At 40.9% G+C, this 144,179-nt stretch overlaps 4 protein-coding genes across 4 annotated transcripts; 3 read left to right on the plus strand and 1 right to left on the minus strand.

Annotated features, from left to right (window-relative positions):
* Positions 1 to 3,632: 3,632 nt before the first annotated feature.
* On the minus strand, positions 3,633 to 17,177 carry LOC139460664 (riboflavin kinase-like). Its single transcript, XM_071242144.1, has 4 exons — positions 17,073 to 17,177; positions 11,835 to 11,986; positions 10,484 to 10,586; positions 3,633 to 6,882 (listed from the first exon to the last, which is right to left on the minus strand). Exons 1-4 carry the CDS (start codon positions 17,158 to 17,160, stop codon positions 6,776 to 6,778), a joined length of 450 nt encoding a protein of 149 aa, XP_071098245.1. The 5' UTR covers positions 17,161 to 17,177; the 3' UTR covers positions 3,633 to 6,775.
* A 7,037-nt stretch (positions 17,178 to 24,214) lies between these two features.
* On the plus strand, positions 24,215 to 83,492 carry LOC139461157 (disintegrin and metalloproteinase domain-containing protein 10-like). Its single transcript, XM_071242719.1, has 19 exons — positions 24,215 to 24,444; positions 53,480 to 53,615; positions 54,646 to 54,767; positions 55,463 to 55,634; positions 56,775 to 56,880; positions 57,504 to 57,680; positions 59,421 to 59,567; positions 60,140 to 60,332; positions 60,526 to 60,698; positions 61,207 to 61,405; positions 64,438 to 64,594; positions 65,032 to 65,127; positions 67,642 to 67,726; positions 70,682 to 70,790; positions 72,150 to 72,299; positions 73,899 to 74,038; positions 75,315 to 75,500; positions 77,214 to 77,356; positions 78,367 to 83,492. The coding sequence occupies exons 1-19, from the start codon at positions 24,387 to 24,389 to the stop codon at positions 78,407 to 78,409; spliced, it is 2,592 nt and encodes an 863-aa protein (XP_071098820.1). The 5' UTR covers positions 24,215 to 24,386; the 3' UTR covers positions 78,410 to 83,492.
* A 1,635-nt stretch (positions 83,493 to 85,127) lies between these two features.
* LOC139460665 (monoacylglycerol lipase ABHD2-like) lies at positions 85,128 to 97,483 on the plus strand. Its single transcript, XM_071242145.1, has 8 exons — positions 85,128 to 85,282; positions 86,319 to 86,494; positions 87,480 to 87,647; positions 88,146 to 88,329; positions 90,329 to 90,523; positions 94,239 to 94,308; positions 96,322 to 96,406; positions 97,326 to 97,483. Exons 1-8 carry the CDS (start codon positions 85,128 to 85,130, stop codon positions 97,481 to 97,483), a joined length of 1,191 nt encoding a protein of 396 aa, XP_071098246.1.
* A 6,128-nt stretch (positions 97,484 to 103,611) lies between these two features.
* On the plus strand, positions 103,612 to 140,128 carry LOC139461156 (monoacylglycerol lipase ABHD2-like). Its single transcript, XM_071242718.1, has 8 exons — positions 103,612 to 103,992; positions 114,386 to 114,561; positions 116,429 to 116,596; positions 119,367 to 119,550; positions 121,466 to 121,660; positions 122,700 to 122,769; positions 124,459 to 124,543; positions 133,347 to 140,128. Exons 1-8 carry the CDS (start codon positions 103,838 to 103,840, stop codon positions 133,502 to 133,504), a joined length of 1,191 nt encoding a protein of 396 aa, XP_071098819.1. The 5' UTR covers positions 103,612 to 103,837; the 3' UTR covers positions 133,505 to 140,128.
* Positions 140,129 to 144,179: the final 4,051 nt, after the last annotated feature.

Raw genomic sequence — 144,179 nt, forward strand, 5'->3', positions numbered from 1 at the left:
AGTCTACCACTAGACGTAGTTTCTTTAATACATTGGGTGAACAAGAATCCCATGAATCTCACATTTTTGCGATTTGGGGATAGAATGACCAGACATAAGATTGATCACCAGAATATCAAAAACTTGTTTTCACCTGATGTTGCGGCAAATAAAATTATGATGGAAGAAATGTTGACATGTTTTTAGCATTGCCAAATATTTATGCTGAAGAATACTGGGATCATGACAGATAATCTATCTGGTCAAAAACAGTGAGGTGAGGTGAGGTGAGGTGAAATTGGGTTTAACGGCGCGTCCAGGATTATTGCATTTATATAGCGACGTGCATGTACGTGTATGTGTTTTGTGTTTGTGTGGCTGCTTGTACTAGTTCGGACTGATGCTGATTTATAGAGCTAGCTCACTGAGATACCGTGCCGCAGTTTAACATGAATACCCCACTCAGACACAGTATACTGACTCCGAGCCCACCAGTCCTTGTTTTAGCCCCTTAATGCCGAGCGCCAGACAGGGTAACAACAAGTACCATCCTTTAACGTCTTTTGGTATGACGCGGCCGGGGATCGAACTCCGGACCTTCCGCTCTCCAGGCGGACGCTCTACAACTAGACCACGGATCAAAAACAGTGGATCCAGTCAAAAATCAAAAAGTCTCGTTCTGTTGTCACAACACCATTACAGAAAATAGTTAGATATCAGTCATGTGCCAAGAAATCTTTTTTGAAATAAAATGTCATGTTCCGTTTCAAAAGAAATATTTTATTACATTTGAATTGGTCTTTGCAATTCAACTGCTGAATCACTTACCATATTCGACGTAATAAGCGCCTATGCCGATATTTGCTAATAAATTGGCCAATGAACAATCGTAATTAGCACCCCTTCTGATTGATCAATGAGCCCAAGACTTATTTATTCGCGTATAATAGCACTCATGTGTTATATGCACACTTAATTATGGGCAATTAAATTCTGGAAAAATATATCTGTCGTACATAAACATTTCATGCTGTCAGCATAAACCACAAAATTTATCTTTTAACTCTGTTTTTTCTCCACTAAAATAATATTCTAATAAGAACCCCCTATTTCTAATTTTGAGAGCGCCCTGGGCGCCCTTTCGTCGAAAACGGTAATATCTTATTATCCAGTGCATTAATCTCAAGGTGTAGGTAGGTGGGAAAATTTATAGAAGACATTTTAATCTAGTTGTTGACAGTGAACTTTTGAGACAGTCCCTTAAATTCAAATACAATCGGAACACACTTGTATGACTAGGGACCCAAGTTTCTAAGACTGGTGTATATGCAACATTGTATAACATAATAAATGAGGTTAACACTGACTATTATGTCCACATTGCCCGTATTACCAGCAGATGTTATATAACCCACTTTCCGAACCAAGGCGGCCCAGCTACAAAGAAACTACTTTCTATACAACTAGTGTGGTGGTCAACTACACAGCTCTCAACAAAAGTACCCTTCAACCATGTACTGCTGAACACAATAAGTCTGAACCTCGAAATAATATCAACAGTCTTTTACCAGATGCAAAATGATGTGTCAGAGAATGTGAGATGTGTGAGAATGGATGCAAATTCTGTAAATCTTGAAATTGACGCGAGCATGAATTAAAATTAGAAAATGCAAGTGGTCTTTGCTCACATTAATTAACTTTGCATTTATGTCTCCAAAATGACTATCAACAAGACGGCCTCACTGCACACTTTGGATAGCGGAAATACCAACTTAAATATAAACACAGACAGTTTATTGAGCAGCAGTTGTAACAAGTGTGTAACAATGTCATCAAACAATAGGAATTACACAATGGGGATCCGGCGAGTTATCACTGCTGGGGTTAAGAGTTCTACTGACTCCGGGGCCAGTCATCTAAGGTGCCGCGATTCGCTGTGCAGAGTTGCATCCCTTGGGCACGCCAGAGACCTATGATTGTGGGTTCAAATCCCGGTTTGCCCCGATTATGTTTCTAGGTTTGTCAGAACCATAACCGTGCTCGTGGTTTTCACCGAAGTGGTTAATGTCTGAGACCTGCATCACTTCGGGCTTTCCTCCCACATTAAGCTGACATGCAGTGATATAACTGGAATACTGTTAAAAGTGGCGTTAAACCCTACTCGCTCACTCTACCGGCTTGTGTCAAACTAGACAACGTTGAACACTCCAGCAGTCCAGATAAACGTCCCCCACACAACAAAGCGTCAAACGCCGACACGACCCATCGCTCACAGATAAGCTTCATCACACTCCTCAGATCTACAACATTGTCTTTTCATCTGCCTTCAAGTTTAATGACACCTTCTCCGCATACCAATCAATGAACTTTCGTTGGTTCAATTATCTTATTTCCTTTGAATTTCCTTTATGCCAGTCAACAGAATAAACATATAAACTGTGTTTTGTTTTTAGGAAAACACTGTTTATCGTTTTTACTGAAGTGCTCTACTCAGCGTTAATAAGCAGTTCTATTTGCTGTTTTTGGACTAAGGTCAGGTTGGATTAAGGTAAAGATATGCATCATCCCACTGGGGATGGGGTAGGGGGAGTCGTATTAATATTGAGTTGCATTTTCGACTAGGGGTCAAAAGTCATATTAATTTGGAAACGCATTAATTTCAAGACTTACAGTATATACATTGCAAGTCCTGCGGAGTGTAAAAATTAAAAAATAGTTTGAACTAATTCACATAAATTATAGATTGCATTTTACACAAAACTGACATTTCTCCTCTGGTGAGAAATACACTCAATGTTGACTACATCCAACCAACATTGAAATGCCCATCCATACTCACTGACAAAAAAAACGCGAATAGCATACATGTTAGTTATTATATGAAAAATTACTCATATTCACAAGATATTAGATTTGTTTGATGCACCAAAGAGCTGTTACGCTGTGTGAACTAACGCTCATGAATGCATCACATGTGATGTCATAGATCCATGACTCGAGATGCACAATTTGCCTCTCGCAAGACTAGCGTGTAAAGTTTGGAAATCACATGCAGCATATCGTGATAAGAAAAAAGACACCCTGTGGTAACACTTGACTGATTGTACGTGTTGTCATTAAGTGGTACACGTTGGAAACATCTCTTCTTGACGTACACACTTCTCTTTATGTTTCTATATATATGTTCCATGTTTCTTTTGTCCTTGAGTGTACAATAGGTTTAAATCCTTGGTCAGTTGGCTTGCTGTAATTCATGGTCAGGTAATGGACTCTGGTCCCTTCACTAAAAAATATAAATAAAACATCCCTGTGCCATAAGGTTTTTTGTACCTCAGAATGAGACGAAAGCACTTTTCAACAACTTCAGCTGATGAAGCAGAACCACAAACATTGCTCCTGAGAATGATTCAAACACTTCCCCCACAACCCCCTTCCCTTACCCCCCTCAAGTTATAACTTTAAAAAAGAACCGAGTTGTCAGAAGAGGCTGAGACAGCATGTAATTTTCAACCTTTGAGATTAACGTCCTCAGGTTGAAAGAATTCTAAAATACACACCACTTGTTTGTGATTTACACATTAAAGGGACTTTTTGCGACTTTAGATAATGCATGAAATAATTTCTCAGTGTCACATCTCAAACCCAACCTTCAGTCTTGTTTTTTAATAGATGAAAATTAAAGAGAAAGCTTGTGTGTTTTTCTTATGGATGAGTTGCAAAATACTAATTGGCAGCTTGATTAGACAAGAATCAAGTGTATATCAAAGCCTAGATTACTGTATAAATATGCCTCAGTCATATGAAGCCAACCACTCTCCTACCCAGGGCTCTTTCCGTCACGTTGTCACATCTTGCACAGTCCGTTCATGTGTTTTCATCTGTTCCCTTTGGATGAGTCTACACATTTAGATAAACATACATCATGAGAAAATGTCCTAAAATATGAAAAACTATTTCCATTTGCGTATTTATCCTCCTGTCCGCGAAGCCTTGGGGGAAGGTAGCGAAATGGTCACTTTCATGAGTAAAACTATATTGTATAACAAGTATATATGTCACTGTCACAGTTCTAGTAGTATATCTATAAAATTATGCAAAACAATTGTAAAGCACCCGAAAGGCTTGGTTAGACTCGTCTGCACAGGATAAGTACATTTGTTTCCAAACAAGAGAAAAGTCTGGTCAGTGATAAGCCTACACCAGTATGGTCACTGAAGCAGAAACAGTGAGTGAGTGAGTGAGTATGGTTTTACGCCGCTTTTAGCAATATTCCAGCAATATCACGGCGGGGCACACCAGAAATGGGCTTCACACATTGTACCCATGTCGGGAATCGAACCCGGGTCTTCGGCGTGACGAGCGAACGCTTTAACCACTAGGCTACCCGACCGCCCCGAATCAAAGCAGAAACAGAATTGGGTGAGCAGAGTTAGTAAGCTCAGGGGTTACGGGCTACTGTTCATAAACTAAGCTTCAGAACGGTCAACGTCCTGTCCCTTTAAATTTAAGTTGCCTAAAAAGCAAGAAAATAAGACGGTGCATGATTATCCAATTTAGGCTTGTCAGCATGCATACCGTATTTGATGTAATAAGTGCCCAGGGCTCTCTCAAAATTAGAAATAGGGGGCTCTTATCAAAATACTAATTTGGTGAAAATAACAGAGTTGAATTTTTTTTTCGTGCTTTATGCTGACAGCCTAAAATGTTTAAATACGACAGATGTATTTTTCCAGAATTTAATTGCCCATAATTAAGGGTGCATAAATAAGTCTTCAATCGGAAGGGGTGCTAATTGGGATTGTTCACTAGCCAATATATTTGCAAATATCGCCGTGGGCGCTTATTAGAGCGGGGCGCTTATTACGTCGAATACGGTACCTGTATTTCCTTACAGATCTTTACTTATTGATGGAATGAAGGCTCCACATGCATAAACTCTAATGTGTGACTATTGCACTAAAGTGCCACACACTTAGAGCCACATATGACTAGATGCAAGTTTGAGGTCACAAAATTTCAAGCAGAATTATTTTTAAAGGTCTGCTTTTTGGTAGGTGTGGGATGATACACTGATGCAAATTTTTACTTCTAGGGAAAGTATTCATTACAGTCGTACACTGAGTAAACCTAAATGTTTGCTTCAATAACTGTTATCCCACACACAAATTAGAAGCGAAAACGTAAATATTTTTATCCACTGTGCCACATGTGACACTGCCAACTGTAAATCGTTGGTGTGCCAGGTATCTGGCACATCCTGTGCTTGAAAAATATGTCATAAGCACCACAGATGAGAGCACATGCACGTATCATGATACATATCGGATCGAGCAAGGTACCATAATACCAGATCGCACATGATACATTACTTCATACACAATCAGAGGCTCAACAATCTATCGATTCTAATTTACAGAGATTCTCGTACATCAGATCGTATACATTCTGAGGCTCAATGCTGAAAGATTACCCATCTACCTGACACTCACTGACAAGTGGAAGATTGAGCCTAACACTTGCAAAGTCTTGGCAATATCCGTTATACCCGTCGAGTCTTATCAAAATCTGTTACACTGCAGAGTCTCGGCTAAATCTGTTACGCCTGCATAGTCTCAGCTCAAGAAGTTGCAACACGCAGAGTTTTGGCTAAATCAGTTACACCTGCCAAGTCTAGGCTCAAACTGATACACCTGCATAGTCCTGGCTAAATCAATTACATCTGCTAAATCGGCTAAATCAGTTACACCTGCAAAGTCTCGGCTATATTCCTTATACCTGCAAAGTCAACACACAGAGTTTTGGCTAAATCAGTTACACCTGCCAAGTCTAGGCTCAATCTGTTACACCTGCATAGTCCTGGTTAAATCAATTACATCTGCTAAATCGGCTAAATCAGTTACACCTGCAAAGTCTCGGCTATATTCCTTACGCCTGAAAAGTTTTGGCTAAATCAGTTCCATCTGCAAAGTCTTGTCTAATTCACAAAGTTGAAACTTGCTAGAGGGAAATAAATTATCCAAACTGTTAGTAACTGTCAATTTGGACACAGGTCACCAGTTATCACAAGATGAGATCAAATTATTATTTGACAAGAAAATTTGAATGTTACACACATCACACGTTACTGATCTTCGCCTCATTGATGCTGTTGAAAGCAGTTCCGGCACATATTGGTAAAACACTCAAGTGGAATATTGATTCATGTTTTGAAATAAATATACACCATAATATTTCTGAACTAAAACCATTGTAAAACATAATATCAATGTTGCCAAATTTCCAAATTTGACACTCTGAGTAAATAATTGCTCTGATGCGATACCTCTCTGACTGAAAATCTGGCAAACCCTCAACGGGAGAAAATGTTTCGAATCAGCCAATCACTGCATCTGAATTCTCGATACAAGCAAGCAAAGCTATCAGGGGTGCATGTCTGAATTTTGTCTCTCAAAAACAAATAAAAAGGGACAGTTCCAAATGGAACATAATAAAAGCAGAACCATTAATATTGTTGTGGAAACTTTGTACACCCCTCTATTGTTTCTGAAAAGTGACGTGACATCTTCACCCAAAGGTGTTAACAACCGAAGGCATATTAGTGTTTTTTTTATTTGAGATCAACTTTCCGAATCATGATGGTTAACCTGACATGACCTCCTACAGAGGGTTGACCCAACACGTCCTCCTTTGGAGGGTTTGTTTAATTTTCATGCAGAGATATATATGTATGGTTGTCAAAGTTCTGATTTTAATGAGGTTGGACGATTGTGTGTATGAAATCTACAGGAAGCCATCATCAAGAGGTTGCAAAGAAGTTGTTGACTTTAAAGTGCTGTACTTCTGGTTCATCCAGCTTCTTGTCTGTTTCTGATATATCGTTTCTTATGGCCGTAATTAATTCATCTGAAACAGTAAGAAAAAGATGCATTAGGATTATGTGATGACTATTCATATGAATATCAGAGATCTCAAAGTGAGTTTCCTTCACCCTGGAACTCTACCCACGATGCAGCTGAAGTGGGATGGGAGTCCCGAAACCAGGCTTAGTTCATGAACATGAACCTTAATAAACAGTGAGTGAGTGAGTGAGTGAGTGAGTGAGTGAGTCAGTCAGTCAGTCAGTGAGTGAGTGAGTGAGTGAGCAACTGGGTGAGTGAGCTAGCGAGCAACTGAGTGAGTAAGTGAGTGAGTGATCGAGCAACTGAGTGAGTGAGTGAGCGAGCAACTGAGTGAGTGAGTGAGCGAGCAACTGAGTGAGTGAGTGAGTGAGTGAGTGAGCAACTGGGTGAGTGAGCTAGCGAGCAACTGAGTGAGTGAGTGAGTGAGTGAGCGAGCAACTGAGTGAGTGAGTGAGCGAGCAAGCGAGCAACAGAGTGAGCAAGCGAGCAACTGAGCGAACGAGCGAGCGAGCGAGTGAGTGAGTGAGTGAGTGAGTGAGTGAGTGAGTGAGTGAGTGAGTGAGTGAGTGAGTGAGAAAGTGAGGTTTTAAGCCGCTTTTAGCAATATTCCAGCAATATCACGACGGGGGACACCAGAAATAGGCTTCATACATTGTACCCATGTCGGGATTCGAACCCAGATCTTCGGTGTGACATGCGAACGTTTTAACCACAAGGCTACTCGATTGCCCCTTGAGCCACATGAAAGCCTATTTGCGCCACACACTCACCTATGTACTGTGAAGAGTTACCTCTCTTAGCTGTGTCAGGATGTGCCTAGAATTTGATCCTTCGTTTCTCAGCACACTGTGATTGTGGGTTACACTTAAGTTATTAACGTGCACATGCTACCCGACGGCCCCTTAACCTTAAACAAGGCACAAAATCATTATTTAGGGTGCTCAATACAATGAGTAGAAACTGTCCATAGTAATATAAGTGCTCGCCAAACTGCCTAATACATGTAGTTCAGGTGTCATAAGGACTAGAACACATATGCCATTTTAAGGGGTTTGATATATGTTATCATTATAAGGACTAGAACACATATGCCATTTTAAGGGGTTTGATATATGTTATCATTATAAGGACTAGAACACATATGCCATTTTAAGGGGTTTGATATATATCATCATTATAAGGACTAGTGGACTAAAAATGTAAGTTTCTATCAAGGTATGTTGTCTTTTTGTTTGTTTGTTTGTTGTTTAACACCTCACTCAGCAATATTCCAGAAATATATGACGGAGGTCTGTAAATAATCAAGTCTGGACCAGACAATCCAGTGATCAAGGTATGTGTAAGTATTGTTCATTTTTATGGTGTGAACACTATGGGATTTATCTGAACCTGCTGAGAGGCCAATATTCGATCCCAGGTCAGCAGCAAATGTCTAAAAATTCCCAAAAATGAATCATAAATTTTCCAATTCATATTGTAATTAACAACTAATTTTATGGCTATGGACAGGTGGTGACCTATATTTCATTGATAGCATGAACCAATAAAGAGTAAGAGGTTTTAATTCATATTGTAATTAACAACTAATTTTATGGCTATGGACAGGTGGTGACCTATATTTCATTGATAGCATGAACCAATAAAGAGTAAGAGGTTTTAATTCATATTGTAATTAACAACTAATTTTATGGCTATGGACAGGTGGTGACCTATATTTCATTGATAGCAGGATCAATAAAGGGTAAGAGGTTTTACTGCTTAGCTTTATAATATTGCACTGAATGAAATTTCATAATAAAATGTAAAGAAACCTCTGAATTTAAGAAAATAAGAACTTCAAAAATGTGTTTATTCAACATTGCATGCCTAGCTCACTTACTTTTGATTCTTAGATTAACCCTTGATATACCGGTAAGTGTCAACAGCTAGTGCCATACAATGACACAGAATACCATGCCAGTGAGATGTGACATACTATTAAAACCAGCTGCATGCAGATACAATGATAAATGGACAGTAGCCTCAAGCCTGGATGATCACAAGCTGTTTCAGCTACTAGTGATGTGGGATTTTGAGTTAGATATATCGGCAATTGATAATCGTTTTGATGGTCACGACCGAATCTCTAAACTGATTATCTGATCAATCGCTCTACCACTGTCAATATTCATAGTGAGTGAGTGAGTGAGTATGGTTTTACGCCGCTTTTAGCAATATTCCAGCAATATCACGGCGAGGGACACCAGATATGGGCTTCACACATTGTACCCACGTCGGGAATCATCACAATATTCATATGATAGCATGTTTTGCAAAATCAACAATATTTATCTAGACATACAGTCTGGAATTTACACAAGTAGTCAAAACCTTGGAGTGAGTGAGTGAGTATGGTTTTACGCCGCTTTTAGCAATATTCCAGCAATATCCCGGCGGGGGACATTGTACCCATGTCGAGAATCGAACACGGGTCTTTGGCGTGACGAGTGAACGCTTTAACCATTAGGCTACTCGACCGCCCCTCAAAACCTTGGATGTGTCAAACCTATTTATTTTCATTAGTCCAGTCGTTTCTTAGATGGCACAACTTCCCGAGGCAAGAGAGTTAACTGACTATAAAAATCCAGTTTCCACCCTTGCCGAACTGGGCTGATATTATGGAGTTATATTATGGCTGGACTAACGAGTCTATGCATAGTCCAATCAAAATCGCGCAATGAAATTGAAATCCGGTTCGTAAACTGTCATGCAGATGTTGATCGATTGCAGGATTTGTAAATCATGTGCACCGCCAACTTGTTGTCAACAAATATTTTCCAAATCTTTTCATGTTTTAAATCAAGGTGCTCACTTGATTTGATGCAGTTAATGATTAAAGACCTGTTTTATCACAATATAGATCTTGATTATCGATCAGATCGTTTTGACTTGGCACCGCCGTTTTGTTTGAAACAAATGCATGTGATACGAGAGGTGGAATCTGATTGGTCCATAAAGGAGGCTTAGTAGGGACATACCTCGTAATAACCACTGGTGGCGCTACGATCGAGCCCAGGAATTCCAGCCTAGTTCACGTGGAAACTGGACTTTTAAAGTAAGTTAACTCACTTGCCTCGATGACGATGGCAAGGCCCGACACAAGCTCACTCAACTTGGGGATGGACAGAGGCATGGTCTCGGCATGTGCACATTAATAACTTGGGTGTAACCCACAATCACAGTGTGCTGAGAAACGAAGGATCAAATTCTAGGCACATCCTGACACAGCTAAGAGAGGTAACTCTTCACAGTACATAGATGTGCGTGTGGTGCCAATAGGCTTTCATGTGGCTAAAGGGCCAATCGGGTAGCCTTGTGGTTAAAGCGTTCGCTCATCACACCGAAGATCTGGGTTCACAATGTGTGAAGCCCATATCCGGTGCCCCCCACCGTGAAATTGCTGGAATATTGCTAAAAGTGGCTTAAAACCAAAGTCTCACTAATGTGGATCAAGTTTACTTTTAAACTGCACTACTACAAGATGTGTGTAGCGAGTCGTGGGCTCATCTTTTGACATCTTTGTAAAGTAATAGAATTTGTTTATCAAAAAGGGAGACAACTCTCACCTAGAGATGCAAATGTCGACATGGGCCGGATGTAGCCCACCATTACAATCTTCAGTCGTGATCCATAAAAATCTTCCGGGAACTGGTGCATTATGTGTGTTTCCTGAAAATACACCAAACATCCAGCAATACACGATAAAATCACACAAAAGCAGAGATCATCAAGTCTATTTTTACTTCACTATGGACAAACCCCCCCTGTTGTGACTTGTGTCTCTCTCTTAAACCTGTAGAAGCCATAGTATCAATGAACAAGGAGTTGGCTTACAGTCTTCAACGTCCATATTCCTACAGTGGGACAGTTCAGTGCAGGTGCTTGTCATCCATCTTGAGTTTCCACCCCACCCATACCCACCTTGATACTGATAGTTCCCAATAGCCACTGATGTCTTGTCACACAACAACCACACACTCCTGACACAAAATATTGGTTCTGGTTTGTTGTTAAACGCCGCACTCAGCAATATTCCAGCTATATGACGGCGGCCTGTAAATAATCGAATCTGGACCAGACAATCCAGTGAATAATATCATGAGCATCGATCCACACAGTTGGGATCTATGACATGCATCAACAAAGTCAGCGAGCCTGACCACCCGATCCCGTTAGTCGCCTTTCTACGACAAGCATAGTCACCTTTTACGGCAAGCATGGGTTGCTGAAGACCTATTCTACCCCAGAATCTTCACGGGTCCACAAAATATTGCGTCCTGTATGCATAACAGAAAAGAATGGACGCAACAATAGTCACTGACTGTTCCAATAGAGGCACAAGAGCACTGACTATTGATGTATATTTCATTTACCTGATTTAACTGGAACATATTTACCTGATTTATCTGGAACATATTTATTTGATTTAACTGTAACATATTTATTTGATTTAACTGTAACATATTTAAATCAAATAAATATGTTACAGTTAAATCAAATATATTTGTTCCAAATAAATCCAATAAATATGTTCCAATTAAATCACATAATTGGAACACATTTATTTGATTTAATTGGAACATATTTGATTTATCTGATTTAACTGGAACATATAATGATATATATTTAATTTATCTGATATTTCTGTTCTGATACAAAATACTATCCATGTTGAGATAGTCCATGTGAGATCTTCTTTACTCAGTCTTTAAATTTTGATTCAAACAAAAAGAAGCATCAGACATCACCAGAGACATATATCGGTATACCGTCTCCGGCATCACACATAGAGTTTGTATTTCATTTGCTGTAGGTACAGTGGACACCCTGGCACCCTAAAAATCATTACCAGGAGTCCCCAGGACCCGCAAGTATTCAGAGCTGGGTAAATCTGTGCACACAACGCCCCCCACGTACCATGGTCTTCTTGGTGTTCTTGTAGTAGGGGTTCCAGCCCACACTCATGCACATCTTGTGTACGTCTCCACCGTCCACGTTGGCCCAGCCGTAGTAAACTCCAGTCGGCAGATCTGCCGGAAGCTTCTCAACAATATCCTCGGGGAAGTTGGCTGAAATATACACACATATATCATTATTTTTTATATTATTATTAAGATGATGTTGTTTTTTTTACAACAGTGAGTGAGTATGGTTTTACGCCGCTTTTAGCAATATTCCAGCAATATCACGGCAGGGGGACACCAGAAATGGGCTTCACACATTGTACCCATGTCGGGAATCAAACCCGGGTCTTCGGCGTGACGAGCGAACGCTTTAACCACTAGGCTAACCGACCGCCCCAGTTTTTTACAAGACGTGACTTTCACCATGTTCACCTAATCAGAGTTCATTGCACTATGATTTGTCACACATTGTTTTTGTTTAACGCCACATTCAGCAGTATTCCAGTTAAATCATCCCAGCATGTAAATAATACAGTCTGGACCATACAACCCAGTGATTGATATTATGGTATGATTGGGGTATGATAGCACAAAGTCTGACCATAGGATTCATTTCGTCAACTGTTATTGTAAGCATAGGTTACTGGGGACCTCCGCTCTAACCCAGAATCCCCAGTGTGTAATTTGCAGTAAGATCTCACAGATGAAATGCGCGGAAAACTGAACCAGTTTTGAATACATGTACAGGGTTTTAAATCCTTGGAATTTCAGTGAAAAGACACAGTCAAAAAACATATTTGGGATACCACACTTTTGGTCAGGGATACCACACTTGATTTGTAAGTGATTTCTAAGGGACCAGTTCAAAAGTTTGATGTCGGATAAAAAATTAAGTTTAGGGGTGCCCCAGGGTCCTGCACGTTTTCCATCTGACAAAATCAACTAACCTGATTTCTCAATGTTCTATTTAGTAACTGAACTAAATCGATCCTATTTTCATTCATAAGCTGTTAGGAGTTATCTTTAATAAAAAAGTCTTTCCACAATGTAGAATTTTATCATAGCCGTCATAAGTCCATCTGGTGCAGTGTGTTATATATGATTGACAGATTTGCTCGGTAAAAACCGTACAAATGATTATCCACACTTCGTAAATAAACTTTCTGAAAAAAAGGACAAAAACTTTTCAGAATTAAGGGTATGTCTCCAAACATAAGGAATTAAGTTTTTTATCCGACATCAAACTTTTGAACTGGTCCCTTGGAAATCACTTTCAAAAAATATACTGAGACGATGTTTATATTACCTAGCCATTGACGTTCCTTAACAAAAGTAATGTGGACAAACATGTCAACTGAACATATGAAAATAATTCGAGTTAGTGAGTTTATTTTAAGAAGGTCACATCTCTATTTCTCATTCTCTAAATGACTGAGTAAACAGATTGGTTTTAACATTGCCTTTAACAGTATTCCATATGTGAGTGAGTGAGTTGGGTTCAACGCTGCTTTAAACAGTTTTTCCATTCATATCACAGCGTTTCAGATATATTGCTGGAATATTGCTAAAAGCGGCGTTAAACCATACTCACTCACTCATGTAAACATGATGATGTTACACATGTACTGTATTTCCTCTATTAGACGCTTGGTCTCCAATTGACCCTCTGTCCAAAAAAGAGATGCTGTGTCTCAAAAAACGATTTTATACTGTGACAGGGGTAGAAACTATCAGTTTCAGCCCACTAGTCCTAATAATGTAACACATAGCAAACCCCTTAAAAATGGCAAATTTCTACTAGACCTTGTGATACCTTAACCATTGGGTAGTTTAGCAAGGACTACAGGACTAGTGCCAATTTCTAACGCTGTGTGATATTGGTACCTAAAAATGTTACCTGCAGATGTATGAATTGTACATTGTACATGTTGTATGAATTGAATTGTATGAATGAAGAATTTGGGATGGTAAGGTAGTGTGAGTTGCTACTGTGCCAGCAATAAATAGATGCCTGGCCTCAAAATAGATTCTGGTTCGATGGCTTGCACGAAATTAATTGATTATACAGTTTTTTGGTTTTTTTGTTTAACGCCGCTCTCAGCAATATTCCAGCTATATGACGGCGGTCTGTAAATAATCCAGTCTGGAACAGACAATAGAGTGGATGACATCATGAGCATCGATCCACGTAATTGGGATCAATGACATGCATCAACCACGTCAGCAATCCCGTTAGTCGCCTATTACGACAAGCATAGTCGCCTTATAAGGCAAGCATGGGTTGCTGAAGACCTATTCTACCCCGGAACTAATAGACCAAATACAGTTTGTTGAAAGATTTGGTAATTAACTCAAGTGTACCTGATTGACTATAAAGAGCAAGTGAACTTTACTTAACATGGCAGTCAACAAATTTCCACCAATACAACAGAAACATAGGCACCATTGATCATATCCATCTAGTCCACAATTCATTCTGAAATAGGGGTTTATGTTCAATAACTAGATTTGGGGAAAATAAAAACATTGACCAGATTTGAAATTACAAGGGTACTGGTTGTCCTTGAGGTTTGAACTATTTGAATCTAGTGACCCCTTAAATCTGCACAGTCATGACAAGAACCCCTCTACACAACCACCTGGAACTCAGCAAGGGCTTGACAGAGCAGTGGATAGTAGATAAGGGTCTTGATGGGGGGGGTTACAAGTCGGTAACCAGTCAAATTTGGGCCCCTTAATCAGTACCATAGTCTGTTATAATTCAGATAAGTTCAAACACACTTGAATAGAGGACAAGCTGTCACATTGAAACTAAAATTTGAAATCATCTCTATGCGAATGTGGATCGTCAGGCTGTCTGTAGGGAAACCCAGGAACAGCTGGTCCTACTTCGTATCATTACTGCAATTGATGTCTTGCAAATATCAAACACGGTCTGAGCGTGACCAGAGACTGGGCTACCGTCTGCAAGGACAGTTAAATAAACTTGGAGGCTGAAGGCAATATTTGTTTTACGCAATTTTGCATAAACCCTGATTGGTTAACTGTGATCTATAAAGATTTCGACAAAGGGCGCATGTTAATTAATTTCTTCAGCCAAAACAAACAGATAAAAAGAACGGCGGAACTCATCGGATGTCGTCATTTGGAAATACCCCAGATGGTTATAGTTTAATACTAAAAAAAGTATCCATGCAGTGAAAGCATTTTCGGATTGCGTCGATAATACGATTACTAGTCCCTTGTTGTCATCCACGTTTTCTCGTATAACACTACACTTGTGTATTTGTCGTCATTCACTTGATGCTCAGTTAATGAATTTATTACAGGTACAATTAGTGGTAGCACCACTTAGATTACCTGACAAATGTTCCCATTTGGCATTTATTGTGTCTGGGGTAATTATTCAATCTAAATCCAGGTTTGAAGGGAGGTGAAATGTGTGTTATGTAATATGCACGTGGCAGCCCAGCAAGAGATGAATGATCAGTTGATTTACTTTTTTTTGTAAATCAACGGATCGTTCCTAGTCATCAAAGGATTAACAGAAAATACGTTGATTGATTAATTACTGTTATCTAGCACAGTGGATATGTCAAACGTAAGTGTTTACACGTGAAGGTAGGTTTACTAAACCTAGGGAATACACTCATATCATGGTGTGAAGTACAGATGTAAAAACAACATACCTTGTTCAAAGGGTAACCGATAATACACTGACTGGTTGTTCATTGTTATCTAAATCACTGTTATCTTGCAAACTGGATATGTCAAAAGATTGTTATCTATCACTCAATGGATTTTTTAGGAACCGTGGACGTTATGAAAATAGTTGTCACGTGGGCTTTCTCAACCGACCCTTGAGACTTGACACCTACCGGTATGTGAAACACCTAGCGCAATCCAAGTGATCATTTGAGAAACGAACACGGGTTATAATATCCTGAAACGATATATATCTTTTTAAATATTTGATTGTTACAGAGGCACATGACATCGAATAAGTTTCTTTGTCCAGCTGCAGACGAGTGGGATATTGTTCCTTTGTGTGGATATTCACGGATACATTCCTCGAACAAGGAAGCTGCCCAAAATTTATACACATAAATTTGGTAGGTTGTAATCATGGTATTTTATTTTCTTTATGTTGCAAGTCAAAATTGTGTAAACGAAAATCGCAAAATTACCAAGCAAGTGACTTATCAAAACTTCGTCAACATTACCGATGCTACCCACAAAGATACCTACATTTCCTTATTATCTCGAAAACTGTATTTCATTTTGTTGATCAATGTGACCATACGCCCTTATTACTACCGGTATCCAAAAAAGTGACTAATGCGCTTACGAATGGTGCAGCAGAGGTCGCGAACTAGTCTAGATTTCTGCTATACATCCGGGTACTCACTGGGAAAAAACAGTAACAAAGGCAACAACCAGTCCCGGGGAATTGCGTTAGATCAGTGCCCCTTTAAGCAAGGGGCCACAATGATAAGATACAATGTGAAATATCAGTTTGACTTTCACAAGGATGTGATAAGACTGGTCAGGCTTCTAAAAATTCAGACCAAGGGTATTCAAATACCAAAATTTCTATGTATTTCTATAGTATAGTTGAGACATGACCCGACCTACATCACCTCTTGAGTGAAGGGCCCTTTTACAGCTCTCGAGTACCCAGCAGACACATCAAAACAGATATAATGTAGTGTCAGGATGAGTCTTAAGGGAAAAGGCCAGCCTTCTACATGTTTCAAACTCAGTTGAATCAAAAACCACTCAAAAGTCACCTCGTTCCCATTTATATTGCCAATAGCGTGTACACAAGACACAAATGACACTGAAGGGGTCGCTGTCAGCTACAGATATATACCCCAGGTGGAATGGACTCATTAACATGAGTAAGGGTACATTTCTGGCTGGGGTCATTTCTGTATAGTGTATACACAACGACCTTTTCGGCACAAATGACTGTTTACATAATATTTTGACCTCGCATATCCACTTAATATCTGGCTAACCTATTTATAAAACCACAATGTACATTTGAGATATGTGTCAGTGATTATCAAAGGCATAACAGACAAACTTGTTTTTACCGGATCACGGCTGTCACTACATATATAACTGAGTCAATCACCATGAAAAACTATCTAGAAATTTCTCACGGCAGTCAGGTTTCTCTCGTCATTGAGGGCCTAGTTATTTCATTTCTAAGTATACTCCTTTCGCTGCGATCATATCACATTACCTGTTGGAATACCGAGCTCCTTGCTGCCACGACCAAACCCTTTCACCACTTCACCATCAGCGTAGTGAGGAAGAAATGTTTCAGCCATCCTGTTCCAAACACAGATTCCACTCGTTTGCAGACGACGCTAGAGGGCGCAGGAACAAGGGAGAGCACTTTGTTTTGTGTCCGGGTCAATTGACAGCTCCGAACACTGTGGGTTGCTTATATTGCATAACAATATGATTTCTATATGCGCGGTGCGGAGCTTTGTATGCACCCGGAACAACGTTCTCCTGTTCTAAGTATTGAATGGACTGAAGCGGATCCAGGACGTGGGAACGGATGGAGTGTTTACCACTGACCGAGTTGTGAATGACATTCGGGATTAATGAAAAGTCGGGCCTTGCCGGGCATGGCAAAGATGGGCCAACGTTATTATTGACTAATTACTCCATAATCTTACATACACACATGACATTAAGAACAATCACAAACCACAAACGAACAACTTAATTGAGTTATTTCGAGTAAATCGCTTGAAAATCAGGAAGTCGGGTGTGGTTGTGCTAGGTTACATGTATAAAATGAATCGTAAAACGAAATAAGATTTGAAACGCATCAAGTACTTCCATCTATAGTGATACAAATTTCCATCTGTCCGACACAGCTGTCTATTAGGGCTGGGGCGGGTAACTCGGGTCGGGTGGGGACTGAGTAGGACCCGGTATCCACAGGACTACCCGGACGCGTGGTTAGTCACGTGATATATTGTTTAATGACAAAAAATATCTGGAACTCTATGGTTACACTACAAGTAACTAATGTTCGCATTTCTTTCTGACTATGCACCCTTTCCTTCTGACTTTTCATATGGTTTCACCTTCAGTGTATGAATGACCAGATAGTTTAATACATGTATCTAAATATGTTTTGCAAGTGCTGTGGTTAAAAAAAATCCCAATCGGACATTTTGTATTTCTTGAGACCTACAGTCGGTACTCGGATAGGGTCGGGTAATAGGGGTTGGGTACCCGGGTAGTAAATTTGTACTCGTCCCAGCCCAACCGTATATCTAACTATATACGAAGATAAAATGACAAAATATATGGCATTAAACTCATACAAGTTAGGAATTTAAAGAAAGCCATTTCAGTGAGTGAGTGAGTTGGGTTTAACGCCGCTTTTAACACAATTCCAGTCATATCACGGCGTGTCAGTTTAATGTGGGAGGAAAGCCCGAAGTGATGCAGGTCTTAGACGTTTACCACTTCGGTGAAAAACCGTCCGATTTTAAGATAAATATAGTCATAAAGTGTACCATGCTCTATAACCCATTCTATAATTACCGTGCAGGTCACTTTTAAATTATATATAATATCTGACCCTTTTTCGAGTAAATGTTATGAATCAAATTCAAACATTTCAATACTAAGTAATATTCCCTCTTGACTTGGTCTAATTAAAGCGATCTAATTTATACCATCTTTTAGATGAACAATATAGTTGTGTTCAGGAACACACTGGTTGGTTGTTCGGTTGTTTAACGCCGCACTCAGCAATATTCCAGCTATATGACGGCGGCCTGTAAATAATCGAGTCTGGACCAGACAATTCAGTGATTAATATCATGAGCATCGATCCACGCAATTTGGATCGATGACATGCATTAACCAAGTCAGCGAATCTGACCACCCGATCCCGTCAGTCGCCTCTTACGACAAGCACAGTCACCTTTTACGGCAAGCATGGGTTGCTGAAGACCTATTCTACCCCGGATCTAATAGATGCTTAATTTCAAACTGAACTTGGCAAATCATTCTTCAAATGAGTTGGATTCATTTTCCTTCATACATTCTTTAGGTCTGGGAGTATCAGTGTACAATGTGTGAAGCCCATTTCTGGTGTTACCCGCCGTGAAATTCTAGGAATATTGCCATAAAAAGCGGACTTAAGCCATACTCACAAACTCACCTCGCTTCACTACATGTACGCTTCACTAAAGGAGAAACGAGACTAAGTGCTGTTGTCAGTCTTCTTAATTCGTCACTCCAAATCCACTTTGCATGTCTGGTGATTCAAGCTGATGATGGTCGTCAATCCAGCATTTAATTATCCCAATGCAAAGAGACAATGTCCCACTCTCCAGTTCCACCATGAGCAATGAGTGAGTTTGGTTTTACGCCGCTTTTAGCAATATTCCAGCAATATCACGACGGGAGGCACCAGAAATGGGCTTTACACATTGTATCCATGTCGGGAATCGAACATGGCACAAAAATCAGTGGTGATGCCAAAAGTCAGTGATAATAATACATATTCACACAGCGGCGACAGTGGCCAAGCTTCCGAGAAGGGCTAGGCAGGTAGTCAGGGATGATGAGCGATCCTCACATGAAAGCTGGTTCCAAAGCGATGACATGCGTGAGAGATATACAACCTACCAAGTCATTGTAAACTTCCAGATCGTGCCCTAAACAGTCCGGTCCTAGGACATTAAAGAAATTTCCGGAACATACCATCATCGTCCGCGGTATACCGAACAGTAAGTTTGGACACCACACCAGTATCTGAATATAATAACTTCCTGACGACTGAACACTGTCCAAACACAATGCAATAAGCGCCTACCGAATCTCTACAGGAACAATGCAACACAGCTACAATCATTGATAAACCACACAAGACCCTGCCACATGACACAAGGGGCACGCCGTTTACATGAGATTCCCACGACCTAAATATCCAAGTTACAATTGACCGCCTCCGTGGTCTAGTGGTAGAGCGTCCGCCCGGAGAGCGGAAGGTCCGGGGTTCGATCTCCGGCCGCGTCATACCAAAAGATGTTAAAAAATGGTACTTGTTGTAACCCTGTCTGGCGCTCGGCATTAAGGGGCTAAAACAAGGAACTGTCGGCTCGGAGTCAGTATACTGTGTCTGAGTGGGGTATCCATGTTACACTGCTGCATGGTATCTCACTGAGTTAGCACTATAAATCGGCATCAGTCCAGACTAGTACAAGCAGCCACACACACACGTGCATACGCGTCGCTATATAAGTGCAATAATCTTGGACGCGACGTTTAACCCCATTTCACCTCACCTCGCCTAATTACAATAAGTCGAGAGCCACCCAAGCTTGTCGTAAGAGGGTCGGGTTGTCAGTCTCGTATCCCAATTGCGTAAGTCGATATCAATCGGTAAATTGGAATGGAATATTGCTGAGTGCGGCGTTTGACAACAAAGAAACAAAACATGAGATATCATCGCAGGTTTTCGCAACGTGAAAGATTAAATCTTGTCTTGTGAGAAAGAACGGATATATGATATATTGATATGGCTTGATATATGAATAAAAGCAGGCTAAACATTGATTTAAAGATTCCTCTCTCATACCGCTGTGCACTGGACATGACGTTAAACATTTATGCCATCTAAACGGTTGAAACAGTTTTTTTACTGAGCAGGTGCATGCTCATAGCTAAAACAAACAAGCCAAAAAGGCTGCCATTTACTAACTTAACTGTTTATGCTTCTTGGTTTGTCACCGCCATGCCTGTGTTCGTGGGTTTTACAAGTGGGAAACGTCTGAGACCTGCATCACTTCGAGCTTTCCTTCCACATGAAGTTGACACGCCGTTATGTAACTGGAATACTGTTAAAAGCGTTAAACGTGACACACACACACACACACACACACACACACACACACACACACACACACACACACACTGAAGGGCAATGATCAAAGCGTTACACCCAACTCACTTATTCGTCTTAATTGTTTCCATTCGTATTGCTTTATATATGTTGTGCGTGTATCTTTGAAAATGATATTCAAACCTTGACCCGCGGGGCTCACACACACACACACACACACACACACACACACACACACACACACACACACACACACACAGTTTTAGACTCCGGTCATATATTTCGAGGTTATATTTTTTCCTAGTACAGTACAGATTCTAGTGTTTTGGGGGGTTGAGTCCCAATATAAATATAAATTTGACCACTTTCTAAATGGCATTGTGTGTTCATAGCTTTCGGACATGGGAGCCGTGCCAATTAACACTTGTCAGAGGGGTACACAAAGTACGTGATCTACACTACCAGTTGTCGGACTTTCATTTTTGTGGAAGCCTCCGTGGCTGAATCCGGTGAAATATTTCACATAAAAAGACGTGAGGATGAGGTTCTATTTATCATCCCAAATCCATCTTTCAACTTTTTCGGTTTGTAAACTGTAAAACGTATAGCTACCCAGTTTCAGTGGCAGAAATATATGTGTCATACGATTGTGACGTCCTGGCAACCGATGACGTCACACTGGCCTTCGAAATGGGATGATGGGAATGATGTGCGGCGGCGTAGGATCCATGCATGGGTCATAAATGGAGAATACTATACTCATGTACCATTTTTACGAAACGAGTGGATCGAGTTTCTATACTATCTGACCGAGCGAGCGAGTGAGTGAGTGAGTTGGGTTTAACGCCGCTTTTAACATTATTCAAGTTATATCACGACGTGACAGCTTAACGTGGGAGGAAAACCCGAAGTGATGCAGGTCTCAGACGTTTACTACTTCGGTGAAACCAACGAGCACGGGTATGGTGCTGACAAACCTAGAAACACAACAAAATAAACAATAAAAGGTTTCTGGTGTGCCCAAGGGACGCAACTTTGAACGGCGAATCGCGGCGCCTCAGAGGACTGGGCCACCCCTGCCCCCTCTCCGAGCGAAAACGAAGTCAGATACCATAGAACGAATACGGGTTTCGTAAAAATGGTATCTAACGAGAAATGAGTGTGGTAAAATATCTTTAAGAAACCCGTGTAAGAATTCATGTATTTCAATTCTGAAACTCGTTTCGTAAAACCAGTAAGACACACATGCTCGTATGATAATCTATATATCTTTAATTGTGAGGAATTTTATCAATTTTCAAAATGAATATAAAATATTTGGAAGCTCATAAGTTATGATGAAAACCGAGCATAAATTCATCAAACGAAAAATCGCAGTCTTTATTTTATTTCCACCGTCGATGTGTATCCGAAGCGGACGTAAAATATTCACATTATGTCCGCACAACAAATACGACTGACAGACGCACAGACAACTAGGTGGGTCAGAACAACTTTATTGAATCCGTGGTCTAGATACGATATATATGTATGGTTCTCATGAAGGTGTGATGGGTAAGATGAATTCAATACACCAATGAAAGAAACGCTGTTTGACGAGATTTGTGAAGTCATTACCAAGAGTTATGTCCCTTCCTACATGTGTCGTATGTCGTTGTACTCGTAATGGAAATTGCTACCAGTCAAATCAGGAAGAAATACAGACCGTTCTTAAAATTAAATTAATTAACAAAATGAAATAATGCAAGAACAGAACCTAGCCTAGCTTGCGTCACCAACTTAATCTGTAGACTTCTCCCTCTTGACATGGGTGACAGTCGTCCCTTAATTTCTCAAATGAAGAATAAAATAAAACTTGTGGAAAACAGTATTTTCTTACATTTGTTTGCTGATTCTCACAAATGACAATGACATTATCTATGGCCCACTTTCCGTTAATTTAAGTTTTATTATATCCAATCTAACCCACATATATTTGTACGGAAGCCTTTTAGGGACATAAATTTTTTCTCTCTTTTTCTTGAACTTTCAAGATGTTATGTTGAAATTTGACGTTATGTTGTAAGCATCTTGAAATTTGTGTGTGTCTGATTTATAGCCCGGACACTGAGATACTATGCTGCAATTATGATGAATTCTAGTACCGCACTCAGACACAGTATACTGTCTTCTAGTCGACCACACCTTGTTTTAATCTTCTTAATATTGAGTGGAAGGCAGGGTAACAACAAGTACCACATTATGACGTATTTTTGTATGCAGCAGCCGGGGCGCGCGTGCGTGCGTGCGTGCGTGCGCGCGCGCTTGTAAAAGTCCGCACCAATGCGGAAATGCGTTATATAGTGCTAGCCCACTGAAATATCATGTCGCATTTTAACATGGATACCCCAGTTTTCTGACTCCGACCCTCCTCAGGATCCGCGTGTGAAGGTGACACCCGTCGCACAATCCGTGTGTCACGTTTTGGGTGTCGAATACAGTGTTTGGGGCGTGCTTACATAAAGTATTAGTTTCCATTTCGTGATAAGTGTTGTGTTTACGTCAATGGCGGATCCAGGTCAGGGGATGTTCGAGATCTCCCTCATTTGAAAATTTTAAATAATGGACCCCAATGCCATGGACCCCAAAGTAATGTCTTCAGAATATTTGAACACATGTCGTGGAATCGAAATCAACACCCACTTTCATTCGGTTCGAGTCCTCCAGTTGATTAGGTACGAACGGGTGTGTACGAGTTCTTCAACATTTCTTCAAAAATTAATAAAAGTTTGGGTACGGATTACCGTAGGTACATATTGTCCAGTACCCCTGATAAAAGTGTGACTGTAAATTATAATACTTGTCGAATACTACCCAAAACACCTGAATTATTTTTCCCCAAGTGCTATTTTTAATTATTTTAAGGACATGCCTATTCATTACAACTGATCAATTGTCTACACAGATATGCATATTTTATCCGAAAATATTCAGTCGTGCGTTAATCACTAGATTTTTAACATGGTGTTTTAATGAGAAAACTGGTTTGTTTTTATCTCAACAACTTTTAATATGTTTTTTAGAGATAACAATTTACGAATATACATATACTTACACAAACAGGATAGACTCATCTATACAAAGCTGAAAATTGGTCAAACATTATGCTAATTTTATTAACACGGATCCTGTTTGAGTGTGTATATATATATATATATATATATATATATATATATATATATATATATATATATATTGTTGATGATTGAAGAACCATTGAACTTGTTTGTTCCCCTATATTGCACTAATTTCTATCTATTGAAACCAGTTTCCCTTTGTAATAACCATCTGCCGGGTCGTCAACAAACGCCGATACGAACCTTTTAACTTTAGAACTATTGCTCTCAAAGTTAAGGTGTGTCGACTTGATGTAGCAGTTTATCGCGGCCGATGTTTATGAACTATATTTAACCCGGAAGATCACGTACGTGACGTCATCATTGAAAGTAGTGCGCATGCGTGCTCAATGGTTGAAGGCTATCGGATCGTTCTTGATTGTAGATAGACCCTTGAAAAATCGTCTCACTGATGTGGATATTTAACTAAACCAGCGAGGAATTTACCAAGGGGTTCCTAAGGAACTTGTCTATCACCTTGTCTTTCAAACCAAGTCCCTAGCAGCTAGAGGCCGCTACAATGAGGAGTTTTCTCGTCGTGTTTATATGCAGTACCGTCCAGTTATTTGGACTTTCAGGTAAGTGACTTCAAAGGTGGCGACAAAATACTAAGGATGGAAGTGGGATTCAATTTGGGACAGAATACTATATCTACCTAGCGACGTTGCGACGTGATTTGAAAGGATCATTGTTTTAAATTGATGTGGTTGTTTGTTCGCAGTCTGAATCATCATGTTTTGAGGTTTTTGATGATGATGTTACGACATGTTGACACTAACGTCAGTGTTGTCATGTTCAGGGACTAGAGCTGGGACGAATCTAAATCTACTACCCGTGTACCCACACCCCCTGTTACCCGACCCTACCCGGATGCCCGCTGTAGGTCGCAAGGGATAAGTACAAAATGTCCGATTGGGAATAGTTTGACCGTACTCCTGTCAAAATGTATTTAGATACATTATAAACAGATCTGGTCATGCAAACACTGAAGTTGACTGAAGTTTTATCTTTATGCAAACATATAAAAGTCAGAAGGAATGGGTGCATTGTCAGAAAGGAATGCGAACATTAGTGATTTGGTGTGTAACCATATAGTTTTGTCATTATACATTATATATCACGTGACGACCCACGAGTCAGGTAGTCCTGCGTCTACCCAGGTCCTTCTCAGTACCCATTCGACCCAGTTACCCGTCTCAGTTACCCGTCTCAGTCCTAGCACAAATATATATTTACAAGATCCGTCACTATCAAACAGGATCAGGCTCGCTGACTTGGTAAATGCATGTCATTGTATCCCAATTGTGTGGCTCAATGCGCATGATCACTGGATTGTCTGATCCAGACTTGATTATTAACAAACCGCCGTCATACAGCTGGAATATTGCTGAGCGCAGCGTTTAACAACAAAGAAATCATAATTACTCCAAAACAGTGGTTGAAAATGAGCAATAAACTCAGCTGGTCCTTGTTTAAAAATGTAATGGGGGGGGGGGGGGGGATAAATTCATATATTGCTGCAGCCAACCTAAAGGGTTTCAGGTCAGTACTATATCTAGGACATTGACTGGTGGTCATCCAAAATACCTTTAAAATATATTTCAAATTTCGTGACAGTAGAGAACACTGTCCCATGAAAAACCTTGTCTACTACAACATGTACTACCCGACCTGACCTGTCACTTGGCATCAATTTTAGTAGATCTCAGTGTTAGCTAAGGCTTGGATGATACACCAGCTGCAATCCAATATGTATCCAGATACCTTGCTCACGATCTGATACGTATCACGATACTTGCATGTGCTCATATCTGTGGTGCGGAAACCATCTTTTATGGAGACAGGATGGTAAAATTCCTGGCCCCTGGCGATTTAGAGTTGGCAGTTTCAGACAAAATGGATGAAAACTGTTTACGTTTTATGAGCTACATTTTCACCATGAATAGTGTTCGGTGTTACTGTTCTTAAAGCAAACATTTAAGGTAAGAATCAATATGTTTTACTCAGCGTACGAATATGATCAGAACTTGTATCGGGAAGTAAAAAAATCACAATCCACAGATGCGTTGGTGTATCGTCACACTCCTTGTGTCAATCTATGTACTTTTATTACCGAAGCTTGACGGGCCAAAAACTATTTTACTAGACTCGGCTACAGACAATAGCTAAAGTCACAGAGTGAAACGTCTTTTAGCGGGAGGACTTTTCTCTCCATGTCTTAGTACTCAGGAAACAGGTTTTCAAAATCCAGGAATACTTCTAGGGTGGATCCTTGTGCTTTTAGCCCCCAAATTTGAAAAGAAGGTCCACATTTTCAAATACAATGGATCATTTAAACATTGTGCTGTATGGGCAAGTGTGGGTGTAACTTTGGAATATTTGAAAGTTTCACATAAAGGGCCCATGTCAGAAAATTCCAAGAGTGAACCCTGAAAGTTGTTTCATAAAATATATCAAGGGCTTGCTCCGACAAAACCACAATTTTAGTTATGCATCAAAACTCATAAGAAATTCTGTGCTGGGACTGTTCATAACAGAATGGAGATATGATACACTGGATAATTCTGACACATTGCCTAGCCTTGATCATGTTGCTAAAACATAGCAGGGGCGGTGGGGTAGCCCAGTTGTTAAAGCGTTCGCTCGTCATGCCGAAGACCCGGGTTCGATTCCCGACATTGGTACAATGTGTGAAGCCCATTTCTGGTGTCCCCCGCCGCTGGAATATTGCTAAAAGCGGCGTAAAACCATACTCAGTCACTCACTACTAAAACATAGCAGGTGATTAGTCTATTCATTTTGTTGAAGTCTGTAAAAATATCATGGCTTTGAATCCCTGTGACTGTTTCAGATGTCAACCATACACAAAACACAGATTTCTTTATTCATTATTTAATGCTTTTTCAGTGTAGGAACATGATCAAAGACATCAGATCAGATCCTTGTAGTAATCAAGATGTTAAAATTTGGAGGGCCACTAGATTCAAACGGTGTAGCAGCAAACCCCATAAACCCAAGAACCCGCCTTAATTTCAAACACTCATCGTAACCATGGTAACTCAGGGTTATGACGCTCAAATATAGAGAACAGACGCAAAAAATAATATATCCTGCGTCCCTTGGGATGTACAATTATATTCACTGTACCTACAGTGCATCAAGAGCAGTTATGGGTGTCTGTTATTTCATCCATCAATCATGACCACTGTCCACATGATCATTGATTCATTCCAGGCATTAAAGTAATTATTAAAACATACAGTACACTACAGTATTTCATTACTTTACAGGACCCTCATATTGCCTGCAAGGACTCTTAAAATTAATTATTGGGTTCCCCCGGACCCCAGTTTCGTAAGTCAAAGTAAAACACTGGTAACTGATATAGCTTTCTGTTATTGACCAGTGCACAAAAATAAGCCGAATGTTAAAAGTTAAAGATTCTGGGGGTTACATTCAAATAATAAATGAGGACCCCTTTTAATTTGAAACACTTTTTAGTAGCTATCTTATAACAGATGTAATATTGTCACAAGCTCAAGATTTTGAGAGCTTGAGGGCCTCTACCACATCTAACGATGTAATTTACCATGATTACTGTGGTCTAATGGTCTGGTATCAGTTGACTGCATTCTCTGTTTCTCACCTGGCTGTCACACTTGAATAATCACAGGTGGATTTGTCACCTTTCCAGTCCAAAAATAGTGAAATGTGATGCTTCACTAGTCATTGAGACAGTTGGGGGTCGGTGTGACCCAATTGCTCTACAGCCAGCCACAGGTGTTCAGAAAGAGACTTGCATAATCAAATCTAAGACCATACCCTAACTATGAAATTCTGCTGTACCTTGGGTTTTGCCATACAAGTCCAAATAAGAATTTGACAAAATGAGCCGACTAATAATTGATAATGTTATGTAATATTTCAGACAAAAATATTACAAGGATTTTGCGAGAGAGATTTTGTGAATGATATTGATTTTATCAACTTTTGATAGGACGTTCTATTATACCGTATTCGACATAATAAGCGCCCACGGCGATATTTGCTAATATATTGGCTAGTGAACAATCTCAATCAGCACCCCTTCCGATTGATCAATGTACACATGACTTATTTTTATTTGTGTATGATACACACTCGTGTGTTACATGTACCCTTAATTATGGGCAGTTAAGTCCTGGAAAATATATATATAAACATTTCAGGCTGTCACCATAAACCACGAAATTTACGAACTTTCAACTTTTTTTTTCACCAAAATAATATTCCAATAAGAGCCCCCTATTTCTAATTTTGGGAGCTTATTACGTCGAAAACGGTATTAATACCAAAGTTGAAAAAATATATTTTTTAAAAAACATTCAGTGTCCTATGATATGAACTGATCTAAAACAAGCCTGGAGAGGAATTGAATGATTACAGTCTGGACAAGTATGCCTGATATTAAACAGTCAATAGTAAGATAAGTTTATTCTGAGACCAGTAAATTCCCTGATGACCACTTTTACCATTAGCAGTGTTTGTAATGAAGCACAGAGGTGAAAGGTCATTGTTATTGTCATGGGGGGTGGTCGGGTAGCCCAGTGGTTAAAGTGTTCGCTCGTCACGCCGAAGACCCGGGTACTATGTGTGAAGCCCATTTCTGGTGTTCTCCGCCGTGATATTGTTGGCATATCGCTAAAACTGGCGTAAAACCATACTCACTCATTGTTATAACCATGGCATTTGTCACACAAGATAAAACATATCATATACCATACATTATACACTGTGGCATACATCATACAATATACAACATGGTATACATCACACAATATACAACATAGCATATATCAAACAATATACAACATGGCATATACGACACATTATACACCATGGCATGCATCACACAATAGACAACAAGGCATGTATCACACAATATACAACATGGCATATACCACACATTATACAGCACAGCATATATCACACATTATACAACATTGCATATACCACACAATATACAACATTGCAGAAACCACACATCATACAACACAGCATATACCACACATTTTACAACATGGCACATACCTGACAATATACAACATTGCATATCCCACACAATATACAACATGGCATGTACCATACAATATTCAGCATGGCATACAACCCATGCTATACAACATGGCATATACAACACAGCATATACCCCACATTTTACTACATGGCATATACCATACAATATTCAACATGGCATACAACCCACGCTATACAACATGGCATATACAACACAGCATATACCACACATTTTACATGGCATATGCTGTACAATATACAACATGGCATATACCACACATTATACAACATGGCATATCCCACACAATATACAACATGGCATACAACCCACACTTTACAACATGGCATACAACCCACACTTTACAACATGGCATACACAACAGCATATACCGCACTCTTTACAACATGGCATATACCACACATTACACAACAGCCAGGATGATGACTTGTTCCTACTCATGACTGATTGTGATATGGTGGCGTTGGGTGCATGGACTGTATCCTAAATTGATATTAATGAACATGCAGAGTGTGTCCAACAACACAAGCTACAGGTAATCAGAGTGGCAACGTTCTGCATGTCATGGACTAGGACATGATAACTCATAGTTCGCACCTCACCTAGAGATTGTGTTATCAGCACCATGAACCACTCAACTCACGATCCGATAATATGCAGATTAGACCAGGGACTGATTTTAGTGTTCATGTTGTGTCTACCTGCTCAATTAACTCTTTCTTAAACGCCCGAATAAGTTGACATAAGGGCTTCGCAATGTTTCTGATATCGTGTTCGACGTAATAAGCGTCCCCGCTCCACGGCGATATTTGCTAATATATTGGCTGGTGAACAATCCCAATTGGCAACCCTTCCGATTGATCAATGTACACAAGACTTTTTTATTTGTGTATAATACACACTCGTGTGTTATATGCACCCTTAATTACGGGCAATTAAATTCTGGAAATACTGTGTAATACGCACAGACTTTTCTTTTGTATCATTTCAGGCTGTCAGCATAAACCACAAAATTTACGATCTTTCAACTTTCAAAATTATATTCTAATAAGAGCCCCCTTTTTCTAATTTTAAGAGCGCCGGGGGCGCATATTACATCGGATACGGTAATAAGTATGACCACAAGCTGACATTGTCATGATTATGAGTCTGTTTTTCCTAATATATTGTGGGTAATAACTATTTGCAAATACTTGTCAGTTGGCATTAACATGATTAAGGGTGTGTGGTATTACCGATACCCCGGTATACCATGATGCAAATCTTTAGTAATACATATTGCGATATGTTATTAAATCTAGCACTATATTGGGGCAAATATTGATAAATATATTTATGTGTTCCTTTTCGATATGGAGTATCTTTCTGATACAACTTGACTCTGATGATCTTATTATCAATTAGTGTATACACATCGCGACTATCAAGGGGCGGTCGGGTAGCCTAGTGGTTAATGCGTTTGCTTGTTAGCGGAAAACCTGGGTTCCATTCCCGACATGGGTACAATGTGTGAAGCCCATTTCTGGTGTCCCCCGCCGTGATATTGCGGGAATATTGCTAAAAGCAGCGTAAAACCATACTCACTCACTCACTATCAAGCTCCTCACTGAGACAGCCCGTTCGCAGAGCTCTCTATAACGAAAGTATAACGAAGATGTCTCGTGCTGGAGCTTGATGGTCTCTGACATTAATACAGGTTATAACTCTGATCAACTCATGAAAATGTAATTCGTATCAATACTGGTTAAAGTAGGACAATATATCACATCCAGGGCCCACCTGCTCAAAGCGATCTTAGCGCTAAGATCATCGTAACTCCCATACTTTAGCATAGGCTTACAATAGTCTTAGCGCTAAGATCGTTTTGTGCTAGTGGGCCCAGGTCAATACACAGCCCTACTTGGTATGCGAATTCATGTAGAGAGTCTTAGTTCTAAGACCAACATCATTGTTCAAAGATTGATTGTTTTGCTGTATCATAGTATGTGTTCAAGTGCGTTCATTGGTGGCAGTGCTTATTGAATTGTTTGTAAAATCGTCATTGTGCAATTTGTATAAGGTGTGTACTGACACATACATACACATGTTGACTCTACCAGCGTGTGTCATAAAGACCTGGTGGCTGTACAGAATCTACACAGATCTCGGCATGTAACAGAGGTCACAGAGGTTATCACCAGTTCAGGGTTTAGATGTTATAGAAACAATCATATTTCAACCTGGTGGATATGATTCCGTGGTAGGGTACTGAGGGTGGGTGTTATGAAGGTAGGGTACTGAGGGTGGGTGTTATGAAGGTGAGGTATTGAGGGTGGGTGTTATGAAGGTGGGATATTGAAGGTGGGTGTTATGAAGGTGGGGTATTGAGGGTGGGCTATTGAGGCTAGGTGTTGTGAAGGTGGCATGTTGAGGGTGGGTGTTATAAAGGTGGGATATTGAGGGTGGGTGTTAATGAAGGTGGGGTATTGAGGGTGGGCTATTGAGGCTAGGTGTTGTGAAGGTGGCGTGTTGAGGATGGGTGTTATAAAGGTGGGATATTGAGGGTGGGTGTTATGAAGGTGGGGTATTGAGGGTGGGTGTTATGAAGGTGGGATATTGAGGGTGGGTGGGGTATTGAGGTTGGGTGTTATGAAGGTAGGGTATTGAAGGTGGGCTATTGAGGCTATTGTGGGCTATTGAGGCCAGGTGTTGTGAAAGTGGTGTGTTGGGGGTGGGTGTTATGAAGGTGGGGTAATAAGGGTGGGTGGGATATAGAGGGTGGGTGTTATGTAGGTGCGGTGTTGAGGCTGGGTGTTATGAAGGTGGGGTATTGCTGGGTGTTATAAACGTGGGATATTGATGGTGGGGTATTGAGGGTGGGTGTTATAAAGGTGGGGTATTGAGGTAGGTTGTTATAAAATAATGGTGGAATATTGAGGATGGGTGTTATAAAGGTGGGGTATTGAGGGTGGTTGTTATAAAGCTGGGATATTGAGGTTGGGTGTTATAAAGGTGGGGTATTGAGGTAGGTTGTTGTAAAATAAAGGTGGGATATTGAGGATGGGTGTTATAAAGGTGGGGTACTGAGGTAGGTTGTTATAAAGATGGGGTATTGAGGTAGGTTGTTATAAAGGTGGGGTATTGAGGGTGGTTGTTATAAAGGTGGGGTAGTGAGGTGGACAAGGGCAGAATGACAAGGTGGGGTGTTGAGGGTAGGCATGACAGGCAGGATGACAAGTGCCCACTAGTCAGGGACAAGTCGGGTGGTGTCTAAGTGTGGACAGTTTTAGCGCTGATGTTCAGTTAATAACAGCTCATGCTATGACGTCCATGTTGACAGAGGTCCGGTATGTGGGTGATGGTTGCACCTTGTAATGTGTAGCTACCGACTTCCGCCACTTCCCTACATCGCAGGAACAGCCTGACCTCTTGTCAGGCTCAAGTGGGTGCTGCTAGGTGCTATTTATTAACAAAAGTGGACCATAGTCTGGTGTTTCCCTGCATGCTGTCACAGCCTTGTAAACTGCTGGTAAATAGTACAATACCCCTGGAAAAATGTACTTGGTGGTAGGGCTTGTACTTGGGGGTAGGGCTTGTACTTGGGCCTAGGGTTTTTACGTGGGCATAGGGCTTGTACTTGGAGGTAGGGGTGTAATTGGGGTAGGGGCTTGTACTTGGTGGTGGGGCTTGTACTTGGGTGTAGGGGCATGTACCTTGGGGTAAGGCATGCACTTGGTGTTGGGGCTTGTACTTGGGGGTAGGGGGTGTAATTAGGGGTGGGGCTTGTACTAGGGGGTAGGGCTTGTACTTGAGGGTAGGGCTTGTACTTGGAGCTGGGGCTTGTACTTGGGGGTAGGGTTTGTACTTGAGGGTAGGGCTTGTACTTGGTGGTGGGTGGGGTGGTGTAATTGGGGGTGGGGCTTGTACTTGGGGGTGGGGCTTGTACTTGGGGGTGGGGCTTGTACTTGGGGGTAAGGCATTCACTTGGTTTTGGGGCTTGTACTTGGGGATGGGGCTTGTACTTGGTGGTAGGGGTGTAATTGGGGTAGGGGCTTGTACTTGGAGGTGGGGCTTGTACATAGGGGTGGGGCTTTTCTTGGGGGTAGGAGGTGCACTTGGTTTTAGGGGCCTGTACTTGGGGGTAGGGCTTGTACTTGGGGGTGGGGCTTGTACTTGGTGATGGGGGGTGTACTTGGGGGTGGGGCTTGTTCTGGGGGTAGGTCTTGTACTTCGGGGTGGGGCTTGTACTTGGTGATGGGGGGTGTACTTGGGGGTAGGGCTTGTACTTGGGCGTAGGGCTTGTACTTGGTGATTGGGGGTGTAATTGGGGGTGTGGCTTGTATTTGGGGTTGGGCATGTACTTGGTGGTGGGGCTTGTACTTGGTGGTGGGGGGTGTACTTGGTGGTGGGGCTTGTACTTGGGGGTAGGGCTTGTACTTGGGGGTGGGGCTTGTATTTGGGGTTGGGCTTGTACTTGGTGGTGGGGATTGTACTTGGTGGTAGGGCTTGTACTCGGGGGGAAGGGGTGTAATTGGGGGTGGGGGGTGTAATTGAGAGTGTTTGGGCCTTGTTCGAGAGTTCTATATCATTACCTGATTTGAAAATATATCTTTAGGGCATTTTAAATGACAATCAGTGGATGTCCAAGAAAATTAACAAATGGAAATCCTTGGCTGGAGTTTACTCCTGAGGGGATGGGGCATGTACCCCTGGGGTTGGGAGGCATTTGTTACTCCAATACATTCACACACAGATTCTAAAGAACAAGATACTAGGGTATCTCTCTTTAACATAGCATTCCTTCATACAATTGTTTGAATGTACTGAACCATACTCTCTGAAACATTAGCCAGAATTCCAGACATTGTTTTGAGAGTCATTAGCCTGTGACCAATTCATCAAGGCCTCTCCACAGGCTGTGCGGCCTCTGGCTGAGAGGCTTGTGAAACAATGTGAGGATGCGTAGCCACAAGGTGTAGATCATGTGATGTGCTGATACAGCTCTGATACAGCTCTGATACAGCTCCTGATACAGCTCTGATACAGCTCTGATACAGCTCCTGATACAGCTCCTGATACAGCTCCTGATACAGCTCTGATACAGCTCTGATACAGCTCTGATACAGCTCTGATACAGCTCCTGATACAGCTCCTGATATAGCTCTGATACAGCTCCTGATACAGCTCTGATACAGCTCCTGATACAGCTCCTGATACAGCTCTGATACAGCTCTGATACAGCTCTGATACAGCTCCTGATACAGCTCTGATACAGCTCTGATACAGCTCTTGATACAGCTCCTGATACAGCTCCTGATACAGCTCCTGATACAGCTCTGATACAGCTCCTGATACAGCTCCTGATACAGCTCCTGATACAGCTCTGATACAGCTCCTGATACAGCTCCTGATACAGCTCCTGATACAGCTCTGATACAGCTCTGATACAGCTCCTGATACAGCTCTGATACAGCTCCTGATACAGCTCCTGATACAGCTCTGATACAGCTCTGATACAGCTCCTGATACAGCTCTGATACAGCTCCTGATACAGCTCCTGATACAGCTCTGATACAGCTCTGATACAGCTCCTGATACAGCTCCTGATACAGCTCTGATACAGCTCCTGATACAGCTCTGATACAGCTCTGATACAGCTCCTGATACAGCTCCTGATACAGCTCTGATACAGCTCTGATACAGCTCCTGATACAGCTCCTGATACAGCTCTGATACAGCTCCTGATACAGCTCTGATACAGCTCTGATACAGCTCCTGATACAGCTCCTGATACAGCTCTGATACAGCTCCTGATACAGCTCCTGATACAGCTCCTGATACAGCTCTGATACAGCTCCTGATACAGCTCTGATACAGCTCCTGATACAGCCTGTTGCTCTGCTTTGATCAGGGATGGTGGTGTAGCCTAATGTTTAAAGCGTTCGCTTGTCATGCGTCGTGCTGAAGACACTGATGTTCTCCCCCTCCCCCTGGATATTTTTTAACAGCAGTTCCAGCAGCAGAAACTAACATTTTTGGACCACTAGGCCTTATAATGATAATATATAGCAAAACCCTTAAGAATGGCAAATTTCTACTAGTCCTTCTGATACCTTAACTATTGGGCAGTTTGGCAAAGACTACAGGACTAGTGCCAATTTCTAACCCTGAGTTCAATCACTCACTACTGTTGATAATTACCCTATAACATTTACATATAACAGTAGTTTATCACTTGGTTTAGCTATTGATTTACAGATTCTGAGGAGTTTGGGTGATAAATACAATGCTTAATTTGTATCATTCATTTGTTTGTTGTTTAATGGACCTGGGTTCAATTTTCGACATAGGTAGAATGTGTGAAGCCCATATCTGGTGTCCCCTGCCGTGATATTGCAGGAATATTGCTAAAAGCAGCGTAAAATCATATCTTAATCTAAACTAAGATCTTACTCATTTCGAATGTTTCAGCCAGTGGAGTCTTTTGCAAATGGGGCGGTAGGAAAGCCCAGTAGTTAAAGCGTTTGCTCGTCACGCTGAAGACCCGGGTTTGATTCCCCACATGGGTACAATGTGGGAAGCACATTTCTGGTGTCCTCTGCCATGATATTGCTGGAATATTGCAAAAAGTTGCTTAAAACCGTACTCACTCACTCACTATTTTGCAAATGTTTAGTCAATCTTCTTGCTGCATAGGGGGCTTCGGGTAGTCTAGTGGTTAAAGCGTTTGCTCGTCGTGCCGAAGACACGGGTTCAATTCCTGACATGGATACAATGTGTGAATCCCATTTCTGGTGTCCCCCGCCGTGATATTGCTGGAATATTGCTAAAAGTTGCTTAAAACCTAATCACTCACTCACTCACTATTTTGCAAATGTTAACTTAATCTTCTTGCTGCATAGCCGTCATAGGGGCTATGTGGTTAAAGCCTGTCTCTTTGAAGAGCTGTGAAAGAACGTCCTCTCTTTGGTAAACATATGTCCAGGTTTGTTATAAGCAATAATACAACTACATTCACACAGACAGTTCCCTTGACTAGCTTGACTACCCTTGTCATAATGTGGTGATAAATGATACCTAGTAAGCATGGTAAGGGCCAGATTTGGTAATAGTCAGCCCTGATCCTGTTTAACAGTTACTCTGCTACAAGTACTGATGTGTATAAAGCGTGCTCTTCTTTGTAGGTCTGTCACGATATCTGTCGATATCTGTCTCAGAGCAGGGATTTATGCTGCGGCAATGCAAATATTTGCTTTGTAGAACACTGAATACGTGCTTATCTACCAGCAGCGTGGTGTATAATGGGCATGGCGAATATGTCCTGAATCACACGTCAGGGGTTTACCTCATATTTAACAGTCCTGGGGACATTTAAATGGGGGTTGTTGGGCGATAGCTGGAGCAACAGCTTGTCATGTACATTACAGTATAGTATACACCATAGGTGTAGTGCCTTGTGCTTGTTGTAGAAAGGCTATCATTGTTTGAACTGTAACTTCAGGACTGAGTTAGAAAAGTCTTAAGTAATCAGTGTGACATACAGAGCTCCAGATAAGCTTTTGGTGTTGTGGGTATTTTACCCATGCATTTGAAAATCATTGGGTATCGGTAATTCTATCTGGGTATTCAAATTTCTGTTACCCACTAGTTTTTACACATGTGGGTATTTAAGTTAAATATTTAAAAACACTATTCATCTAGTCCCTGCAAACTGGTGTCGTCTGGGTTCGAGAGCTTTATAGGACTCAAGAATACCATGATACTACCACAAGAAAGTGTGATGGCAAATGACCATGATAGAACTGTAATCGTGGAGTTTGGCAAGGTTGACGGAATGCCTTTTTATAATTTCAAAATAAGTTACTCTAATCGAATACGCAGGGTTACTTCACAATATTTTGATTATATGCACAAGTTTTATTTTTGTAGCGTATCTGTAATGGATTTTATTTTACTGCGTATTTCTGCATTTATGATCCGTATTTCATGCAGATACGCAGCTTATCTGGAGCTCTGGACATATACTTGTGAGACTAATAGCATGAACTTGGCTCTAAGCATCATTTTCAGGAGAATTTGGTGTCATGTGGACTATTATTAGCTGAGCTTACTAAACCCCTGTATGTGTTCGTTTGTATATTATTTAACGCCACACTCAGCAATAATCCAGCTATATCACTGCAGTAAATAATCGAGTCTAGACTAGACAATCCAGTGATTGAAATCATGAGCATAGATCCACGCAATTGGGATCGATGACATGCATCAACCAAGTCAGCGAGCCTGACCACCCAATCCCATTAGTCGCCTCTTACAACAAACATAGACGCCTTTTTTTCAGCAAGCATGGGTTGCTGAAGACCTATTCTACCCCTGATCTTGACAGGTCCTAAACCCCTGTAGGGGTTCGGACAAGTGGCTTAAATGGCTACTGTAGTCTGTCATACAGACCCTGAAACAATTATATCCAATACAGCCCATGCAAGTCTTTTATGTTTGGCAAGTCTAGATTACTGCAGCCTGAGAAGAAAAGTCTCTGGGCTCCTTTTCATTATATTTTACAACTTATTTAACAACTGTTTTTTCGGTAAAATATGTTCATTTCAGAGACTAGATGTTAGTCTATGGATACTGTAGCATTGTACATTTCTTTTCTGAAAGGAAGTTTCAGATAAATCTAATCATGCTAATGATTCAGTTTATTACATTCAAACATTCCAAATCACTAGAAAATTACATGTGATATTAGTCATAAACCAATGATAACCAATGTCATGAATGTTATGGCTTTATCATGTTTATAGAGGCAAGTTGTATTTCGCTGACAATAGGCCCAAGAGGCTTCAGTGCTTATTTTCACACTAGTACATTGAATGCAATGTTAATATTCGAAGTCCTAAATTGAGAAATAAAGAAATAAAGAAATAAAGAACTTTGACAAAAATCCAAATTTTGAAAAAAACCACCTTTTTCACAGTTTGGCTGCCAAGAGCGCTCAGTTTGGAATCCGAGATAAATCCCTGCCTTTGAAATCTGAAGGGCATGAGAAGACACCATGTGGGTCATATGACCTGCTTTCTCCTATATTGACACCAACAGAGGATGTTTCAATATGCCCGTCTCTAGACCTCACCTTGATGAGGGGCGGTCAGGTAGCCTAGTGGTTAAAGTGTTCACTCGTCACGCCGAAGACCCGTGTTCGATTCCCGACATGGGTACAATGTGTGAAGCCCATTTCTGGTGTCTCCCGCCGTGATATTGCTGGAATATTGCTTAAAGCGGCGTAAATCCTCACTCACTCACTCACTCACTCACCTTGATGATATACACGAGACCCGTGAAGGAGAGGTGAACTTGTGAATATCATTTTGTTGGAAAAAACAGAGTTGAAAGATAAATTTCATGGTTTATCATGATAAAGTTGACAGCCTGAAATGTTTATGTACAACAGATATATTTTTCCAGAATTTCATTGCCCATAATTATGGGTGCATATAACACACAAGTGCGTAATAAATAAGTTTTGTGTACATTGATCAATCGGAAGGGGTTTCTAACGGTGTGGTCAGGCTTGTTGACTTGGTTGATGCATGTCATCGTATCCCAATTACGTGGATAAACAGGCATAAAATTCATATGTGCATGAAACATTAGTCCTTTTCCGAAGCTATATTTATTACCGCTAAGCCTTATGCAACAACAAAAAAAATTGTGTCCTAGATATGTGGTACGTGCTCAGTTGCATAATGCTTTTCTTTGAGGAAACTGCTTTTGTTTCTTCTGCTAATTGGTTTGAATAAGGTCATGGAGTATACATGTATTTCCTCTTTTTCACACATCAAGGGAAGTGATAACTGCCTACATGGACTGTATGGGAGAGGGGGAGGTGCCCGGTTGATATCAGGTGATACAGGCCTATTTACCTCCTGCAAACACTTCCTCGCCAGCGATTTAGTGAATAGGTTGACACAGAAGGGATAGAAACTAACAGTTTCAGTCCACTATTCCTTATAATGATAGCATATAGCAAAACCCTTAAAAATGGCAAATTTCTACTGGTCCTTATGATACCTTAACTATTGGAGTTAGCAAGGACTATAGTGCCAATTTCTAACGCTGCGTGACAGGAGCTCTACCTCGGCTTTCTTATGCTTGTGGTCTCATGACGCACCTGGTCGTATTACATATGTCAGTGTGTTCAAGGTGTAGCTGAGAGGGTAATAATAGCTGTTATTCATCACTCAGCGAGTCGATCTTCAAGTGTCATGTGATGAGGTGGTGATGAAGGGATTTGATTTGTTTGATGATTGACTCATGACTGACTCAATCCATTCTTTGCAGTGAGTGATTGTCAAGTGCCAGATGTTCACTTGACCTAAGGCAGTTTACTGATGGTATCTGCCGTGTTGAGGTTAACCTGTCCAGGAAGTCAGAGATGTAACATGTGCCGTCTTTTGTTTGATTTTGTAGACAGGCTGTTTCTGAAATGGTTCCAGGGTTTCATCTGGACCTGCTCAGAGGCCTATATTCCGGACCGCCTCTGGTCTAGTGGTAGAGCGTCTACCCGGGGAGTGGAAGGTCCGGGGTTCGATCCCCGGCCGCGTCATACCAAAAGACGTTAAAAGATGGTACTTGTTGTTACCCTGTCTGGCGCTCGGCATTAAAGGGCTAAAACAAGGACTGGTCGGCTCGGAGTCAGTATACTGTGTCTGAGTGGGGTATTCATGCTAAACTGCGGCATGGTATCTCAGTGTGCTGGCCCTATAAATCGGCATCAGTACGGACTAGTACAAGCAGCCACACACACGTGCATGCACGTCGCTATATAAGTGCAATAATATTGGACGCGACGTTAAACCCCATTTCACCTCACCTCAACTCTATATTCAGTCCATGAGTCTGCAGCTAATGTCAGCATTTATTCCCGAATTGGGTGCAGAAATTCCCAGTTTATGTTGATATAGTTAGGCTGAAAAAAATAATAGACTTGGTTCTCAGGCACTGCCCACATCATCATAAAGTTCATTACTCGTTTTCGTTTTTGTTTCCATTTTCAATTTTTTTTGTGTGCATTGTGTTTAAGTATTAGGATTTTTATATTTTTTTGAAAATGGAAGTATAAACAAAACATGCAGACTTTATGATGATGTGGCTCATGCCTGAGAACCAAGACTATTATTTTCTTTAGCCTTATGAATGATATTATGGCTTTTGTAGAAGGGATAACAGGATTTCATAGATAACAGCATAAGTATGAGGAAAAGGCTTCAATGCTAATGTCTACATTATTGCTTCAAGCGTGTTAAACTAGATGTAAAAATACCACTGAATTTAAGAAAATAAGAACTTATAAACAAAATCGCAATTTTTAACAAAATAATGATTGTTTCCCAATTTGCCTGCCAAGGGCACTTATTTGAAATCCAAGATTAATCCCTGGGTGTGTTTAGCTTCAGGGATCTTGTAACTTGTTTCAGTTTTGATCAAATTTCAGACCTTGATATTAACAGCCTGGGTGTGATACCACTAATGAACTCACTGAGTACACTGTAGCTTATGCTGAAGATCAACCACTCGTAAATCGTGAACAAATTAAGCATAAACGTCAGTGGGTCCTCGAAATGTTGTAAGTAAAATATTTAGGGGCCTCTAGATCAAAATACCACCGAGGCAAACATGAATGACCTCCTTTTATTTTGAACACTGGCAAAGTTACATCTGGACAGTGTTAGCGGTGATAGTCTCCCATACACAGCAGAATTTCTGTCATTGACAGTGAAAGGCGGAAGCATGTTATATCAAGTGAGATGAGAGGAGTTTAATGTCGAGTTCAAGATCACTGCACATTTATAGCGGCGTGTGAGGTATACAGGTATAACTTACTATTTAGTTAACTACACAGGTAAAATGATTCAGGTGTAAAAAATCAGGTATAAATACACCGGTATAACTAATTATTCAGATATAAATACACAGGTATAACTAACTACACAGGTGCACTTATTATTCAGATATAGATACACAGGTATAACTAACTATTCAGATATAAATACATAGGTGCAACTAACTATTCAGGTATAACTAACGCCGTGATATAACTGGAATACTGTTAAAAGCGGCGTTAAACCCAACTCACTCACTCAGGTATAACTACACAGATATAATTAACTATTCAGATATAGATACACCGATGCACTAACTATTCAGATATATATACACAGGTATAACTAACTACACAGTTATAACTACACCGGTATAACTAACTATTCAGATATAGATACACAGGTATAATTAACTATTCAGATATAAATACACAGGTATAACTAACTACAGAGGTATAACTAACTATTCAGATATGGATACACAGGTATAACTAACTACAAAGGTATTACTAACTATTCAGATATGGATACACAGGTATAACTAACTATTCAGATATAAATACTCAGGTATAACTAACTATTCAGATATAACTACACAGGTATAACTAACTATTCAGATATAACTACACAGGTATAACTAACTATTCAGATATGGATACACAGGTATAACTAACTACAAAGGTATTACTAACTATTCAGATATAGATACACAGGTATAACTAACTATTCAGATATAACTACACAGGTATAACTAACTATTCAGATATAACTACACAGGTATAACTAACTACAAAGGTATTACTAACTATTCAGATATAAATACTCAGGTATAACTAACTATTCAGATATAACTACACAGGTGTAACTAACTATTCAGGTATATAACTACAAAGGTATAACTAACTATTCAGATATGGATACACAGGTATAACTAACTACAAAGGTATTACTAACTATTCAGATATAGATACACAGGTATAACTAACTATTCAAATATAAATACTCAGGTATAACTAACTATTCAGATATAGATACACAGGTATAACTAACTATTCAGATATAGATACACAGGTATAACTAACTATTCAGATATAGATACACAGGTATAACTAACTATTCAGATATGAATACACAGGTATAACTAACTATTCAGATATAAATACTCAGGTATAACTAACTATTCAGATATAACTACACAGGTATAACTAACTATTCAGGTATAACTACAAAGGTGTAACTAACTATTCAGGTATAACTACAAAGGTATAACTAACTATTCAGATATAGATACACAGGTATAACCAACTATTCAGATATAAATACTCAGGTATAACTAACTATTCAGATATAACTACACAGGTATAACTAACTATTCAGGTATAACTACAAAGGTGTTACTAACTATTCAGGTATAACTACAAAGGTGTAACTAACTATTCAGGTATAACTACAAATGTGTAACTAACTATTCAGATATAACTACAAAGGTATAACTAACTATTCAGATATAGATACACAGGTATAACCAACTATTCAGATATAGATACACAGGTGTAACTAACTATTCAGGTATAACTACAAAGGTGTAACTAACTATTCAGGTATAACTACAAAGGTGTAACTAACTATTCAGGTATAACTACAAAGGTATAACTAACTATTCAGATATAGATACACAGGTATAACCAACTATTCAGATATAGATACACAGGTATAAGTAAGTATTCAGGTACCACAGGCACTCACAATAATGTCTGGATATACATTTTGAAATTTAAGAGCACAGCTGATTATTATCAAGCTGATGATGAAATATCATTCAGAGTGTTTAGAGATGGACACAAAGAGAGCTTGTTGGCACACTCAAATGCTGAAGCACACCAGAACATCCCTGCAAGTATTTCCCACGTCACATGACCTACAACTGTAAGATGGAGTGAGCCAAGCCACCCTTGACCGCCTCCCCTTTGATGTTGATTCTGCATCGTCATGGTTATCATGAGGTCATGTTTGCTGACTGTACCTGACACCAGTCTACTTATTCTTATCTCATATTCAAGGTTGGCTGGCACTCAGGTATGGTTTAACACACTGCTAGAGGTTGTACTAACACAGAGGTTACACATGACACATGACAAGCATATTGGATTCATTTGGTGTTGAAAATACACAGTTATGTTTCTCGATACAGTCAGTGGATGCAAGTCGTGTAATCCATCATCCGCATTATTTTGAAAAATATACCATGATATACACATTATTGTTATGTAGCTCTTTAGTATTTATCACATTTTTTTATAACTTATGGGGCACGGGTGGCCCAGTCATCTAAGGTGCCGAGATTCGCTGTGCAGAGTTGCGTCCCTTGGGCATGCCAGAAACCTTTGGCTGTGGGTTTGAATCTTACTGTAAAAGGCGACCACCCTTGTTGTAAGAGGCAACTAACGGGATCGGGTGGTCAGGCTCGCTGACTTGGTTGATGCATGTCATCGTGTCCCATTTGGGTGGATCGATGCTCATGATATCAATCACTGGATTGTCTGGTCTAGACTCTATTATTTATTGACCGCCTTCATAGTGCTGGAATATTTCTGAGAGTGGGGTTAAACAACAAACCAAACAAAGATGAAGGAGCAAGAGGTTGCTCTGAAACGTCGTACAAAGAATAAAAGAAGTTGCTATACATAAAAAAGGTGTCATGTATTCATGTTCTTCCAACTTCTAAATGCCTATTAAAGAACATTAAACCTCATTTCAACTCGGCACCTCCTTCAACTGGAATTATGATGTACATTTAAGGTATATGGAGTGTACAATCGGTTGTGACTCACTGACGACAAAACTGAGGGTCAAATAGGAAGACATTTACGGTACAGTCAATCAAGCTTTACAAGAGCTGTTATGCCCGCTGCTTCTGGTGAAGACAACATGAATGAATGGTTAACACTAACAACAGTGTATGTGACACAGCACAGGCTTATTGCGTGAATAATTAAACTAATGATGACGTTGTCATGCACACACCCAGCTTGACGAGGTGTGGTATTTACTTTGTAACCAGCTAACATGTAAACATGGTATATGAAGGCTTAGGCTGTTAAATTTACACCAAAATCATGATTGAGTACAATATTTCAAGGCTAAATCTGTTGTATCAGGTGTATATGAACTAATATTACACTGTGCCAAAAACTTCTGTATATTTAGTACAATATTTCTAGGCTACATCTGTTGTTTCAGGTGTATATGAACACTGATGAACTAATATTACACTGTGCCAAAATGTTCTGTATATTGAGTACAATATTTCAAGGCTACATCTATTGTATCAGTTGTATATGAACTAATATTACACTGTGCCAAAATGTTCTGTATATTGAGTACAATATTAAGGCTAAATCTGTTGTATCAGTTGTATATGAACTAATATTACACTGTGCCAAAAACTTCTGTATATTGAGTACAATATTTCAAGGCTAAATCTGTTGTATCGGGTGTATATGAACTAATATTACACTGTGCCAAAATGTTCTGTATATTGAGTACAATATTAAGGCTAAATCTGTTGTATCAGTTGTATATGAACTAATATTACACTGTGCCAAAATGTTCTGTATATTGAGTACAATATTAAGGCTAAATCTGTTGTATCAGGTGTATATAAACTAATATTACACTGTGCCAAAATGTTCTGTATATTGAGTACAATATTAAGGCTAAATCTGTTGTATCAGGTGTATATGAACTAATATTACACTGTGCCAAAATGTTCTGTATATTGAGTACAATATTAAGGCTAAATCTGTTGTATCAGGTGTATATGAACTAATATTACACTGTGCCAAAATGTTCTGTATATTGAGTACAATATTTCAAGGCTACATCTATTGTATCAGTTGTATATGAACTAATATTACACTGTGCCAAAATGTTCTGTATATTGAGTACCATATTTCAAGGCTAAATCTGTTGTATCGGGTCTATACAAACTAATATTACACTGTGCCAAATTGTTCTGTATTGACTTGCCTAAACATATAAATATTGGCATCAATTTCGGCACACTATAGCGGTACTACCTAGCGGACAGCTCCCTCACTCACTGAGATGCGGAGGGGCCGTGTTATCCCGTATGGAAGCACACACAGGCTAAATGATGAAGTTGTCGGATCAATAGGCGAGAGATGGGGATTTAGAGATTGGGCAAACACTGACAGCCGGAGTGTTTGATGTGGCTTACTGAGTGGCCCACCTCGGCCCGGCCAGCCTCTCACAGTGGACCTCTGTTTGCTGCTAGCCATGGGATGGAACATCTTGGAAAAGTTGTCCAACACCTAGGAAAACATTGTAATCAAATCATAGACATGTTTGATTGAGGGATAAAGTACTGTTGTTTTCATTTGATATAGGCAATGTTTGATGGGTGCCTGATCATGTTTTATTACAATTTTGATTGGAGGATTTTGTGATTAAGTACTGTTGTTTTATTAATCTGATTAAAGACATGTTTTATTAGGGATTGCATGACAAATTACTGTTTTTTTTATCTGATTGAAGACATGCTTAATTGGTGATTATGTGATAAATTACTGTTTTATTATCATGATTATTCTGATTGAGGACATGTTTAATTGGTGATTATGTGACAAATTACTGTTTTATTATTCTGATTGAGGACATGTTTAATTGGGGATTACATGACAAAGTACTGTTTTATTATCTGGTTAAGACATGTTTTATTAGGGATTACATGACAAATTTCTATTTTATTATTCAGATTGAGGACATGTTTAATTGGGGATTACATGACAAAGTACTGTTTTATTATTCTGATTGAAGACATGTTTAATTGGGGATTACATGACGAAGTACTGTTTTATTATTCTGATTGAAGACATGTTTTATTAGGGATTACATGAAAAAGTACTGTTTTATTATTCTGATTGAGGACATGTTTAATTGGTGGATGAATATGAAAAAGTACTGTTGTTTTACTCTGAGGACTTGTTGAATAGGTGGAGAAGTTACTTTTGTTCTCTTATATTTTCTGAAGCGTTAATTTGCGATGCCCATTTCAGATGTCCTCCGCCATGATATTCTTGGATTTTTCTAAAAGCAGCCTAAAACCATATGTCTACATGAAACTAGTTGTTACATATTAATCACATTATTCTGTGGTTGACGGAAGTTTTTAAATTATGTGTTACTTTTATCTTTGTTATCTTGTTCAGCTGAATCCAGTTGTCACTCTACCCGTGAAGATCTGGGGTAGAATAGGTCTTTTGCAACCCATGCTTGCCGTAAAAAGCAACTATGCTTGTCGTAAGAGGCAACTCACGGGATCGGGTGGTCAGGCTCGCTGACTTGGTTGATGCATGACTTCGATCCCAATTGCGTGGATTGATGCTCATGCTAATACTCAACTCACTGGATTGTCCAGATTCGATTTTTTAGACCTCTGTCTTATAGCTGGAATATTGCTCAGTGCGGCGTTAAACAACCAACGAACCAGTTGTCGCTCATTTTCTGTAGACCCATACAACCCGTACAGAATTCAAAATTAAAGGAGGTCTAGGGTCGTTGAGGTTTGGCTTACACAGCGTTCCCATTTACCGGTAATTACCAGTTTTTGACCGATAAAATTAGGCTTGGACCGGTAATTTATATGACTGCCAGTCCCTGTGGACCGGCAAATAAAGTACCTTTTAAATATTTGTCGTTGAACAAAACATCGGTGATATTCATTTTAGTACATTTTTCGAACAAAGTCAGCTTGTCTGTTACCACCATTTGTAGCAACTTTGCCTCGAAATATTAAAAAAGAGAGAGAAAATTGTGAATGAAGTTTGTGTGAATGACGTGTAGATCTAAGTCACTTCCGAGATGACATCTTTGCAATGAACATGATGTTGAAAGAAATAAAACCTAATAATTTTCATGCGTACTTTTATTTGTTGAAAGTTGGGACTGGCAAAAATTAGGGGGGACTGGTAATTTTTAGAGTTGCCAGACCACAATTACTGGCAGTTTCAAAAGCCAGCAGGAACACTGCTTACACATAAAAATCTAAGACTGCTGAAGTTTTTAACAATTAACATGAGGTTGTTCCAAGGACATCTTACTTCCATGCTTTGTTTCGAGCTCTACCACAGCAGCCAATGTTATAGTTAGGCACAATTTATTTTTCCTAATATACTGAAAAAGAAAGGTTTGAGATCATGAATATTTACAGGGATTTTTTTTGAAGACTGAGCACACAATTTCATAATAATATTCTCAAAAATATTCATGGTCCCTTATTTCTTTAGTAAATTATAGAATGAGACATGCCAATGTACCACAAGTTGTTTAATAATGATAATATCTAAGTATTGGAATAACGTCAATCCAGTTGATGATACTGTGTCATGTTAATCCCCCACACAGTGACTGTTAGTAGAGCTGACCAGACCAGACTGTTATATAGTGGACATTAGGAGTATGCAATAGCCCAGTATATCTCACTTTATGGTCAGTTTATTACCCATGAATGATGATATGTTATGACTTATATCTCCCGTGTCTGCTTGCCTCAGCAGTGGGATTTTGTGGCAGGTCTGTCTGTCTTCAGTGGGACTTTATCAGGTCTGTCTGTCTTCAGTGGGACTTTATCAGGTCTGTCGTCAGTGGGACATTTTCAGGTCTAGCTGTCATCGAGGGCCCTTAGTCAGGTCTAGCTGTTCACAGTGGGATTTATCAGGTCTAGCTGTCATCGAGGGTCCTTAGTCAGGTCTAGCTGTTCACAGTGAAACTTTATCAGGTCTAGTTAGCTGTCAACTTCCTTCAGCAGGTCATTAGGTATTACAGGATTTAACTTTTTGTCTAAGGTCGTGGAGTTGGATTCACAAATCAAGCCATGGCGTCCTGGAGGACCTTTTGCACGGACGACCAGATTTGGGGGGATCAGAGCTCGACCATGCCCAAAAATCTATATATATCTCTCATTCTTCAAAGTATCATGAGTGTAGAGTCACATGAAACCATTATGAAAATCTTTAGTTGACATATTTATGACCAATATTACCAATTCATTTGTGTATTTCTGCTTGACGTCCTTTGAGTATATATACATACCAATAAGGCCTAACAAGACGGATCACATTACTTCCAAGTTGACAATAACAAGCATGAGTCATTTCTGCTTGCAACACAGGTAGAGTACTACATCCTGGTTGAGATGGGGGTCAACATGTAGGGGTTGGAGACAGTCGAGGCTCTACATGGGGTGGGGTGGGAGACAATAGACGTGTTAGAAACAATCAGCATCCAGTCTTCGTTTTTCTTGGTACAAATGAGGACTGCCGTAGGATTCCAAGGTTGTTTTTGTGTGCCTTGGCATCAACAAGGGCTGGGACAATACACCAACTGTGCGATCCAATATGTATCATGATACCTTGTTCACGATCTGATACGTATCACGATACTTATATGTGCTCTTATCTGTGTTGCATAAGCCATCTTTTTCACAGACAGAATAGGGGACACGGGTGGCCCAGTCGTCTAAGGCGCCACGATTCGCTGTGCAGAGTTGCGTCCCTTGGGCACGCCAGAAACCTATGATTGTGGGTTCGACTCACGGTTCTAGGTTTGTCAGCACCATACCCATGCTCGTGGGTTTCACCGAAGTGGTAAACGTCTTAGACCTGCATCACTTCGGGCTTTCCTCCATATTAAGCTGACACGGTGTGATATCTGGAATAATGTTAAAAGCGGCGTTAAACCCAACTCACTCACTCACTCACAGATAGAATAGTATATACATGGCACACTGACGATTTACAGTTGGCAGTGTCAAGTATGGCACAATGGATGAAAATACTTACTTTCTCTCTACTAATTTTCACTACTAATTAGTGTTTGGTGTAACAGCCAAGCCGTAAACATTTAAGGTATGAACCAATATTTTTTACTTTGTGTGCAACTGTGATCGATACTTCTATCTCGAAGTAAAATATCGCGATCCACTGATGCATCGGTGAACGAGCCAGCGCTAGCCTCATCACTCAAAAGTGAGTACCATCAAAGGGATATTTGTGTTCTGTTATGTGTTTCTTGTGTTTTCTGAATCAAGGTGATAAAAATGAAATCAAAGTCTTTAGAAAGCTGACATCTGATTGGCTTACGAAATCATTCTCAGCTGTTGAAACTAACAGTTTCAGTTCACTAGTCCTTATAATGATAACATATAGCAAAACGCTTTAAAAGGGCAAATTTCTGCTAGTCCTTATGATACCTTAACAATTGGTCAGCTTGGCAAGGACTATAGTCTGGAAGGTGATTTAAGGTACCGACGTTTACTACAATATCTGAAAAACTATCGGACCTACTCCAGTCAAAGTTGGTATGAGATATATAATATAGTGATAGCTAAATAGACAGATTTTTTATTCATGCACCGATTGTCTTTAAATGTAATATCCAGTCACGTATGACTGTTTAATAATCTCATACGAACTTTGACAGGAGTAGGTCCGATAGTTTTTCAGATATTGTAGTAAACGTCGGTACCTTAAATCACCTTCCAGACTATACAGGACTAGTGCCAATTTCTACGGCTGCATACTTCCTTCATTTTGATAAGGTGTCAAAGTTCTCTCACTTCACTTGACGTGACCTGCCATGGAGGGGTTGTGAGATCTTCACACACAGAGGTATCAAATGGAGTATAAAAAAATTCCAATTACCGTTTTCGACGTAATAAGCGCCCAGCTCTAATAAGCGCCCACGGCGATATTTGCTGATATATTGGCAAGTGAACAATCCTAATTAGCACCCCTTCTGATTGATCAGTGTACACAATACCTATTTATTCGTGTATAATACGCACTCGTCTGTTATATGCACTCTTAATTATGGGCATTTAAATTCTGGAAAAATATATCTGTAGTATATAAACAGTCAGGCCGTCAGCATAAACCACGAAATTTATCTTTCAACTCTGTTTTTTCCACCAAAATAATATCCGAATAAGAGCCCCCTATTTCTAATTTTGAGAGCGCCCTGGGCGCTTATTACGTCGAATACGGTATACTGAGATCATAGGTGGTAGACAATAAGTGTTCGAGACATTTCATGTTTTCTGACTTTTTCAGCCTATGTTGTAATCATGTGACGATTCTTTGAAGGTCCGACTCCATACTGACTCTTGCTATCAGCTATACATATCTACTTCTTGAATTAGCGACAGGCATTCTTGCATGGAAATGTTCGTATATTTCAGACACTAGGGGGCGCTTAGGTCCCAGCATGCTCCAGTGAACACATCAGCCCTGCAGGTTTTATCAGCCAATTATGTATTAACGATGACGGAAATGTCACTCTCAGGAGTGCTTGTCATTTAACACGTATCATGCAGGTATGCCTGATCAGTCAGCTGGAAAGGGAATGGTGTATTGTTTGTGTTAGGGAGGAGAGGTTCTCAAGATTTGCTGTGTTGGTCATTGGGAGAATTACAGTCACTAAGTGATGACATGGCTTGTGATAGGTTGCGGGACATTGTCCTCATTGCGTGTATACCATTGACTGGCATGTATACCATGGCCACCAAGTACTAGATCCTGCAGAGTGGGGACCACCTTTAACATGTCCACCAAGTACTAGATTCAGCAAAGTGGGGACCACCTTTAACATGCCCACCAAGTACTAGATTCAGCAAAGTGGGGACCACCTTTAACCATTCGTCACCACTCGCCCCTTTCCGTAACCTGCAAGAAGACTCGTCCCCCTATCGATGAATGTTATGTGCGAACATACGACAAACCAATCAGAACACGCATATGATTTCAAGTTCTTAGTCAAAGAATCCCTCAGAAATAATTTTTGATTTTACATATGTCTTGCATATAAAAATATACCCAAGGCACAGTTAAATGTGGTTAATCATACTGTATAATTCTGCATGTCCAGATGTGCTTTAAATTGCATCTGAAATATATATAATATGTGGGGAAATACATGTGAACCCATAACGCGACGAGTTGACAATTATTTTAGGTATGCCCGTTTGTGCTCAGACGGAACCCGGTCTCAAAAATGGCCATGAAAGGGGCACGAGTCGCTATTCGGCTTGTCCCGGAATAACACAAGTTGGTCACGAATGCACCTTTAACATGACCACCAAGTACTAGATTCAGCAGAGTGGGGACCACCTTTAACATGTCCACCAAATACTAGATTCAGCAGAGTGGGGACCACCTTTAACATGTCCACCAAGTACTAGATTCAGCAGAGTGGGGACCACCTTTAACATGACCACCAAGTACTAGATTCAGCAGAGTGGGGACCACCTTTAACATGACCACCAAGTACTAGATTCAGCAAAGTGGAGACCACCTTTAACATGACCACCAAGTACTAGATTCAGCAGATTGGGGAACACCTTTAACATGTCCACCAAGTACTAGATTCAGTAGGCTGCCCTTGATGGGGTATTCTGCGGGTTAGGATATATGTTCCCAGTAACCCATGCTTGTCGAAAGAGGGTATAAAATCAGTTTGTCAGGCATGCATAGAAATCGATTATTTTTCAGTTAGCTTGCCCAGATGTTAGATTGAGTTTTTGTAAATGTGATAGTAAAATGAAATTGTGACAGCTTGAACACAGATTTCAAGCAGCTGCCCATTGTTATGAAGCTGTAAAATGACAGAAAATATAGAGGTTATCACGCGAGTGTGTTTGGGGATGGTAAATATCCTGCATTAGGAATAAACATTTTATTCCTAATACAGGATATTTACCATCCCCAAACACACAAGCGTGATAACCTCTTTATCATATAATGTCATTCTTTAATTCTGTGCTTCAAAATCGCTTTCCCTCTCTCACAAACATTACCGAAACATTGCGAGTTTTCCTGGAATGCGCGCATTAATATTTATTACGTCACAGGGTAAGTGATGTGTCAGTCGGACAGTGACAGTAGCCAAAATAGTTCCAACTAAAATCTGTTTCTTATACAGAGGCGAAGCAACATATACGCAAAACAACAGTTGTTTTTAATTGCCTTTCGCGGGAATCCATCGGTCGATCCGCTAGAGTAACTGCCCTTTGTCAAAGGGAAGCTACTCTAACCCTAGTCTATGAGACGTCACGGCCACTGTCAGACGTTGTTGACAGTCGATCTGTCCTGTCATTACGTTAAGAAGTGTAGTCAGATGTACACACAGCGACAAAACGAAACAAGGTAACAATTCAAACATAGTTCGGCCCAATCCAACTTTTTTAATATGTGGAGAAGGTTTTAAGCCGCAGAGGTCTACAAGCACTGACCCCGCTTAACTAGGCCTCGTGCCCTCGCAGAATTGTTTCAAAATTTATATCTCCAAAGTTGTCAAAACTTATAAAATGCCTTAGCTACGTCACAGTTAGACACTGATTCTCAGTATATTAGACTGTTCTTTTGATAATGATAGCAATTATCCCTGTAGTTTATCCAGATTCCCGATGGTTAATTCTGACTCGATCGCCGAATGACGAGGGCGACGCCATGTTTGTTTACAAACAGTGAAAGTAGTCCTACTTGACCTTTGATATTTGCATCTCTATCCGCATATGACCCCAACGGATATCGTTTTTATCCGTTGGCTTTATCCTGCCGAGAAACCTACCCATTATATGATAAAGGGGCTTATCTAGGCTTGCTCAGATCATTCAGATAGTGAGTGAGTGAGGTTTTAAACCACTTTTATAAACCTATTCATTGGGATTGCTAGTAAGAGACTTCTTTCTATAGGCATTAAAACCTATTGTGAGGTTTTACTTTCCAGTCGGCTTAAATCTCATAAACAGGGACGTTGTAATGTCCCTGGGATTTTATATAATACCCCAGGGATTTTATAGGATATTCAAGTCATATTTGCTATAATATCCCAGTGATTTTATATAATGTCCTGGGTATTTTATTAATATCACTTCCGTTCAGATTGTAACATGTAATGAAATGTAAAATCAATTGACAAATATTTTCTTTATATTCCCGAGGATCGAACTTGCAACCTTCATATCTGTAGCCCAGTGAGTGTACCACAAAGCTACAGAGGTGTTGATAAGCCTCACTGGTTTTTAGAATGTCGTTTTCAAGCACCGTACGCCAGCAACAGATATTTTACACACGTTTCCTGAGGTTCATGGAAAGTTTGTTCGAAACATAAAAATGTTGATAAATGTTGTTTTAAGTTTCTATTTTCGGTTTATAAGTATGGAAAAATACTTTCCCTTGGTTTTGGTAGACAGAACATGCCCTGGGGGTCGGGAAAAACTGCAGGGGCTTCGCCCCCTTGGTTTGTCCCTCTCCCCAGGGCATGCGCTGTCTACCAAAACCTCTTGAGCGTGTTTCTCCTATACTTAGCAATATTGCAGCAATATCACTGGGGGGGAACACCAGAAATGGGCTTCATACATTATACCCATGTCGGGAATGGAACTCGATTCTTCGGCGTGACAAGCAAATGCTTTAACCACTTGGCTACCCGACCACCCCCTTGATAACATAAAATATCCCATACCTGATATTGTCATGGCTAATGATAAGGCTTATAGCTCCTGTTTGGGAACTGTGACAATAGTTTTGTTAAACAAATCGAATGTAGGTTAATATGAACATGGTAAATGAAAATGTTGAATTTTTGTATTCTTTTCAGAACAAAAATCCTTGACTGACTACATCAATCATTATGAGGAGCTGAGGTTGGACACAGTCAGTATTCACCGAGACCATGAACGTGTGCGTCGGTCTCTAGACTCACATCTATATCTGCGCTTTAAAGCTTTCAACAGGTGAGGTCCACTTGAAGAATGAGGGAAGTGTTACCTCCCTTGGATTTGTTTAGTGGAGTAACCTCCCTTGGATTTGTTTGACAGAGTTCCCTCCCCTGGATTTGTTCTGTGGAGTTTTTTTCATTTTGATTTGTATGCCAATTGCTATCTAATTGTTTCAGCGTATTGAAAACTTTGTCCAAATTCAGAAATGATGTGGTTTTCTATTGAAAAAGTATCGCCTTGCAGAGTTGGTTTCATATGATTGTGGGTTCGAGCCCCGGTTCGCCCCGATTATGTTTCTAGGTTTGTCAGCACCATACCCGTGCTCGTGGGTTTCACCGAAGTTGTAAACAGCTGAGACCTTCATCACTTGGGGCTTTCCTCCCACATTAAGCTGACACGCCGTGATATAACTGGAATAATGTTAAAAGCGGCGTTAAATCCAACTCACTCACACAAATATAATACATTTATATACATCATTTTTAATGTGAAATATATCCAGACATGTTCATGTGTCATGTCTTTTATCATGTTTCTCACATCGAGTGATGGGTAAGCAGATATTCGAGTGAACATATCTCCTTCCCCCGTTACGAAATGAGAAAAACATGATAATTGACGAGATACATGGAATATTCTATTTATATATGTTTTGTGTCGTTGTCTACTAGCAAATTAATATTTTTCATTGCAAATGTAAAACCTTGAAACATTAATTTTCCCTTCTTAACACGGAGGGATGTTTCACCACCCCTTGTAAGTAGTTCCAAGTTTACAAAATCTTAAAAAATGTAACAAAAGTATTAATAAATATTTGATATCACTAAAATTCTTTATCAAACATTTGGATTTGATTATATACAAAATCAACTTTATAAAAATCTTATTCTTGAAACTTCACCCTGAAGTATATTTTAGATAATGTTATTTTTGTGTGTATAATTTTCACTTTTCATGTATCCAGTAAATGGTGAATGATTGTTTTTAAAATCCCTGATGTGAATTCAGATTAACTTATCTTATTATATATTTTCTATTTTTACAGAGATTTCCACATAAAATTAGAAAAGGACACGTCCGTTTACAGCCCGGATCATGTGACATCCGGCTTTGATGGACGTTTTCAACCAGTAGATACATCATATATATATCAAGGATCACTTGTAGGTGAGTCGGATAGGGGTTGGATAACAACTGTTATACCCTGAAATGTTTATGAATCAAGGATCACTTGTAGGTAAATCCCTTTTAGTCTTGGGTTGGATAACAACTGTTTTACCCTGTAGTGTTTATGAATCAAGGATCACTTGTAGGTAAATCCCTTTCAACCTTGGGTTGGATAACAACTGTTATACCCTGTAGTGTTTATGAATCAAGGATCACTTGTAGGTAAATCCTTTTCAGCCTTGGGTTGGATAACTACTGTTTTACCCTGTAGTGTTAATGAATCAAGGATCATTGTTTATGAATCAAGGATCACTTGTAGGTAAATCCCTTTTAGTCTTGGATTGGATAACAACTGTTTTACCCTATAGTGTTTATGAATCAAGGATCACTTGTTGGTAAATCCCTTCAACCTTGAGTTGGACAACAACTGTTATACCCTGTAGTGTTTATGAATCAAGGATCACTTGTAGGTAAGTCTTTTTTAGCCTTGGGTTGGATAACAACTGTTATACCCTGTAGTGTTTATGAAGATCATTAGGCCATTCTGCTGAGGCCGTAGCACACACTAGATCTATTATGGAGATTGGTTATTTGATGTTAATGAAAAATGCATCTGTTTCGTTCCAATTCCAACTACTCCAATATTCCGAGACAGCTGGCAGTCTGACACAGCTAACTCTTGTTGTGTATTCCAGGTGTGCCTCACAGCTACGTTCACCTTTCCATCATCAACGGCACAACTCGAGGTCATGTTCACATCCCAGGGGAGACAACCTACCATATAGAACCGGCAGAACAGTATATGCAAAACCCACACTTCCATTCTGTGATATACGATGAGAGACATGTTGACCTTGACCCTTACAGGTAAGAATGACGCTACGTGAGGACAACATTGTCCTAAGAAACCATCATCATCAGTTGGGCTTCTTGTACAATTTGTAACATAAGGATAAATAGTAGTTTGATTACAGTCTGTCCCCAAAACAAGATTTGTTTCCTTTGACTTTTATTCTTAACATATAGAATATTTTTAAGATTAGTTTTACTCGACTCGGACCTTTGGGTAAAGCTACTGACTGTGATTGTTTGGTGGCGTTGTGAAAAAGGGTTCCAGATATTTCGGTTTCTCTGCTTCGCTGCCGTAAAAGTGTCCGATGTCGTATGAGCTCAAAACGGCGATATATGGGTCAGTTGCAGTAAGCGAGACACATCACGTTAGTGCATGATTTACTGCAGTAGAGTTTATGTATACAGGTATAGGTGATGCCTATATTCGATCAGTAAATAAAAATGAATTAAAAAATTTGGTTACTCAATCTCAAAAGGCTACATTTGGTAATTATGCACACTGTTATGATACTATTTTTTGGTGTTTTTTTTTAATTTTCCTGGGTTTATGTATGCAATCAACTTAAAATTGATGGGCTGGGGTGAATTGTTTTACATATTTTACGCAAAATATCAGCTTCTCTGGAGCTCTGATCAAAATATCAGCTTCTCTGGAGCTCTGATCAAAATTTAAGCTTCTCTGGAGCTCTGATCAAAATATCAACTTCTCTGGAGCTCTGATCAAAATTTGACAAAAATAGTGTGGATACAGCATGTTATTTACAATGAGAAATAATATCTGACATTCATGGGTCCCTTGTGTATGCCATAAACCTGTGATATTGAATTTGATTCCTGGTTTGCCGGAATTATGTTTCTAGGTTTGTTAGCACCAAACCTCCAATGTTGAGTTTCACCTCAAGCTGACACGCTGTGATATAAGTGGATAATTGTTCATTAAACCCATCTCACTCACTCACTCACTCACTCACTCAACATCGCTATATAAGTGCACTTATCTTGGACGTGACGTTAAACCCCATTTCACCTCACTCACTCACTCACTCACTCACTCACTCACTCACTCACTCACTCTTTTATGATGTAATGTCAGTGTCCTGCTGTGTTCTCCCTTGCATGAAAATGGCCTCACCCCCAATTCACTTCTTGTTGCAGACATCGGCGTGAGGCAGACAGGGCGACCTGCGGCAACGACCACCATTTTGAATGGATGAGGCGCGTGGCAGAGTCAGCATATGAGTCGCCAAACAGAGCAAAGCGGGTAAGGAATCTATTGTTTGCCTCCCCGTGGGGTTTCGAGGTTAGAACAGGTCCCCAGTAACCCATTGTTTGCCTCCCCGTGGGGTTTCGAGGTTAGAACAGGTCCCCAGCAACCCATTGCTAGCCTCCCCGTGGGGTTTCCAGGTTAGAACAGGTCCCCAGCAACCCATTGTTGGCCTCCCCGTGGGGTTTCCAGGTTAGAACAGGTCCCCAGCATCCAATTGTTAGCCTCCCCGTGGGGTTTCCAGGTTAGAACAGGTCCCCAGCAACCCATTGTTTTCCTCCCCGTGGGGTTTCGAGGTTAGACCAGGTCCCCAGCAACCCATTGTTTTCCTCCCCGTGGGGTTTCCAGGTTTCCAGGTTAACCTATGCTTGTCACCTCATGAGGATTCCAGGTCAGAACAGGTTAGAGTTTGAGTGGGCAACAAGTAGACTCACTGAGACTTCTAGGGGGGTATAGTGGGTGGGAATCTTCCTGCGACTAGACAGGAGGTGGGGGGCAGAATAATCCCCAGACAAGTTACCCAGCAGCCTTATACTCTACGAACCCTCAGAATTCCTTTAACATTAGATGTACAGATTGTGTGAATTTCTATCCTGCTCATCATGAATTTCTTCTGTCAGGCAACGATGGATCATGAGGAACCCCTACACTCCCACAACAAATACACCGAGCAGTTGAACCGCCAGAAAAGGGCACCCGAGAACCTCGGCACAAAGAACACATGTTATCTCTACCTGCGCTCTGACCCGATGTTGTGGAACTACGTGAAGAACGAGAAGTACCCAGGAACAACACTGGTGAGGACATAGCATGTTATACCATGTGTCTTTCAGGTGATATCATTGTTCTACATCAAGGTTAATTGTTGTACATCAAGGATAATTGTTCCACGTCAAGGATGGGTATTGACCCAGGAACAGCACTGGTGTATAGCATGTTATACCATGTGTTTCTCAGGTGATATCATTGTTCTACATCAAGGTTACTTGCTGTACATCAAGGATAATTGGTCCACGTCAAGGATGAGTATTGACCCAGGAACAACACTGGTGTATACCATCGTTATACCATGTGTGTCTCAGGTGATATCATTGTTCTACATCAAGGTTAATTGTTGTACATCAAGGATAATTGTTCCACGTCAAGGATGGGTATTGACCCAGGAACAGCACTGGTGTATAGCATGTTATACCATGTGTGTCTCAGGTGATATCATTGTTCTACATCAAGGTTAATTGCTGTACATCAAGGATAATTGTTCCACGTCAAGGATGGGTATTGACCCAGGAACAGCACTGGTGTATAGCATGTTATACCATGTGTCTTTCAGGTGATATCATTGTTCTACATCAAGGTTAATTGTTGTACATCAAGGATAATTGTTCCACGTCAAGGATGAGTATTGACCCAGGAACAACACTGGTGTATACCATCGTTACACCATGTGTGTCTCAGGTGATATCATTGTTCTACATCAAGGTTAATTGTTGTACATCAAGGATAATTGTTCCACGTCAAGGATGGGTATTGACCCAGGAACAGCACTGGTGTATAGCATGTTATACCATGTGTGTCTCAGGTGATATCATTGTTCTACATCAAGGTTAATTGCTGTACATCAAGGATAATTGTTCCACGTCAAGGATGGGTATTGACCCAGGAACAGCACTGGTGTATAGCATGTTATACCATGTGTCTTTCAGGTGATATCATTGTTCTACATCAAGGTTAATTGTTGTACATCAAGGATAATTGTTCCACGTCAAGGATGGGTATTGACCCAGGAACAGCACTGGTGTATAGCATGTTATACCATGTGTGTCTCAGGTGATATCATTGTTCTACATCAAGGTTAATTGTTGTACATCAAGGATAATTGTTCCACGTCAAGGATTGGTATTGACCCAGGAACAGCACTGGTGTATAGCATGTTATACCATATGTGTCTCAGGTGATATCATTGTTCTACATCAAGGTTACTTGCTGTACATCAAGGATAATTGTTCCATGTCAAGGATGGGTATTGACCCAGGAACAGCACTGGTGTATAGCATGTTATACCATGTGTTTCTCCGGTGATATCATTGTTATACATAATTAACTACCTTGGAACAACACTGGTGTATAGCATGTTATACCATGTGTTTCTCCGGTGATATCATTGTTATACATAATTAACTACCTTGGAACAACACTGGTGTATAGCATGTTATACCATGTGTTTCTCCGGTGATATCATTGTTATACAAATTAACTACCTTGGAACAACACTAGTGAAGAAGACATGCTATGCCATATCTCTGATTGGTTATAGAATTGTTGTACAGCATAGACAAGGAGTACCAGTAACAACACTGACGAGGATGTATGTGTGATACCATAGCTTTTTGTGTTGATATAATTATCATGATTATCATTCATTCCTGTTATATCTAATGTAATATTTTTGTTGTACCATTGTAATATACAAGGGAAGGTAACTCCTGCTGGTATAGCCAATGTAATACAGAAGGGGAGGTAACTCCTGTTTGTTATAGAGTGACGAGCGAGCTAAGGAGGAGATATTGGCGTTCTTCGCAAGTCACGTGGCAGCCCTGAAGTCGATCTACTCCACGACGACCTTCAATACATACGATAGCTCCTTGTCATACAAGGGCATCAACTTCCTGGTTCAGAGAACAAGAGTGAGTGGTTGTTAACCGAGAGGAGTGGAACAATATGTCAAACTATCGATGTATTGCAACCGTATGACCTACCATTGTATGACATCGATACAAATTTAATACAGCAATGGTATTGTTCATAGTATATATAACAATCGATAGTTTCAATAGTCACAATTAGTTATAAATAAAACTTAAATTATGTGTCAGAAAACTCAGGTTTTAGAGTCAGAATAGAGTTACTGCCCTTTGGTTTGAGTTGCAACAGGCAGAAAAATGGCTGACTTTTACATTGTCAGCAATACTTGCTGCTTTTTTATTAATTTGATTTGTACATCATAATCAAGCCTTTAAAGGTGGGTACTACTTTCACGTCTCGTGAAGTTCCAGGGTAAAATTGGTCTTCAGCAACCCATCCTTGCCGTAAAAGGCGACTATGCTTGTCGTAAGAGACGACTTATGTTATTGTGTGGTCCAGACTCGATTATATACAGACCGCTGTCATAAAGCTGGAATATTGCTGAGTGCGGCGTTAAACAACAAACGAACCATATACTATAGAGGCTTATGGGAAATCATATTTTATTTCGCAGATAATGACTTCCGCAACAGAGAGGTGCAGTAGCGCTAGTGCCAGTGCATGGTGCAATCCCAACATTGACGTCAGCAACTTCCTAAACCTCAACTCCATGGACAACCATGACGACTTCTGCCTGGCGTACGTCTTCACGTACCGCGACTTTATCCAGGGGACCCTGGGACTGGCTTGGGTCGGTTCGGAGACAAGTAAGATATAAATCCTATGTTAATGTATCATTAATTATAGAAAGTGTCTTAAAAACTTTTCAGACTAATCTCGTGAAGGTCAGGGTTAGAATTGCACCAAAGAGTTCTCAAATGGTTGGTGTTCAGACTTGCAGAAGTCAGTGGTTGTATCTCACTTCCCTAATAAGGTAAGCATGTTGTTGTGTATTGACAGAGGCGGCTGGCGGTATCTGCGAACAGTTCAAGGAATACCCCGAGGGCAACCAGCGTGTGGGGAAGAGTCTCAACACGGGGATTGTCACCATCGTCAACTACGGCAAGCCTGTGCAGGCCCGGGTATCACAGCTCACTTTTGCTCACGAAGTCGGACACAACTTTGGATCTCCGGTACGTCTCAAGTTGGTGTCTGTTTTGTAGGCGCTAAATACCATCATTTTCCTGCTGATAGTAACAACAATACAGGGTATCACACGGGGGCACATGTGGGGCCTTTGTCATGCCGTTAGACCCTTGTCACTAACGGGATCGAGTGGTCAGGCTCGCTGACTTGGTTGATGCATGTCATCGATCCCAATTGCGTGGATCGGTGCTCATGGTGTCAATCACTGGATTGTCTAGTCCAGACTTGATTACTGACAGACCGCCTTCATATAGCTGAAATATTGCTGAGTGCGGCGTTAAACATCTCTACGTACAGTACGCCTTGTGCCCTTGTGTGATGCCCTGTCTAACATGTTTACTCTACGTACTGCACGACAAGGGCCCTACATGTGCCCCTTGTGTGATGCCCTGTCTAACATGTTTACTCTACGTACTGCACGACAAGGGCCCTACATGTGCCCCTTGTGTGATGCCCTGTCTAACACCCTGTCTAACATGTTTACTCTTTTCACAGCACGACAAGGGCCCTACGTGTGCCCCCTATGGGACCAGTCAGCCCGACGCATCCCAAGGTAACTACATCATGTTTGCATCTGCAACCCTCGGTGACAAGAACCATAACGACGAGTTCTCCACCTGCAGCCGTGACAACATCACCCGTGTCCTCGACGCAGTTGTCAACAAGCGATACAGCAAGATCAACTGTTTCAACTGTGAGTTCAGAAACTTGACCGCAGACAAAGATGATTTACTTTTACAGTGTTACCTCGCTATTGCGCTCTTCAATATATCGCTAACTCGGTTACTGCGAGCGGTAAAGCATGGCTCCCCAAAATTATACCTGTTTATTCACCTGAATTCGCTGAAGGGATATGATGTGGTTTTTTGAAAGCGCATATTAATACTCGATAAATCTTTTTTAACACTATGAATTATAAACAACTTCTATTCAAATCTTTTTTTTAAACTCTGAAACGTGCAACATAGATCGTGTTAGGTAGGCAGAGCATGTATACTGTTTTGTTGGTCATCTACCACCTACGACTCGACCATCGTTAAACTGCTGTTCATCTATAACGCTCATCAATTATTTGGACCCCGAAGGTAGAATTGTGGCGAGGGATCACTGTAGTTGTCCGAGGATTTATCTGGGATTTTTATCAAATGCTCCTGGTGGGCAATTTGGGAAAGAAATTTGTTCAAAATTGGTATTTTTTTAGGTTCTTTTTTTCTCATAATTTTAATGTTCTACTTTAGCATTACATCCAATGTACAATTAAAAATTAAAATTAAAATGAATTTTTTTTTCTTTGATAGTCCTGTTATCAGTAAATACAAGTCACATCAACCAAGCAGTCACACTAATTATACTCATATTGACAAAATTGGAAAATGTTTCATCTCAATTTGGGGGGCACGGGTGGCCCAGTCGTCTAAGGCGCCGCGATTCGCTGTGCAGAGTTGCGTCGCCTGGACACGCCAGAAATCTATGATTGTGTGTTCGAATCCCGGTTCGCCCCGATTATGTTTCTAGGTTTGTCAGTACCATACCCGTGCTCGTGGGTTTCACCGAAGTGGTAAACGTCTTAGACCTGTATCACTTCGGGCTTTCCTCCCACATTAAGCTGACACGCTGCGATATAACTGGAATACTGTTAAAAGCGGCGTTAAACCCAACTCACTCACTCACTCATCTCAATTTGGGAATTTGTACTGTCATTTGCAGCAGACTTTGACGGATATCAGCCTCTGAGCGGATCCAGATAAATCCTTGTCGTCAATTGTTTTACAGAGCTCCAGATAACTTTTTGAGCAATTAAGTTTTTACTGGAAGGTTTCTATTTTAATTGGGTTATTACATTTTTCATTGGGTAACCAATATTTTTTCACTCATCTATTCATCACTCTTTTGGCTTTTCGCCAAATATGCTAACATTTTGAGATTTAAAAAAAAAAAAAAGATAATGTTTTAGATGTATATAAATAAAGGCTTGACTTGGAAAGTAAATTAGCTCGTAATTGTGCTTCGGAAATTATCTCCTTTGTATTCATGCTGAAAAAGCTTCATTGGGTATTTACGTGTGCTGTTTTTATACATTTGTGTTTTTCATTTAATGTATGCGTTTCTGTATGCAAGTTAATTGAAAGTAATTTTGAATATTTTTCAAGGGGTATTTTACGCAAATACGCAGCTTATCTGTAGCTCTGGTTTTATCATTATTAATAGCTAAAATGGGATAGAATTATCATAAAAACGCCCTCATGTTATCAGAAATGAGCGGGCCACTGTAACTTGATAATGCCCTCATATTACTTGACGACGGGCCATTATCACGCCCGTTGTTAGGTGACGTCATTGGATAGGGATAGGTGACGTAACGTTCAATAGTGATGTCATCTGGTTTATTCTATGACGTTTCCATATTTGTAAAAGTGGGTCAGTGACATTCGTGTTGATTCCAGTAAATGTTTCAAAATCGACATTGTTGTTTCTCTTTATTTGATAACAAATTCCATCCATTTTAGCTATAATAACGGTAACGCTATTTTTCAGGGCATTATCATTTGCAGAAGCCCTCGGTCTTTTCAACTGCCCTCCTTCGTCGGGCAGTTAATGGAAGACCTCGGGCTTCTGCAAATGATAATGTCCTGAAAAATAGCGTTACCCTTATATCATTGTGATTTTGAACCATCCAGTATCAGTAAAGTTGAAGCAATGTAATTTTTCCATCCAGTGAACTTCTGAATTGGGACAATATTGTGTATCAGTCTTGATTTGAGAAAGTATGAATTGCAGCAATGCTGTTTTTCCATCTTGTGTGAGAGATGGATATATATTGTGAAAATTCTGTTAATGTGTCTGCGTTTAGGAAATTTATCTTGGAACAATGTTGATTATCTGTCTATGTTTAAGAAAGCATAGGTTGTCACTAGGGCTGCAACAAATACACTATGAGGCGAATATGATTCATATCACAAATATAGGGTAACAAATACGAATATGAATTCCCGAATACAATAACAAGTCAGCAGCTGATGTATTATTTGTTATATTCAATGAAAGAATAACAACATAAACTATTTGACATGGTTTGATGATTATTAATACATTATAAAATTTATATACTGCACTTATTCAGGTACTAGTATCTGCTCAAATGCGACAATGACCAGTGACCACAATACTGTCAAATTAAATATTATAAGAGTTTTGTCTTTGAAGAAATCTATGCATATAATATGTTCTTATGGATATTTTTAGGTATAGGGTATGTAAATACACATGCTTGCATATTCATAAATATTCGGTTCGATAAACGAATTCGATTCATGAATGGATACGGTTGGATTCCCTGAATATGCGTGTGAATCGTACAGACCTAGTTGTCACAATGTGGAGTATGTCATATATGTATGAGGGGCGTTTAATAAGTTTTGCAACTTAAATATAAAACCAACTCGCAGAATATCTTTTGCTCTTTTATTTTTCAATATAGTCTCCATTCACCCCAATACACTTATTCCATTTGTCCTTCAAGCTTTTAATACCACTTTTATAGAAATCTGCAGATTGGCCCTCTAACCACGCCTCTGTGGCAGCCTTTATGTCCTCATCATCCTGGAAGCGTCGTCTACATAGGGCAGATTTCATTTGCCGGAACAGAAAATAGTCACTGGGGGCGAAGTTTGGGCTGTAAGGTGTAGATAAAAATATGTGTTGTAACATTGTTATGTATCCATGCAGCCTCTAAGTCGGCGTTCTGCGGCAATGGCATCACAGAGGCAGGGGAGGAGTGCGACTGCGGCTACGCCAGCGACTGCGACCAGACGGACGAGTGCTGCTTCGGTAAAGGCAGCGTGGGAGGCAAAGAGTGCACGCTACGGCCAAACAAACAGTGCAGGTATGTGTGTCTCTCAAAAGGGGGCCAACGTTGGGGAAGTTGATAGTCCCTTGCTGAGAAATGATAGCCAAATGTTGTTATGAGAAATGATAGCTATATTGTTTGACTTGTAATGCTAGTAAATTTTTGACAAGTAATGGCAGCTGGATGTTTGACAAGTAATGGCAGCTGGATGTTTGACTAGTAATGGCGGCTTGATGATTGACGAGTAATGGCAGCTGGATGTTTGACAAGTAATGGCAGCTGGATGTTTGACAAGTAATGGCAGCTGGATGTTTGACTAGTAATGGCAGCTTGATGTTTGACAAGTAATGGCAGCTGGATGTTTGACAAGTAATGGCAGCTGGATGTTTGACAAGTAATGGCAGCTGGATGTTTGACAAGTAATGGCAGCTTGATGTTTGACTAGTAATGGCGGCTTGATGTTTGTGTTTCAGTCCCACGGCCGGACCCTGCTGCAACAAGGACTGTACCTTCCAGACTGGAAACCTGTGCAAGAAGAAAGATGACTGCTCCAAGGACTCCACGTGCGAATATCCTTTTACAGTGTTTACAACAGGAATGTGTTTTGACTTGGTCATTTTCACTGGGGGGCACAGGTGGCCCAGTCGTCTAAAGCGCCGCGATTCGCTGTGCAGAGTTGCGTCCCTTGGACACGCCAGAAACCTATGATTGTGTGTTCGAATCCCGGTTCGCCCCGATTATGTTTCTAGGTTTGTCAGCACCATACCCGTGCTCATGGGTTTCACCAAAGTGGTAAACGTCTGAGACCTGCATCACTTCGGGCTTTCCTCCCACATTAAGCTGACACGCCGTGATATAATTGGAATACTGTTAAAAGCAGCGTTAAACCCAACTCACTCACTCATTTCCACTGTGGATACAACCCCTCTTCAGACCCACTGCACTAGGCAGAACTGGTCCCTGGTGAAAGAGATCATTTGTAATATTATTGGTATTCATGCTTCCTTCTGACCCTATTGCTTAGTGTGTCAAACCCGTGAAGACCCGGGGTAGAATGGGTCTTCAGCAACCCATGCTTGTCTCACTCCGTGAAGACCTGGGGTAGAATAGGTCTTCAGCAACCCATGCTTGTCTCACTCCGTGAAGACCCGGGGTAGAATAAGTCTTCAGCAACCCAGGCTTGTCTCACTCCGTGAAGACCCGGGGTAGAATAAGTCTTCAGCAACCCATGCTTGTCTCACTCCGTGAAGACCCGGGGTAGAATAGGTCTTCAGCAACCCATGCTTGCCGTAAAAGGCAACTATGCTTGTCATAAGAGGCGATCGGGATCGGGTGGTCAGGCTCCCCGACTTGGTTGATGCATGTCATTGTATCCCATTTGTGCTGATTGATGCTCATGATGTCAATCACTGGCTTGTCTGGTCCAGACCTTTTTCTTTACAGACCGCCGTCATATAGCTGGAATATTGCTGAGTGCGGTGTTAAATAACAAACACACATGATTGTGTGTTACTGTACCCTGAAGATGTGGAATGGGTGGTTAGCCTTTATAGTAGCAAGTTGACCAAAGGGGGATTTAATCAGCCAACCATTCTGTCATTGAGACCGTGCGGGTGGAACGTTTTTAGCTCAAATATCCACCTCAGTTCAAGTGCTCTCCTCTTGACTGTGGTGTCAGTAGACTCAGGGTTTTCCTTGAGCTGTGCTATGATGTTATACCTAACATCTTTGGTGCTATGATCATCACTGTTAAAGTGATTGGCTACAAGTTTGTCTCTCTTGTAGCTGATGTCTGCAAAGTGTTCTTTCAGTCTGGTCTGAAATTCTCTTTTGGATTCTCCAACATATTGTTTCTTGCATTTGTTGCAAGTAAGCAAGTAAACTATATTTTTGCTTGTGCATTCAAACTTGTGGGTTTTGAATGTTTTGCCTAGTGTGGAGCTGCGAAACGAATGTGTTTTGCCTAAGGAGTTGCAGATCTTGCATCCCTCTCTTTTGCAACTCTCATTTATGAAGTTGACTACTTTGCCGCTGATTTGCGGTTTGGTGGGTGGGTAGTTGAGTACTGTTCTGACAAGATAATCCTTAATAGTAGGATTCCTTCTGTAGGCCGAAACGTGGGGAATAGAGAAGCAACTTTTGCAAGTGTCAGAACCGGTGAGTAGATGCCACCGGTTTCTGATGATCCTGTTGAGCTCCATGTTCAATGGATTGTAGTCGCTAATGAGCACCTGTTTCCTGATTGGAGTAGGTTTAGGTATGGTTGCTAAGAGTGATACTCTATTGCAAACGTCTGCCCGGTGTTTGTTGTGTTGTAGTGTTTTATTAGGGTAACCCCTTTTGAGATAGTAGTTAATGAGATTCCTACTATGTGTGTCATAATCTGATTCGGAAGAGCAGATTCTCTTGAGTCTCAGAAATTGGCTAAATGGCCCTTTTGTTTTGATATGACTGGGGTGACAATCCCGTATCCTTGCCTAACAACAGCTTTGCTAATAAATAACTGTATCGATTTAGAACAAACCAGTGTTCTACTAATCACTCTCATAAACTTAGAGGCGTCCTACAACATAAACCGGGGAGCCGCCGGTCATTCCTTCACAGGCGACTACTTATGAGCGCCACCGGCGACCTAACATCCACTTGTTAACTTTATTACACTTACACCGGCGACCCGCCGGTTTATACATACACAGTTACAGAGCCACCGCCGGCGACCACCATTCGCGGGAGTACACACAAATCGCCAATACCGGCGACCACATATTACGCCACACCACCGGTGACCCATTTACGGCGTGTCATAACACACCACTAACCTGTCATTACAACCAATGACAGACTTACACATCATAGAACAAACGAACTCGCTGGTATATTCAGGTATTTAAGGACGAACACGCCCCTAAGCAATCAGTCTGATGAGGGCAAGCCGCGCGAAACTAGTTACCACTATTGCTACCCTTAGCTATATCTACTGGTGAAGCCCCCACCAGCCAGTTTAGCCTTTATAGTAATAAAGTTTAGCCAAGTCATGATGTAGGATGTCTTGTTGTGCTGTTATGTCCCTTGACCCAAGCCACTGGAAATATGGCCCTCTGTCCAGACCCTTTGAAGGAGCCAAACAACACCTTCTGCAACAGCTTCTCTCAAGTCTGCACCATAGGGGTGAGTCACTGAACTGGGGAGGGGGTGGAGTCATTGAACTGGGGAGGGGGTTGGGCCACTGAACTGGGGAGGGCGTTGGGTCACTGATCTGGGGAGGGGGTGGAGTCACTGATCTGGGGAGGGGGTGGAGTCACTGAACTGGGGAGGGGGTGGAGTCACTGAACTTTGGAGGGGGTTGTGCCACTGAACTGGGGAGTGGATTGAGTCACTGAACTGGGGAGTGGATTGAGTCACTGATCTGGGGAGGGGGTGGAGTCACTGAACTGGGGAGGGGGTTGGGCCACTGAACTGGGGAGGGGGTTGGGCCACTGAACTGGGGAGGGGGTGGAGTCACTGATCTGGGGAGGGGGTGGAGTCACTGATCTGGGGAGGGGGTTGGGTCACTGAACTGGGGAGGGGGTTGGGTCACTGATCTGGGGAGGGGGTGGAGTCACTGATCTGGGGAGGGGGTGGAGTCACTGAACTGGGGAGGGGGTTGGGCCACTGAACTGGGGAGGGGGTTGGGTCACTGATCTGGGGAGGGGGTGGAGTCACTGATCTGGGGAGGGGGTGGAGTCACTGAACTGGGGAGTGGATTGAGTCACTGATCTGGGGAGGGGGTGGAGTCACTGAACTGGGGAGGGGGTTGGGCCACTGAACTGGGGAGGGGGTTGGGTCACTGATCTGGGGAGGGGGTGGAGTCACTGATCTGGGGAGGGGGTGGAGTCACTGAACTGGGGAGGGGGTGGAGTCACTGAACTTTGGAGGGGGTTGTGCCACTGAACTGGGGAGTGGATTGAGTCACTGAACTGGGGAGTGGATTGAGTCACTTAACTGGGGAGTGGATTGAGTCACTGAACTGGGGAATGGATTGAGTCACTGAACTGGGGAGGGGGTGGAGTCACTGAACTGGGGAGTGGATTGAGTCACTGAACTAGGGAAGGGATTGAGTCACCGAACTGGAGAGTGGATTGAATCACTGAACTGGGGAGGGGATTGAGTCAATGAACTGTGGAGGGGATTGAGTCAATGAACTGGGGAGTGGATTGAGTCACTGAACTAGGGAGTGGGTTTGGTCACTGAACTGGGAAGGGGGTGGAATCACTGAACTGGGGAGGGGATTGAGTCAATGAACTGGGGAGGGGGTGGAGTCAATGAACTAGGGAGGGGGTGGAGTCATTGAACTGGGGACGGGGTGGAGTCATTGAACTGGGGAGGGGTTGGGTCACTGAACTTGTGAGTGGGTGGAGTCATTGAACTGGGGAGGGGGTGGAGTCACTGAACTGGGGAGTGGGTTGGGTCACTGAACTTGGGAGTGGATTGAGTCACTGAACTGGGGAGGGGGTTGGGTCACTGAACTGGGGAGTGGATTGAGTCACTGAACTGGGGAGTGGGTGGAGTCATTGAACTGGAGAGGGGGTGGAGTCATTGAACTGGGGAGGGGGTTGGGTCACTGAACTGGGGAGTGGGTGGAGTCATGGAACTGGGAAGTGGGTTGGGTCACTGAACTTGGGAGTGGATTGAGTCACTGAACTGGGGAGTGGGTTGGGTCACTGAACTGGGGAGTGGATTGAGTCACTGAACTTGGGAGTGGATTGAGTCACTGAACTGGGGAGTGGATTGAGTCACTGAACTTGGGAGTGGATTGAGTCACTGAACTGGGGAGGGGGTTGGGTCACTGAACTGGGGAGGGGGTTGGGCCACTGAACTGGGGAGTGGATTGAGTCACTGAACTTGGGAGTGGATTGAGTCACTGAACTGGGGAGTGGATTGAGTCACTGAACTGGGGAGGGGGTGGAGTCATTGAACTGGGGAGTGGATTGAGTCACTGAACTGGGGAGGGGGTGGAGTCATTGAACTGGGGAGTGGATTGAGTCATTGAACTGGGGAGGGGTTGGGTCACTGAACTGGGGAGTGGATTGAGTCACTGAACTGGGGAGGGGGTTGGGTCACTGAACTGGGGAGTGGATTGAGTCACTGAACTGGGGAGTGGATTGAGTCACTGAACTGGGGAGGGGGTTGGGTCACTGAACTGGGGAGTGGATTGAGTCACTGAACTGGGGAGTGGATTGAGTCACTGAACTGGGGAGGGGGTGGAGTCATTGAACTGGGGAGTGGATTGAGTCACTGAACTGGGGAGGGGGTTGGGTCACTGAACTGGGGAGTGGATTGAGTCACTGAACTGGGGAGTGGGTGGAGTCATTGAACTGGGGAGTGGATTGAGTCACTGAACTGGGGAGGGGGTTGGGTCACTGAACTGGGGAGTGGATTGAGTCACTGAACTGGGGAGGGGGTTGGGTCACCGAACTAGGGAGTGGGTTGGGTCACTGAACTGGGTAGGGGGTGGAGTCACTGAACTGGGGAGGGGATGGGGTCACAGAACTGGGGATGGGGAGTCAATGACCTTGAGAGTGGGTTGGGTCACTGAACTGGGGAGGGGGTGGAGTCACTGAACTGGAAAGTGGGTGGGGTCACAGAACTGGGGATGGGGAGTCACTGACCTTGAGAGTGGGTTGGGTCACTGAACTGGGAAAGGTGTCGCTGAACTGGGGAGGGGGTGGGGTCACCTAACTGGGGATTGGGTAGGGTCACTGAACTGGGGAAGGAGTCACTGAACTGGGGAGGGGGAGTCACTGACCTGGGGAGGAGTGGTAAGTGAACTGCTGATGGGTGAGTCATTGAACTGAGAGGGGGGTGAGTCACTGAACTAGGGAGAGGGCTGTGAGTCACTTAACCATGGAGGGGGCGATTAACTGAACTGGGTGGGTGGAGTCTGGGAGAGACTGGTTGGGGATATGGTGGCAGGTGGGGGATTGGCAGGTTGGGGAGGGATGGGACAGACCGTGGAGGGGAAGGTCGGGGAGGGATAGCAATGTAGCCAATAATTGTTCTGATTAATTGTTTCTATTTGTACCTTTATTGTATTTCAGCATTATTTTGATCTATTTATGAAGAATCTGTGTGTGTTTTGTCCAGGAGTGCATCGGTTCTGTGTGCTCGAAGATAGGCTGGGAGGAGTGTTTCCTGACATCCGCTGCAGATGGGAATGGACCGTCACGAGAGGAGCTCTGCTTCGTCTCTTGTCGTAAGTACTGGACATTTTACCACAGAAGAGATGGGAATGGACCGTCATGATCATATATGAGGTTGATCATATACATTGAAATATCATGGGAAACTGGGTGGCCCAGTTTGCTGTGCAGAGTTGTGTCCCTTGGGCATGCCAGGAACCTATGGCCGTGGGTTCAAATCCTGGTTGGCACCATGACCAGGCTTTCCACCCACAAAAGTGGAATACATTTGTATCTTGAATACTGTTCATAGTGGCGTTAAACCAAACTCACTCACTCACTCACTCACTCACTCACTCACTCACTCACTCACTGAAATGTCGGGGTGGTAAAATGTTTTTTATTTGGGCTGAGAAATTTGGTTCAGAGCATGAAAATAAAGAAAACTACAGTGATCCCTCGCTACAACGTAACCTTCGGGATCCAAATAATTGATGAGTGTTACAGATGATCAGCGGTTTAATGAAGGTCGAGTCGTAGTTGGTAGATGACCAACAAAAGAGTATACATGCTCGGCATTTATGATATGTGTATCCATTCTTTTGCAACTATAGTTCGTTTCAAGGCGTCAATACCAGTAATCTGACTGTGGTTGCTGTAAATAATGGTGGGTTGTGCGATCTACCGATCACTTCACATACGATTTCGCCGAAATTATTGTAAACATTATTATAATTATTGAATGAAATTTTGAAAAATAATTAAAAAAAAAATTCCAAACATTAGTCCAGATAAACAATGAACATTTTTTTTATATTACCAGATATTATAATAATAGGATTAAATTATGTACTTCAGTTTGGATTTGTTGACTGGTATTTCCGGTGTTACATGATCGCGGTGATCAGCTGATAATGTTTTCTGAGATGGGGGAATTTTAGCATCGCATCATTGGAAAACTTGAGTTTATTGAAAATGTTAGTAAATTTTGGGAGCCATGCTCTGTATTGTCAGGCTTACATATTATTTTATATTGTTACAAACTCAAATTCATCAAAATACTTTTGAAAATAATCAGTCACAGATTTAGAGATATATTGAAACTAAAACTAACTAATCATCAGTCCACTCGTGAAGATTCGGGTTAGAATAGCTCTTCAGCAACCCATGCTTGTCGGAAAGGGTGACTGTGCTTGTTGTAAGAGGCGACTAACGGGATCGGGTGGTCAGGCCTTGTGACTTTGTTGATGCATGTCATTGTATCCCACTTGCATGGATTGATGTTCATGATATCAATTACTGGATTGTCTGGTCCAGACTTGATTATTTACAGACCGCCGTCATATTGCTTGAATATTGCTGAGTGCAGCGTTAAACAAACAAGCAAACAAACAAACTTGCCTATGTCCCCTCAAGTATAACTTGTGTTGCAGGGAAAACTAGCACGTCTACCTGTGTGAGTTCCTACAACACAGCTGAGATCAACAAGCCAGAGAATAAAGAATTTTCGGATCTATTGAATGAAGTAAAAATCAGGAAAAACGCCACAAGTTCTTCAGTAACAGGCATCCAGCTCCCTGCAGGTATTTCATACTTCATTCCAGTGTGCATGTTGTAGTTTGTTATTCCCTATTGTATGGTGGCATGTAGTTTGTTATTCCCTATTGTATGGTGGCATGTAGTTTGTTATTCCCTATTGTATGGTGGCATGTAGTTTGTTATTCCCTATTGTATGGTGGCATGTAGTTTGTTATTCCCTATTGTATGGTGGCATGTGGTCCTGTGCACAGGTCACAGGTCACGGGTCACAAAGGTAACTATTTACCTTTTTTCACTGCCTTATCAATTGCAGAATCCCTCGGCCTTCACTGGGCAGTTTGTGGCAGACTTGAGTTTTTGCAAATCATAATGCCCTGATAAATAATATTACCCTCATATTCTCACATGTATGCTGGTCTGTTATTCCCTATTCACACATGTATGCTGGTCTGTTATTCCCTATTCACACATGTATGCTGGTCTGTTATTCCCTATTCACACATGTATGTTGGTCTGTTAATCTCTATTCACACATGTATGCTGGTCTGTTATTCTCTATTCACACATGTATGCTGGTCTGTTATTCTCTATTCACACATGTATGCTGGTCTGTTATTCCCTATTCACGCATGTATGCTGGTCTGTTATTCCCTATTCACACATGTATGCTGGTCTGTTATTCTCTATTCACACATGTATGCTGGTCTGTTATTCTCTATTCACACATGTATGCTGGTCTGTTATTCCCTATTCACACATGTATGCTGGTCTGTTATTCTCTATTCACGCATGTATGCTGGTCTGTTATTCCCTATTCACACATGTATGCTGGTCTGTTATTCTCTATTCACACATGTATGCTGGTCTGTTATTCTCTATTCACACATGTATGCTGGTCTGTTATTCCCTATTCACACATGTATGCTGGTCTGTTATTCCCTATTCACACATGTATGCTGGTCTTTCATTCCTTGTTCACACATGTATGCTGGTCTGTTATTCTCTATTCACACATGTATGCTGGTCTGTTATTCCCTATTCACACATGTATGCTGGTCTGTTATTCTCTATTCACACATGTATGCTGGTCTGTTATTCTCTATTCACACATGTATGCTGGTCTGTTATTCCCTATTCACACATGTATGCTGGTCTGTTATTCCCTATTCACACATGTATGCTGGTCTTTCATTCCTTGTTCACACATGTATGCTGGTCTGTTATTCCCTATTCACACATGTATGCTGGTCTGTTATTCCCTATTCACACATGTATACTAGTTTGTTATTCCTTGTTCACACATGTATGCTGGTCTGTTATTCCCTATTCACACATGTATACTAGTTTGTCATTCCTTGTTCACACATGTATGCTGATCTGTTATTCCCTATTCACACATGTATGCTGGTATGTTATTCCCTATTCACACATGTATGCTGGTCTTTCATTCCTTGTTCACACATGTATGCTGGTCTGTTATTCTCTATTCACACATGTATGAAAGTCTGTTATTCCCTATTCACACATGTATACTAGTTTGTTATTCCTTGTTCACACATGTATACTAGTTTGTTATTCTCTATTCACACATGTATGCTGGTCTGTCATATCTTGTTCACACATGTTGCCGGTCTGTGTTGCAGGGTCTCCTTGTGATAACTTCCGTGGCTACTGCGACGTGTTCCACCGATGTCGCGGTGTTGATGCTGACGGCCCCCTGGCTCGACTGAAGAACCTCATCTTCAACCCTGAGACTCTGCAGTCTATCAAAGATTGGATAGTGGTAAGTTGAAATATACACACACGCAAAAGAAACGCAAGTCGAGTATGCAGTATACATGTTATTAATTTTCAACAGTAAAGACAAGAAACACTAATAGGGCAAGATTGACAAGAATTTGACTGAAGACAGTTTAATGGATTAAAAGGCAGATGACTTAATTGTTGTTTTTTCAAATGTTAAGGGCTTACACAGTTTCGGGTCAATACCCAAAATGTCAGTCAATACCTGGTGTGACCACCATTAGCATTGATCACTGCCACACATCTCCTGTACATTGAGTGGATCAGATGATTTGTGAAGGCCCTAGGGATCCTCCTGCACACATCCAGAGCAGCTGTGCGTAGTTCATCGGCAGTTGTAGGGACTGGGCACACATTGTGCAGAGGCCTTTGAACCTCATCCCACACGTGTTCGATGGGGTTTAGATCAGGGCTGAGGGCTGGCCACGGTAGAACACGGATGTTGTGTTGTTGCAGAAAGGCCATGGTAGCTCAGGCAACATGGGGACGAGCGTTGTCCTGCTGGAAAATGTGTTGTTGATGTTGTGCAAAAAATGGAACAATGTTGGGTCTGATCACTTGGTTGATATACCGCTGAGCAGTGATGCCGTGTCCCCAACCTTGAACAACATTCAGAAAGCACATGGGTCTATGTCTCGCAATAAGTCCAATCCCTGCCCATATCATGACGATAGGTCCACCCCCTGAATCCCTTTCCACAACGTTTCTGTCAGCGAAACGATCACCTCGAAGCCGCCAAAGTCTGACTCTTCTGTCTGCATGGGAGACACAAAAGCGACTTTCATCAGAGAAGATGACACGCCTCCACTCACAATGACGCCAATTGCGATGACCCCAATTGCGATGACCCTGTGCCCACTGAAGTTGTGCTTGTCGATGCCGTGTGTTATATGCACCCTTAATTATGGGCAATTAAATTCTGGAAAAATATATCTGTCGTACATAAACATTTCAGGCTGTCAGCAAAGACCCTGAAATATATATTTCACCAAAATAATATTCCAATAAGAGCCCCTTATTTCTAATTTTGAGAGCGCCCTGGGTGATTATTACTTGAATATGGTAAATTCCTTTGGCAGGTAACATAGGAGAAAATTGTAATAGTGTTTAAAATTGGATTTTGTTTATGTTCTGATTTTCTTATATCCTGAGGATTGGATTCAATTTTGGAATTTTTACTGGGTCTTTTCTCTGTTTCTTGAACTCATGACCTTGACCTTTTCTCTGTTTCTTGAACTCATGACCTTCACCTTCAGGTGAACTGGTGGGCGGTGATGTTGATGGGCATTGGCCTGGTAGTGGTCATGGGAGTGTTCATCAAGGTCTGTGCTGTCCACACACCCAGCAGCAATCCCCGGAAACCACCAGCCAGGAAGCTGACGTTACCACGACGACACGGTAACCAGGGAAACAAACCACAAGCCCGCTCAGTACCTGTACATGTAAGTTGTGTTTGATAGACACTTCTACAAAGAGTGAATGAGTTGGTGAATAATTTTGGTGAAACATGAATAAGGTAGGACACACCAAGAATTATATTCAGAGTAAATCTGAGATTCAACCCCATGACAGGGTATCCTTGTGAAGATAAGGGATGCAATTCTATCAGCTAAACAGGTGCTTGGATTGTTTTGCAGACTGGTTGAAACCTCAAAAGTTGCTTTAGGATTTACTTTAACATATTTAGGAATGGTTTTGAATTCTAGAACTTGTATGCGATGAAGGCCTGAAAATAGCTGAATCTTTTCTCGTAACTTAATTATTATTGAATGAGCAATGTTTAATATGAGCCCCTTCGAGGTCCTGCCATGGAGATTCCAGGTTGTAACAGGTCCCCAGCAATCTATTGATTGTCTCCCCGTGGGGATTCCAGGTTAGAGCAGGTCCCCAGTAACATATTGCTTGTCTCCCCGTGGGGATTCCAGGTTAGACCAGGTCCCCAGTAACATATTGCTTGTCTCCCTGTGGGGATTCCAGGTTAGACCAGGTCCCCAGTAACATATTGCTTGTCTCCCCGTGGGGATTCCAGGTTAGACCAGGTCCCCAGTAATCCATGCTTGTCTCCTCGTGGGGATTCCAGGTTAGAGCAGGTCCCCTGTAACATGTGCTTGTCTCCCCGTGGGGATTCCAGGTTAGACCAGGTCCCCAGTAACATATTGCTTGTCTCCCCGTGGGGATTCCAGGTTAGACCAGGTCCCCAGTAACATATTGCTTGTCTCCCCATGGGGATTCCAGGTTAGACCAGGTCCTCAGTAACATATTGCTTGTCTCCCCATGGGGATTCCAGGTTAGACCAGGTCCCCAGTAACATATTGCTTGTCTCCCCGTGGGGATTCCAGGTTAGACCAGGTCCCCAGTAACATATTGCTTGTCTCCCCGTGGGGATTCCAGGTTAGACCAGGTCTCCAGTAACGTATTGCTTGTTGTAAGAGGCAACAAAGTGGATCAGGTTTCTTACGTCTGCTTTCCCTGATTGTATGATACTACCCTGATTAGTCATATGAACACACATTACACCCCAATTGCTCATAATATCAGTCTTTTGTTTATCTGGTGCAGACTTGGTTATTTACAGACTGCCTTCATATAGTTACACTGTTTGCTGACTGCAGCTTTATAGCAACTATCAAATAATACCTTCAATATCTACATGTGTTTGCTCTTGTAGACTTCTCAGAATGGGTCACTGTGTGAAATGTTTGATCATTCAAGTCATGTATTTACTAGGCCTGGCTAAAAAGATTGATGATCGAACTTACCTTCAATGAGATGAAATATAAACGAGAATCGATATGCAAATTATTTCATTGATATTATCTTACAAAAACTCTTCTAACGAAACAAGGTTTTGAGTTACCGAAGCACACTTGTGTTTGTCCACTGCCGAAGACGGAAACAACTGATTTTGTGATACCTTAAATGTCCATTAAGTAATCCATGCTTAAATGTGTCACCATTCACCAGTGACGTGTAATATGTTTTGTCTCTCATCTATTTGTATATTTGCTGAAAGTTACTTCTTCAATATTTATTGCTAATTGATCGATAATCAGTTAACGTTCATCGATCTCTAAGATCTATATCGATAGCCAGCACTGGTATGTACTGCTACCTCACTGTGAAACTTGCTGACCCCCCTTTCTGTGTCTGTGCAGGATCCTCCACCCCCCTACAGCAGTGCAGCCCATGGAGGTCCCCCACCCCCTGGGCACGGCAAGAATCATCATCGTCATAACAACAATAAACAGGGTGCAAAAAATAGCCGGCCAGCAAGATACGAGATGCAACCCCGTGCATAGTCAGTACCGAACATTCTCCTTGTACAGAGTTGGGGCTCAGCAATCACTGGGACCTGAATCTGTATATACATGCAATCCAACACAGAGCACCCCAGCTAATAAGGGGAGATAACCATGCAATGAAACTCTCTACAGGAACCATACAACACATGTCAGGAATTCTTCTGATTTATCAAATTGTTTCAAATTTTAGAATATATTTTTTTTAATTCATTGACATGAGAACAATGATACAGCAATTACAGCTCCAGTCTGGTGTAAGTGTTTCAGATACGCCAAGGCAGCTAGGTGATATAGAACTGTATCCCGTCGTGTTGGATACCTCATGTAAACCACACAAAGTCCCTGTACCATGCTAGTCAATCTCATTAAAATCAGATTTTAGTTTTCGCTTCCTCTAAACAAAGATCTGAGGACATACCATTACAAGTCACGTCTGTGACCTTTGGCAAACTTGACCAACCAATAGAATAACTGACAAGAAGTGGCATTAACCAATCAGAAGGCAGCTTTCTTGTGCTTTACGGCAGTAGTTTCATACTGGCAATCCAATACAAAAAATATTTTGACAAATTCTCAATTAAAAACTTGAAAACTGAACATTCTGGAATGGCTAATAGATGGCCCAGATTGTATGGATTCAGTCGAAATGCTGTAACTGTCACCTGAGTTTTTGAGGTTTGTATGATTAGAAAACTCATCCCCACTCTCACTTTCCTGATCTGGAAACAAGGCTATGATTGGTCGGATGAAAGGTCGTTCTGATGTGGCCCGTACTGAGATGTCCTCGAGATCTTTGTTCAGCTTAAGCAAGAACAAAGATCCAATTTTAATAAGATTGCATGCTAGTGGACAGAGCAGTTACTGTATAACTCTCGTATCACACGTACCATCTGCCACAGTGAGTTTCATCGCATCACATATTTTGCTACAATTGTACCAGTATGTTTGTATTGTGCCGAGTGGCAGTGACTGGTTCATCCGTTCTCACCTGACGTTTCTGTTCCAGTGCGGGAGTTCCCTGCTATGATGCAGACCAGTACTACAGGTGATGTTGTTACTATAGCAACATGTACTTTATCATCATAACATGTACTCCCATACCTAGAAATCTAACCCCAGAAAATGCTTCTTTCTTTCATGCAAACTTATCCATTGCAACTGAGAATCAACTCTAAATCCGTTTTCATCCTGAATTCTCTTTGTGATAAGTTTGTGTTTCATTTTGGTAAGCTTTGTTGCAGAAAGAGATTATTCTAGTTATATAATGTGATTTTGAAAAATGTGTTTGAAATTTATTTTCGTGAAAAATTAAATTTTGCTGATTAGTCAGTGATATAGATCTATTTGAACCTGGGCCAAATCATCTGCTGGTGTGCGGTTTCAGGGTGGCCGGATGATGCCTTCTACTGATTGGTTGCGTGTCCTGTCAATCAAATGTTCATGTCATTTTCAAAGTAGTAGGTATCAGGCGATCTTTGACCTATATTTTATACCAGTCGTTTCAGTGAAGAACAGAGATAAGGTGAAATGTTACCAAAGTTAAATGATCAACTTGAAATATTTGTGTATATTTTCATTGAGGTATTGTAATATTCATGTTTTTTATTATATATACATATATATATATATGCATAGATTGAGGAAATTAATTTATTAGCTTCGTGTATTATAGACCTAGTGACTCACAAAGCATTAGTCTTTTGTAGACTTTTTAAAAAAACAATTATTTTATTCAATAAAGTGAGTCTGAGAAGATGATTTGGTTGCAGTGCTGTAACTGAGTCACTTTATGCTACCACAATTTCCATTGGCTGATACTGGTTGCAGTGCTGTGATTGACAGATGGTTCAGCATTCCCATTGGTTACTAACACAGCCAATCACTGCTTTGCATGGTTCCTGTAGAATGCTGCTGTAATTATTTAGAAAACTTAAATTGTCATTTTTGCTAGTAGTTTTCTTTGTTTATAGCCAGTTTTTCCTGATTTTAATGCATCAGCATACTTGATCCTATGTGTAGATGGATTCTTTATATATACGCAGACCATCTAGTCACTACTATGAACCATCTTATATACCGACTATCTTCATTTGCCTTATGTTAAGTAATCCTCAGACACATGATTTCTTGTTATCACACAACAGTAAACACAGGATATACGGTAATTTCTGCATGGGAAAGACTTGTCAATGCCTGTCATTTTCATTAATGTTACAGTATTTAGCTTTTGTTGGGTTTAAAAAGAAATACTATCTATGTATCTGCATGACATATATGCCTGGAAATTGTTGAGCACCATCACGCTATTTTTGTATATACTGTTGTACAATCCAGTGATTGATATCATGAGCATCAATCTACACAATTGGGATTTGATGACATTCATCAACCAAGTCAGCAAGCCTGACCGCCAATCTTGTTAGTCCCCTTGCATAGTCACCTGTCACCTGGGTTGCTGTAAACCTATTCTAACCCATATCTTCATCTACTGGGGGGGTGGTCGGGTAGCCTAGTGGTTAGAGCGTTCGCTCGTCACGCCGAAGACCCGGGTTCGATTCCCGACATGGGTACAATGTGTGAAGCCCATTTCTGGTGACCCCCGCTGTGATATTGCTGGAATATTGCTAAAAGCGGCGTAAAACCATACTCACTCACTCACTCACTCACTCATCTACTTGGTCCTTTATGCTAAGACTAACATCTGCCGACAAAAATGGCCTAATACAATTTCAGGCTAGTAGGATCAAAAGTTTTTGGATCAGGCTTAGGCGGTGCTTAACATTTTTCCAGGGATATGTGTGCTCAGTTGGAAGGCGAAGCAGATGATTCTATGCTTCCATCATATTTCATAAACAATCACATTTTTTGCAGGTTTTCAGTTTCAGACTGTTGAGTTCATCTAAGGGATTAGTGTTTTGAAGTTTTCACAGAACATTTCAAGTGACTTGGATGATGTTGAATTGATCAGATGTTGAATTGATCAGATGTGTCTGTTTTTCTGTCGAGTCAATGTTACAGGCAATACGACATGCTTACTGATAATTGGGAAAATGACATGGCAAGTGGATTATGGATTATATAACATGATCAGTGTGAGATGGTAATGATTAATCAAGGGCGTTATGACTGGGTTGAGTCAGGCTTATGAAAAGGGTTATGCAGGGGTACTTCATTAATAAATCAATTTTAAGAAATCACTTCTTTAGAAAAGAAACAATCAGTTCTAATTGGTTATGAAATTTTATACATTTTGATTTAATTTGGATCTATAACAATGGCTCCTCTAGGTCCCGATTAGGGATATATCCCAGGTTTATTGTATTGTGTGATGAATTATGTACCACATAGTGACGACACAAGCCTATTGCTGCCCTCTTGGGTACAGAGTGTTTTATACTGTCCTTTCTATGTTGACCCTTTCTTGTACATACTCCACTACCACTAGGGGGTTGGCGCAAGACGGTGATACGCGACGTATCCCATCCTTTTATACCTACTGTATCACACCCCTAGTTACGCCCCTACCATCTCAGTGTATCTTATCTCATTTGTATATAATATGATCTTGATTTGAATGTTTTGAAGACATGTAATTTATTTCATTGTTCTTAAATTCTTCCTTGAGTGTTTGTCCCTGGTCACGGCTGGACACAGCTCACACAAATGTGAGATCTGGAATCCACAGTTGTGTGCTTCAATTTTAAGTATTGACCTTTTGACCTGCATTCAGGATGTTGGAGAGAAGGTCAACGAAGGCCAAGGTCATTTATATGTAACTCCCACATCTGTCTTAACTACTCTAATTTGCAGCCGGTCTGGCAAGCAACAAGCTTATGTTATATGATATATATCACAGAAACAAGCATAAGGTGACACATGATTGGCTCATTTGTAAGCGTTTTTATGACCTATGAACTCTTGACCTTTTACCTTTTCAAAGGTTTATTTCTATTGGCTGCTGGCATCGGTTATCTGTGAAGAAAGGTTGTGGGCCCAGAATGCTTTTTTCGACTCTCACAAATGTATCATAAGTCCTCTTATAGGAACCTTTTGTTTCTTGGTCTTAACAAGGCCTCTATTCAAAACCAGCCCTTATTTATGTTCAGCTTGTTTTGTTTTCAAGTGCTGGTGCATGGATGGCCCAGTCATTTCAGTCCCGGAAATTGGGTCCGCAACATAGTTTCTAGTCCTTGTCTTGGATATTGGAGACTGCTTTGTTTATCTTATTGGAGATATTGTATCTTCCCTATATGATTGTAAGGCCACAATGCTGTGAAATGCTTGAAATAATGATAACTATACGTAGGGACCTTCTCCTACAATGCCCTTATGCTTAGACAATTATTTACCAATGTTCGCGCAGTAACTATACAGTGTGTCACAATGTGTTGCGTTACCATACCCATGTATATAAGGGACAGTGTCAGGGCATGTTTATTAAACTCCCCTTTTTTAGAAACTTTCGTTTTACAACTGACTTCATATTATGTAACATGGCCATGTTATACACCATCCTCGTTAATCCTGGGTATTATGTCGCCATGCTTATATTGTAACTACTCTGGACCCATTCATCACTATGTTGCTTTCTTGGGACGGGTCATTATCCCTATTGCTCTTATCTCTAACTTGGCACAGAATGTCTCTTGCTCATGCGTGTCATTTGATTGGATGGCTATTTATAGGGCGATGTCTCTTCATTAAGGCTCAAAACGAAGCTATGGTGGTGAATGGGTCGAGTGTATTTGTTGAGGAAATGAATATTGAAATGCAGGGGAACTGAGGGTGTGTTATAAGTGACATATTGTTTTGTGTCAGGACACGATTCACTACTGTAGTGTGGCGACACTTGTATTGTTACAGCTCTTACCATTATCATGTTGACAGCCAACAAGACTTGGATACTGTACAACTGGGAAGGGAGACAACTCTGTATGCACAGCAGTCTTCCATCTTGTCTCCAGTATTAAACGTTTCTGTCTCACTTTTCACTCTGCTCAGCAGTTACCTCCCTTATATACAATGAAGCTGCCCACCATTACACAAGGGTATGTTGAGAAGTGGTTTTAGAAAACTCTGTTAGATGTTCATTTTCATTTGATGAGACAGAGGACAAGCTAGAAATGTTGTGTCCATATTTGGTATGTAGCATTTCATAATGTGTCTACCCCAGTGAGCTTGCTTTACTCAAGTTCGCACTGACAATATTTCACTTTGCTTTCTTTTCTGAAACTACCTTGACTTAAGGGAGGTAACTTGGTGTCATGTATTCACCACCAAAGAAGTGTTTTCTTTTCATTAATATTTTATCTTTCCACTTTTAATACCCGGGATCTCTTTCCATGAACCAGTCTTGATGCTGCGACAATGACCCATGTAGTTATCCATGTTAAAGAGTGACTAAAATGACAGCCTCAGAAAGCTTCAAACAAAATTGTGTCCGCTATATTAATTTTATAATGATCATTGCTATGACTGTCAATTATTACCAAAAGTGTATCAGTTTCTCACACAACAACGTATGACCGATTCTTTAATTATTTTCATGGTGGGATCTTGGATTTTTCTAAGAGACAGAATATTTCTTCAGATACAACTTCAAGACCATCTGTTTTTTAAACATCCAGAATGTCCAACGAACAATTTATTTTCAAGTAAAAACCTCAGGTAAAATATTTCTTTTTCAAAGAGGCCCAACCCAGAATATTAAACAGTCGTTCTCTTACAGTGTAAGACCTTGGAGGAAGGGCCCCCTCTAGCATGGGACCCCTGTCGTAGTACAAGCTGGGTGCGGGGACGAGAGTCCTGATTACCTTTAGTTTGCGTTTGTTCAGAGAGAATATATCCTGTGTGGTCTCTTCTTTGTTGTATTATCCAGGTTGATGAGGTTGATGATGCTAAATTACCACCAATCGCTTGCTTTCACCTTGCAGAACAGCATTGATGCTTCATTAATTGAAATAAGTATAAAACCTGCAAGCCAAACTGTTCAAATTTTAGTTTGGTGTAAGGGAGATAACTCTGTTTATTTTGAGATTGAGCTGTGAGAGGTGTTGTATATTTTCTGATCAGATGAGATTCATGTCTAGTGTATCATTGTCATTCTTTATGGAGAAGAATAAATGTTTTTTATACAAACAATGTGTTGGATTGTCGATGTAAACTGGCGGGTCGGGATAACCTGTTTCTGGATGAGCTCCTGTTAAGAGGCGGCAGAATTGGATGGATTGTCTTGTTCAGACTTGGTTGATTGCATGCCATACTTCTGGGTCTTGATGGCGTTCTTTACACACAGGTATGCACACACATGCACACAAACATGAACGCCAACGTGAACACACACAGTTGCCGCGCACACATTCAAACAACTTAATATATTACACATTAATAATGTCCCACACTGTGTGTTTTTTTTGTTTCATACCTCAATGAACCGAAACAAATCCACTTTCAATCCTTAATAAATTTGACAACGAACACAGTTGTTAAACCAAACAGTTGTACATATCAAAGTGGACAAAAATGACAAATTTCATATACTGTTCACAGGGGTGCTAAAGCCGACTAAAGCTTTCTTTGTGGGGTCTGTACGTAGTCATTCGAAAGGGAGGAGGTTGGGGAGTCTTCAAGACAGAACGTTTTTCCAGGACCACCAGCATATCAGCTAACAATCCCAGAGGCAAACAAATTTCCAAACAGATCCAGAAAGCCCAATCACAAATAACATGGTCTTTCCCTTATAAAACACTCCAAATGCAGGGACGACGGACTGTCCTTGACCTGCCTCAAAACAGATCTGATGCTGAGGATGGAAGCGACAATGACAGCCAGCGCTCGCTCTCTGCTTCAGTTTTACTTTGCCAAAGCAAATATCTATCAGTGCCTTGTGATATGAATATGTATATTTATTCACACTTTGGCAAACCAAGTGACGTGACAAGAAATATCTATTAGCGCCATGTGATATGAATATTTATTCTCAGTATGGTTACTAAGCGAGTTAACAGACATTTGTACTCAGCATACGTGTAACCAGAGTAGTCTTTAAAAGGGCATACTTGGTGTCTTGTCTTGCCTGCTGATGTGTAGTATTACACACATGTACCTGAAAGTAGATATATTCTGTTGCTCGTGCGACAGACCACCCCAAAAAGGTTGAACAAAATTATGCTTCATGTTGTTGGAAATTGCCACATAAATTACATTGTTGCAATGGACCCGTGAAGATCCGGGGTAGAATAGCTATATGGCGGCGGTCTGTAAATAATCGAGTCTGGACCAGACAATCCAGTGATTGACATCATGAGCATCGATCTACGCAACTGGGATACGACGACATACATCAACCAAGTCATCGAGCCTGATCACCCGATCCCGTTTACAACAAACATAGTCGCCTTTTAGGACAGGCATGGGTTGCTTAAGACCTTTTCTACCCCGGATCTTCACGGGTCGCAAGTGACTTTGTAACAGACCCACAAGGCACGATACACTGCTGACTTAAAATATAATCGGTATATATTCTGATATGGGGATCTTTAAATGCCTTTACCTCACGAAACTAACTGAAATGTTCAAAGATGAAACCAGTTATACCCGATTGGATTCCAAGTAACATATTCACACCACGGACAACTTGCAGGTTATTTATCGTAACAACAAAAGCGACTGACAACAGTGTTCACTGATGCAGGGCATGTGCCTCTAATGTGACCTGCATGCCTGACATCTCACATGCATCTGTGAACGAGTCCGTGGTGGAGTAGGATGACGGAGCTGTTGCTGTTGTTCCTGTGTGCGGTGTTGGTGTTGGGTGTGGTGATCAGTGTGAGGGGCGGTCCTGTCCCCCCTGACCTGTACTATAGGAAGTCCAGTCAATTTGTTGCCGGACTCCTCACGGCGTGTCCAATCTTCCTCCAACCGTAAGTTAAACTCGCGCACCTGTTGCTGGACATAGCGAAAAGTACGTACATCTAACTAGTAACGTTTATGCGTATTTTATTAAATGTGAACTTATATTCTCATGTTTAATGTACGTATAAGTTTAAGTTGTAAGTATCTTGTCACATCTAAATAATGTGACCGTATGGATTACCATAGCTTAACACCGCTTTAACAATATGTGGCCTTTTCTGGGATGAGTGATCAGTATTCCAGTTTTATCCCGGCGTGTCAGCTTGACGTGGGAGGAAAGACCGAAGTGATGCAGGTCCAAAACGTTTACTACTTTGGTTTACCCATGATCACAGGTGTAGTTGTGACAGATCTAGAAACATAATCGGGATGAACTTGGATTCGAACTCACGAACAAAGGCTTCTGACGTGCCCATGGGACGCAACTACGCACAGTGAATTGCGGCGCCTTAGACGACTGCCCTCGCCCCCCACCCCCGGGTCCGTGTTTCCCCTCACTTCCCTTTAGGGGACTAACGAAAAAATATTTTTTGCTGCTTTTCTATAACATTTAAAAAAACAACTTCTTGGCTCTGCGGCACCCTGTATTTTAATTTATAACAAGGAATACAAAATTAAAAAATAAAATAAAATAAAAAATAAAATAAAAAATCCGATTTTAAACCAAATAAAAAAGAAGTTACGTCGACCTTGAGTGAGTGAGTGAGTTGGGTTTAACGCCGCTTTTAACAGTATTCCAGTTATATCGCGGCGTGTCAGCTTAATGTGGGAGGAAAGCCTGAAGTGATGCAGGTCTCAGACGTTTACCACTTCGGTGAAACCCACGAGCTCGGGTCTGGTGCTGACAAACCTAGAAACATAATCCGGGCGAACCGGGATTCGAACCAACAATCATAGGTTTCTATTGTGCCCAAGGGACGCAACTCTGCACAGCGAATCGCTGCGCCTTAGACGACACGTCGACATTGAAATAACCATATGTCATTTCCTTGTTTGGCAGAGAAACGTATCCCGAATAGTCAGAATGGTTATTATTGGTTTCAGGTACACGCCCACTCGCCTGTGGGGTCGAAGTGGCCACGTCCAGACAGTAGTGTACAGCAAGATAGAGCGGCTGTATCACCCGAACCTTGACGGGAAACGCCATGAACGTGTCCTGCCTGACGGCGCGACGTCAACGTTTGACGTGTACGAAGTTGCACGCAAACACCCGTCTGGAGGTGACTGCCGCAAATAGCGGAAACTCTGTACAGAATAAGGGACCTGTTTATAGAATATTGTATTTGGGACAGGTCGCCCAAGATGGGCGTTGATTGGCCGGTTGATTGATCAGTTAGGCCACGCCTCATTGCATTTCAGGGGCGGCCGGGTAGCCTAGTGGTTAAAGTGTTTGCTCGCCACGCCGAAAATCCGGGTTCGATTCCCGACATGGGTATATTGTGTGAAGCCCATTTCTGGTGTCCACCGCCGTGATATTGCTTGAATATTGCTAAAAGCGGCGTAAAATCATACTCACTCACTCATTGCATTTCGACAGACCGATACCATCAGCCATGCATTTTCATAATATAAAGTGCAATACAGTATGGTTTTATGTTTATGTTTAAATACCTGACCGCTCTATGATAATTTGAAAACACCTAGATACAAAGTTACTTCATAAATACAGATTGACAAGAGTTCTTACATGCATTGTATGAGGCATGTGCCTACTGCAAACAGCTTAGTGAGAGAACGCAACCTTCTCTGAGTAGAGAAGTATATACATATGAAAGAAGTACCGTATTCAACGTAATAAGCGCCCAGGGCGCTCTCAAAATTGGAAATAGGGGGCTCTTATTAGAAAAGAATTTTGGTGAGAAAAAAATACAGAATTGTAAGATCGTAAATTTCGTGATTTATGGTGACAGCCTGAAAAGAAACAAATGAAAAGTCTGTGCGTATTATACACGACAGATATATTTTCCAGGATTTAATTGCCCATAATTAAGGGTGCATATAACACACAAGTGCATATTATACACGAATAAATAAGTGTTCATTGATCAATCGGAAGGGGTGCTAATTGGGACTGTTCACTAGCCAATATATTAGCAAATATTGCCGTGGGCGCTTATTAGAGCGGGGCGCTTATTACGTCGAATACGGTATCCTGTGTTTGATAGAGTGGCCCGTGTTTCATGTAGCGTCCTGTGTTTAATGTAGGCGACCACTCCATGTTGGTTTGCCCCGGCATCGCCAACAGCAGCAACAACCCCTACATCCGGACCTTCGCCGACGTGGCTGTGACAGGCGGCTACAGGGTGGCGGTGCTTAATCATCTCGGCGTTCTGGCCGACCAGAAACTCACATCACCGCGGGTCTTTGATTATGGTGAGTTCGGGAAGGGGTAGGGGTGGGTTGGGGAGCTGACGTGTGTGTTTTGGGGTGTGTGGAAGTGTGTGTGAGTGTGTGTGTGTGTGAAGGGGTCTTTCTAGCATAATCATGAAAGTTTGATAATGTTTCAAATGTTTGAGTGAGTGAGTATGGTTTTACGCCGCTTTTAGCAATATTCCAGCAATATCAAGGCTGGGGACACCAGACGTGGGCTTCACACATTGTACCCATGTCGGGAATCGAACCCGGGTCTTCGGCGTGACGAGCGAACGCTTTCACCACTAGGCTAACCGACCGCCCCTTCAAATGTTTGATGGATAGATGGATTATGGATGGATCCCAATTGCATTGATCGATGCTCATGATGTCGATCACTGTTAACGAGAGTTGTTTTCCCTATACTGTTAACAAGAGTTATCTCCCCTTCTTCCCTTGTCTGAGAGTTGTCTCCCCTTTTTTCCCCTACACTGTTAACGAGAGTTGCCTCCCCTGCAGGAAGTACGACAGAGTTCCATCACATGGTGGAGGACATGAGGAAAATGTATCCAAACAGCAGCTTCCTGGCCGTCGGCTTCAGCATGGGCGCCAACATTATCACCAAGTATCTCGGGGAGCACCCTGACCACCAGAAACACTTCATCTGTGGGATGTCCCTGTGTCAGGGATACGACATTGCCAGGTGGGTCACTTGACATTATGGCTTTTATCGACCAGTGATAATATATTTGATACAATAAACACCCTATCCTGCATTATCCAGTGGGTGTCCAAGTCGTCGGTAGCGCCGGAAGTCGCTGTGCAGAGTTGCGTCCCTTCTGTTGCATAAGTCATTTATAGCGTCACTGTTTTGTTTTGTTTGTTTGTTTGTTGTTTTAACGCCGCACTCAGCAATATTCCAGCTATATGACTGCGGTCTGTATATATTCGAGTCTGGACCAGACAATCCAGTTATTGATATCATGATCATCGATCTTGGGATCATCGCAATTTGGATACTCCAAAGGCTAATGATATAACAAAGATTTCTTTGCGTTTGACCCAGCTGAATATTAAATAAAAGAGACATAACCATTTCAATGATCACAAGAAATTCTCTGCTTTAAGAAGAGGCCGTTATACGATTCCGACTATATCCTCAGCATTCGCCCTTATTATGTGTCTGGGGGCACGGGTGGCCCAGTCGTCTAAGGCGCCGCGATTCGCTGTGCAGAGTTGCCTCCCTTGGGCACGCCAGACACCTATGATTGTGTGTACGAATCCCGGTTCACCCCGATTATGTTTCTAGGTTTGTCAGCACCATACCCGTGCTCGTGGGTTTCACCGAAGTGGTAAACGTCTGAGACCTGCATCACTTCGGGCTTTCCTCCGATATTAAGCTGACACGCCACGATATAACTGGAATACTGTTAATAGCGGCGTTAAACCCAACTCACTCACTCACTATTATGTGTCTTGGCTTGTCAGCACCGAACTCGTGGGTTTCATCAAAGTGGTAAACGTCTAACCTCGTTCACGTGCACAACATTTACTCAAATAAGTAATTTTACACATAAGTTACTATACATATGTCAATGTACTATGCGTACACGTGAAACGTAACTAATACCCCGTTCACATGCGCCTCAAAACATGTGTGTGTATTGCAACATATACACACAGTGCCAATTTACATTTACATTTGCACCTGCTCCAGACATGATGCAAATTTGCTCCTGGTGTAAATATACACACATGAGTAAACGCGTTCACATGACAAGTATTCTCACGTGTGCATTTCTACGCACGTATGCACATATACACACATGTATATAGAGGCGCGTGTGAACAGTGTACTTGGTGTGTAAATAAAGTATGGTAGAATAGGTCCTCTGCAACCAATGCTTGCCGTAAAAGGCGACTATGCTTGTTAACAGACGACTTACGGGATCGGGTGGTCAGCGAGCCTCTGCATGACTTTCAACATAAAATAAGTTGTTTTCCAAAGCCAAATGAAAAGAGTGCCCCCTCACAAACTGTGTGCGTCTTTCGAATTGTTTTTTCAAAGGAAAGGTTGATTTGAAGGAAAGGTCGAAAGTCAAATTGGTGGGAAAATTTAAACGCATCAGATGATGACAGTCTGAAATTTTCGAATGAAGCACCATGTGTTGGATTCGATATGTACTCAACATTTTGACTTCTTGAAAGCAAAAGAAAAAACTGTACGCCGTCTCTGGATGTCCCATTGACGTATCCCACTGATTTATCTGAAATAACGTTAACTTGAGAATACAGAATTGTTGTTTGATGTTGAGGTGAGGTGAAATGGGGTTAACGTCGCGTTCAAGATTATTGCACTTACATATATAGTGTGTGTATGGCTGCTTGTACTAGTCCGGACTGATGCCAAGTTATAGTGCTAGCCCACTGAGATACCATGCCGCAGTTTAACATGAATACCCCACTCAGACACAGTATGCTGACTCCGAGACGACCAGTCCTTGTTATATCCGCTTAATGCCGAGCGCCAGACAGGGTAACAACAAGTACCATCTTTCAACGTCTTTTGGTAAGACGCGGCCGGGGATCGAACCACCAACCTTCCGCTCTCCGAGCGAACGCTCTGTCACTAGACCACGGAGGCGGTCACACATTGTTGAAAGACGTCATAAAAACATTTAAACCATTCTCCCCCTGTCTAGTTTCAACAAATGCTTGGAGCGTTCCGCATTGATGCGGCTCTACAACAACGCCATTGCTAAGAATGTGAAGACGTTACTGCGACGTCACAGGGACGTGTTATTCAGCTCCGAGGCAGAGCGGAAGTACGGCAAGACGGATATAGACCAAGTCTTCAATTCAGCATCGCTGTTTGATCTGGCCAAGACATTCAGTTGGTAAGGTTGATATTTTACATGGAAATGTTTTGTTTGGTTCTTGGTTGTTCTTCCAGCTAAGTGTTCCCAAGCAAATCCCTTAGTGTCAATAGTTCTCAAACAGTGAATGAGTGAGTATGGTTTTACGCCGCTTTAAGTAATATTCCAGCAATATCACGGAGGGGGACACCAGAAATGGGCTTCACACATTGAACCTATGTCGGGAATCGAACCCGGGTCTTCGACGTGACGAGCGAACGCTTTAACCACTGGGCTACCCGACCACCCCCTAATAGTAAATGAGTGAGTGGGTATGGTTTTACGCAGCTTGTAGCAATATTCCAGCAATATCACGGAGGGGGACACCAGAAATGGGCTTCACACATTGAACCCATGTCGGGAATCGAACCCGGATCTTCGACGTGACGAGCGAACGCTTTAACCACTAGGCTACCCCGCCACCCCCTGATAGTAAATGAGTGAGTGGGTATGGTTTTATGCCGCTTGTAGCAATATTCCAGCAATATCACGGAGGGGGACACCAGAAATGGGCTTCACACATTGAACCCATGTCGTGAATCGAACCCGGGTCTTCGACGTGACGAGCGAACGCTTTAACCACTGGGCTACCCGACCACCCCCTAATAGTAAATTAGTGAGTGGGTATGGTTTTACGCAGCTTGTAGCAATATTCCAGCAATATCACGGCGGGGGACACCAGAAATGGGCTTCACACATTGAACCCATGTCGGGAATCGAACCCGGGTCTTCGACGTGACGAGCGAACGCTTTAACCACTGGGCTACCCGACCACCCCCTAATAGTAAATGAGTGAGTGGGTATGGTTTTATGCCGCTTGTAGCAATATTTAAGCGATATCGCAGTGTATCCACGAGGGCAATCAAACCTCTGCCTTCGGTGAGACGAGCGACCGCTCAACCCTCTTGGTGCCACGGGACCATATGTGGTATCTCACTTTTCACACCCCGTTGGTGCAACGGGGCTATGTATGGTCCCGTGAAAACATCTCAACGATTTTGATTGAATCTATGTGTGCTTACTCTGAGGTGGTTGTACGTTAGTATAATCTTCTTAATTATTAATTATTAAGAAATAAGAATGATGTTTTCATCGGCAGCAAATGTATTCAACAAACCTATTTTCGATCACTCGTAACTCGGGCGCCATGTCATACAAACATCGATTCCTTGTGCAATCACGCAGACCGCTTTTTAATACTTCGGGTGTTAAATGATGTGTTGTTATTGTCTTAAGTTTAAAACGTGAAGCTTGAAACGTGACAATTTTAATACTTGAATTTAAAAGCTCTTGAAGTGTGGAGTAAGCTATATTTAATACACGGAAACGATAGGCTAACCTTCGCAGGTGAGTGAGTGAGTTGGGTTTAACGCCGCTTTAAAAGTATTCCAGTTATATCGCGGCGTGTCAGCTTTCGGGAGGAAAGCCCGAAGTGATGCAGGTCTCAGACGTTTACCACTTCGGTGAAACCCACGAGCACGGGTATGGTGCTGACAAACCTAGAAACATAATCGGGGCGAAGCGGGATTCGAACCTACGATCATAGGTTTCTGGCGTGCCCAAGGGACGCAACCCTGCACAGAGAATCACGGCGCCTTAGACGACTGGGCCACCCGTGCAACACCATGTCAAGCGATAAACTGTCTCATTTACTCGTCGGTCGCCGTGGAAAGCTTCCCAATCGTGATGCAGGCTACTAGATCTACGTTCTATTTCTGGCAAAGAGAATATAATTATTAAGAAACTAAAAACCAGGGATATCCATAAAACGGCAACAACGTCTGATCAGCTGTTCACGTCACAAAACGCGAGGTCAAACCACGCGCACCTGTCCAGACGTCAAATACACAGCGGCGGGAAATCACCGACCGTCGTGAGCCTACACAAAGACAGTGCACATTGTAACGTCATTGAACGAAAGAAACTAAGCGTTAACTCATAGCTAACACTACAGATAACGTATCAAATAAAAGTTAAAGACTTGCGATAGATAATCATACGAGAGCACACTTGACATCAATAAATATTAGATCTCATATCCATTGCAGAAAGTTGGAAATACGAAACCTATCGTGTTATGATAATATATTCCATTTTCTTGAGAGATTTGCGATGAGTAGTTGATAACATATATACATACATAATAAGTCATCACTTATCGTGTACAATCACAGCATGTTACGTGTACACTAGACACACGGCAACCAATCATAGCGCCATTATCAGAGTTTCAATGGAGTGAGTGAGTTTGGTTTAACGCCGCTTTTAACAGTATTCCAGTTATATCACGGCGTGTCAGCTTAATGTGGGAGGAAAGCCGGAAGTGATGCAGGTCTCAGACGTTTACCACTTCGGTGAAACCCACGAGCACGGGTATGGTGCTGACAAACCTAGAAACATAATCGGGGCGAACCGGGATTCGAACCCACAATCATAGGTTTCTGGCGTGCCCAAGGGACGCAACTCTGCACAGCGAATTGCGGCGCCCTAGACGACTGGGCCACCCGTGCCCCCTGAGTTTCAATGGAAGGAAATACAAATCAAAATTGAACTTTTCAGCACATCGTATCCATAAGCGGTTGACCCAAATGCAAAAAGGTATTGCTGTCGTCATTTTAGAAGTTATGTTGATGTTTTCAGTAGTTGTACGACATGTGAAACCGACCTTGACACAATTTGTTTACAGTATAGTGTCGACTCAAGTCAAGTTAGATGTCGTGGCCACTCTTTTGAAATCTCCTCTTGCGAAAAAATATGAAACGGTTAGGGTAATTCATTCACACGGTCAGGTAGTTTGATCAATCACTCGTTACTCTTAGTCATTTCATATGCAAAAAAAACAAGAATATATTTGTCAAAACGGGCGAGCATGTTGGTCAACTGGTAGACAAGAAATCGCGGCACGGCTATATTATTATGATGCGAACGTGCCCAGTTGATCAATGCGGGCTTGGCCATTCGGTGTTTACGTGTTGATCATGAATTTCCTGCCTATAAATATATACTATACCACCTTAACATTAACGATCATAGCTATCTTTTCATATCATAGATTTGAATATTTTCTGTCAATCAGCATCATTAACAGAACGACAATTTGCACTGTCGTTTCGTCTCTAGCCCCGTGCTAAGCCGCCATGACACGCAGTCGATAAATATTTGCAATACTTGAACAAAACATTCCGTTGCGGACAAAACGTCAGTAGTCTTACACCAGTAACTGTATAATGGGAAAAAGTAAAGCTTTCTGACTCTTCCGATCGAATTTCATTTTCAAACTGGCTGTCTGATACTAAAATAGTTACGTGTATGTGACATGGGTGCATAATACAAATTCGCCTTCATTCGTTTGAAGTTCAAACATGGCAGAAAAAGGTCGAGTAGTGCGGTAACCACTTTACTAATCTCACCATACTTCCTAATATGTAGCTCTATATCAAATATAAGTTACACGATGTTAAAGCTGAGATTATTGGGGTGATGATGGTTATAATTTTGATTTTGCGCACTCGGTGTTTGACATCATTAATTCACAGTTGAAAGGGACATTTTCACGGGACCACATATGGTTCCGTGGCATCAAGAGGGTTTAATTAATTTTTTAAAACTTTTTTTCTTGAAAACATGCAAGGGGCGATGAGATATATACCACGAGTCAGATATATACCACGTGTCGTGTTCCTTCCATATGTTGCAGCAGACGTGCAGGGTTTGAGGACCCGGATGAGTACTACACATGGGGCAGCAGCGCCACCTATCTGGATAATGTGAGTTGGTAATTATGGTAACCTTGCAGTCTCAGTTGATGAATAAATTAACTGCCGGGCAAAAGAAAGTATACATCCATGGTTCAGATAGATAGATAGATAGATAGATAGATAGGAACCACAATTTGTCGAATGACGTCAACAATATTCAGCTATGACGTTGTTTCTAGTGTGACGTCATTCCGCCCTCAGGTCACATTAAGATCCGAATGACGTCAACAATGTCGTCCGGATGACGGAAACAATACACGGTTGTCTCGTGAAGTGATATGAACTAAGGGCACATATGATTTTATGAACCCCGATATGTTTGCCCTCGTAGGTAATAAAATTTACTCAACCGGTTTCACGAATGCGATTTTCAAGAGAACATTTATACCGTTACGCAGTTTTGACGTCACAGTGCACTCAAACATAGTATGACGTTATAATGCATTCTAACATATTGTGACGTCACATTTAGAGGCAAAACATTGTGTGGGCAGGCGTACGACACATATTGAAATACAGAAATAAGAGGCCATTTAATGTTGGATTGAAAGTATCAATAAAATACCTTTCTTTTATCTTTCTCTGTGCAACATTTTCACATTTGTAAAACGGGAATATCACAAAATTTGGTGCTTTATTCCACTGTACATTGATCAATGTGTTGACTGAATGGCATACATCGGCAAGAGGGGTCCCGTATTTGTTGTCGGTGGACCCTCACTCTCGCTCCTAGGGTGTCCCCTGTCTGTCCAATGTATTCGGCTTTACATCCAGCACATTGTATGACATATATCAAGTTTTTAGAACACAATTCATATTTTCACTGACATAGACAGTTTTTTCCGTCTTCGAATGTAAAAGAACAACCTTGTAAAACATGAGGGCAAGTACCACAGTCAGTTCTGTTACACTTGTGTACTGTTTTACATTCTTGTTTTCCTTTTGAGAAAGAAGCTGTTTAAGATTGGCTGTTTTTTTCACTTTAAAGAAGTCTATTTAGCGAAATGTTTTGTTTTAGTTCTTTACACTTATTTAAAGAAAACAGTGTTTCCCGAATATTTCCAAATATTTCCGGGTTTGGGGGATTAAAGGTTGTAACAAAAGGTAGAACACTCTCGTTAGGTTTATCTTTTTTCTAGGGTAGTTTCCTTCTGATAGTGACTCCCTCAGTTCATCGAGTCTATATTGTGCACGATCTGAATTAGATACTACCGCGCAGATCTACGTGCTAATGGGTGAGGGGCACTGTTTCTTGTAAGATGGTGTGACAGGGATTGTAATTGAATCGGTTGGTTTGTAATATACATCTGTTATATACATATGTGTGTGTATAGATAGATAGATAGATAGATAGCTAGCTAGCTAGATAGATAGATAGATAGATAATTGTAATTCAGGTATTGTTTCGAATCGGGTTGTTTGTAATATACTTCTGTTATATACATATGTGTGTATAGATAGATAGATAGATAGATAGATAGATAGATAGATAGATAGATAGATAGATAGATAGATAGATAGATAGATGTAATTCAGGTATTGTTTGAAATCGGGTTGTTTGTAATATACATCTGTTATATACATATGTGTGTATAGATAGATAGATAGATGGATAGATGGATAGATACTGAATGGGGCAAAGCTTGCTAAAAGGGTTGAGCTCCGATTATTATATATTACCACATGGAGCCATTAAAATTGTATTATGCATTAATATTCTGACGAAATGACACACGGGTATGAAATACAGAAATTAACGAATAGCACGTTTTGTTATCCATGGCAACGCAATTGCCTCCTGGGCTTCTTATCATCCTTTGAAGTAGCCCCGTGGCGCGACCATCTGGAGGACCGTACAGTGTTCTTGTACCAACGTTTCTTCAGCTCATATATATTCAACATTGATCAATGCCATGTGTCGATATTTGAAAATCGGTATAAAAATGAAGGGGTGGTGCGTAACATTTCTCGAGCTGTATATAACTCATGTACATTGATTCAATTTCACGTTGTAATTTTCAGATTACAATACCCATGTTGTTTCTAAATACCCTTGATGATCCAGTCGTGTCACCGTCTGTACACGGTATAGCGAGGAAGTTTGCAGGTGAATCAAGAGCACGCATGAGCACAGGCAACTTTTTATCCTTTAATACCGAGCGCCAGGCAGGGTAACAACAAGTACCATCTTTACCCTCTTTTGGTATGAATCGGACTATTGACCTACCCTCTCCGGTCCACACGACCACGGAGGCAGTCGTCAGAGAAGGGGTGTGTGGGTAGAATGTGAATTAACCTTTTTTTTACATATACGCTATGGGGTCTGGCTTTGGCCTTCCTCTCATATTAAGGGGCGGTGGGGTAGCCGTGTGGTTAAAGCGTTCGCTCGTCACGTCAAACGCCCCAGTTTGCTTCCCAAATGGGTACAATGTGGAAAGCCCATCTCTGGTGTTGCTAAGAACGACGTAAAACGAAACTGATTCATTCACTTCTCTCACGTTAAGCTTACATGATGTGGGCATTTTAGTCAATTCACTCACTGCAGGGGGGAGCAGGTGGCCCACTCGTCTAAGGCGCCGCGATTCGCTGTGCAGAGTTGCGTCCCTTGGGCACACCAGAAACCTATGATCGTAGGTTCGAATCCCGGTTCGCCCCGATTATGTTTCTAGATTTGTCAGCACTTTACCCGTGCTCGTTGGTTTCACCGAAGTGGTAAACGTCTGAGAACTGCATCACTTCGGGCTTTCCTCCCACATTAAGCTGACACGCCGCGATATGACTTTTATTGCTAAAAGCGGCGTTAAACGATACTGACTCACTCGTGCATAAACCAACCAACCAACCAACAAAACATCTGTTTAAAGAACATTCTTCTTGGATATGCTCGCTTAATCTTTTCCGTGACATTTGCATTCGTATGAGGTATTTGATACAAATATATTATATTTCCTTTCATTAATATTGTGAAAATATCGTCCCAAACACTGAATCTAAACTTTTATAGAATTTAGTTTTTGTGATTTCAGAAACACATGACAACTGCCTATTTGTGGTAACGCGTCATGGCGGCCATCTTGGATTCTACGAGGGTGGATTTTTTGTTCCAAGTCACGTGACCTGGCTGGAAAGGGCTGCGTTGGAGTACGCCGGTGCTGTTGTCACGCTCATCTCTAGGGAGAGGTAGCGTTGGCTCCAACATGCGTTCTCGGACGAACATAATACAAGTATATGTCATTCTGCAGCCAGACATGCGTCTTATTAAGGTCAATGACCTCCCAGTCATATATTCTGTCAGAGTTTCCGCAAACAGACCACTAGTGGATCATTAACCTCAATAACACCCAAAAAGGTGTACGTTTGCTGTTTCCGCTTGCACATTGAAAAGAGGTACATAGGTCGGTTGTTTTCTTTTGTTCCTTTGAAAATGGTAAGTGAAGTATGTCACAAAAGGCTGCTTAGATAATGACACTTATCACAAAGCGAAACAGAATGAATAAAGACTGAATTTTACAGTCACACGATATTGAATAAAGTATGTTCATATTTGAGACGTTTAATTGCAAGCACCTCATCACAAAAGGAAACGCAGGAGAGCCATGCTCTGATAAAACATCATCCGCCGTGTCACGCTTCGAATGAACGCCCCAGAAGAGGAGAGTTGTTAGGGGAGACAATTAACTCTGTCGAATTTACCTTGCGGGTTTCCCTAAGAGTCGCAACAAATTTACGCTAGTGGCATAAAATACAGACAATGCCATGTTAGTAATGAATAGATATGTCGCAACTCGAGAAACACAAGGAAAAATGGGTGTGGGGGTTCCAATTTGTTTTATTTTATTTTTTGGATTCTTTTAGGGGTTTGGGGTAGGGTTGGTAATATTTCCAAAAACCACGTGTCTGTGTGGCAGTGTAGACGTACAAGAACCACGGCTCCCTTGTCTTTGTCCGAACCGAACTGTTAACTGGCATTGTTACATTTTTAGCAAATGTTCTCACTTTGAGACCGTATCGTTTTTAGGTTACTACTTCCAAGTGCTATTTTTTGTTTGAAAGGAGGACCTGGCTTTCTTTTTTCACACACATTTTTTTCAGGCCATAGAGCCTGTCCAACAAACATTAAACCTGAGGACATAGTGTGTTTAGTTTGTTTTTATTCAGGACAAAATATTGATAAAAAATTTGTTTCGTGGAATTCCCATTGATAATCAATCTCATTAGAATCAGACCTTAGTTCTCGCTACCGCTAAACAAAGATCTGAGGACATCCCATTACGGGTCACATCAGACCGACCTTGCACGAACTTTGACCGACCAAGAGAATGACCAATCAGAAGGCAGCTTTCTCGTGCTTTACGGCACTAATTTCAAATTGGCGACTACGCTTCGAAACATATTTTGACAAATTCTCGATTACAAATTTGAAACCTAAACAAAAGAACATTCTGGAATGGCTAATAGATAGTCTAGATTGTATGGATTCAGTCGTTAAACCTGTAACTATCGTTCGGAATACCCCGTGTTAAAGTTGTCGAGGTTGTATGATTAGAAATCACATTCCGAGTGTCACTTTAATGATCTGGTAAGCGACGCTCTCATTGGTCAGATGAAAGGTCGTTCTGACGTGACCCCTAATGGGATGTCGTCAGATCTTTGTTTAGCGGTAGCGAGAACTAAGGGCTGATTTCAATGAGATTGACAGATAATTTTGTTAACGTGGAATCAACCACCCACTTGAGAATGTTCTCTTGTGTTCTCACAGTGGCTGTTTGTTGTTTAACGCCATACCCAGCAATATTCCAGCTTTATGACAGCGTCCGGTAAATCCCACGGACTTGCGCATCATACAACGAATCCATGCTTGCGTAAGATCCATGCTTGCCGTAAAAGGCGACTATGCTTGTTCTAAGAGGAGACTAACGGGATCGGGTGGTCAGGCTCGCTGACTTGGTTGATGCATGTAATCGTATCCCAAAAGCGTGGATCGATGCTCATGACATCAATCACTGGTTTGTCTGGTCTAGACTTGATTATTTACAAACGGCCGTCATATAGCTGGAATATTGCTGAATGAGGCGTTAAACAACAAACAAACAAAACAAAATGATCTCACAATCAAAATCAATGACATCACTTATAACTCTGTCACTAAAGCTGGTTAGCTGAATTTGTAACAGTTGGCGAGTGATTATGGGTGATAAGTAAACTCTCACCCGATATAACAAAGTGGTCACCACTCGGCAAACCTCGGGGTTTAAACTTTATTGACTCTTAACATATTTGATGTGAAGAGACACTCGGGTGAGATTCTCTATGTGAGTTCTTAACTAGGCTATATGAATGTGTATGTGTGAGTTGGGTAAAACGCCGCTTTTACCAGTATTCCAGTCATATCACGGCGTGTCAGCTAAATGTGGGAGGAAAGCCCGAAGTGATGCAGGTCTTACACGTTTACCACTTCGGTGAAACCCACGAGCACGGGTATGGTGCTGACAAACCTAGTAACATAATCGGGTCGAACCGGGATTCGAACCCACAATCATAGGTTTCTGGGGCGTGCCCAAGGGACGCAACTCTGCACAGCGAATCGCAGCGCCTTAGACGATTGGGCCACACATGACCCCAGAACTGGAATTAGGTTCGGTGTGTGATGTAATACGGGCCTGACTGTTGTGAATGTTATTACACGTATGGATTGTGTTACTATGCTTACATGAACTCTGTAGGACCAGGTGTGTCGTGAATTTGAGCATCCGTTTGGAAACTAATTAGCGTCTCCATGATGATAGTCAGAAATATAATGTTTTTAAAACTGTTCACCTGCCATTGTGTCATTATAGACATATAAACGCGGTAAACGAATGCTTACGAATGTGTAGTAACAGTGTCTTGTTGCTCATCGATTTTCCAGTTATATGATGCAAATTATGTTGCCACATATTAACACACACGCTCTCTCTCTCTCTCTCTCTCTCTCTCTCTCTCTCTCTCTCTCTCTCTCTCTCTCTCTCTCTCTCTCTCTCTCTCTCTCACTCTCTCTCTCTCAATGTTTGTCACGATATTATGTTCGACTGAAGTATAGTTAGAAGTAAAAACACTGCTTGAGCATATACAGCGTCATATGTTTTGTTTAAAGACTGGTTTCGATGATTTCCTAAATCAGAACGTCACCCACCGAACAAAGGACTCAACCCATGCCGCGTCACTCCTATTATGTAGAGGATATTCCATTTGTTGAGTGACGGGGGAAAGGAGAGTGGCGAAGCATCAATTATAATCTACATCATAAAAATATAGAATCTGATATATATTTATTTTACCATAAAAATATTCCTTTTCCCGTCACATTGGGTACGACGTGTGGAGTTCAATCAGTCCCCGCCGTGATATTGCTGTAACATATAGTTAAAAACGCACTCACTCTCTTGTGGTCAACCTAGTGACCATGGTAAAGTCAACACTGCGCTGGAGTGAGTCGATATAACCTGCCGGGCAAAAGTACTCATTCACTAGAAAAATATATTTCACAAAACAAATTCAAACGTTATCAAAACGTTACGACGTTGGAAAGAATGGCCGAAAAACTGCAGTGCAGTAAACTACGGTTATAACGAACTCAAAGGGACCACTTATTCTAGTTCGTTATAACCGTTGTTCGTTATAAGCATAGATACATCATATATACAACAAATGGACGGGACTAGAAAATAAGTTCGTTATATCGGTCAGTTCGTTATATGCGTGTTCGTTATAACCGTAGTTTACTGTAATTTAAAGGTTAGTCGTTAAACCGATTATTGTTTTCTCCGTGTGCCGGTATACTATATATAAATCACTTTAGCTAAATAAGCGTCTATGTCTCATTAACAGTATTTAAACATATGTTACATTTACCAGTGTTAGTGTGTGTATGGCGAGTGTATGTGCTCCAGTTCTATTTCATTTCATTCATGTGCGCAGAATAAGTCTTCAGCAACCCATGCTTGACGTAAGAGGCGACTAACGGGATCGGGTGGTCAAGGCTCGCTGACTTGGTTGATGCATGTCATCGATCCCAATTGCGTAGAGCGATGCTCCTAATGTCAATCACTAGATTGTCTGGTCTGGTCGATTATTTACAGACCGCCGTCATATAGCTGGAATATTGCTGAGTGCGGCGTTAAACAACAAACAAACAAACAAATAATTGCATGTGCGTTTTGGTTGGTAAAGGTTAAATTCTAGAATCTGATATATTATGTTCACTGTACCATATCTACATTATTATGTATAAATGTAACAATAACAATTATATACCTTAGCTTAGGATTGTAGAATATAACATGATGAATATATATACAGTGTTGTGTAGTTGATTCTTATTTAATCTGCTTGGGTTTGTTTTGTCATTCTGTGATAGAAGTGTATGTGTATAATGGCATTCATTGTTACAGGGTGTCGTAATAAATGGACCTCTCACCCTAGACTGTGTCATGTTTAACAACATCCACCCGTGAAGATCCAGGAAGAGAATAGGTCTTCAGCAACCCATGTTGCCCTAAAAGGTGCCTGTGCTTGTCGTAAGGGACGACTAACGGGAGCGTTTGGTCAGGCTCGCTGACTTGGTTGATGCATGTCATCAATCCCAATTGCGTGGATCAATGATCATGATATCAATCACTGGATTGTCTGGTCCAGACTCGATTATTTACAGACCGCCGTCATACATGTATATAGCTGGAATATTGCGGAGTATGGCGTTAAACAACAAACAAAACTGTCGTATATTTGTTGGTTTGTCAGAGCAATCAGACATTCCCAACCGATTATGATGAGAATAGGTCTTCAGCAACCCATGCTTGATGAAAGATGCGACTATGCTTGTCGTAGGAGGCGTCTAAAGCTGACTTGGTTGATGCATGTCATCGTATCCCGTGCTTGGATCGATGCTCATGATGTCAATCACTGGAGCGTCTGGTCCAGACTCGATTATTTACAGACCGCTGTCATTTAGCTGAAATATTGCTAAGTATGGCGTTATACAACAAACAAACAAACACATATCCGCACACATTCCGGGATATCGCATTTATCTCCTAACTCATTCTCCAGTAAGAAAAAGCTTTCAGGGTTGACATGTTGAAATAGTAAGACTTCATATTGAACAGTTTGGTTCATGACTTGCACCACTGCGCTGATGCCTACATGCCGCATAGCAAATTATTTACATATTTATTTATTTATTTATTTATTTATTTACATATTTATTTATTACATACATCGGTATACATATACATATATATACAATACATACATACATATGTAGATTTACATTTTCGCAAGAGTTTATTCATTTTGGGCCCATTTAGGATCGGCATTTTTCATGAAATTATTATACTTGTTAGAAGTCGTTATGAAATTTATCAGACGTGTTCTAGAGTATGTTCATTTCAACACATGTACGTTTTAGACTTATAACAGCGCTAAGGCTAATTGGGCCGGGAAAACTGATTACCGTATTCGACGTAATAAGCGCCTCGCTCTAATAAGCGCCCACAGCGAGATTTGCTGATATATTGGCAAGTGAACAATCCCAATTATCACCGCTTCCGATCCCTATTCGCATATAATACGCACCGCTTCCTTCCCATATTCGCGTATAATACGCACCGCTTCCTTCCCCTATTCGCGTATAATACGCACCGCTTCCTTCCCCTATTCGCGTATAATACGCACCGCTTCCTTCCCATATTCGCGTATAATACGCACCGCTTCCATCCCCTATTCGCGTATAATACGCACAGCTTCCTTCCCCTATTCGCGTATAATACGCACTATAGTGTGTTATATGCACCCTATATATTATTGGCAATTAAATTCTGGAAAAATATATCTGTCGTACATAAACATTTCAGGCTGTCAGCATAAACCACGAAATTTATCTTTCAACTCTTTTTTTCCACCAAAATAAAATTCTAATAAGAGCCCCCAATTTCTAATTTTGAGAGCGCCCTGAGCGCTTTTTACGTCAAATGCGGTAATACAAGTTATCGATTTCATATGGGGCTCATATTGGACTTTAGACTCACTAAATTACACATATAAAATAATGGTATCAGTCTTTCGATTCAAATGACACGTTCCTAACCGTTAATCATGCTATTACCACAAAGATAGGCAAGCTACACACACATGTTGTTTACACACACATTGGAATGCGTTGTGGGCTCAAAGGTCGCAATTTCATTCAAGGGAGACAAGCCGAAGTTTGTTTGGAAAATTGCTTCATCTGTGAATCACGTGACACACTGTTTCAGAGCAGCCTGCGCAGCCGATGATCTCATGGTGTACGGCTAATGCTAATCAGTTAGACCTAACAGTGATCGTCGATAGCCAACTCAGCGGTAATAGTGTAACCCGGCTGATGTCCATATTGCACGGACTTCTGTACGGTCGCAGCTAGTCAAGCCGAAGCCGTTAGGAGTTTATCTCGTGCAGAAGTGGAGTTTCTCGTGGAGAGCATCTTGCATACACTATCGGTTTGACACTGACAGCGATCGCCATGACGGAGTGGTTCTTGGGACTGGCGTTTTTGTTGGGAATCTTCAAGATTTTGAACATGTCAAGCCTCGCAGTAGCCCCTGACATCTATATCAAAGATCGGTCGTCTGCTTTTGTGAAGAGCATCCTCGCTGCCTGCCCCATCTTCCTTGAACCGTAAGTTCAATTTTCGCGCACCTGCCTTGATTGACAGGTATACATTTCACACGGTTGATCTGCATTGTACGGCGATTCCGTGACTGATATTGTGTTTGGAAAAGTGTTGTTTTGCGAGCTGGGAGTATGCAGATGTTTAGCACAACGCAGGGAGGGTCGGCTACCTCCTTCTTTTGCGTTTCCGGGTTCAACCATAGTGCATCTGCACGCAAATCTGGAGCGTTTCGGTGTGGCCAGTAAAATAATACGAAGCTGGGCTCTAGCTGCTCTGCTCTTTCAGTTTCAATTGAAGGTGCACATTGATAATACAGACCCTTATTAAAGCGAGTCCTAGCTCATGTAATTATCATGTAGACGGCAATTAGGAAATTAATTTCACACGAGCAGACATGCGATCGTAAGCCGGGCTAATGAAGGAACGACTTTCATAGTGAGGGAGCTATGGCCACGCTTTTTTAAATTTATGTTTGACGGATTTATTCCAGGTTTTCCACACGTTGGTCGAAATAAAAACTTATGTCAATTATTTATTTATTTAATATGAAAGCCATTCTGCCGTGAAGTTCATACTGCCGGTGACCCGTGAAGATCCGTGGTGGAATAGGTCTTCAGCAACCCATGCTTGCCATAAAAAGCGCCTAGCTATGCTTGTAGAAAGAGGCGACTAACGGGATCGGTTGGTCAGACTCGCTGACTTGGTTGAAGCATGTCGTCGTATCTCAGTTGTGTAGATCGATGCTCATTATGTCAGTCATCAGATTGTCTGGTCCAGACTTGATTATTAACAGACCGCTGTCACATTACTGGAATATTGCAGAGTGCGGCGTTTAACAACAAACAAACATACATTATACTGCATGTTGTCTCTTTAATCCCTGATGGTAGTCATGGAATTTATGTAAAGTTAAGACAGTTTATGTTGTTTAAGATGGTCTGTATTTCTAGTGGGAGAGATAATAAATTAGGTATTTGTATGTTTAATTTATTTTTTAGACTGGCTGCTTTTCAGTTAGGGCGATGGCCCATGAAATGAAAAATAAGAAATATATGGCCTAATAATGATCCCATATGTAAATATCAATCAGTGGTTGAAGACATTTGTCCCAAACCGTCACAACCCTGTCTTGTATTTGTTGTAGGGTTCATATGAAATACTAACCTAGGTTCTGGTTCTGGCTGAGGGTTCATGTTTTTGCAGTTGTGGCACAACCGAACATTAGGGGTGTCTATTGGTCTGGAAATCACTGTTGCGATAACTATTGATATTGAAAGAAACTATTGTGCTAACTATTGATATTGCAAGCAGGGACCATATAATGGACTATAATAGCCTATTATATGGTCTCTGTTGCTAGCAACTGTTACGATAAATATCGATAGTTTTCAGTGTATCATGTTAGATAGATTTTAGAGTTGAATTAAAACTTGGAACTGAAGTTTCCTTTGAATGTGATAAGTATAACAAATAAAAAGTAAAGTTTGAGATATGACTGATTTGTTTTTTCTTTGCCCTAATGATTTAAGAAAGAGAAACTTCCACATTACCATGTGTATATTACTACCACTCATGATCACAAGAAAAACTAATTTGAACAGCATTGCATATATTTTATTGATATGGTTAATACAATCGTAACTATCGATATTCCTAACTGAAATCGATACAATTGATCGGAAACTGATTTAACAATCGATTTATTGACTTTAAGTGCTTACCAATAGCAATATATCGATATTTCGATGTATCGTGACACCCCTACCGAACATAATGAGTGACTTATAGCTGTCAAACTGTGTTGTTGCTCGTACAATGTTCCATGTGAAGGAGTTGATATACCGTATTCGACGTAGTAAGCGCCCCCGCTCTAATAAGCGCCCACGGCAATATTTGCTAATATATAAGTTAGTGAACAATCCCAATTAGCACCCCTTCAGATTGATCAATGTACACAAGACTTTTTTATTCGCATATAATACGCACTCGTGTGTTGTATGCACCCTTAATTATTGGTATGGGAAAAATACATCTGTCATATATGAACATTTCAGGCTGTCAGCATAAACCGCGAAATTTATCTTTCAACTCTCTTTTTTCACCTAAATAATATTCTAATAAGAGCCCCCTATTTCTAATTTTGAGAGCGCCCTGGGCGCTTATTTTACGTCAAAGATGGTACTTGACAGAGAGGCTTGGCAGCTAGCCAGAATAGATATGATAGAAAACAGCATTTCCAAGAGGCGAAGGTTTTTCCTTTCAAAGACCATCCTCATTTATCAAGGGTATTATCAATGGGACCATTTTGAAAATGACCCCGGGTCAAATCGCAATTGTTGCTTTGTTTCGAAAGTATTTTCACTATCTCCATCATACTGGGTACATTATTACTCTTACTCATGAGAGAGACGTGATTGGACAGCTATTTATGGCGTTGTAATATCTGACGTATAAGTGAGTGAGTGAGTATGGTTTTTACGCCGCTTTTAGCAATATTCCAGCAACATCACGGCGGGGGACACCAGAAATGGGCTTCACACATTGTACCCATGTCGAAAATCGAATTTGACGAATAAGAATTAATTATACAAAACATAAGAAATCTGTTCAAAATAATATGATAAACATTGGCTTTTGATGAAATATTTAACAAAAAATTGTGGAAGGTGTGTCTTTTGTTTTTATGTAGCTCTGCTATCAACTTTGTGATGGCAGCCCGAAAATATTGTGAATCTTGACCAGACAAACAGAGCTATAGATAAGCAGCGTATTTGCGTATGTAAGGATGGGTGCTATCTGTCCATCTGCCACTTCTGTTTCTGGGGCAAAACTTGGAAACCATTTAATGTGCTTGTTAGGGCTGGGACGGGTAACTCGGGTACCCGGGCCGGGTGGGTACTGAGTAGGACCTGGGTACCCACATGACTACCCGGACCCGTGGTTAGTCACGTGATATATTGTTTAATGACCAAAATTATCTAGAACTCTATGGTTACACTACAAGTCACTAATGTTCGCATTTCTTTCTGACTATGCACCCATTCTTTCTGATTTTTCATATGGTTGAATAAAGATATAACTTAATTCAACTTCAGTGTATGAATGACCAGATTGTTTAATACTTGTATCTTAATACGTTTTGCTAGGGCTATGCTAAAAATGTTCCCATTCGCACATTTTGAGACATCTCCTGAGACCTACAGTGGGTACCCGGGTAGTAAATTTGGACTCGTTCCAGCCCTAGTGCTTGTCATAGTTTTAGAAGATACTCCCAATGTACTTTTTTTTCATGCCCCTCCCTGAAAAGACAAAATACAAAAGCAGCGATACAAACTAACACTTTTGATCCACTAGCCCACATTATATATGACTATAAGGGTATCAACTATTTTTCCTCTGACGAATGAGGGCTGTTGAAAAGATAGAGGGCCTCTGCAAATGATAATGCCCTGAAAAATAGCCTTACCCTTAATATAGCTATAATAGATAGAATATGTTATCAAAGAGAAATAAACAACAATATCAGTTTTAAACATTTACTGCAATCAATACACAATGAATGCCACTGACACACTTTTACAAATGTGAAAACGTCATAGAACAAACCAGATGACATGACCTATCCCTATCCCTTTGATGTCACTTAACAACGGGCGTGATAATGGCCCGTCGTCAAGCAATATGAGGGCTTTGTCAAGCTACAGTGCCCCGCTTATATCTGATAACATGCAGGTGGTTTAATGATAATTATATCCATTTTAGCTATTTCAGCTATAATGTAGCACAACCCTTAAAAAAGACAAATTTCTACAAGTCAATACTTTAACCATTGGGCAGTTTGTCAAGGACGATAGGACCAGTGCCATTTCTATCACTGAAAAGCACAAATATAATGCAATGCCTATTTCTTCATGACTCTTTAAAATATGTGTATTTTTCGTATGACACGCTTTAATGTCTAAGATACCCATCAGCACTTGTGTATTATGTGAATTTTGTTTTTTAAAGGTTTTATTGCAATTTCTTTTTATAAAACCATATAGAAGTATTCTTTTGAGTGCTGACCAAGCACCAGTTCATTTCATTTTTTGGATGCTGGTATAATATCACTGACTTAAAATATTTTCAATTCAAAATGAAACAATATCAACCGAGACGTATAGTTTCTTTTGCTCCGCAGTATAGGAAGCAGTGACTTAGGATTTCACATAGTCTGTAATCCCTTGGATGAGTGAGTGAGTTGGGTTTAACGCCGCTTTTAACAGTATTCCAGTTATATCACGGCATGTCAGCTTAATGTGGGAGGAAAGCCCGAACTGATGCAGGTCTCAAATGTTTACCACTTCGATGAAACCCATGAGCATGGGTATGGTGCTGACAAACCTAGAAACATAATTGGGGCAAACCAGGATTTGACTCGATTATTTACAGACTGCTGTCATATAGCTGCAATATTGCTGAGTGCGGAGTTAAACGACAAGCAAACAAACGATGACATGCATCAACAAAGTCAGCGAGTCTGGCCACCGGATCCCGGCCACCTGATCCCGTTAGTCGCTCCTTACAACAAGCAGAGGCTCTTCACGGGTCAGTATATGTTAAAAATGTCAGGTTAATATGAATCATCGTCACCAGTATCAGATAAGGCCTTGCCAGGGACGTGATTCAACAACTGCCTGATAAGAAATGGCTGATGACAGGGGCCAGTGTTGTTTACATAATAGAGAAATCCGGAGAGTCTCTATCCTTAATATCGTCAGTAAATCAACACTAACACATGGATAGATTTCTATGATTTTCGTGATCTCAAATTACCCTCCCTTGATTTTCATTATCCAATTTTATTTGCTACACTACTCAGTGAGTGAGTGAGTTGGGTTTAACGCCACTTTTAACAGTATTCCAGTTATGTCGCGGCGTGTCAGCTTAATGTGGGAGGAAAGCCTGAAGTGATGCAGGTCTCAGACGTTTACCACTTCGGTGAAACCCACGAACACGGGTATGGTGCTGACAAACCTAGAAACATAATCGGGGCGAACCGGGATTCGAACCCATAATCAAAGGTTTCTGGCGTGCCAAAGGGAAGCAACTCTGCACAGCAATCGTGGCGCCTTAGACGATTGGGCCACCCGTGCCCCCGCTACACTACTCAGACTAACTGACCAATCAAAATGGGAGGTTAAATGGCAGCCTCAATGTTGTGTTGGCAAATAGTCACATTATTGTGATAGAGTCTGCAAGAAATTTAACATTGAAAAACTGACTGACATGCAAAAGAAAGCCATCAACAGTCTTTTTGATGGAAATGATGTGTAGAAATCGACCTCCCAGTTCCTTTTTCTATCTGGACTTTTGAGTAGTTGGTAAAATGTTTATGAAAATCAAGAGCAGGTAATTTGAGATTGCGAGAACCACAGGAATGATGTTTGTTTTTTGTTTGTTGTTTAACGCCGCACTCAGCTATATTGTAGCTATGTACACAGATTTATACATGCGTGTCAATAATTTTAGAAAATTAAGTTAGATGTAACAAAATTATTGTAATAGCCTTACGGGATCACTATGTAAATAATCGAGCCTGGACCAGACAATCCAGTGATCATGAGCATCAATCCACGCAATCGGGATCGATGACATGCATCAACCAAGTCAGGGAGCCTGACCATCCGATCCCGTTAGCCGCCTCTTACGACAGGCATAGTCGCCTTTTACGGCAAGCATGGGTTGCTGAAGACCTATTCTACCGCGGATCTTCACATGTATCACAGGAATAAAATCTAGGGGTTAGAATAGGTTGACAAAAATGTGAGCCCTGAAGATATAGAAGATTAATCAGCCAGTGTTTTGTACATAATGGAGATATGAGAACAGAAGGTTGATTCTACTTCTGGAATCACCATATTCGAGTGATTTCTCCAACTTAAATCATGTTTAGGTTGATGTAGGATGTTTCTATAATTTTTCATAATGACCTACGTAGTTATGTCAAATTTTACTTGTTAAAATGCACGTTCAGAATGACCAGTGAATTCCTGGCACAACATCCACAGGAAGAACAATAGTGTGAGGTCATGATAATGGTATAGAGTTGAATAATGTCTGACTAGCAACAATGTAATACTTGACCTCCTCAGCTCATGATAAGCTGGTGGGTGTGTTGTGGTCATATGACCTTGACATTGTATACTACATCAAGAGGTTATCACACTAAATCATGTTGACTGTATGGGATTCGTTATCAACTCGTGTTATTCTGGGCCAAGCCGAATAGCGACTTGTGCCCCTCCCGTAGCAATTTTTGCGACTGGGTTCCGTCTAAGCGCAAACAGGCATAGTTAAAAGAATTGTCAACCCGTCACGTAATGATTCACGTATATTTTCCCCATGTCATATATATATTCCAGATGCTATTTAAAACACATCTCGACTTACAGTATTATACAGTCTGATTGAACACATTTAACTGTATCTTTGGTATAATTTTAGATCCAAGACGTGTAAATTCAAACATTATTCACGAGGGACTCTTTGACCAAAGTACCTGAAGTCATATGGTCATTATGATTGGTTTGTATAATTTCGCACAAAACATTCATCGATAGGGAGATAAGTCTTCTCGCAGGTTACAGAAAGGGGCGAGTAGTGACGAAAGGGGATTCCCCAAGCAACGTTGCACTAGTGTCATCCATATTGCCCAAGACTATCGATATATTTTCATGAAACATTAGGCATGTTACTATGGTTACCATCATTTTACAGTTGTTCAAATGCTTTTGATAAAGGAACATTTTTTAAAAACCACTTAATTCGATCACATGGTTGTGTAGCAGGGCTTGGAGACATTCTTACCTTGTCAGTGAGTGAGTGAGTGAGTTTATGCTTTACGTCACATCGACAATATTTCAGCCATATCGTGACGATTACCTTGTCAGCTTGCTGACGGGGTTAACCTCTTTGGTCATGTGGTTCGAATCCCATCACGAGACTCGGAAATTTTATGGCCGCTACAAAATGGTGCCCAACGTGGGGCTGAGCACGTTCATATTAAATTTGAGCAAAATAAGCCTCAGTACCCTACTGTGCGGCCCGGGACGTGCCTTCTGTTGACGGGGGAGTATGTAGCAGGGCGTGGAGACATTCTTACGATCAGAAGGTCTGTGGTTCGAATCCCATCACGGGACTCAGAAATTTTATGGCCGCTATAGTTGCAAGGATAACACTTTCAAAATTATAAAACCAGTCCTTACAAACTAATATGAAGACCAAAACTTTAAAGGGACAAAATATCAAAAATATTTTAGGCTTTCAATTGCACACTTATCTGTTGTTGGGGTCGTTTAAGGCGCCGCGATTCGCTGTGCAGAGTTGTATCCCTTGGGCACTCTGGAAACCAATGATTGTGGGTTCAAATCCTGGTTCGCCCTGATTATGTTTCGAGGTTTGTCAGCACCATAACCGTGCTCGTGGGTTTCACCGAAGTGGTAAATGTCTGAGACCTACATCACTTCGGGCTTCCTCCCAAAATAAGCTGAAACGCCAGGATATACCTGGAATACTATTAAAAGTGGTGTCAAACCCAACTCACTCACTGTTTTGTTGTCAAGTATGTTCACTGTGTTATGAGTAGGGAAGCGTATTGGAGGTTTAAAGTGTATCACAATATTTTACAATGCACAAGGCCTCATTGCGATACGATTACGATATATTGTATAATTAAAAAAATTGAATTAAGAAGCAATTTGAGATATCAATGGAGGAAGTGAAGTTTATAACTGGAACAAAACAAGATGCTGTAACAGCATAATAATTACTCATTCAAAAATACGCATGGATGCACGCTCCGGGACAGTGACGACTTGGTGTTACACCACTGCCACAGAAGAACTCCAGAATGCGAACTTGTCAAAGGTGCATATATTTGGCTAAAAATAAAATCGCTATTTGCAATCACCCGATATATTGAGCAATATAACATGATGTTGTGATACGTATCATGGAAAGAATTAACCTCAATTTACCGATATACCGGTAATACCGCGCACCCTTAGTCATGAGAATTCAGCATTGGAAATTGGCACTTGTCCTGCTGTCAAGGCAAAAGTACCCAATAGTTAAGGTATCATAAGGACTAGTAGAAATTTGCCATTTTTATGGGTTTTGCTTTATGTTATCATTATAAGGACTAGTGACCGCCTCTGTGGTCTTGTGGTCTGAGCGTCCGCCCGGGGAGTGGAAGGTCTGGGGTTTGATCCCCAGCCGCGTCATACCAAAAGATGTTAAAAGATGGTACTTGTTGTTACCCTGTCTGGTGCTCAGCATTAAGGGGCTAAAACAAGGACTGGTCGGCTCGGAGTCAGTATACTGTGTCTGAGTGGGGTATTCATGTTAAACTGCAGCATGTATTTCGGTGAGCTAGCACTATAAATCGGCATCTGTCCGGAGTAGTACAAGCAGCCACACACACATGTGCATGCACGTCGCTATATAAGTGCAATAATCTTGGACGCGACGTTAAACCCAATTTCACCTCGTAATAAGGACTAGTGGACTAAAAATGTTATTTTCTACCCCTGGAGATATGTTCATGCTGACTGATAACACGGAGTGGGGTCAAGGATTTTGAAATACCGTATTCGACGTAATAAGCGCCCACGGCTATATTTGCTAATATATTGGCAAGTGAACAATCCCAATTAGCACCCCTTCCGATTGATCAATGTACACAAGTCTTATCTATTTGTGTATAATACACACTCGTGTGTTATATGCACCCTTAATCATGGGCAATTAAATCCTGGAAAATATATCTGTCGTATATAAACAGTTCAGGCTGTCAGCATAATCCACGAAATTTATCTTTCAACTCTGTTTTTTTCCACCAAAATAATATTCTAATAAGAGACCCCTATTTCTAATTTTGAGAGCACCCTGGGCACTTATTACGTCGAATACGGTAGGCGGGGTGAGCATAATACCCACACACAAAGTGACTTGCTTGAGTGAGCATTTGTGCACACCTACAAAGAATTTTAGAGCTGTCTGCTTATTTTCTTGAACTTTCAAGGTAAAGATATTGAAATCTCAAAATACTAAGTTGGAATTTTAAAATATTGCGGAATACCTCGGAATACATTGTTTGGTGAGTCCATTACAATGATGAGGTTTGAACAAGTAGTAGAGACCAAAATACAAAGGCGAATTGCCTAAAAGGCTCCCATACACTCTCGTGGTGAAAAGATACATCGGTTGATAAAATACACGATATATTTTTATCTGTATCGATACAAGACGAGACACTTGCTAAAATACATTACTGATCATTTAATGACCCCACCCTCCCACCCCCCACCCCCAGCGTTTTTGGCAGTGAAAAATGTGTGTTGTCTACTAAAACATTGCCGCCACGAAACACGTGTCTACAGCTAGCTAGCCTGCTCTGAAATATTTTAGTCAAGATATTTCCACCAATTTGACGTAAATATGCATATTGCGATACGTATCGTATTGTGAGCTTTGTATCGTGATACGTATCGTATCGAGACCTTTGTACTGTGATACGTATCGTATCGTGACCTTTGTACTGTGATACGTATCGTATTGTGAGCTTTGTACTGTGATACGTATCGTATCGTGACCTTTGTACTGTGATACGTATTGTATCGAGGCCTTACTGTATCGTTTCACCTCTAGTACACAGCTGCACCCCCTCTCTGGATCCGCCAGTGTTATAGGATGGCGAAATCAATGACTTGGTCACAGCCTATGTCCAGTCAAACACTGGGAGGTATCAAATGTACTTTGATCACTATAATCAATTGCAGTCTACTTGGTTACACCTGTATTGACTGCCGTACAAGAACCAGCATGTTCAGTGTTTGAAAGTAAGGGGGGCTCCTGCAGCAGTAGATTTAACAATTCCTTTGGCCTCATTTCATGGTGATTTATTAGCAAATATGAAATGAAAGTTAACTAATTTTGGTATTTAAGTCACCTGCTACTGTTCATTATGACACCATAGCTCTGCAGAGCTATAACATTAGTTATTACTTTTATAACATAATTTGGCAGTTTGTTTTGTGCCAATTTGGGAACTTTTACTGACAAATGTTTCCGCCATGATCCATCCATCCACGGGACCGAATATCGGCCTCTAGGCTGCTCTCTGCCTTAGTTTCTTTTCCAGTTTAGTCGACAGTTTAAGAGACTTAAGCAGCTATTGTTGTTCTTTTGCCAACTTCTCCAACAGTTATCTGTTGGTGTGTCACATAATGTTTCAGAGATAGTGGTGGGGTTAAAATGGATACTAGTTTTGCTTTTTAGCTCACCTGGAACCAGTCATTAGTACCCATAGCAACATGTTCCCTACATCCTTCCTGACTCTCCCCTCAACACTTGCAGGTACATCCCCACCTTGATATGGGGGAAGAGCGGCCACATCCAGACGATCGTGTACGGCAAGATGGGGCGTGTCCAGTACCCCGACCTCAAGGGGGACAGACACGAACACATCATGTCCGACGGCGCCACCTCCACGTTCGATGTGTATCATCCTCTCTCAGAACACCAAGCAGGAGGTAGGGCGGGATGTATTAACAGAGGTGCCGGTCTTTACGAAGTTGGCTTATAGCGACAAATTTTAGCCTGAAAATATGCTATTAGCCTATGCGACGTAATAAGTGCCCCGGTCTAATAAGCGCCCATGGCAATATTTGCTAATATATTCGCTAGTGAACAATCCAAATCAGCACCCCTTCTGATTGATCAATGTACACAAGACTTATTTATACGCGTATAATGCACACTCGTGTGTTATATCACCCTTGATTATGGGCAATAATTTAAATTATTGAAAAATATATCGGTCGTATGTAAACATTTCAGGCTGTTAGCATAAACCACGAAATTTACGATCTTTCAACTCAAAATTATATTCAAATAAGCGTCCCCTATTTCTAATTTTGAGAGCGCCCTGGGCGCTTATTTCGTTGAATACGGTATGCTTGTCCTATTTTTTTAGTGAATTATACACATGATATTATATAACATAGAGCAAATTGTTAATGCACCCGTGACTTGAAGAATTCATCAGCAAGATTATGCTGACCAATGAGTGCCATGTCTTTGACAGGCCAATCAGTGATAAGTTAAGTGTAAGCTCCCTTTGTCCAATGCTAATCATCTATCAGCACCAATTATCTGTTGGCCTCTCTTCTTAAGTTTCCACCTTTGTTATCGTATTACTTTTGTTGTTCTTACAGGAAAATATATCTGCTCTCTGCCTCGTAGCATTTATTCACTTGATGAATGAGTAAGCATATACTCCGAAATGTTGTGTTCCTTCTAATAAAGGAGTTGACATCCATAGATTCTTTTCCCTAATGATATAGCCATGCTTTAAATTTACACCATGCATAGTTTTAAAATATTTCATTATTAAGTTATGCGAGGTCTCTGATTGGTTGTTATGTTTAAACACACTCAAGTCATATTATCGATCTTAGAAGCTGGCCGCAACTGAATAGTTTGAATCTACAATTTATTTTATTTCCGGCAAGTTCAAGGACTTTGTAATTTTTAGGACAAATTATTTGAATCCAGCATTTACAGGAACTGATGATCTTTTTTTTAAAAATCCGACATGCTTTGACACCTGTGACTCTTTAAGAGATGCAAATTGGCTCCTTGTTTCCTTGGCCAGAGTCAGTTTGTGTTATGTTGAAGCTATCTCAAATCTCAAGATTTGGTCGAATTTCAAGCTTCTTTTTTTTCAATCAGGCTTAATGTTTCAGGGTAAGTTTCATCCCTGGTATTATGTTCTACGGTTTTATCCCTGGCTACAACGCTACTTTTGGGGTCAAATAATTGATGAGCGTTATAGACGATCAGCGGTTTAACCAAGGTGGTGTCGTAGGTGGTAGATGACCAACAAAACAGTACATGCTGAGCCTAACTAACACGATCTACATTGCACTTTTCAGCATTTACAAAATGATTAGAATAGTAGTTGTTTATGATTCATAGTGTAAAAAAGATTTTTAGAGTGTTATGCACTTACATAAGAGTGTTAACACATCAGATCCTTACAGCGAATTCAACGAACAGGTATAACAAACTTGGTCAACAAAAATGTGAAATTTGATATAAAACATCAAAAGACATGATGATTTATGATTTAAATTGTATTTCCTGCTTTCCAAGGCATTGTTTTATATGCAGATATTTAGAGCGTGTGTATTATTATCATGTGGGAGGAAAGCCCGACGTGATGGAGATATCAGACATGTACCACTTCGGTGAAACTCATGAGTACCGGTATGGTGCTGACAAACCTAGATACCTAATTGGGACAAACCGTGATTCGTACCCACGATCTTAGACAACTGGGTGACCCGTGACTGGGATTGAGAATAGTGATGAGTTGACTGAATGTGTGTGTTGTAGGAGACTACTCCCTGCTGGTGTGTCCGGGGATAGCCAACTGCAGCGAGAGCCCCTACATCCGCACCCTGGTGCACATGGCCCAGCGGGGAGGCTACAGGGTGGCGGTCCTCAACCATCTCGGGGCCTTAAGAGACGTGGAACTCACGTCACCGCGGATATTTGATTATGGTGAGTATGATCTCATTTTCGTGTCTGCCTAATAGTGCTCGACTTCACCCTGCTTGAAACATCTTGGTGCGTAAAAACCCTAGGCTTATTTATCTCCTTACTTGATTATGTACATTGCAGACTCAGAAGGGAACTCAGTTGTCTCCCCTAGCACATACACAAGAGTTGTCTTCCCTAGCACATACACAAGAGTTGTCTTCCCTAGCACATACACAAGAGTTGTCTTCCCTAGCACATACACGAGTTTTCTCCCATCGCACATACACAAGAGTTGTCTTCCCTAGCACATACACAAGAGTTTTCTCCCATAGCACCGTATACACAAGAGTTTTCTCCCTTACTACATACACAAGAGTTGTCTTACCTAGCACATATACAAGAGTTGTCTCCCCTAGCTTATACACAAGAGTTGTCTTCCCTAACACATACACAGTAATTGTCTCCCCTACTACATACACAAGAGTTGTCTTCCCTAGCACATACACAAGAGTTTTCTCCCCTAGCACATACACAAGTTTTCTCCCCTAGCACATCCACAAGTTTTCTCCCCTAGCACATACACAAGTTTTCTCCCCTAGCACATACACAGGAGTTTTCTTCCCTACTACATACACAAGAGTTTTCTCCCCTAGCACATACACAAGAGTTTTCTCCCCTACTACATACACAAGAGTTTTCTCCCCTAGCACATACACAAGCAAGCTCCTTTCCAGCGCGTGACACCTTCGTTACACTCTCGGTAACATCGCTGCCACCAGTGTGGGCGCGGCCATTACAAGAATCTTGAAATTTGCCCTCTAACACCTCAAGTAGTAACGTTGATACTTTTGTTTATATCCCTGGGAATGCCATCATATTTCATTTTGAAAAGGTTTACAACTGACCATGTTTTCCAGATGAATTTACTTTGTTGTTTGTATAATCAGATTGGTTCGAGATTGCAGACTAACGGAAAATAAACCAACTTCTCCCTTACATTCTTACTATATCAATAACATGATAGTTTTAATGAAATAGAAATTCAAATTGACAAACGAAGAAAGTAATTTAGCAGCGATAAGTGTATTCGGCGACACGACAGTCGTCACTTTCTTTGTAAACAAGTCATTGTCATTCGGTTGCGAGTTCAACTCCAAACATGGTTGTGGCCACATATTCACAGTTGGGAGTTTTGACTGGTGGCAGCGATAGTATAGAGAGCTCCGGGAACGTACTATCGCTGTGAGGAGCTTGATACACAAGAGTTTTCTCCCATAGCACATACACAAGAGTTTTCTCCCATAGCACATACACAAGAGTTTTCTCCCCTAGCACATACACAAGAGTTGTCTTCCCTAACACAGACACAAAAGTTGTCTCCCCTTGCAGATACACAAGAATTGTCTCCCCTCACACATACACAAGAGTTTTCTCCCCTAGCACATACACAAGCAATATCCTCACAGCGATATCCCCTTTGCGGAGCTCTCCATACTATCGCTGCCACCGGTCAAAACTCCCCACTGTGATGGGTGGTCAGAACCATGCTTGGAGTTGAACTTGCAACCGACTGATTACAAACAAGTGATGACACAAGTGATGGTTGTAAGTTTGAAGTTCTATTTCATTTCAACTATCATGTAATTGGTATGGTAAGAATGAAAGGGAGAAGTTGGGTGATGTTCCATTAGTCTGCAATCTCGAACCAATCTGATCAAACAAACAACAAGTTAAACTCATCTGGGAAATATGGTTAGTCGTACACATTTTAAAATGAATTCGATCACATTCCCCAAGACATAAACAAAAGTATAAACGTTGGTACATTTGGGGTTAGAGGGCAGGTTTCAAGATTCTTGTAATGCTCACACCCACGATGGTGGCAGCGATGTTACCGAGAGTGTAACTACGGTACCATGTGCTGGGAAAGAGCTTGATACACAAGAGTTGTCTTCCCTAGCACATACACAAGAGTTATCTTCCCTAACACACAGATAACAGTTGTCTTCCCTGTTAATTGTTAATGAGAGCTGTGTTCCCTAGATGGTTAACGAGAGGTGCCCCCCCCCCTTTTTCCCTATAATGTTATCGAGAGTTGCCTCCCTTTCACACCTGTACTGTCAATGAGAGTTGTCCCCCCTTTTTTCCTATACTGTTAACGAGAGTTGTCTCCCCTTTTTCCCTATACTGTCAACGAGATTTGTCTCCCCTTCTTCCCTGTATTGTCAAGCTCCTCACAGCGATAGTACGTTCCCGGAGCTCTCTATACTATCGCTGCCACCAGTCAAAACTCCCCACTGTGAATAGGTGGCCACAACCATGCTTGGAGTTGAACTCGTAACCGAATGACCGTTATGTTTACAAACAAGTGACGACTGTCGTGACGCCGAATACACTTATCGCTGCTAAATTACTTTCTTCTTTTGTCAATTTGAATTTCTGTTTCATTAAAACTATCGTGTTATTGATATAGTAAGAATGTAAGGGAGAAGTTGGTTGATTTTCCGTTAGTCTGCAATCTCGAACCAATCTGATTATCAAAACAACAAAGTAAATTCATCCGGCAAACATGGTCAGTCGTAAACCTTTTCAAATTGAAATATGATGGCATTCCCAAAGACATAAACAAAAGTATAAACGTTACTACATATGGGGTTGGAGGGCAAATTTCAAGATTCTTGAAATGGCCGCGCCCACACTGGTGGCAGCGATGTTACCGAGAGTGTAACGAAGGTGTCACGCGCTGGGAAGGAGCTTGCTGTATTGTTATCGAGAGTTGCCTCCCCTGCAGGAAGTACTCAGGAGTTCCATCACATGGTGGAGGACATGAGAAAGATCTATCCAAACAGCAGCTTCCTCGCCGTCGGCTTCAGCATGGGCGCCAACATCATCACCAAGTATCTCGGGGAGCACCCAGACCACCAGAAACACTTCATCTGTGGGATGTCCCTGTGTCAGGGATACGATGTAATACAGTGAGTTGTTCAGTTCAACAGGATGAAGGCATATGTAGTAGACGAATGACTTTAAAAGTTGTCCACCAATCTCTAGGGGGACAGGTTAGTGTATGTGTGGTCTCCTCTAACAAACACACAAGAGTTGTCTTCCCTAACACATACACAGTAATTGTCTCCCCTCACACATACACAAGAGTTGTCTCCCCTACTACATACACAGTAATATGTCCCTGAAGCCCCCTTTTGAAAACTACATGTGGTATGTTGTAGGCAGTAAAATTATTTGAGAGATGATGGCCACTTCCTTTTAAAAATGCTGGATCCGCCCTTGCAAGCTATGTCCCCTAAGGGAACGGTGGACAACCAATTTACCTCACCACACCCCTAATTCTATTGTCGTATACATACATGCATGCTTTGGTCTGAATTGGTAAGAATACCACAGGTAGGCGTTTATCTACCCCTGCCAAATAGCAGACAACAATAAACAAACTTAGACTTATTCACCCTATATCTGTTTCATTCAAAAATATTGTAAATATACGGAGAATGTCTTTATTCGAAACCTTTAGAGTTGATGGAGAATACAGAAGCAATATCAACTGTCTCTGGACACTGAATAAACATCATAACCACTATATTGAAAATCTTATTTTTGCCCATTTTGCCCATAAAAATTAAAATCTGAACGTAAAAAAATAATGCTGATCACAATCCATGACGGGGTTCTAATTCTAGAATCCCTGGCTGGAGCCTAGTCTGTCATACAAATATATCCAATACAGCCCATGCAAGTCTATAATGTTTGGCAAGTCTAGATTGCTGCAGAAAGTCTAAGGGCTCCTTTTTATTATATTTTATAACTATCATTTAAGAACTGTTTTTTCTGTAAAATATGTTCATTTCAGAGACTAGATGTTAGTCTAATATAGCGAGGTGAAAACCAAGACTATTTTTTTTTAGCCTCACTAACTATTTTATTGAAGAACTGTTTTTTCTGTAAAATATGTTCATTTCAGAGACTAGTTAGTCTAGCTGGAGCCTTGCAGCTGTTGAATGTGTTGTTAATGGCAGGCAATTAAGGGTTCACACAAAGTCCATGCAAAGAGCAAACCTTCATTTGACCTTCCACATGGTATAACAATATACACAACCATCACTGATACACTAATACTCAGAGCAGCAGTATAGTCTGGAAGTTAATTTAAGGTACCGACGTTTACTACAATATCTGAAAAAGTATTGGACCTACTCAAGTCAAAGTTGGTATGAGAATATTAAACACTCATACATAACTTGATATTACATTTAAAGACAATCGGTGCATGAATAAAAAATCTGTCTATTTAGCTATCACTGTATTTCATCAACAACCAGACCTGTTCGTCACGTGTGGAACGAGCATTCATTGTAACAGCCATCTGCATAATGCTACCCCTGCGCAGGGTTAGAAACTCACAGTTTTAGTCCACTAGTCCTTATAATGATAACATATAGCAAAACCCTAAAAATGGGATACCTTTACTATTGGGCAGTTTGGAAAGGACTATAGACTAGTGCCAATTTCTAACGCTGCTGCGTCATATGACACAGTTGAACCAATCAACTCAACTCGAAAGGTTGCACAGGAATCATGCACACACGAATACGGTGTTAGCGTTCGGCATCTCAAGCAGTTATTTAATAATATTTATCCAATTATTTTTGCATTCTTTTTCAGGTCAGTGTTATTGACTTGAATGTATTATTCCTTGCCGCATTGTTATAACATACCAACTTTGACTGGAGTAGGTCCAATAGTTTTTTCAGAAAATTGTAGTAAATGTCGGTACCTTAAATTAACTTCCAGACTTTAGGTGTTCATTTGATAGAGGAAGACAGTGACCTTAGAACCCATCGATGTTTTATCGTGTGTATCTGTCTGCCTGTGTAGGGTCCGCCCCCAGTTAATGAGCTTCTTCCTGCCCCGTCTGTACGTCTACGCGATGACGGAGAATATAAAAAAGATGCTGCAACGCCACCGCAACATCCTCTTCAGCGCCTCGGCACAGGAAAAGTATGGCAGTTTCAACATGGAGAAGATATTCAGCTCAACCTCGCTCGAAGCCTTGGATGAAGCTTACAGCTGGTAGGGAAGATCACACAGGTGTATCATAAAACATAGGGAGAGGGGGAAAAAGGGTAAAAAATAAATGAACAATTGTTGATACTAACACACTGCGCAACACAACCTATGCCATGTTCCCGAGGCAAGTGTGTCGACACTAGCCTATATCAAAGCCTAGTTTCTACATCTTCCCGAGGCAAGCATGTCTACTAGCCTATATCAAAGCCTAATTTCTACATCTTCCCGAAGCAAGCGTGTCCACTAGCCTATATCAAAGCCTAGTTTCTACCCTTGCCACATCAAGGCCACTTTTCTTGAATTCAACCCTGGCGCCATGTCATGTGGATCACAAGTTGTGCCCCTTGTAATGAAAACGCAATAGTCAGTCAGATCGCTTTTCTTATCCCGTATAGCTTCACAAACATGGCGACTACCATTGCGTCGAAAACATTTGCGATTTCCTCCCTGACAATATATCATAGGCAGTTGTTTGGGGGTGGGGTTGTATATCGGATGAAAAAGTCAATTTGTCGTCAACAAGGACCGGCAGTGGTAAATCAATTTCATACAAATGTGTCGTGGATGTTGATTTTGAGAAACGTTCTCTGAATAGAATATCGATATGTACGATAGTCCAATCATATTTAGCACAGGAAAGTGGGCTTGATATGGCAAGGGTGGAAACAAGACTTTGATAAGGCCCGTGAAGATTCCGGGGTAGAATAGGTCTTCAGCAACCCATACTTGCCGTAAAAGGCGACTATGCTTGTTGTAAAAGGCGACTAATGGGATCGGGTGGTCAGGCTCACTGACTTGGTTGATACATGTCATCGATCCCAATTGCGTGGATCGATGCTCATGATGTCAATCACTGGATTGTCTGGTCCAGACTCGATTATTTTACAGACCGCCGTCATATAGCTGGAATATTGCTGAGTGCAGCGTTCAACAACAAACAAAAAAACAAACAAACAAAAAGACTTTGATAAAATGGCTAGTGGACAGTCCTGCCTGAGCAAGATGAACCTATGCTTGTCATGACTTCTTCTCCATGTTTCAGTAAGCGACTGGGCTTCAAGTCTCTGGACGACTACTACCAGTCATGCAGCAGCGGCAACTACCTCAACAACGTAAGTCAGTTCGAGGCTGTTGTGATGGACTCCGTATTTCGCCCAGAAACTCTCACCAAGAAGACTGCACCATCCTCAATCTACAGTAGTCAGGGGGCGAGGGTGGCCCATTCGTTTAAGGCGCCGCAATTCGCTGTGCAGAGTTGCGTCCCTTGGGCATGCCAGAAACCAATGATTGTGGGTTCGAATCCCGGTTCGCCCCAATTATGTTTCTAGGTTTGTCAGCACCATGCCCCTGCTTGTGGGTTTCACCGGAGTGGTAAACGTCTGAAACCTGCATCACTTCGGGCTTTCCTCCCCCATTAAGCTGACACGCCGTGACATAACTGGAATACTGTTAAAAGCGGCGTTAAACCCAACTCACTCACTACAGTAGTCACAATATGGTTGAAATACTGCAGATGTGACTATAAATCTTTATTCACTGACTCTGTGTTCTACAAAGCTGTCAGAGTGAGTGAGTGAGTGAGGTTTTACGCCACTTTTAGCAATATTCCAGCAATATCATGGCGGGGGACACCAGAAATGGGCTTCACGCATTGTACCCATGTCGGGAATCGAACCTGGGTCTTTGGCGTGACGAGCGAACGCTTTAACCACGAGGCTACCCGGCCGCCCCTAAAGCTGTCAGAGCTCTACTTCTGGAAGTGTGCTGGCGTAACGTTCACTAAATGTCACAGCAAGTTTTGTTTGTTGTTGAATGCCGCCTCACTCAACTAGATACTGCTGGACATGGCTCACAATGATTTAAGACTTCTCTCGCTGTGATGTTTCATGTGTCTCATCAAGGCAGTGGTGTGTCTGAGTGTCCGATGCATCCTGGCGTCATCTGTTTGATAGTGATTCATAAGCACAACCTTGTGATACAGTAAGAATCTTAAAATGGACTCGAATGACGCCAATTACATATGATTAGGGACCGGCCATTTATTATGGGGATAGGGGATGTGGATAGGGAGGTTGGTCAGAGTTGTTAGGTGCAATGTTCTGAAAATCATCCCTTCTCTGCCTCTGTAATACATGTGATTATTATGTTCAATTTTGGAAACAACCATTTGATATTCACAAAAATAATTTGTTCCCGAAAATATTGAAAAGAAATAGTTAGTTTTACAGAAAATATTGTTTACTGGACAAAGGAATTGTCCTGAGTATGGTTTTACACCGCTTCAAGCAATATTCTAGCAATATCACGGCAGGGGACTCCGGAAAATGGGCTTCACACATTGTACCCATGTGAGGAATTGAACCCGGGTCTTTGGCATGACGAGCCAACGCTTTAACCACTCAGCTACCCGACCGCGACTGACAGCCCCTGAAATTGTCCTGTTTTGGTGGAGAAAATACAATTCTTTGGCACCTCCTTTCATAGATTTAAAACTGTATGTTTTAAAGTAGTGCCCCCCAAAAATATCTTGTGTCTTTACATATAAATCCTAGGCTCTCCCCCCCACTTGCACAATAATTAAGTACCAAAAAAAAGTGGTGGGTTCCTTATCAAAAATAATAATAAAATAAACTCTTTTAACTTTGCACACAATCACACAAATAAGTCCAAGTGGATCAAGGTGATAAAAAATGAGACCCTTCAGTATTGAGGTTGCACCAAAGATTGACATCAATTGGGATGCTAGCTAAACAAACAACTACGGTGAGCTACAGAACCTGATGGCTGTATTTGTATTTCAGGTGACGATACCGATGTTTATTCTGAATGCACTTGACGACCCCTTGGTGCCCCCCTGCCTTCACACGATCCCCCGGGAGTTTGCAGGTAACATATCTTGCTGGGTTATTGGCCAACTCTTCAGAAAATTGTGCCGTAAATATGTTTGTTTACACATTTACGGCCCTTGATCCATGTTATTTTACTTGCACAGTGTATGCAAGGGGACAAGGTTTCTCAGATACTACTGAAGTGATATCAGTGAAACTTTGCAAGCTTATCTATGAGGTACTTATCAAGACTGAGTTTGAATTGGTGCCATAAATTATTTTGTCCAGAGTTACTTCCCTTGCTACATGTTTTTTTATTTTGAGCAAACACAATTATGCCCCTTGATCCGTGTTATTTAACAAAGTGCACAGTGAGAGAAACTACTGAAGTTAGCTTATAAGAGATACTTATCAAGACTGGGTCTGAATTGCTGCCATAAATTATTTTGTCCAGAGTTACTTCCCTTGCTACATGTTTTAGGATTTTGAGCATACACAGTTATGCCCCTTGATCCATGTTATTTTACAAAGTGGACAGTATGAGAAACTACTGAAGTTAGCTTATAAGAGATACTTATCAAGACTGGGTTTGAATTGCTGCCATAAATTATTTTGTCCAGAGTTACTTCCCTTGCTACATGTTTTTAGATTTTGAGCATACACAGTTATGCCCCTTGATCCGTGTTATTCAACAAAGTGGACAGTGTGAGAAACTACTGAAGTTAGCTTATAAGAGATACTTATCAAGACTGAGTTATTTTTTCCAGAGAAGGGGCCTTTTGTGTGTATTAATGTTACATTTAATCCTTTTTTTCCGATGACATAAAGCGACTGTAGTGCCTCTCTTCTTAAGGCTTTGTAGGGCTCTATTTTTTATAGTTTATATTCACAACTATGTGAACAAGCAAAATTCTAATGTTCCCCATGGTTGGGGATAGTGATAACTGTGTTTTCTTGTACGTCTTATCCATATTTGATAAGGCCTAAAGATATATACACTTTTTTCAAACATATTTAAATCATTTGGCTGGTGGTGTTTTTTTGGTGTTTTTTTTAACTTAGTATGTTACCAAAGAAACAGATGTGTAACAAAATAAACAATTGTGGGAAAGGGTCTCCCTACATAAATGTAGTCCTTGATGAGTAAAATACTGGAATACAGTATTTGACTACCTTTGGACTTGGAATATTTAAGGATTTAATTTTTTTTTTTAAAAATACATAAATAAAAACGAAACGCTGCGAACTTTATGAGGATGCCTGCGGTGCCTGAGAACCAAGCCTTTTTTTTTATTAGCCTTAGAATAAAACATAATGATATGCCATATGTCATACATACATTCGATTCTAAACATATTCACATTATGGGAATAATGTGTTTATATAGAACACGGGTGGTCGGGTAGCCTAGTTGTTAAACCATTCGCTTTCGCCGAAGACCCCGGGTTCGATTCCCAACATGGGTATAATGTGTGAAGCCCATTTCTTGTGTCCCATGCTGGAATATTGCTAAAAGCGGCATAAAACGGGTCCAAATTTACTACCCGGGTACCCAACACCCCATTACCGGCCCTATCTGGATACCCACTATAGGTCTGGAGAGTTGGGTACAAAATGTCCGAATGGGAATTTTTTTACCGCAGCCCTGGCAAAAACTATTTAGATACATGTATAAAACAATCTGATCATGTATACTCTGCAGTTAATAGACGCTTTATCCTTAATTAGCTATACTTGTAGTGTAACCATTGCGTTATATTGTTAAGGTCATTAAACAGTATATCACGTGACTAACCATGGGTCTGGGTAGTCATATGGGTACCCGGGTCCTACTCAAGACCCACCCGCCCCGAGTACCCAAGTTACCTGTCCCAGCCCTGCCACATGTATATTCTGTTTAGGATTTAAACACATTCCTAAACATGTTGAGATTTAAACATATCTTGTCTCGCTACCGCTAAACAAAGATCTGAAGACATCCCATTAGGGGTTTCGTCAGAACGACCTTTCATCCGACCAATCAGTGCGTCGCTTACCAGATTATGAAAGTGACAGTCGGAATGTGATTTCTAGTCATGCAATCTCGAAAACTTTAACATGGTCTATTCCGAACGATAGTTACGGGTTTAACGACTGAATCCTTACAATTTAGACCATCTATAAGCCATTCCAGAATGTTTTTTTGTTCAGGTTTCAAATTTGTAATCGAGAATTTGTCAAAATGTGTTTCGAAGCGTAGTCACCAATTTGAAATTTGTGCCGTAAAGCACGAGAAAGCTGCCTTCTGATTGGTCATTCCATTGGTCGGTCAAAGTTCGCGCAAGGTCGGCCTGACGTGACCCGTAATGGGATGTCCTCAGATCTTTGTTTAGCGGAAGCGAGAACAAAGATCTGATTTTAATGAGATTGATTCTAAACACATTAACACTCAGAATTAAACACAGACACACTGTTTTTCTCCTTTAATGAACCCAGTTACTGAGAGATGGAAAAATTCATTGGAGCTCTACAATGTAAAAGTACTTTATTCTGAGTGGTCAACCCAAGGTTTCAAATCACAGCAGCTGAAGTAGAGTTGTGTCACTGTAGGATAAAAAAAAAATTCAAAAGTGAAGAGGCTGGTTTTCTTTGAAATCAGCGAGAGGGCATTCCACTGTTCGGAACAGGCCAGTGGGTGACTGACAGCTGCTGATTAAGATTCTAAGATGCATTGAAAAAAACCAATTGAAAGCATACTTTTAAGCTTAGGGACCATGCATTTTATTATCACTTTGTAACCATTTCAAAATAATGCAGATTAATAACAGAAATTTAATAACTCAAACTAAATTTAAATTAGTGCATGTTGTAATATCCTACAGAGTTATGAATTGTATTAACAATTACAATGTTAGAAATTATTTCCATAAGCTATGTACCTCTCTCTATGTTTAATATGAAATAATTATCAATGAGAATTATTTGTGATAATCTGAAGGTATAATAATGACAGTAATATCATAATTAAAATTATATTATTCATCCTAAACTGAAGTACAATGTAGTCATCTACACTATACATTTAATGAAGTACCTATGAAGATACGGGGTAGAATACGTCTTCAGCAACCCAGTCTTGCAGTAACAGGCGAGTATGCTTATCGTAAGAGGCGACTAACGGGATCGGGTGGTCAGGCTCGCTGACTTGGTTGATGCATGTTCCAATTGCGTGGATCAATGCTCATGATGTCAATCACTGGATTGTCTGGTCCAGACTCGATATTTACAGACTGACGTTCATATAGCTCAAATATTGCTGGGTGCGGCATTAAACAACAAACCAACCAACATATCATTATCAATATTGTGCAGCAAGTTTAGGAAACAGTGAAGATCAGGAAGTGCATCACATTAGCATCTTCTTCGGACACTATACACAAGCTGGAAAAGAACACTTGCCACTACTTCCAGTGGAGGGGGCACGGGTGGCCCAGTCGTCTCAGGCGCCGCGATTCGCTGTGCAGAGTTGCGTCCCTTGGGCACGCAACAAACCTATGATTGTGGGTTCGAATCCCGGTTCGCCCCGATTGTGTTTCTAGGTTTGTCAGCACCATACCCGTGCTCGTGGGTTTCACCGAAGTGGTAAACGTCTGAGACCTACATCACTCCGGGCTTTCCTCCCACATTAAGCTGACAAGCCGCGATATAACTGGAATACTGTTAAAAGCGGCGTTAAACCCAACTCACTCAGTCACTCACACTCACTCCCAGTGGAGAGAAAATTCACCTAAGTGACAAATAAAATTGTCAAATAGGCAAGCACTTTTCCATTCATTGCACTTTTGCTCTTTCATGTTTTGTTACCTGAAAATTGATGAAAAACATTCCTGTTTTTGATTTCATAGAAGTTAGATCAACAGTTGATGTTAAACTTGTGAAGATAGCAAATGATAGTTTTCTAGCAAACCATCAACCAATACTACATCATGAAATTCTAAGTCGACAGTCTTGGTGTTTATGTTTACTGATTAGCTTTTACAGTTGAAAGGCAGGAGCACATTTATTTCATGACACAAATATATCCAAAACAACCCATGCAAGTCTATGATATTTGGCAAGTCTAGATTACTGCAGTAATATCAGGCAGAAATGAAAAGATTCGCAGGGCTCCTTTTATCATTTTATTAAGATCATTTAACAACTGTTTTTTTTCTCCAAGAGATTGATTTCAGAGATTTCTGGCATCCTAGGTTACCGTTATTTATTCTGATTTTGGCTAGGGTACATTCTGTACACAGATATATATACCTGGGGTACATCTGTACCTGGGGTACATACATGTATCTGTTGTACCCATGCTGATGACGACCCTTCAGTGGGTGTAGAGAGAATAACAAGCATAGTCTTGCTAAGTGCTGCATGATATTCATGCTAGCTCAAAAAGTCATATTCTGAGCTCGAGATAAGCTGCGTATTTGCATAAAATATGCATTAAATAATCTGAAATATGCTGACAAATAAAGTCTTAGCGTATCAAATTCGCAGCAAAAACTATAATTATGCTATTGAAATAAAATTAATGCATATATTACAGCTGTTAGATAACATGATTGTGCATCAGCTGATCGCCAAATTCACTTACCGGTATTTACATTCAGAAAGGCTTCTGCTACAAATATACTGACAGATGCCACATTGAAAAGCACATCGTGCCTAGTCAGTGTACATGTTGTATCTTAAACAGTCGCTGATTGGTGATTAAAAAAATCATGCCTTTCTTACTGTACTAATTTTTGCGAACAAAAATGGCTACCCAGAGAGGGAGCCGTAAGCAGACGCAGACAGATAAACTTCTAATCACATAGTTCTAAATGATTTAAGGGCATTGTTATGAAACAGGTTTTAAGTTAAAATACCCGAATGTCAAGAAAAAGGTGTTTAAAATTATTTGAATACCCTCTAAAAATTGTGGATACCCAATCAAAATGAAACTCCTGGGTAATATACCCAAATTACCAATAGCTTATCTAGAGCTCTGATATTTGTGGCAATTTGGCTATTATATGTCAACATATTGTTTTTGCAATTGAAATACATGTAGCACGGGAAGTCAAATTCTTCCATACATAAAAATATCCTGAAATAGGAATCACCTATACCAAAGTGCTATGCTTATGGTTCTTATCATTTTAAATATATAAAGTAAAAGCTGCAACTAAAGTGTCTCAGACCTGCATCACTTCGGGCTTTCCTACCATATTAAGCTGACACGCCGCGATATAACTGGAATACTGTTAAGAGCGGAGTTAAACCCAACTCACTCACTCACCAGTGATAAAATGACACAACTCAGTAAAATGTTAAATATTCTTGCACGCACGCACACACACACACACGCACGAACAGACATATGCTTTCTCCCTGTCTCTCTCTCACATACATTGTAATATAAATATATTAATATGTTCATGGAACTATGTACATAACAATCAACTAACTCATACAAGGCTCAGTGTATAGTATGACTCTATGTTATAGGTTATTAAGCGTGCGTCATTACGATCCATTATAAATTTACTTCGGCAATAATATAGCTTACTATACTGCTGAAATATTATAGTTAATTATAGCTAAAATGGATAGACTTATCATTAAACCGCCCACATGTTATCAGAAATGAGCGGGCCATTGTAACTTGATAATGCCCTCATATTGCTTGACGACGGGCCATTATCACGCCCGTTGTTAGGTAACGTCATAGAGTTTAGGGATAGGCGATGCACGTTCAATAGTGACGTCATCTGGTTTGTTTTGTGACATTTCCTTATCTGTAAAAGTGGGTCAGTGAAAATCGTGTTGATTGCACTAAATGTTTCAAAACCGATATTGTTGTTTATTTTTATTTGATAACAAATTCTATCTATTTTAGCTATAATAACGGTAATGCTATTTTTCAGGGCATTATCATTTGCTGAAGCCCTCGGTCTTTTCAACTGTCCTCCCTCGTCAGGCAGTTAATGGAAGACCTCGGGCTTCTGCAAATGATAATGCCCTGAAAAACAGCATTACTCTTATAATATATTACTGACATTTATAGCTGTGATTATTGATAGAGACGCATGTAAATGTATTTCTAATAGCTTTAAACTATATAAATTACTGAAGCACCTCATAACAATATGGTAGCTTAACTCGTAAATTACATTTTATTTTTGCTGAAATCATTGCTAATCACATTACACACTAATGTATCATGACATTGCTAAATAAGTAATATATTTACAACATTGCATGTGATGTGGATGGTACTGCAATTTATTCTATGTATCAGATATGCAGTTAAAATGATAGTAAAATATCCGATTCTAACCTCCTTATGATAAATAGAGTTGCTGGGGAGTTTTTCCACTTTTATCAACGTGTGTTGATATATTTGATATCAAAAGACACAAGGGTGAGATTTTATTTATCATCCAACATCATTCTTCCAACTCTTTCAGTTTGTGGATAGTAGTTCGCAGTGTCTTAAGTGTAAAAAGTACAGCTAACAGCTTCAGTAGCAGAGGCATTAGTGATGTCATTTGATTGTGACGTCACAATGGTCTGCAAAGCATTGCGATGCATTTCATTGCAGCGATATCTACAATGTAGATATCGCTTGATCTCACCCAAGGATATCTCCTGTGGGAGCCAGTTTCGGATGATAAATTATTATTATTATTATTATTATAAATAGAAATGTCGCAGGGTCAGGCTCCAAGTTGTTCTAGACAAGCATTTGAACACAGAGTTTCATTACAAACGTATTTATTCACTTGTAACGTGAAATGTCAACATCAGAAAGGTGTTGATTACTGTCGGACATCCTACCAGGCTGACAGGTGACAACTGAATATCCATATTATATCATATAATAATGATAGAAGTCAAAAAGGCAATATATATATCAACACTATGCATGGTAGTGCATTAATAATGAGAATATACTGACGTCAAACTTATGGCATGAGGACAGTGATCTATAAAATAGTGTTTTGGGTATAATATTAAAATATTAAACATATACTGTATTCAACGTAATAAGCGCCCAGGGCGCTCTCAAAATTAGAAATAGGGGGCTCTTATTAGAATATTATTTTGGTGGGAAAAACAGAGTTGAAAGATAAATTTTGTGCTGTATGCTGACGGTCTGAACTGTTTATATACGACAGATACATTTTTCCAGAATTTCATTGCCCATAATCAAGGGTGCATATCACACACGAGTGAGTATTATACAGGAATAAATAAGTCTTGTGTACATTGATCAATCGGAAGGGATGCTAAATGGGATTGTTCACCAGCCAATATATTAGCATATATCGCTGTGGGTGCTTATTAGAGCGGGGCGCTTATCACGTCGAATACGGTACGTATAGTATTGTCCCTTTGACACAGTCTTAGAGCAAAGCTAGTGCAGTGTTAAAGTTAATAATGGCTATAAGTGTGATGTTTACGTTATACACGATCGATTCTTTACTAACTTGAGTTTACATTACTTGATTTGTTATTATATAATATATTAGATATAATTTATCCACTAGCAACAGATATAGATGTAGACTGAATATATAAAGGGATGGCTCACCTGTATTGTGAAACGTCAACATCAGAAAGGTGTTGATCACTGTCACCCATCATACACGGCAGGTGACAAATGTACAGTAAACTATGTTTATGACCAACACGATTATAACGAACTGACCGATATAACAAACTTATTTTTTAGTCCTGGAAATTTGTTGTATGTATGCTGTAAATATGCTTATAACAAACTACGGACTACAAATTAAGATTAGTGGTTCCTTTCAGTTTGCTATAAGCGTAGTTTACTGTACATTTAAATTGTCGTGACAACACAGGTAGAAGCCTGTGAATTGGCGTTAAACCAGATATGGGTAGCATTAACAACTACTTATATTTAAACAGCGGAGAAACAGCCTTGAGTTGGAAAAAAGTGGAACTAAGGCTACCGCCAACATAATTACGAAAGAAATCTAAATTAATCTATAGAACAATAGAATAGGCAATCACCGGTCAAGCTGTGGCTGGACCACGAGAGACATTTCTTAACTACACCCTGTTCTTTACCTCAGGATCAGAAGAGAGTGATCAGGTTAGATTAAGAAGCTGCTGCCGTACTTAACTATATTATTTACCCAAGTTAAAAATACATAATTTGAAATACACAATATTTACATTTTGCAACATCATATTAAATGATTTTGATGCTATCTCTACATTTTACCTAAGCCACACATTTTCTATTTTTCATTTCACATGCCCACCGCCCCTTCTGAAAAGCGGATGGAAAAGAAATAATTTAAACATAGGGAGTACATTATAAAATATATAAAAGTGTCATGAGTCACTCTCTTATGAACAGTTGTGATGTCATCCTACAACTGTACTACTGTATAAAGGGGTGTTAAACCCAACTCACTCACTCACTCATTCTCTTGTTTCCTGGGCGGTCAGGTAGCCTAGTGGTTAAAGCGTTCGCTCCTCACGCCGAAGACCCGGGTTCGATTCCCGACATGGGTACAATGTGTGAAGCCCATTTCTGGTGTCCCCCCGCCGTGATATTGCTGGAATATTGCTACAAGCGGCGTAAAACCATACTCACTCACTCACTCACTCACTCACTCATCCTCTTGTTTCCTGGGCGGTCAGGTAGCCCAGTGGTTAAAGTGTTCGCTCGTTTCGCTGAAAGCCCGAGTTCATGAACCCTCATCGGTACAATGTATAAAGCCCATTTTTGGTGTTGCCTGGCTTTACAGTGATGTAATATTGCTAAAAGCGGCGTAAAACAACACTCACTAATACTCAATCTTGTTTCCCAGAATCCCGGGACAACTGCCTCTATGTTGTGACACGCCATGGCGGCCATCTTGGATATTTTGAAGGTGGGTATTTTACTCCAAGTCCAATAACGTGGATAGACCGTGCGGTGCTGGAGTTTGCCAACGCTGTGGTAACAATGGAAGAGAAACAGCAATAGTGTGAGTCGACTGTACGAACAGCTTCAACAACCAATGTGTTTCTACCATACCTCAGTAGCAGAGCTTAAGACATGAAAAAAGACCACTGCTACGACTACTGCAACAATTGCTACGACTACTCCAACATCTGCTACGACTACTCCAACAACTGCTACAACTACTGCAACAACTGCTACGACTACTCCAACAACTGCTACGACTACTCCAACAACTGCTACGACTACTCCAACTACTGCAACAACTGCTACGACTACTGCAACAATTGCTACGACTACTCCAACATCTGCTACGACTACTCCAACAACTGCTACAACTACTGCAACAACTGCTACGACTACTCCAACAACTGCTACAACTACTGCAACAACTGCTACAACTACCACAATAATCGCTACAACTACTGCAACAACTGCTACGACTACTGCAACAACTGCTACAACTACCACAATAACCGCTACAACTATTCCAACAACTACTACCAGCGCAGAGTTGAGTCCCTTGGGCATGCCAGAAACCTATGATTGTGGGTTTGAATCCCGGTTTGCCCTGATTATGTTTCAAGGTTTGTCAGCACCATACCCATGCTCGTTGGTTTCACCAAAGTGGTAAATGTCTGAGACCTGCATCACTTTGGGCTTTCCTCCCACATTAAGCTGACACGCCGTGATATAACTGGAATACTGTTAAAAGCGGTGTTAAACCCAACTCACTCACTCACAGCGATAGTCCGTTCTCGGACCTCTCTATACTATCGCTGCTGACAAAATTTATGGATAACAACTTCTTTAATTACTGTAAAAGCGACGTTTCGGTATAAGAAACTGGGATACCGATTCTAAGTAATGCCTATCAAACAATTAACTATGATGGCATTCTCAAAGACATTAACAAAAATATGAACGCAATAACATTTGGGATTAGGGCAAATTTCATCATTCTTGTAATGGCTGCGTCCATACTAACGGCAGCGATGTTACCGAGAGTGTAACGAAGGTGTCATGCGCTGGGAAGGAGCTTGGTAGTGCATAACTTAAAGGGAGATAACTCAAGCAACACTAGTCCCCATGACCTCATCACATGACAGTCAGAATCCCATAAATCATTCATTTGGGTCAAGATACGCGAGTAATTATTGGTGTAATCTTGACACCACGATCTGATACAACCATAGTTATTGACCAAAGTGAGTGAGTTAAAGGGACATTGATATTCTTGGTGGGGCCCAGGATTTGATATCAAGATAAGATATTTTTTTCTTTCAGCTACCGCTTCAGAACAAGCTTTTTTTATATTTAAAACTATGAGGTTGCATTTTATTTAAAGAAAAACAGCTACAACAATGTAATTTTTGTGGCAAGCAATGTTGAATGTGAATATGTGTTGTATGTGCAGGTGTGTTGAATGTGAATGTGTGTTGAATGAGAATGTGTGTTGAAAGTGAATATGTCTTGTATGTGAAATTGTGTTGATTATGAAAGTGTGTTGAATGTGAATGTGTGTTGAATGTGAATGTGTGTTGAATGTGAATATGTGTTGTATGTGAAAGTGTGTTGTATGTGAATGTGTGTTAAATGTGAATGTGTGCAATTTCTTTTTTTATGCAGCTGTCTGAAGCATAATTATTTTTTACTAGAATTTTCAGGGACAATATATTTTGGGGGGTCAAAATCCCAGGCACTCAACCCACCCTGAATAACAAATGGTCACAGCTAAGTATTATCAATGTCAGGCTGGTGGGAACGGCTTCTTGCCATGGTGAACATATTATATATGACTTTGTCAGCATTTATTGAAGAACAGGGTATCGGATACGATGGGTCAGTTTTTGCTGTTCCTGCCATAACATTGGTTGAATGTTGCATAAAACACCATTCACTCACAATATCTCCCAGTTGCAAGGTGATGTTTCGTGGGTGTTTGATTGATATATATGTACCGGGTAATATATACCGTATTCGACAGAATAAGCGCCCAGGGCGCTCTCAAAATTAGAAATAGGGGGCTCTTATTGGAATATTATTTTGGTGAAAAAAGTTCGTAAATTTCGTGGATTATTCTGACAGCCTGAAATATTTATTTACGACATATATATTTTTCCAGGATTTAATTGCCCATAATTAAGGGTGCATATAACACACAAATGCGTATTATACACGAATAAATAAGTCTTGTGTACATTGATCAATCGGAAGGGGTGCTAATTGAGAGTGTTCACTAGCCAATATATTAACAAATATCGCCGTGGGCGCTTATTAGAGCAGGGCGCTTATTACGTCGAATACAGTATATGATATGAAAAGTATGTTGTTTGCTTGCTTGATGAGTTGAATTTGAGTAGGTCTTGAATGTGAATGTGTATTAAATGTGAAGAGTGTTGAATTAAAATGAGTGATGAATGTTAAATGTGAATTGGTGTTGAATGTGAATGTATGCTGAATGTGTGCTGAATGTGCAATGGGGATATGTGTTGAATGTAAATGTGTGTTGAATGAGAAGGTGTGTTGAATGTGTGATGAATGTTAAATGTGAATATGTGTTTTATGTCAAAGTGTGTTGAATGTGTGTTGTATGTGAAGGTGTGTTGTATGTAAAGGTGTGTTGAATGTGAAGGTGTGTTGTATGTGAAGATGTGTTGAATGTAAAGGTTTGATGAATGTAAAGGTGTGTTGAATGTGAAGGTGTGTTGAATGTGAATATGTGTTGTATGTGAAAGTGTGTTGTGTGTTGAATGTGAATGTGTGTTGATTATGAATGTGTGTTGAATGTTTGTTGTGTGTGAAAGTGTGTTGTGTGTTGAATGTCAATGTGTGTTGAATGTGAAGGTTTGTTGATTATGAATATGTGTTAATTACGAATGTGTGTTGAATATAATGTGTGTTGAATGTGACTACAAGTTTATGATTTTACATCAGTATTGTGTTGGGGTGTCACAATTGCTCCAGCTTTCAATTGATCCCGATCAATGACAAGTTTAATGTTTTATTATTAACAAATGTGTTTTAAAGAAGCCTGTATGTATTTTGAAGAAGGATTTGTGTGTCTAAGTGAGGTTGTGTCGTCAATGAAAGATGTGCATACTGACAAAGAAAAACATTTTAAATATGTGCGGACGCGAAAGAAGTATGAGTGCATCAGTGAAAATCAAGCATGTATGAAATGGTGTTTATTTTCGCATCAATGTTATAAAACAGGAAGTACATTTTCATATGTTGGCAATCACTTTATTGAGTTGTTTTGTAAACAGTGATGCATGCGTGTACTTCCTTTGATCTTTGTTCTGTATTCTGCATGTTTATATATTAATTAGAGTTTGTGCTGAATATTTCCACTCTACTTGTCGGACCAATCTTGTTAAACTGTTTTTATTTTTTATTTCTAAGTCATATTTCACACCTGAGTTTAATTATTATGTTGTTATGCTGTATTTTGTGTTGTTGGATGACAACAAATCTGGCACGTACAAGTATACTCTCCATCAGAGACCTTTCTATATACCTTGTTGGTAATTTGTGATAGCGTGTGTCACCAACAGTAAGTTGGCAATCTTGTTTATTCACTTTTTTAACAGATTTATTCTGCTCAAAAGATGTTAAGGAAAGCCCGATTTCTGTCATAAGTTTAAACTTAATCTGTCATGGTTGTGGGTCTTGCAAGACACAGTGGGTGTTCTTTAACCTGTTTTGAGTAGTATATATCCATATATGTTTGGATGGTGATGTCAAACAGTGAGTGAGTGATGATGTCATATAGTTGATGATGTCATACAGTGATTGGATGATAATGTCATACAGTGATTGGATGATGTCATACAGTGGATGGTGATGTCATACAGTGGATGGTGATGTCATACAGTGGATGGTGATGTCATACAATGGATGGTAATGTCATACAATGGATGGTGATGTCATACAGTGGATGTGATGTCATACAGTGGATGGTGATGTCATACAGTGGATGTGATGTCATACAGTGGATGGTGATATCATACAGTGGATGGTGATGTCATACAATGCATGATGATGTCATACAATGGATGGTAATATCATACAGTGGATGGTAATGTCATACAGTGGATGATGATGTCATACAGTGGATGGTGATGTCATACAGTGCATGATGATGTCATACAATGGATGACGAAGGAAGAAAAATTGTCATCCATTGTTGTGCTGCTGTATTATTGAGAACAATAAAATATGAAGTCATTCATTGTTTAAGACATCGCAAACTGATAACTATGTCATCAAAACATTTACTTAATTTAGTTCCTTTGTAAGATTGACATTATATACGTTTCTATTTTTTCTTCCTTCACAACAACATAAAAAAGGAGAATATTTAGAATAAGGACATTCTCCAAATTTATCTCATTGCGGTCATCTCGACTAGGTTTGGATCTGTTATGAAGAAAAGGGAAAAGCATCCTACTCTGTTCTCAATTTCCTACATGTCATTTCGCCTTCCAAGAAATGAAATTATCCTGTATTGTACCCTGCATACTATGGATGACAACTCTGTTCATAATAATCAATTCCCTATCAGAAAAACTCGGGCATTTTATAAAAATAAAATTGTTCCGGGAATTACTTGGAAATGATATTTTTGCCTCAGGGTTTTTAACAAAAAGGATTGGCTGGAAATGCTGTATGTTCTGAAACAAATGTGTCGGAGAACTCCTCTCGGTCTGCATCCTCTTTTCAGAGAAAACAATTGTATTGTCTTGAAGCAGTGACTGATTATTCTGTCGCTAAAAATGATTGTGAATATTATATGTTTGATGCCGGAGACCTGTGACTACTCCGGAGCCACTATTACCAGACCGGTGGTCCGCCAGCCAGATGGCGTCATACTGACCACGGTCTGGTACACGTTAACACTGGGACGTTCTATCCCCTTGCATATATCTTGTCATTATTAGGTTTGATTTATAATTTTGTATAATCTTTTTCTTTTATGTTGGTGCCATCATATTAATTATTACAAGTTTAATATGTTTTTGCAGCTTTTCTGTGATTTATTGATTTTATTAGTGCCATGAAGACACTATTTGAGAATGAACTTGGATTGACACCCACTGACACACCCACACATGAACACACTGACATGCCCACATATGAACACACTGACACGCCCACATATGAACACACATACCACACACATACGTGAATACACAGACATGCCCATGCATGAACACACTGACACGCCCACATATTAACACACTGACACGCCCACATATGAACACACTGACACGCCCACATATGAACACACATACCACACACATACGTGAATACACAGACATGCCCACGGATGAACACAATGGCACGCCCACACATGAACACACAATTTGAGACTGAAAATAGATTGACTCACACTGACACACCCACATGAATACACTGACACACCCACATGAATACACTGACACGCCCACACATGAACACACCGATACGCCCACACATATCCACACCGACACGCCCACGCATGATCACACCAACATGACCTTACTGACACGCCTACATATTGAACACTCTGACATGCCCACACATGAATGCATTGACACGCCCACACATGAACATAAGGACATCCACTCATGAACACACAGACACAGCCACATATGAATTTACTTACACATCCGTACATGAACACATCGACACTCTCACACATGAACACACTGACACGCCCACACATAATTTACAGACACATCCGTACATGGACACCCTCACATGCCCACACATGAACACATTGACATGCCCACACATGAACACACTGACGCGCCAACACATGGATTTACAGACATATCTGTACATGAATACACGGACACGCCCACACATGAACACACTGACACGCCCACACATGAATTTACAGACACATCTGTACATGAATACACGGACACGCCCACACATGAATACACGGACACGCCCACACATGAATTTACAGACACATCTATACATGAATACACGGACACGCCCACACATAAACACACTGACACGCCCACACATGAATTTACAGACATATCTGTACATGAATACACGGACACGCCCAGACATGAACACACGGACACGCCCACACATAAATTTACAGACACATCTGTACATGAATACACGGACACGCCCACACATGAATACACGGACACGCCCACACATGAATTTACAGACACATCTATACATGAATACACGGACACGCCCACACATAAACACACTGACACGCCCACACATGAATTTACAGACACATCTGTACATGAATACACGGACACGCCCACACATGAACACACCGACACGCCTACACATAAACACACTGACACGCCCGCACATGAATTTACAGACACATCCGTACATGAGAACACGCCCACAAATGAACATACTGACACGCCCACACATGAACATACTGACACGCCCACATGTATGTAAATGCATGGAACACATGAATTCACGGACACACCCATTCATGACGGCATTGACACGCCCACACATGCATTGACACTTAACACACGAACGTGTCCATCGGACTTGTTTCTGGAGGAAAATGCAACACCAAATGTGTTCTGAAAAGGTAATATTATTTATTGTCAGTTATTTTCTTCTATTTTATGCCTCACTTCTGATACCAGAATAAATCAATTTATACACCATGCTCTTCTGTTATGTTTAGAGAGATAGGAAGATTCGTGTGTGAGTATTAGATCGGGTTATCAGTCTGAAACCCATCTTCCCAAGGCAAGGGAGTTAACTGACTATGAAAGTCCAGTTTCCACCCTTGCCGAACTGGGCGCTCGATCGTAGCGCAACCGTGGTTATTACGAGTTATGTCCCTTCCAAGCCTCTCCTATGGACCAATCAGATTCCACCACTGTATCACTTGCATTTGTTTCAAACAATATGGCGGCGCCCAGTCAAGACGGGTCTTACATCGCGAAGTGCATCAAATCACGTTAGAACCTTGATTACAAACATGGAAAGACTTGGCGGTGCACATGCTTTGCAAATCATGCAGTCGACCAAAATCTGCACAACAGTTGACAAACCGGATGTCTGTTTCGTTACGCGATTTTGATTGGACTTTGCACAGACTCGTTTGTCCAGTCAAAATGTAACTCCATAATACCAGCCTATTTCGGCAAGGGTGGAAACTGGACTTTTATAGTCCGTTAACTCCCTTGCCACGCCTTTTACGACAAGAATAGTCGCCTCTTACGGCAAGCATGGAGATCCAGGGTAGAGTAGGTCTTCAGCAACCCATACTTGCCGTAAAAGGCGACGATGCTTGTCGTAAAAGGCGACTAACGGGATCGGGTGGTCAGGCTCGCTGACTTGGTTGACGCATGTCCTCGATCCTAATTGCGTGGATCGATGCTCATGATATCAATCACTGGATTGTCTGGTCCAGACTCGATTATTTACAGACCGCCGTCATATAGCTGGAATATTGCTGAGTGCGGCGTTAAACAACAAACAAACAAACCAACCAGCAAGCATGGGTTGCTGTAGACCTATTCTACCCCGGATCTTCACGAGTCTATGCCAGCTTTGAAATGAGCAGCACAAACAATTCTTATAACGAGTCATTTGCATAATTAGGGATCAACCATACGCACTAACATAATCTTGTTACAGCTCTCTGTTGGAGGCAATACTTGGGTGCACGTATTTTACAGCATGACATTACAATCAGGACGTACTAAATGATACCGGCACGATTGTTTTCTGCACTTAGCCCTGTGTAACACGTGTCCTTATATAAACGGATCTTTTTTGTAATTGTTCAATTGACAAAGTAGACACAATTTATGGATAACAACTTCTTTATTTTACTGGAACGTTTCGGTATAGATCCTTATACCCTTGTCAATCAAGCCTGAATAATGAACATGGTACTGAATATATATATGGAGGATTAACAATAACAATAATTGCAGACATGAGAGAGATTCACATGAGTAGTCTAAGTAATCACAACAGAAGGATAATTCTGTAACAACATAAGGACAGAGAACACACGACGAGGAAGCTAATAAAAAGGAAACCAATTAAACAAGGTTAAGTGCACCTAGTGAGGTGATAATCAGTTCGTAGCACGCGGATGGGATGAAAGGTTCTTGTTTCCCAATAACACTGTCAGCTGGTCGCATTATATGACAATACATACATCTGGTGCCTGACAAAGCTTACTTCAATTTCATATTGATTAACTGACTAATTAATCAAGATTGCACATTTATGGCTACGTGGATGCACGTGTGTGTGTTTGTTTATTTGTTTATTTGTTTGTTTGTTTGTTTGGAACGCTCTTATCCACTCTACATCGAGCTACATCGTAACGTCGCGATACGCAATAAACCAGAAGTTGTTATCCATTAGCTGTACATATTGCTTACCGCTTTGAACAGTATTCCCGTTACTAGTATATCACGGTGTGGGAGGGCGGGTTTGAGTGAGTGAGTGAGTTCAGTTCAACGCCGCTTTGAACAGTGTTTCATTTATATCACGGCGTGTCAGTGTAACGGGTAGAAAATAAACCATTTTTTACTATAGTACCAATTCCGTTTCATTATGCGTTGTATATATGTATAGAGGATTGTTCAACAGACTACTGCTTGTTTACAACAAGTGTCATAATTAGTTGTCTGTCTATCTCTATCTCAGGTGTATTACACTCAAAGCTTAATCGGGTTATAGGGTCAGTTCATTCTTGTTTTAAGGGTAGTCAGGTTATCCCATGTTAGTATAATTGTTTTACAGTCTGGATCAAAAGGCTAGTACTTTATCTTGAATGGTTATTTTGATTATATATGTCACCAGCCATCTTAACACCTCTGATCATTGTCACTATCACAGCTCTGCACCACAGTACATGTTCACAGGTTAGTTAATATTATTACCGTATTCGACGTAATAAGCCCCCCGCTCTAATAAGCGCCCACGGCGATATTTGTTAATATATTGGCTAGTGAACAATCGGTATTAGCACCCCTTCTGATTGATCAATGTACACAAGACTTATTTATTCGTGTATAAAACGCATTTGTGTGTTATATGCACCCTTAATTATGGGCAATTAAATCCTGGAAAAATATATATGTCGTAAATAAATATTTCAGGCTGTCAGAATAATCCACGAAATTTACGAACTTTTTTCACCAAAATAATATTCCAATAAGAGCCCCCTATTTCTAATTTTTAGAGCGCCCTGGGTGCTTATTACGTCGAATACGGTATATATTACCCGGTACATATACATCAATCAAACACCGACTAAACATCACCTTGCAACTGGGAGATATTGTGAGTGAATGGTGTTTTATGCAACATTCAACCAATGTTATGGCAGGAACAGCAAAAACTGACCCATCGTATCCGATACCCTGTTCTTCAATAAATGCTGACTAAGTCATATATTATATGTTCACCATGGCAAGAAGCCGTCCCCACCAGCCTGACATTGATAATACTTAGCTGTGACCATTTGTTATTCAGGGTGGGTTGAGATATTGTGAGTGAATGGTGTTTTATGCAACATTCAACCAATGTTATGGCAGGAACAGCAAAAACTGACCCATCGTATATGCATTCTTAATTATGGGAAATTAAATTCTGGAAAAATATATCAGTCGTATATAAACATTTCAGGCTGTCAGCAGAAACCACGAAATTTACGATCTTTCAACTCTGTTGCTTTTCACCAAAATAATATTCTGATAAGAGCCCTCTATTTCTAATTTTGAGAGCGCCCTGGGCGCTTATTATGTCGAATACGATACTTACTAAACTTAGTCGAAGTATATTAATCGTACTGATTGCATTAAATAACTTTTAGTAATCTAATATTTGCGATATTGTAAACAGTTCGTGATTAATGAGCATGAATGGTATGAATAGGTTCATGAATGTGCTAGGGGGCGGTCGGGTAGCCTAGTGGTTAAAGCGTATGCTCGTCACGCCGAAGACCCGGGTTCGATTCCAGACATGGGTACAATGTGTGAAGCCTATGTCTGCATAGTGTCCCCCGCCGTGATATTGCTGGAATATTGCTAAAAGCGGCGTAAAACCATACTCACTCACTCATGAATGAATGAATATGTTCACAATTTCAATCTAAATGCATATTGTCAGATGTGTCCGTATGGTTATTGCCTGATACGTAATAATCCAGAATATTGTGAATATTGACATGATGCTATTTAGAAAATATATGTCGTCTGTGTTGTGTATTCATGATCAACAATGTTCGATAGTATGTGAATGTTATTTATGATGTAGGCTACCGCATATAATACTGGACCCGTGAAGATCGGGGTAGAATAGGTCTTCAGCAACCCATGCTTGTCGTAAGAGGCGACTAACGGGATCGGGTGGTCAGGCTTGCTGACTTGGTTGATGCATGTCATCGTATCCAAATAACGTGGATCGATGCTGATGATGTCAATCACTGGATTGTCTGGTCCAGACTTGATTATTTACAGACCGCCGTCATACAGCTGGAATATTTCTGCGTGCGGCGTTAAAAAAACAAACAAATAAAACAAGTGACGGACACCGTCACAAAGGACGGACAAGGAGGCGGTCTCACATATTAATATGTGAAACCGCCTCCCAGGTCTAGTGGAAATGCGGAAATATGTGAGAGCGCCTCTGTGGTCTAGTGGAAATGCGGAAGTATGTGAGACCACATCTGTGGTCTAGA

This window comes from Haliotis cracherodii, unplaced genomic scaffold, assembly GCF_022045235.1.
Source record: "Haliotis cracherodii isolate W230 unplaced genomic scaffold, xgHalCrac1.p SCAF_14, whole genome shotgun sequence".
Lineage (NCBI taxonomy): Eukaryota > Metazoa > Mollusca > Gastropoda > Lepetellida > Haliotidae > Haliotis > Haliotis cracherodii.

What these genes read in the sequence shown, in the direction of transcription:
- LOC139460664 (XM_071242144.1), bottom strand. Translation starts at nt 17,160, where the DNA reads ATGGCTGAAACATTTCTTCCTCACTACGCTGATGGTGAAGTGGTGAAA. An exon ending in GGAGCTCGGTATTCCAACAG is followed by an intron (nt 11,987 to 17,072) that starts GTAATGTGATAT and finishes TGTATATTTCAG; the next exon opens with CCAACTTCCCCGAGGATATT. An exon ending in GTCGACATTTGCATCTCTAG is followed by an intron (nt 6,883 to 10,483) that starts GTGAGAGTTGTC and finishes TTACTGTTTCAG; the next exon opens with ATGAATTAATTACGGCCATA.
- LOC139461157 (XM_071242719.1), top strand. Translation starts at nt 24,387, where the DNA reads ATGAGGAGTTTTCTCGTCGTGTTTATATGCAGTACCGTCCAGTTATTT. An exon ending in ATATCAAGGATCACTTGTAG is followed by an intron (nt 54,768 to 55,462) that starts GTGAGTCGGATA and finishes TGTGTATTCCAG; the next exon opens with GTGTGCCTCACAGCTACGTT. An exon ending in CAAGATCAACTGTTTCAACT is followed by an intron (nt 61,406 to 64,437) that starts GTGAGTTCAGAA and finishes GTATCCATGCAG; the next exon opens with CCTCTAAGTCGGCGTTCTGC.
- LOC139460665 (XM_071242145.1), top strand. Translation starts at nt 85,128, where the DNA reads ATGACGGAGCTGTTGCTGTTGTTCCTGTGTGCGGTGTTGGTGTTGGGT. An exon ending in ACCGCGGGTCTTTGATTATG is followed by an intron (nt 87,648 to 88,145) that starts GTGAGTTCGGGA and finishes CCTCCCCTGCAG; the next exon opens with GAAGTACGACAGAGTTCCAT. An exon ending in TATAGCGAGGAAGTTTGCAG is followed by an intron (nt 96,407 to 97,325) that starts GTGAATCAAGAG and finishes TTGTGATTTCAG; the next exon opens with AAACACATGACAACTGCCTA.
- LOC139461156 (XM_071242718.1), top strand. Translation starts at nt 103,838, where the DNA reads ATGACGGAGTGGTTCTTGGGACTGGCGTTTTTGTTGGGAATCTTCAAG. An exon ending in ACCGCGGATATTTGATTATG is followed by an intron (nt 116,597 to 119,366) that starts GTGAGTATGATC and finishes CCTCCCCTGCAG; the next exon opens with GAAGTACTCAGGAGTTCCAT. An exon ending in GCGGCAACTACCTCAACAAC is followed by an intron (nt 122,770 to 124,458) that starts GTAAGTCAGTTC and finishes TTTGTATTTCAG; the next exon opens with GTGACGATACCGATGTTTAT.